Source organism: Zootoca vivipara, chromosome 4 (assembly GCF_963506605.1).
Source record: "Zootoca vivipara chromosome 4, rZooViv1.1, whole genome shotgun sequence".
NCBI lineage: Eukaryota > Metazoa > Chordata > Lepidosauria > Squamata > Lacertidae > Zootoca > Zootoca vivipara.
The window spans coordinates 10,343,142-10,487,320 of record NC_083279.1 but is presented as its reverse complement, the minus strand read 5'-3'; the positions used below and the strand labels follow the sequence as shown (position 1 = coordinate 10,487,320).

General features: G+C 42.6%; 2 protein-coding genes across 7 annotated transcripts; both read right to left on the bottom strand.

Annotated features, from left to right (window-relative positions):
• Positions 1 to 26,794: 26,794 nt before the first annotated feature.
• SLAIN1 (SLAIN motif family member 1) lies at positions 26,795 to 61,695 on the bottom strand. 2 transcript variants are annotated; one of them, XM_035115664.2, is made up of 8 exons: positions 61,223 to 61,695; positions 52,801 to 52,940; positions 42,648 to 42,797; positions 41,121 to 41,276; positions 39,020 to 39,367; positions 34,100 to 34,255; positions 32,194 to 32,506; positions 26,795 to 28,142 (listed from the first exon to the last, which is right to left on the bottom strand). In XM_035115664.2, exons 1-8 carry the CDS (start codon positions 61,693 to 61,695, stop codon positions 28,067 to 28,069), a joined length of 1,812 nt encoding a protein of 603 aa, XP_034971555.1. In that variant the 3' UTR covers positions 26,795 to 28,066. The 2 variants fall into 2 exon arrangements, with proteins under 2 accessions (XP_034971555.1, XP_034971556.1); XM_035115665.2 differs by lacking the exon at positions 42,648 to 42,797.
• A 6,282-nt stretch (positions 61,696 to 67,977) lies between these two features.
• On the bottom strand, positions 67,978 to 119,374 carry SCEL (sciellin). Of its 5 annotated transcripts, none has more exons than XM_035115241.2 (23): positions 119,050 to 119,374; positions 109,106 to 109,178; positions 106,978 to 107,095; positions 103,599 to 103,661; positions 102,666 to 102,734; positions 100,998 to 101,066; positions 100,208 to 100,267; positions 98,842 to 98,907; positions 96,624 to 96,677; positions 94,897 to 94,935; positions 94,297 to 94,368; positions 84,955 to 85,023; positions 84,163 to 84,222; positions 82,909 to 82,968; positions 82,101 to 82,160; positions 78,387 to 78,443; positions 77,366 to 77,428; positions 76,535 to 76,621; positions 75,379 to 75,447; positions 74,197 to 74,268; positions 72,568 to 72,676; positions 71,464 to 71,566; positions 67,978 to 70,666 (listed from the first exon to the last, which is right to left on the bottom strand). In XM_035115241.2, the coding sequence occupies exons 2-23, from the start codon at positions 109,146 to 109,148 to the stop codon at positions 70,650 to 70,652; spliced, it is 1,479 nt and encodes a 492-aa protein (XP_034971132.2). In that variant the 5' UTR covers positions 109,149 to 109,178; positions 119,050 to 119,374; the 3' UTR covers positions 67,978 to 70,649. The 5 variants fall into 5 exon arrangements, with proteins under 5 accessions (XP_034971132.2, XP_034971131.2, XP_034971130.2 ...); XM_035115240.2 differs by having other exon boundaries at positions 74,197 to 74,271; positions 82,909 to 82,965; XM_035115239.2 differs by having other exon boundaries at positions 74,197 to 74,271; positions 119,050 to 119,114.
• Positions 119,375 to 144,179: the final 24,805 nt, after the last annotated feature.

Here is a 144,179-nt window from a genome sequence, read left to right as displayed (position 1 = left end):
AGAGATGCCAGGGATCAAACTTGGGACCTTCTGCATGCAAAGCAGATACTCTACCACTGAGCTACGACCACTCCCCAAACAATGGTTCCCACCCAGGGCCAGTAGCCCTGACCCACGTTCAGGCAACAGGTAAGAACCAAGGAAGTTGCCTTTATACCAAGTCACTCCCATTGGTTCATCTGACTCAGTTCTGTCCATACTGATGGGGCTTCAAGCAGGTCTCGCTCCCAGATTTAAAGGCTGAGTTCAGGTTCAGAGGTGGCAACTCTCCACCCACTGATAGGTGTTAATAACTTAAGGCTCCATCTGCGTTGCAGAACATCTCCAGACTCCTTTATACTATCAAGGTGTTTTTCTTTTATTATCTCATCATGAAGCACTAAAGCTATAATTTGCATTAAAAAAAACCTTGGGGGAAAACCAACAGCCCACAGATACATGGCAGCGTGAGCGATATTCATATTTCTAGGCTGATGAAAGTTCTTTGCACATTTGAGTCTTTTCTTCACCTTGGCTGTGTCAATTGGGATCAGGCGATTGTCTGAAGCAGGAAATTTTGCCATTACAAGAAAATGCAGATCCTATTATTATTGTCATCGTCATCATCATCATCATCATCACTACAGTTCGGAAACTCTGTCCAGCATTTCATATTGCTAAAAGCAGGATGCATTCTTTTGGCTATCTTAAATTTCAGCAGCTTTACATTTAACTGCTATTTAACAGAACACATTCTGAAAAAGGATGTTCTCCTACCAACACACAGTTGACCTGCTGAGCTGCATGCCCTGCTCAGGTGTCCTTATTCTAATCAAGGGATCTAAGCAGACAAACGTATATCTGAAAAATGTAATGTGCTTCCTAAGACACAACCACAAATCAAGAGAAGCTAAAAATATTTTTTTAATGTCTTCAAGAGCAATTTTGCTTGATGTCAGATTCTGCCATTTATTTTAGTGAAATGAAACCCTTTTAAAAGCATAAATTCATCTAGAAATTATAGGCATGAGGAGGCAATGCAATTATTTCTACTTGGATTTCACAGTTCTGTGCCGGGGGCAAAAGAACTCCCACAGCGTTCCAGACGATTTGGAGGGTGGCGGCACAGTAGATTGCATGCACCCATTATGAAAATCAGCCTGACATTATTCTGTGGGACACACTGGTGTGAATAATGTCTCCCGGACATGAGTTTGCGGTACTTTATGAAAACCCTGAAAGGGGGGGGGATGTGCATGTGTGACAGGGAATGGTTGATGTTTCTTACATATTCTAGCAGTTCAACAGAACTAGCTGTTTCTAGCATAAAATATTGGCATTCATGCAAAGACCACAGATGATAATAATCAGACATTGCCTTGGATCTAAGATAAGTTAACTGAAGGAAATTCATGGAAGGAAGGGCCTCTCCAGAACAGTGTGAGATGGGGCATGGGTGGCTGCAAGGGAAACAGAGACTCACCCCAAATTGGGCTGCGGTCTGTTCACTTTTGAATAATTCTCCCCTCTCCCAAAAAGCTTCCTGTGCCATCCTACACTGCCCAGGAAGGGCTCCTTTAGAGAGAGAGGTTAGTTAGAAAATAGATCTCTTACTCTCTCGTAGCAGAGTTACCATGGTTGCATATTAATATTTGGTTAGATCTGAATCTGCCCTCATCCACTGTTAAACAAGTATTCCCTATGAAAATACTTAGGCTAGAGTAAATCACAGACACTTAGCTTTGCAAAAGTAATAAGTGAAGATTTTTACTTGCAGCGTTTCAGAAGTAAAAGCAAACATGCACACGAAAGCTCATACCAAAATAAAAACTTAGTTGGTTTTTAAGGTGCTACTGAAGGAATTTTTTTATTTTGCTTCGACTCAGACCAACACGGCTACCTACCTGTAACAATCTCCATTTGTTGGCAGTAAAATGAAGATGAAAAAAGTTCCAAATGGCTTTAAAAGGCAAATTACTTGGTTTCTCTACATAAGGATAATGCAACCTTTAGGCTTTAAAATCTCATTTTAGAAAGATCCAGTTCACTTGAAGGGAGCCATGGCAACATGGCTTCTTACTTGCTCCAGGCAGCAGGAAGGGAAAGCAGACTGAGAAGGGGAGGGGAGCAATGTCTGCTGAGAGCCTGCTAAGCCACACCCACTTGCAACCTGAGCTCTGGGATCAGGTTAACTGTTTCCTGCATGCAAGTGTAAGTCAGTAACAATGTATTACAACAGCCTCAACCCTCTAGAGATGCTTTTCTGGCTGGAGTGGCAGCTTATGTTTTCAAATTAGATGGAAAGCACATCAGTCAGCAGTATTTCCCAAGAAACTACAGGATTACACTGTAGCTGGAGTGATGTGTACACAGTTTAATGCACCAGGACAAGGAAGAAAAGTTGAAATTAAACAAAAATGCACTGTGACATGTATACATATCCTGGGATTCCCATCCTATACTCATTGCTTTGGAGCCAGTCCTGTTGAACTTAGCAGGCCTTCCTTCCCAATTAGGTGTGCCTAGAATTGGGTTGCAAATGTTTAAACTCTGAAAAAAGAAAATGAGAGTCTGAAAGTCTCCCAAAGCAGAATGCAAGGCTCATTTAGAAAATGTGATCATAAATGATATCGCTATTCTGAATAGCACATTAATGGCAATCCGATGAGCTCTGCTGAAGCAGCATTTACATTGTGGCGAATGGCAGATTTAATTTTCACTTAGGCGAAAGGAAGCTTTCCTACCATTCCGCATGATAAATGCTTCCAGCAAACCCAGAAAATGGTCATATTGCCAGGTTTTATCCATTGCTTTTGACTCACTATAATAGCTGCATTTCCCCTTATGATGCCCAATTTACATTACACCTTTCTCTATGTATCTGTAACTCACTCTTGCCAAAGAAGCCTTTATCCTCTCTATCTCTGTGGAATAAATCCTCAACATGTATTATGCGCTAAAATAACTGACCATTGTGATTTGTTTTTCTCTCTTTTCCACTCCCCATTAAGCACTCTCATAGAATTGACCAATAGCACTGCTTTCTATTTTTCATACCTTATGATGCCTACTGAAACCTACACCGAGTTATGATGCCTGATTTATCATTAGTTCTGTTCTCCTTTGAGGCCTTGTTTTGCTATGTGTAGGTTTAAAAAAGTAACCAAATTCATTTGCTAACCCAATCTAATCTTCCTATTTCACTGGATTATGCCCATTTCTTCCCACCTTTAGCTTTGGGGCATTAAAAGGGAGAGAAAATTAATTCCTTGTAGATGTTCTACATAACGTGTCCTCCATTTGTGGTGTAGTGTTTGGAGTCTGGGACCCTGGGGCAGACCCAGTTTCAAACCACCTTATCAGGTGGTCCTGGACCAATCACCATTTTCCAGCTTAATTTACCTTACCTTGTGAAGATAAAATGGGTGGATGGGTGATGCATCCATGAATCCCACCCTGAGGTTTCCGGAAATGAGGAAGGATAATAAATGGTTGGAATTGTTCTAGGAATTATACATTTTATGTTAAGACAAGGAAGAAAAATCTAGAGTTGCAACCTGTTCACCAACCTGGGAGTAACCTCTATTTAATACAGTGAGGCTTACTCCTGAGTAAACATTCATAGTAGTGCATTTTCAGTGCATTTTCATGGCTCTTTATCTGCTTTGTTGCTGTCATTCATCGGACAAAATGATTATTATTTGTTCACCAAGCCAAATGCAGTTACTGTGCCAGTTAACAAAGAGCCTGGCCGGTAAAAAAATTATCACATCATTCTTCAGGCTCTTTTTGCAGTTGATGTTCTGATTCTCTCTCGCTTTGCCAGACTCAGCGGTTGGCTTATCTGGCATTGCTGTTCCAACCTAGGGCTGTTGTTGTACAAGCAAAAAAATTTGATAGCTCTCATTGGGCAAAGGTGCTGAGGGTACTAAATGATGTCACCCCCTCCCCCTAGTAAAGGCCTTTTAAATCCATGAACCACACAGCCACTCGTTTCATTTTATAATGCAGATGCAAAACCAGCAATGACCGTAATACTTATTAGCATTACTAAATGCCTCTCCTCCACCTTAGTAATGAACATAAATGGAATGCAAGAGAAGCTTAAAGGGAATGCAAATACTGCTCAATGAGTGTTTTCACAAGGAACTTCACACAAATGTGTTTTCACAAGTAGTTCTGCTTTGCAGTGCAATTAGGTTACCTCACACTTGAATATGCCCACAGCCTTTTCAATTACCTGCATTGCAAACGGTATTAAAGGGGGTGGAAGAATCACATTGGGAATGCAAAATCTTGGGGGAGAAGGCAGAGTGACTCCACCTGCAGCTGATCAGCCTACAATTACACAGAGGAGAAGGCACTGATGAGAACCAGCTGGCTTCAGCCTTCCTAAGCAGAGCTTCCAGCAGCAGTCAGATGCTGGCAACAACACTTGTAGTTCCTGGCCCAACCTTCCTGCTTGTCTGTGCCCTTGACCCCAAGATGATTGGATTCCTGATCCCTGGACCATCTCGCCACACGGATTGCTGTTTGCCTGACGCTAGGACTGGACCTGACTTTGGATGCTGGCTCTGCCTCCTGGTAAGTACACCTCGGAATCCCTTGTGAGTTCTGCAATGAGACGACAACCACCCAAGACACAAGAATTCTAACATTTGCTGAATACACTATTTCATTTTTAATTTGTATTTATTTATTTATTTTGTATACATTCAATGACCATTTCTCATGGGGGTTCTGTTCCCAGGTCCTGTGTGTGTTGGAAGAGCATGTATAAGTGCACCCTGCTTTGTTTTGCCCCGCTCCCCATTTCCCCTCCCTCGTTCCACCCTTTTCGTGATGCATTTAGTGATGTTTTCGGGTCACTTCTGGGTTCAGTGTCACGCACCTGTGTGCAACTGCACTTCATTCGGACACACGCTAATCAGTTGTTGTCTGTACTGCCTGTCATACGATCTCAGAGCTGTTCATAACATTAAAATATATGATAAAAACAATACAATACAATACAATACAATACAATACAATACCATTGCCACTCTACACAAGCACATTTGCGTTTCTGGGATAAATCAGTTGGTAGAGCATGAGACCCTTAATCAGAGGGTTGTGGGTTCAATCAAGCTCCACCTAGGACAAAAAATTAAATTCCTGCATTGCATGGGGTTGGACTAGATGACCAATGGTACTCTTCCAACTTTACAATTATATATGAAAATCATATAGGACGTTAATCAGCCAAAGGCCTGGTTGAAGAGGAATGTTTTAAAGAATGTCTATAGGGAAGGTGCCAGGCGAACCACCCTGGGGACAGCATTCCCATTGCAGAAAAGGCCCATTCTCATGTTGGTGCCCTCTGGGACTCTCATGGAAAAGGGCCTCAGAGGATGATCTCAGGGTCTGGGTAGGTTCATATGAGGAGAGGCGGCCCTTGAGGGATTGCAGTCCTGAGCCATTTAAGGCTTCATAGGTCAAAACCAGCACTCTGAATTGGGTCCAGAAACTAATTTACATTTCCAAATAGTTCTGGGGAAGTTTGAGAGTTGGAAACCATAGTGAACATCGGCAGAGTGCCTACAGCAGTCGCCCTTGCTGAAAGGGAGAGTTGAAAAGCCACTGAGGACTTGCTGCGAAGTTGTCCCGCTGGTTTTCCATGAAGATTTCAGAAGAGAAAATCTCAGGCAAGTGTGAGGGGGGGGAAAGCAAAGCTTCCTCTGATCCTGACTATATGCTACATTGGCAGTTGTGTTCCCCATATATATGTAGTAGTTCTTACCTGCCCTTCAGCTAATAATAATAATAATAATAATTTTGCTGTGTAATACTTAGGGTGGCTCTGCCATTAGACAGAGTGAGGTGGCTGCCTCAGCTGGTGATGTGTTTGTGTAGAAGACAGCAGTTACATTCCCCTCAGATGCTCCTTCCCTGCTCTCCCCAATTTTCTCTGTTAGACAATGGAGATTTTGTGTGTGCCATGAAGTTTGATCTGCACCTCGTAAGCTGGTCTGATGCCCTCGGGGACAGTGGGGGATGGTGAAGTCCAGGTGATTTCTGTATGTAGAATTGGGGTGGGTGGCAAAATGTCTTGGGCTGACTCTCTCTCTCTCTCTCGTTCTCTCTCTCTCTCTCTCTCTCTCTCTCTCTCTCTCTCTCTCTCTCTCTCTCTCTCTCTGTCTCTCTGTCTCTCTCTCTCTGTGTGTGTGTGTGCATTTGGTTATATTTGGGTTTTACTTATATTACCATTCCATTGCTTTATTTGGTTTTATAAACCACTATAATGTATTTAGAACTGCAGGTTTTAAAATTATTATTAAATATATGAAATACAGAATTTGATCAGCGGCAAAGCCATAAGTTGCTGCTTCATCCATGAATGAGTGATGGGCAAGAAAGTGTTACGAGACTGCGTAGTCCCAGAAAGATTCCTTCCAAACCGAAAAGCAGAAGTAATATCTCCCTTGTAGCAAGAAGTCATTGATAATGTCATCCCAGTTTGTAACAATTCCCTAAAGCACTGCTTGAACACATAACCTTTTGCAAAGCGGTCAGGTAACTATTGACTTCCTGTCATGGAATTTCTCTTTGAGAATTACCTTGTGTATTCTAAACATCTGCAGGCTCTGAAATATGCATGACAACAATGGAAGTAAATCTCCTGTGTCAAGGTTTCTGTACACAAGCTGGAATTATAATATGAATGGAATGCATATTATTGATAAAGCTCCTGACTGGAGCATTTATACAACTTGACACAAGAGTATTGAACTGACTGAAGCATTTTTAAAACTTATTTTTAAGCCTTTGCTGAGGTGCTAAAAAACACATACCCCCAAAGTGCCCGGTTTTCCACGGACAGTCCCAGAATTAGAGTCCCTATGCTGGAACCCTGCAACGGTGCAAGGAACTAGTCGAACCAGAGCCTATGCAAGTACTCACTTGCTATAAGTGAGTTGTGGCCTAAATTCTGCCAAAAAACCAAACCAAAATTTGAGTCTTGTCTGAATTTATTTAAGGTCTTCACATGCAAAGGCCCTGCTGTTGTCAATAAGTCTACTAATGCTCAGTTGCAGAACATCTTGCCACTCAGTGTAGACAAAAGTGAGGTAAATAGACCAATGATCTGACTCTGTATAAGGCACCTGCATTCCTACGATACTACCTTATCAAACTTGAGCACAGGCTTTCGCTTGTGTCTGCTCTTTGCCATGTCACTTCATGTTTGCCCACGCAGATTGGAAATTGTGTTGTAAAACTTCAGCTTTGTGTATACATTACAACCCTAGTGGAGTTGGGGGACTGGAGTTGCACACATCTGTAACTAATTTCCAGAGTCCTGTGGATTAAATAACCATTGGGGCAAATCAATCAATTGAAAACGTCTTCAGCCCAACAAATTTCATACTATAGCTTCATCTCGAGGCAGGGAAGTATTTTGCTAAAATTCAAGACAGACTGTAAGATGTGTGAGGTCCATATTAATACAGCAAGTTCAGCTATTAATAAAAGCATCTGATACTTGTTAAACGGGGAGTGACTCATTACTAGTTTTTCACAAAGAACATTTATGTTCCCAGATGCACTATTTTTATGAACATATTTCATATCGTTTTGTTTCAATGGTAATTCACATTGTTCAAGTTTATTGCCCAGCCAATTGACCATTGTAATATTTGTGTAATTATATCCCCAATGATTAGACATGGCCAAGCTGTTAACTCCCAAATATAATGAAAATAAGATCTAAAAATCAAATTGCAATCACTGACATAAACAAAACCAACAATCACATATCTATCAAAACCTGTCACATAAAGTTGGGTGTTTTTTTTAAAAAAAGTATTTTATATTGATTTAAAGAAATCTGTAATGTCATAGTTCTGTATTAAACTTTTTTTTAACTAACTGCCTTCTATGGTACAATTATTTGGAATGTTTTTTTTGTTTTTGTTTTTTACTATCAGTAACATCAGCTAAGACAAATTGGCTATGGATCTTTCCCTGTCCACTGCAAATTTTGCCACTAATCTAGTTAGTAATCTAGTTAAGGGAGAAACCTGTCATTTATCAGGAAAAAGGCCAAAAGATAATCAATAGGTTTCCCCATGTCTAAAACCAAGGGGAGGGAAAAACCTCTCTCTCTCTCTCTCTCTCTCTCTCCACACACAAGACTACAAAATGTCAAATCATGTACGAAGCTTTTAATTTGGTTCATCCCACCAGGACACAACACAGTCAATCATTTTAAGTTATTGGGCAAATTGTTCTTCAGAATTCCATCTTCATGAGAATTGACTCAATGCCATTGTTTCCCTGCCCCAAACATTAAACCTTAAGTAAAGTTTAGACCTGGTCCATTCTTAGTCAAGCAATTTTAAGGTTAATTTATATAAATAAGAGTTAAATAGATGCTTAGCTCTTCTTTCCAACTAAGGGTTCTCTCTTCTCAAACTAGCCTGGTCATGCCTTTTGCCAAGTTCCATCCATAGTTGAGGCACTGCTGGGTGAAGTGAAGAATGGTCCTCTCTTCAACTCCACCCAGATTACGGAATACTTTACCTCAAAAGATTCATTTTGCCATCCCTCCTACTGTTTTTCACTGCATGGACAAATCTTTCTTTTTCTGGCAGGCACTTGTCCTGCTTTTACGGTGATCATTTTACAACTTTCCTGACTCATACCCTCCAACACTTCTTCGATGAAGATAGGGACGTGCCATTCCATAATGATGATTTTACTATTTATACCCCACACATCTTACTGGGTTGCCCCAGCCACTCTGGGAAGCTTCCGACATATATAAAAACATAATAAAACATTAAACATTTTTTTAATTTAAAAAAACCTTCCCTATACAGGATTGCCTTCAGACAGCTCAGGAGTTGGATAACTCCAAACCCTCCAACATTTCTCCAATGAAAATAGGGACATCCTAAGGAAAAGTGGGACATTCCGGGATCAAATCAGAAACCAGGACAGCTTCTCTAAATAGGGACATCCCTGGAAAACAGGGACACTTGGAGGGTTTCCTAACTTTGTTTTGTTGGTTTATGTTGCTCTTACTAGTGCTGTTTGATTGTATTGCTTTCAACTATTACAAGCCCCCCTGAGCACTACATTGGAAGGGTGGGGGGGGGGGTTTACACATTTTTCTAACCAAACAGGCACAAAGCTAATAAACTGTACAGTACCTTAAACATCCTACTTTTTGGAGTGATTAGTTGTAGGCAGTGTGCTGCCCTTCAGATTTTGTTGGACTTCAGTTCTCATCAACCCCAGGCAGCGTAGCCCTTGGATCAGGAATGATAGGAGTTGTAGTGCAACGAGAGCCCCAGAATGGCTACTCCCGGACCACAAATTACTAAGTCGCAGTATGCGACAGAACTTTCTGTCACTAGACAACACAGCTGCAGACAGTGTTGCTTGGGCTAGCCCTGTGTAACGAAATAACCCTAGGATGATATGTTTGGTCACAGCCTGGATGTATAAGGGTTAATGCATCTCCTACCCTGAGTTACATCACATGCTTGTGGGGGCGGGGTTACGAAGGCAGTTAGTGACAGTTGACAGTTGGGAGAGAGAGGGAGATGAAGCAGGGGAGGGTGAGCTTGGGTGATGGTAGAATAGGTTTATAGAGTAGTGTTAGGTGAGGAATTGGTGAGGTTTGAAGTTATATGTTTAACAAGAACAGTTCCATTGAAACCACAAGCTTGTACACATGAACCTTGAATACAACTGTTAAGATCTTAAGACATTAAATGTTAAATTAAAGTTCCATCTGTACTATCGTCTGTGTGATCTTTCCAGCAGAGGTATCTATTGCTCATCTGGTGGGGATACTCATTAAAAGGACAAAACCCCTTATCTAAGGCAGAAAGGATAGGTTGTTGTCCCTTGAGTGCACCGAGAGGAGGAGGAAGAGGGAGACTGGTTCAAGGGTGACACAGAGTTTCCTCGGGAGGGAGGAAAGCTTTACAGTGGGGAAAGCTCAAGAGAGGAGAACCCCTTACTGGTGTGTACACTAGGAATAGTCTCATATCCACCTCAGAGCTTAAAAAGATACCGGGCTACGTTTTGGGTTGGAAGAGTACTTTATCTTTAAACCCCAAGCGTTGCAAGGGGGTTTATAAGGAGAATAACTGGGATAGTGGGAGGTGAACTTTACCTCAGGACATCCCCATTAAATCCTTTCATAATCTGAGAAGTAGGTTGTACAATAAAGACGGAAAGTAGAGGACTTTCGTCACACCCTGTCATGCAAGGTAGGTGTGTGTGTGTGTGTGTGTGTGTGTGTGTGCATGAAACAATCTGCTTCAGTTTATTTTACTGTATTTTTTAAGTTCAGTTGTATTTTTAGGGTTGTTGCTAGCTGCTTTGCATGTTATATGCAAAAGGTGGGATAAATTTAATTAATTATATATGGACTGGAGAGCTAAATGGAGCCAGGAATTGATTCTGAATGGTGCAGCTGCCTTTTTAGTCTTGGCCCCAGGGTGGCCAGTTGAAAAAGAAGACAGGTTCATGCACCTGCTGAAATTCTATATTCTACACAACTATTAAAGAGGTTGGGCGATGCATAGATGTGCAATATCTGGATACAGATCCACAGCATGATGGCCTGAACCCTTTTTAATTGAACAGATGTGCCCGGTGTAGTAAATCAAGGAACACATTTGCATAGAAGCAGAGCCATATTTCCTATTGGGCTTGGTGCATTGTGCCAGGGCGCTGGCCTCTCAGGGGCGCCCCAGTAGTGGGGGAGCTGCACAGCTTTGCTGGTGGCCTCCCCTTTCCCTGCATGCCCGCCAGCTGTGCCCCATCAACCATATGGCTGGTGGGCATGCAGCTTCCTTCCCAAGCCTCCACGGGAGGAGAGCAACTCTGAGGGATCTTTGAACCACGGTGCCAGATATGTTTAAGACAGCCCTGCATAGAGGCCACTTGTCAAGGCTAAACAGATTTCCAGAGAGCATATTCTAAAGAAAGCTATGAAAGGCTCTGCCATCATAGAAATTCGTTCACCGGCATTATGAAACTAGCTTTACAAATTGCACATTCAGATAAGCAAGGGCCTTTTTCGTTCTGAGCGTCATACTAATCCACTATGTGATCTTTTGATGGCTGTTTCAATGATTCTTTCAAAACACACCCACCTACCAGACGCATTGTGGGGGAGGGAAAGCTTTGTGTCCAACCCAGGGCCGGATTGAGGTTTGATGAGGCCCTAAGCTGCTGAAGGTAATGGGACCCTTTATATGTCCAGCTGTCCTTTGTCAACAACAAATTGTCGCTGTTTTTTGTGTTGAATGTATGCTATATGGTAATTATGGACCTAATTGGTATCTAAAGCCATTTGCACATAACAAAATATGTATTTTATCAAAGTAATTGTTGAACTGAAATGCAATTAAGAAGTAGTATATTAATAGTGAAATACTTTTTTAAAAAATTGGGGGGCCCAAGAGAGTGGGGCCCTAAGCTTTAGCTTGTTCAGCTTATACATAAATCTGGCACTGGTCCAACCCAATAGATAGCAAACTCATTTTTGTCATTGTTGAAAATGCAATAGACAATATACTTTTAATGAGCAGTGATTTATTTTGCTGGTTCTGCAGTAGCAAATGGAATACCCCACCCTTTACTTTCTTCTGGTTAGTGCATATCAGACTGGAAGAGGTTTTTAGTGAAATAACTGCTATAAATGAGTTGCCAAACACACAGCAACACTTACTGGCTGAGAGATTCATTTGCACCATGATTTTGTCAAGGATAAACTTGGCTGGGTATGACCATGGTATTCTCTTGAATGGTCAGTTGTTGTTTTTGGCTTTTCTGGATAGAAATGGTTTGGCCCCAGTAATTTACACCCAACTCTGAAACCTCAGGTTATGCCCTCATTGCCTTTGAAACATCCTTGGAAACTAGAGTCAGTTCAGAGTGTTAACTGGGGCTGGCTGCATGGAACATACTGTTGGAAGTTTGGTGCAGGAAGTGGGCTCATTCTTCCAGAATTGTCATATGCTGGAACAGCTGTTTACCATGAGGTATAACAGCCTTCAATACTTTTTTATATATCTCAAGATGTGTTCCTTTTCAAGCATCTGTCCCCAAGGACGCTGCCACCATTAAAACATATATATTTTTAGCTGGTGATAAATGGTAGCAAGTAATGTCAATTTATATGTATCATCAAGTGATTAAATAGGATCCATTTAGCATAGGCAAGGCACTTCTGTCGAGACCGCTTCGATAGAGACATTTGTCACTGATGACAAATTACAACTTACAAAAAACAAACTAAGGAAGCTAAAGGTCTGGTCTACAGCATAGTGATTAACAGCATAGTCCTGTACATGTCTGTCTCCCATCCAATTCAATGGGCTTAATTCCAGGTTAAGTGGGTTGAGGATGGCAGCCTAAGAGAATGAATGGTGACATCCTTAGCTCAAACCAATCTGTAGGGGAGTCACCAACTGTAAACACTCCCTAAATGATGTGTAAGATGGAAATATGCATATTTGACCCAACTACATTGTAGCTGTACTGTACCTACTTTGATAAAGCAAAGTAAATTCTTAGAAAAAATTATGCCCGTGGGCACCATGGCAACCTCAGACACCCCTTTCCCAAACCATGTGTTGGAGCATGCTTCATTAGCACATTATTCTTGCAATCCTATGCATGCTTACACAAAAACAAATCTCAGTGTGTTCAGTAATGCCTACTCTCTGGGAACTTTGTGCAGGATTTCAGCCTTAGTTTAGGTTACAGGTAGGTAGCCGTGTTGGTCTGGGTCGAAGTAAAATAAAAAAATTCCTTCAGTAGCACCTTAAAGACCAACTAAGTTTTTATTTTGGTATGAGCTTTCGTGTGCATGCATCATCTGAAGAAGTGTGCATGCACACGAAAGCTCATACCAAAATAAAAACTTAGTTGGTCTTTAAAGCCTTAGTTTAGTTCACCCTCTGCCAATCTGGTGTCCTCTACTAGTTTTGGCCTTCAACTTCCACCATCCCTGACCGTTGGCCAGACTGGGGCTATCAGAGTTGTAGTCAGTAGTAAGTGATAAATTATTGTTACTATTATTCTGTTGCTGCTGTAGTTTATCCCTGTCGCCGCCTGTTCTTTCTGTCTTATTCAAAAAGGATGAGCAATTCAGTTAGAAGATGAAGCTGGTATCACACACTCACTCCCCTACCCTCTAGTTCTCTTCCTGTCAAGCAAAGGGGCAACATCGGTGAGAAGTGACCACAGTAGCTGGCAGAAATGGGTTTCAGGAAGTTGGCTCCACCCTGAGGGTGCCTTGCATGATGGTCCTCAAAATCCTGATGAAGGCATTTTGGAAGTGCATGCATGCACACCACAGGCTTCTCCAGTCTATTGCTTACTTGTGGAGTAGCCAGCAAGTTGCCCTCCAACTTTCATCAGCTCCAGCTAGCATTGCATGATGGGAGTTGCAGTCCAATAGCTTCTGGAAGCCATAACATTGGCTACCAATGGGATAGCTATTAATTTGATACTCTCCAGTTGTTGTGGACTACAACTTCCATCATCCCTCACATGTTGGCTAGGGTTGATTATATCAAAGGCAGCATATTGGCCACCCCTATTCTAGTTCTGTGCCTTCTGGCTAAAAATGGAAACAGAAGTTGACTTTTGCATGCAGTGCGGTGGGGTGGCGGGGTGGGGCTAAGTAGGACTCACTCAGTTTTCCATCCCACTGCTGATGCTTCTCTGGAATAGCGTCCATGGGGCTTAGAAAATAAATTTAAGAATGGAGATGAGAAAGAACTTGATATTTGAGATGAGAGTCTAGAATAGAGAGGTGAAGAAAACAAATTTTAGAAACAACCAAGTCAAAGCTATGGCATCTTCCCATTAATAAAACCAGTGACTAGAATTTCATGTGGGAGAGGAGACGATGTGGTTTCTGAATCTGCCTCCCACACCAAATAAAAACTTTAATATTAATACAATTGATTGACTAATCTCTCAGCTGCCAGCTAGGCTGTCAAACCTTTATGCAGAATTCTAATAAGGCAGCAACAAAAGTGAGAGCGCTCATCTCCACACATAAATATTCATGCACACCCATATGGCATGTTATGAGTTTGCTCAAATTTGTTTGCAAAGTGAAGCAACATTTTGCAGAAGAAATCAAGGTCTTGGTCAAAGAGGGTTTATGGAATAGCTTCTTTCCTGTTTCTAACAAGATTACTACAATAGGAAGCGCTTAGGATCTCACCATCATAGTATTGCCCTACCCTGAATGGTGGCGAGAGCTTCAGAGCAGTCTTTTGGGGGGCCATTTGCCTTATGACATCAGACAACCATTAAGTCATCAATCACATCCTAAAAGCTCCCATGGCATGTGGGCTTATTATCTAACAATATGTTGTAAGGGAAATTCAATTTGTTTTGTGCTGTTGTCTCACTCCATCAAAGAAGGGCTTTCTTTGTTTGCACAATTTGCTAATGGCCAAGTCAGAAACAGCCTGCTTGCCATACACTGGAGAAGGTTGCATGAGGACTATCAACCAGAGCCCTAATTTCCAAGCTGTGTTCTGGGGCACACTAACACGCTATGAGAAATATATTAAATAACTAGACTCCTGTAAACCCAAAGTACCCATGTGCAGAATATACTTGCTGTCATGCTCATTTGAGAAGCAAAGCCAGCAGCATCTCAGAAGACTGACAATATGATTCAGAATCAACTTCTGGCTTTTATACAATCATATTTTAAACCTATAAAGACCTCTTTCCCAGAGTTTCAAAAATTACATTGTTGTGTGAACTATGTGCACCAATCAAATTTGCCGCATATAAAGAGAACTGGACAATTATTTGAGAGACCTTTTTTGTCTTGGATATCAGTTTTAAAAATAGCTGTGCTTTAATTCTAAACATTGGTATGGTATGAACTGAATTCACAATACACATTAATGAAGAGGCCCTCACTAGGAGCCGTCTCAGTCTGCCCAAATGTTAAGTTTTCTCTCCCTTAGAAGTGACAGTTTTATCCCTGATGGATTAGTAACATTTGATTGTTTTCTTTTGCATTATCAACCAAACCCCAAGCCAAAAATGCCTATATCTGCAGATGAAGAACAGTGATTTCATCAAACAGATTTTTCCAGCATGGTTTTTCTTCATAGCTATACACAATCTCATTCTTTTCATCACTTTAGTGCATCTTGTCCCTCTTGGGACTGTATGTTGTTTAGAGCTCAGGTGAGGAATATAGTAGGCACATATATTAAACGTTTGTCATGGGAGACTTTTGGGTTGGAGAGAGGTTGCATCTCTCCATCTAGTACAGGGGTTGCCAATGTGGTGTCTGCCAGTATGGCACCTGCGAAAGGTCTTTGCAGATACTTTCTCAAATATCCACCATGAATGAGAAATTGTCTGCTCTTCCTGTTTCAACTGGCTCAGCCTCTTCTACATTGAACAATCATCCTTTTTTCACTGGATGCTGAGATTGGACACTGACGCAACCATTCTGAAAAGAGGAGAGGCATAAAAAGCTTCTCTTTCTGAGCAAGCATAGTGTGGTTAATTTAGAAGGGTTGCCATATGTCTGTTTCCCTCCCAAACATGTCCAGGATTCCAATAGTGAAATCAGCACCCGGCTGGGAACTTTGGATGTCTGGGATTTTGCAAACGGAACCAGGAAGTGTGTGTTTGAGTATCACTCTCTGCCAATTTTTGTCGATTTCGCAACCCTATATATGTATAGGCACATTTTCCCTGCTGGAGGAGGAGGAGGATGGGGGAACCATTTGACCCTGTTTCTTTTTTCTGCTCTTCTGGCAGCCATTTTGGGAATGGTGCCTGTGGCACTTTCTCAAAATACCAAACACGCCCATTGTCCCTAAAAAGTTGACAACTCCTGATGTGGTTCAATCTGTAAGTGTTAAGTCAGGCATCCCCAAACTGCGGCCCTCCAGATGTTTTGGCCTACAACTCCCATGATCCCTAGCTAACAGGACCAGTGGTTGGGGAAGATGTGAATTGTAGTTCAAAACATCTGGAGGGCCAAAGTTTGGGGATGCCCTGTGTTAAGTACTTTCTCTGCAAGGTTGGCCCGAGACTTACTGCTGCCTGAGGTGAAGCCTAAGATGGAGATATTCCTCCCCGCATCTCAAGCACGGAAGTTGACTACCAGTTCAGTCTTAACCACACATGGTGGCAGTAAGCTAATTTAGGGGGAGAAGAGGGATTTACAGTAAAGTCAGGTATTTCAGAGAAGGAGGCAGCCACAGATTGAATGATACGCATGGCTTCTTCCTCAGAGTACACAAGAAGCAACTTTATTATACTGAGTCAGACCATTAGTCCCATCTACCTCAGAATTGTCCATACGGACGGACAGCAGTATGCTGCAAGATTCCACACAGGGTTGCCTTTCAGCTGCACTTGGATATGCTGGGATATTTCTGCATGAGCAAGCAAGCTGATGCTCTTCCACTGAGCTGCATTCCTTTTGCCAGCGGATGCAACCATCTTGTAGGTCCCAGTGCTAATGTGTTTGGGGTTTTGTTGTGCTTCTGTTTCAAGGTGCAGTCATTTCTGGGAGTGAAGTGATTGTGATAGCTGGTTAACCACAGCAGTTTAATATATTGTCCGCTTCCTGCAACTTGAAAAGATGTAGCATAATTTTTGGCAACGTATTCAGGCTCGTGGCAGGTTAGAGAGGTTATGAAAATACTAATAATAATAAAAAAACATTTACTAAATAATTTATTCAGGTGACTCTGTCCATGCACTCATTTGTTTGATGAAGAGAGATTGCCTGTCAAAGTAGATATGAATGACTCCCATTGAAAATGCTATGTAAGGTAAATGTTCAGGTTGCATCTGCAGAGACAGCAGTTTGCATTATCTGAATGCTGGAGGAAAGAATTTTTAAAGAAGAAAAAAATCCTAAGTATTGAGAAAAAATAGAAAAATGATGGGTTTTGTTATGCTGTTCCTGGTTTTGTTTTGTTGTACATGGTTGGCAATGGAAGAGTGTGCCTTTGGATGGTTGTGGTGCCTGCTGCGGCTGTAGAAACTGATATGGGATAGGCTTGCTGTACGTCACAAAAATTCCTGACATGTCCTGGTTTTGGGGTGTAAGAATGGCGACGGGGTGGATTTTGGTGAATTGGCAAAATGTCAAGGAAAATCCAGATGTATGGCAATCCGATGGAAAAAGCTTAAAAGGTTCCCCCAAAAAGCTCAACAATTTTGGTGGTTTCCTAAGAGGTTCAACAATTCTGGGGTCTTCAAAAAAAATTGCTGAACAACTTTGTGGGTGTCAGGAATTTTACTTTTTGAAATTCTGGAGAGACATGTTTTGTTGTGGCTGGGGCAGATGATGGTGTTGGGTTGTGCTGCTGCAGATGCACCATGGCATTTTCTTTATCTGCACTCCTCCCAGGGGTCATTTCTCTTCTGGTCACTGCTATGGATGCACAACTTCACTGCCTGTCTTACAAGCACTACAGTCATCTGCAAGGGATTCCTACATGGCAGGGTTGATGTTGCCAGCCTTCATGTCACGTTTGCAGGCATCCTTGTAATGCAGAGTTGGTCTGCCAATTGGCTTAATGCTGGAAGCCAGATCCCTATAGAGCACTTCCATTCTGTGGAAGTGACAAAGCCAGCGTAGACGTCGCTGAGACAGGAGTGTGAACATGCTGGGAATGGACATTAGCATTGCATTCCCCTATGCCTTTTTGGCAAAGCATGTGCTGATGTATGGAGTGCTGGCGATGTCCTGACCTATTATGTTGGTCTTCATCAGGCTGAACTCCCTGCAGGCTTGGAAAGAATGGTTGATGAGTCTCTGGTTGATGAGTTTCCTTGGACTGTGCTGTCAAGGCTGAGTCATCTGCAAGGAACATCTCTTTGATAAGGATCTGCCACACTTTTTTCTTGACACAGAGACATGCCAGGTTGAACAGACACACACACAGACAGACAGACAGACACACACACACACACACACAGAGAGAGATACACAACCAGTCACTCCTTGTATAGATATTCACACTATCATCAGTCAAGCTGAAGGCATATGAGAGCAATAGAAGCAACCTACAACAATGGAACATACTGTTGGAGAAACCAAAAAAGCAATCTACAACAGTGTCCCTATTTTCTAGGGACAGTACCGGATTTACAGAAGCCATCACAGATTCTTATTTGATTCTGGAATGTTCCGCCTTTCCTTAGGATGTCCCTATTTTCACTGGAGAAATGTTGGAGGGTACAGAGTTATGCAACCCCTGAGCCAAGGAGATAAGTAACTATACAACCTTTAGAAGCCAGCTGAAAGTCTTCCCTGTATAGGGAAGATTTTTGAAAAAAAAAGTTTAATGTTTATTAGGTTTTTTATATGTTGGAAGTTAGCTGTCAAACATTACATGAAAACTTTAAGGGCGAAAATTGATAACTTTTCTTGGTGCTTCTTGCATTATCAAATTGCTCTTGAGGAAAGCAATCCAACAGTGTTCAGATCAATGGGAATGTAGCTATTGAAGCCAGTAGGTTTCCATTTCACCCAAACAAAGCCATTGGTCATCATATGTCAATGCATCTAAGGCAGAAATGTGCTTCCTCCCAACATTTTCTAATTGTTTGGCCTTTGTGGTTAGTCTTCATTTCCCAGCTAAGCGTAGTCACGTCTTTCCATCTATGAATTCTCTTTGAGATTCTTTATTACCCTTTCTAAATCCACACCAGCCAACCTATCAGCATCCATATTTGGGGGCTTCCCAAAACTGCTTGAGGTGGAAGACAACATGGTGAGCCCTCCATAGTCCACTTCCAGAAGCCAGCTGCATGGGCAGTTGAATCTTACTACAACATTGGTGATGTGATAGCATCCTCCGCCACACCTGCAACTGTGTGCAGATTAAAGGGCTCAGGAGAGGCCATGTGACAGCAGAAAAGAGTGGCCGGGGGCTTTGGAGGAGCATCAAGAAGAGGTGGTTGCCTGAGGTGGTTGCCTCACTCTGCCTAATGGTAGGGTGGTCCTGGCCATACTCCAAGCCTGAGATTACCAGTTGTGTATGCAGTGATGCTATAGCTTCTCAGAGCTTATAAATAATGGCTTGGATCCAGAAAAAACATGGGTGGAACTCTGTTTGTGCAAGGCTAGGCAGAGTCCAACCTCCTCCTTTCCTTGAACACCATAAAAAGCTGCATCAGAGAGTTGGGGAACCTCTGAAATGGCATGCGATCTGGTGGTGGAAACTGAAGGTACCCCTATAGCACAAGCTGAAGCACACTCATACAAGGGAGCTTTCTGCATCCAAGATAATGTTCCTGTTCAAATATCCAAAAGCAGCACCCACATTTTGTGCCGTTTCATCACGGATAGTGTCATATGATGTCACAATCAGCTTATTGTCCTAAATCTCTTTCAGTCATGCTTCTGGTACTGAAATATTCCCACGTCTTCAGTAAAATTCGTATCGTTGCCATTTGCCATTTTAATTTGTTAAGTTGGTTTTGAGTTTTCAGGCCTGTCCTCTAAAGCCTCTTTATATCAATTAAACAATTCCTGGCTGCAAATCAGAACTTGATGAGTTCCCTTGCTAAACAGCTGTTTGCAGAAAACGTTGGTAGCAAGATAAAGGAATCTTCTTTATTACAATTCTTCCATCTCTCCCACAGGTCCCTTTTCTAGTTGTTTTATAAAAATCAAAGGCCAGTATAATATCTGCTATTTAAAAAAACCACCCAGATGCTTCTGTTATCAAAAGTTTTATGTGGGGTTTGTTCAGGTTGTTGGGAATTGCAGTTCTGTGAGGCTCTCCTAAGAACTTTCAGCACCCTTAACAAACTACAGTTCCCAGGATTCTTTGGGGGAAACCATCACTGGTTGAGAGCCAGTGTGGTGTAGTGGTTAAGAGCGGTAGACTCGTAATCTGGGGAACCAGGTTCACGTCTCCGCTCCGCCACATACATCACACTTCTTTGAAGTCTCTTAGCCCCACTCACCTCAGAGTGTTTGTTGTGGGAGAGGAAGGAAAAGGAGAATGTTAGCCGCTCTGAGACTCCTTAGGGATAAAGCGGGATATCAAATCCAAACTCCTCCTCCTCCTCTGTTCAAGTGGTGTAAGAGTTCTATAAGCTGTGGAGGAATTGGTCAAAGCCTGGCACAATTTCCCCCATACCGGTTAGGTTAAGTGGTGAGAGATAAGGCCCAGGCTTGGGCATAGATGTGATGAACCGGGGATCTGACCTTTGTAAGGCAAGCATCCTGTTTTTCAGTTCTCATTGTGTACGTGGCTCAACTTCTACGCATGCGTCAAACTAAGGCGAGGAAATGCCTCTGTATAACCCTGTGTAATCTATGCACTGTTGAAATGCACCTTGGTGGCTTCCTCAACAGCTGTTGCCCTTTGCCAAATAACTCTCCTACTGTGTTTCTCATGGGAAGTGGAAGTTTTCTCCCATGACACAATGTATGGTGTGCATGTGGCCTTGAACGAAAATGTCCTCTTTATTTTCTTGATGACGGACAAGTAAACTGGATGCGCTCTCTGCTTCCTCTCATAGGTCCTTGCCCAAAGCTCCCAGGTTTCACTTTTGCTCAGGGTTTGCGGGAATATAAGACAAGTGTGGTGACAGTGCACCCGAGAGCACAACTGTCCTATCCAGACCAGCAGTCATGGCAGGGAATGAAGTAGCAGAAATGATTAATGGGTTTTGTGACCAAAAGATTCTTTGCTTTTGGAAGGTGACAATGAGAAATTCCAGCCTTATTACAGCTTTGAAAGTGACTTGCTGTTGTTAGTTTTGTTGTTGCTACTATGCCTATTATACACTGTGTGTTCCTATTATACACAGAAACAAACACACACACACACACACATTAAATGGGCTCAATTCAATCCCTTTGACCTTAGTGAACTGTACATATGCTTAACTCTATTTAATTTTGACTGGATTGTGCCCTATATACATGGCAATAATAAGCAGCTAAGGTTGTAGTCCTAAGTCTACATTAAGTAGGCTTAATGTAAGTCCTAATAAATATGCATATGTTTGCTAAGGTTGCAAATATATGCATATTTGCCTGAACACAAGTACCATTGAGCATATTGGGAGAAATGTGTGCAGGAGAAATATGCAAAAGATTGCACTGTAAATTTCATAGAAGTACGGTGGGCATTGCATCCGGTTAGTTACTGCACACTAATCCTGTGTCTCTAGAACAGGGGTTCCCAAACTAAGGCCCAGGGGCCGGATGCGGCCCAATCGCCTTCTAAATCCGGCCCGCGGACAGTCCAGGAATCAACATGTTTTTACATGAATAGAATGTGTCCTTTTATTTAAAATGCATCTCTGGGTTATTTGTGGGGCATAGGAATTTGTTCATATTTTCCCCCCAAAATATAGTCCGCCCCCCCACAAGGTCTGAGGGACAGTAGACCAGCCCCCTGCTGAAAAAGTTTGCTGACCCCTGCTCTAGAATAATAGTTCAAGTGGCAAATGTTGCTTTATTTTCTTTCAGAAATTCATTTCTCTGTTAGATTTTCTTGAGAGCTTGTGATAACACGTAATTTCAGCAAAAAATAGGAATGGAACGAAATTGCTTTGCTCTGGATATGTTAGATTTTGGTACTGGTGGTGTGATATTTTTGTCTGCTTTTTCAACACATGTACAGATGGATATTTTGGTTGCTTGCAAAATCATTGCACTCTCCCCACTAGAAACTGGAAGGAGCTGTATGTGAAAATGTCCAAAGGGAGCCATCTAGTGTCTTAAAAAGCATTCTACTCAGCAGCAGAAAAAAGGAGTGCTTTTTCTCCTCTGAGTTATTTTATTGTGCTGAATCTTACTGGAATCTTGTATCTCTGGCAAACGTTTGATATTTGTTTTTGTTTTTCTCACCACCACCCCTTTTATCCCCACAACCACCCTGGGAGGTGATTGGCTCAAGATCAGCCAGTGAGCTTTATGGTCTGTGTAGGGATTTGAACCCAAGTCTCTCCACTCCTAGAGATCAACACTCTGCTGCATTATATTGGCATACACTGCAGTTATCACATTATTATATTATTATTTATGAACCAGACCCCCACACACACAACACACTCTCATGCTAAACAGCCTCAAACAATATTTTAAAACTAGGATGTTTTACTTCAAGTGATTTTTTTTTTTACTTCAAGCCAAACATGAATACTTTCTAATGAATACCTGAAACTTCATATTACTGATGCCACCACTTCTGATAGAAGCCAATAACTAGGAAATAGGAAGCATTACTCATCGTAGCTATCAACTCCCCGCAAGTTGGAATTGTGAATCTCTGCATCTGAACACAAGGCAGGAAACGACCTGTTGTGTCAGCAGATGATATTGGCAAGATTACGAAAAGAGCCCAGAGGATGACCAAGGAAAATTCAGAGTGCATAGTGCCCTCATGTGGACAGCAAAATAATTACCATTCACAGTGACTTCATAAGACAGGAACAAGCCTAAATTCAGTTTCAGATTCTGTTACTAGTTTTAATTCGATAAGAATCACAAAATGATGTTGACTTAAGAATGGGGAAAAGAAATAGAAAGAAACCAGAATTAGGAGATTCATGCACCCCTCGATTCCACTGAACTCAAACCGAAAGCTAAGCTTACACTTTTTGTACTTCCCATCAGCTAGTTCTGCGCTGTGGGCTTAGCTAATGTGGAACTACCGTGTTTCTCCAAAAAAAAGACACCGTCTTATATTTATTTTTCCTTAAAAAAAGCACAGTGGCTTATTTTCAGGGGATGTCTTATTTTTTATTACGCGTCCAGCCTTGCCTCTTCCTCTTATTTTCGGGGTATGGCTTATATTGCGCAAATGCTTAGAAATCCTGCTATGGCTTATTTTATGGGTATGTCTTATTTTAGGAGAAACAGGGTATATACTTATTTGCCTCCCCTTTCCAAAGTTAGGTTTAGTTTAGGTCGGTGGCTGAAGTTTACTGCAGCCACTCAGGGCTTCTCTACTAGAGGAGAGCTGCAAGTTTTTACAGGATCTTCTCATGAAATCAAGGCACTGCAGATTTCTAAAGGATTACCCTTCTAAGACTTAGCTCCTGCAGATCCACAGTTGCTATACCCTTGTTCACCTCCAGCTGATGATGAATAACTCAAATGATTAACTATCATTCATCTTCTACTCACACTGACATTTAGCTCCCCTGTCTGCTTAACTTCCTTTTACCTTCATACTTAGTCACTTGGGTGGAGATGCTACACAAGCGGGATCTTCTCCCTTGCACTAATCCTTTGCTGATGGGTCATAAATGGAGTGTTTTCAACAACAAAAATCCCTTCTCTTATTACAAACTGTGCCTTGCAACGAGTAGCTTTGGGAGAAGGCTGGACATGTTCGGGAATGTTTATGGCAGATGCTTCTGTACCTGCAGTCGGAACTGGACATGTAGATTATGCGTCATTATGAAGGTAGTTTTGGTGAGGCTCGCAGAGCTCCTAGGCTTAATCAGCTGAGAACTTTAGATTTTTTCAAGGACCCTCATTCCCTGAACTGAGGTAACTTTGGTGCTGAGGGATGTAGGGAATCCCTTCTGTAGCAGCTTCTTTTGTGTGCAATGGGGCAGGGTGGGGAAGCCATCCTTAAAAAAAACCTCAGGCCCCACTTATATCATATATGCTTGCTTTTACTCTATGTGTTTGACCTAGTCCACTTCTGAGTACATGGCCCAGGGGAGAGATCCTGTCTCCCCTGCCCTGCCCCCTTTGGTGTACAGGGTTGCAATCTAACTGGGATGGAATCTCAGCTGTGCCGAGGCACAAGCCTGCTGAAATAGCATGCCATCGGCTCTGGCATTCCACCCTTTTAATCGATGTGCACGGACTTGAACTACTGTAACGAGGAAAAGGCACACTGCACATGCTCAAAGGCACTTTTCTTCGCCATCCCATGGTCTGGCATGTGAAACGGATTCCGGGGCTAAGCCCTGGTATAATTTAAAAGCCACAGGTGTCGTGAATTTGTAACGCAATGTACAGGAAATAAAATGCAGCAATTGAGATTTGCACAAATACATGCTTTACTCCTATGGATTTTAAATTAATATCCTCTTAATGTCTTCTTGCATCTGTGGCAGAAATAGCTGCTTGAGGGAGGTGTAGATTTGACTGAAGTGCATTTCTTATTCAATTTGCATGTGAATGCTCCGATTCAGAGATCCATATTGCTCCTGAACTGAAGGAGGAGGGTTGAATGGGTTGAACAGCGGGGCTCCTTACTGTTAAGAGATTTATTAGACAATTCCCACCACCTTAGAATTATACTTCTGTAGTTGAGAATGAGGCACATGATATGCCAAGTACACACTCTTCACACTTTTGCCAGAGTGTCTTTGTTATGCATAGTTACAGGTAGGTAGCAGTGTTGGTCTGAGTCGAAGCAAAATAAAAAAATTCCTTCAGTAGCACCTTAAAGACCAACTAAGTTTATATTTTGGTATGAGCTTTCGTGTGCATGCACACTTCTTCAGATACATTATGCATAGAAGCAGATGCCCCCCCTTTCCAGCCAGCCACTGTGGTCCTCTGATGAGGCACTGTTGCATACCCCTGAGGTGTGCGTAGCATGCAGCAGAAACTGGGCTTTTAGTGTTGCAACTCCAGCCTTTTGGAGTTAGCACCTGAAATCAGGCAAGCAGCTATTGAAGACAATTTTTGTGTGACCCAGCCATTCCATGGAATAACAGCATAATTATAAAAACCAAACAATTTAATCTTTCATTGTACGGTGCTCCTATAACTTTTAGTTGTGAACCAATTTATAATTCTGCAAAATAAATGTGAAATGGTCAGGACCCTGCTCAGTTTGAAGTGGAACGTGACCAAAACCATACTAATATGACTTTCATATCTGATGTATTGCCTTGGGGTGGATGGAAAGGGAAGATAAGTTTCTGTAAAGTGACCCTCACCAGTGTGCGTGGTTACTGTAAAGGGGAGTTTCTACAGGACCCAAAAAGAACATGGACATTTAATTACAGTTACTGTTTTACGCCCTGGTTTTAACAGGGCCAATTGAACTGTGGAAGGCACAAAGTGCGAGCAAATTTCTCCACCTCATTGATTTGCCCTTAGGGGAGCCCAGACCAGGTTAGAGCTCTGTAACCCACAATCTCCCACTATGAACAGAAACGGGAAACTGTGGCAATCTCCTTTTTAAAATGTTCCTTTCCAACCACAGAGACACACACAAATTGAACTAAACAACTCGAGGCTGATAATTAGGCAGGGATGATAAACTGAGGAATGTTGTGCTCCATGTCTTTTCCCTTTTGCTTATTTACGTATTTGTATGCTGCAAGGGGTCACGAAGAGTCGGACACGACTAAACGACGACGACGATGCTGCAAGGCAAAAAGCCAGAACACCTTATAGTGCAACATGCTGAGTGTCATACCAGCAACCTGTGGCATCGATACATGGTGCGCTAATGGAGGCTCCGGTGACAGGGCTTAACAAATGACCCTTTTCAGTCCCTGGAGGACAGCCCTGCAAGGTAAAGTTTCCCACCCACCCTTTTCCAAATATACCTGGCCTCAGAACGCCACCTGCTTTTCAGGCAGAGCTGTGAGGGGGGAGCAAAGGGTGTGTGACGCAGGATAATATGTCTGAGGTACATAATAAAGGAGCTAGGAGGGGGACCCATAACGCCACGTTTCAATGTTCCAGCTAGCCATGTTGGCTGTTAAAATACTCCATTTCTTGTTTTCTTCTCCACCCACAATGTATGTTCCTAATTCAACCGAGAATGCTTAAAGCTCAGTAATTTTGGCCATCCTTCTCTGTTGGTTTTTCTTTATCTTAAATTGATCAATGATGCTATGCAGGAACGGGATTGGTGAATTGAAGCTCACAGATGTATGTTTGCAGTTTGACCTACTTACCTGCACACCTGTGGTCTCTTGACTATTTGACTAATTAAAAGGGGAGTTTACTTTCTGCACCGGATGCAGGAAGGGATGTGAAAGGATTATTTGAAAACTGTATTTAAGTTGATTAAATGTTTTGTTTGCTGCTGGTGAGGAGTGATTGCATTTGACTGGTATGTTTTTGAAATAAATCTAAGAAAATATATTGTGGACAGCCTTTTATCACTGTGTTGGCACAAAAGTCCAACACTCTCCACTTAGGTTTTAGTCTACCCCCTAAAGATTTTGTGTAGATCTGCAAATTGTGGGGCTCCTTGTATGGATGAGGCTATTTTGGCTATACCAAGACTAGCACCTGGGGACTGAGTTTGCTCTGGGTATATAGTCCGGAATCCTGCCCCTGGCCATCCCTGGGTGGGATCGAACCACCAACCTACTGGTTAACAGCCAGATGCATGGATCAGTTGTGCCACCTGAGGGATATATGTGGTTCTGGAGGCCAAATGGAACACCTAAAAGGCTGCATTGAGCAGTCAAAATTTGCTCACTCTACCACAAGAACTCTCCATTCTGAGGTCCAGTGCTGAGGGCCTTCTGGCGGTTCCCTCACTGCGAGAAGCCAAGTTACAGGGAACCAGGCAGAGGGCCTTCTCAGTAGTGGCACCCGCCCATCAGATGTCAAGGAAATAAACAACTACCTGTACCAGACTTTTAGAGGACATTTGAAGGCACCCCTGTTTAGGGAAGCTTTTAATGTTTAATTGATTAATGTATTTTAATACTTCTGTTGGAAGCTGCCCAGAGTGGCTGTGGAAACCCAGCCAGATGGGTGGGGTATAAAAATAATTTTTATTATTCTACTACTAAGGAAATAAGAGACAGACACACTATTTCTATTGCACATCCAAGAATGGCATGAGATTGCTGAAATAGATTTCTTTATTTCTGAAACATTCCAGATCAGCAGAATACAAGTTGTAATCAAGTATTAAAATCATATCACCATAGTAAGAAAGCATTGATTAGTGCAATTTTTTTCTTGCAAAAGGTCTATCAAAAAAGTTTTACTTCCATGAAAACTTGTTTGTTTTCACCATACACAAGTGTTAATAAAACATTGCAATTTTATTTTATTACAAAGTATCGAAACCCAACCGTTTAAGAGACCATCGCATCTTTCAAGTGCAATGCAATTTATGCCCTCTTTATAAATACGACACCCCCATGATAATAAATTAACATTGGAACAAGGAAATGAGAGAACAGGTTCGTGTTGACCAGGAAGTCATGGCAGTTTCGAGCGAATATTCTCACAACATAAACATACAATACAGCTGTCATCTTGTCCGTCATGGCCCCAATCCAACAATATATGTACTCAAGAGTAGACCTGGCATGTGATGCTAAGGAGGAAAAAATACTCTTTTTCATCTCCGCCCATCTCTTTAACATACACACACAGGCCCAAGAACAGGTGAACTGAGAATCACCAGGAATTTGACTGGCAATTCTTAAGCACCTGAAAACCACCCATATTTCCCCATGCAGTTAGAAATATGTGTATGGATGTCTGCATCTATACATGGATAACTCTAGCTGGATTTGGGGAGATCGGCATGGTTAGAAATACATCTTGAACATGATAGTACCTTACTATTAAAAAGTGTGTGTGTGGGGGGGGGAGATTTATGGCACACACAAAATGCTTTGATACCTTATGGTTCAAGCAAAATGTGGGTGTGGGTGTGCAAAAACACACTCCCTTGGAAAGGCTACCAAAAAAAAAAATTGAAGCAGGTAAGGATATGGATCTATTCTGCCAATTTGCAAGGGAACTCGTTAAAGCAACAAAAAGTAGTACACAAATCAAAGAGATCTGAACACTGTGTTATGGCAAAGCATCTAGAAGTCACATTTTGGCTCCCCTCAGTGGGATACTTTGTGCATGTGTTTTTAAAAACCTAAACCATAATGCTGCAACGTTAACATTAATTTGACAACACTGCTGTTTGTTTGTTTTTCTGAGCAAACAACTAAGTGTAATATGTTTAGTGACCAACGGCAATGACAGAAGAGTAAGAAACAGCCCTGTGTTATTCATCCAACCTCTCACAGTTATATTTACCCAGCCAGCTGGGTAGGAGAATCTGTATTTTGGGTCGACCCATTGTCAATAGCAGCCATCCCTCCAGTTGCCGTCCCGTAGAGTACTAAGCGAAGAAAGAGGTTTTGGCGGCTGGAGAAAACTGTTTCAAGAAACAAACCATAGTTCAGGGTAAGCATTGGAGAAAAGAGTGACAACACACATTACAGAGAAGAAACTACTTTGTTGATGCATCTGTTGCCTTTCGCAATGCAAAGGAAGGGGTCAAGAGAGCCTTTTGACGGTGTGACTGTTTCCGTGAGGAAAGCAGCTGAGGCTATAGCTTCAAAGCACATTTCCACCACTCAAAGAAGATTGGACACTGTAGGGTTGCTGACAGCTGTAACTCTGAAAGCAGTAAACTATGGTGCCCAGACTTCTTCGAGGGAAAGGATGTACTTCAAAGGTGCAGTGTGTAGGCAGCCCCAGTTATCTACGTTGTGTAGGGAAGGATATGAAGAATCAAGATAGGAAACCCCCGGGAGATGCTACGATTCCTAATATCTAAAATGACAGATTCAAGAAACACTAATGCACAAAGAACAGAGTTCAGAATTTATCTTCTAATTCCCCATGGACTAAACTGTCAACTGCAAATTGAGGAAGGACTGCTAGTCTACACCTTTTTGAAACTCATTTCTCCTCAGTGCTCCCCCACCCCCAATGAAAAATGCCTATGCTGCTATTGATAGATTTCAGGGGCCACTTCAGAGGAATGGAGGTATTAAATTGGCGCTGTGGTCTAAACCACAGAGCCTAGGGCTTGCTGATCAGGCGGCCAGTGGTTCGAATCCCCGTGATGGGGTGAGCTCCGGTTGCTGGGTCCCTGCTCCTGCCAACCTAGCAGTTCAAAAGCACGTCAAAGTGCAAGTAGATAAATAAGGTGCCGCCCCGGCGGGAAGGTAAACGGTGTTTCCGCACACTGCTCTGGTTTGCCAGAGGCGGCTTTGTCATGCTGGCCACATGACCCAGAAGCTGTATGCCGGCTCCCTCGGTCAATAACGCGAGATGAGCGCCGCAACCCCAGAGTTGTCCGCAACTGGACCTAATGGTCAGGGGTACCTTTACCTTTACCTTTAAGAGAAGGCAACACGCAGTATCTGTCTGTCATCCCTACAGAGTTCTGAAAGAGGCTCTAGCCTTTTCATTTTTAAAAATGAACCATCATACTCAGATATGATGCTTCTGATAGTCCCTCAAAGATGGGACAGGTAGGTTTCTCAGATACAGCAAAACATGTATAAATTTTAGGCAAAGCTGCGTCGGTGGGCTTCATCCACATACAGTGTAGTGGGCCCAGAAAATCCTGACCACACATGTCAACCGTGCATCAGAAGTCATGAAATATGCAGTACAAAATAAGCGATTCAAAAAGTTAACAAATGGGAGTGTGGAGGCACTAAAAACACCCAGTTTGGTCTACAGTTCAATATTTTTTTTTGATAGTATGAACATAGCTGGGAGGTTGGCTGACTCACAAGCTCCATGATGAAGGTACACGTCTTTCAGATTATGTATTAAGTCTTCCTCACGTACCCATTTTACCATGTGGTACATGTAGTACATGCTAAAAACATGTTCTATTTACATACCATGCATTTGAAGCACACGGCTTCTTTCAAAGAATCCTGGGAAGTGTAGTTTCCCAGCACCCTTAAACTATAGCGCCTACAATTCTTTAGGGGAAGGCATGTGCTTTAAATATATGGCATGTGCGCAGCCATAATTTGTAAGGTACTGCTAAGAGAGAGACCATTTTCTCAACAGCTGTAAACATGTTCCTTCCAAAATATGAGTGAGCTTTGAATCCACCTTTTCCCCCTCCCCCTTTTCAGTAATTTTGGGAGAAATGGTAGCTCTGTGGTAGAGCCCATGCTCAATCCCTGGCACATCTAGTTAAAGAGATTCAGCAACTGTGTGCCAACGATTTTGCAGATTTCCAGACAGTATTTTTGGATGGACTGTCCAAGGTAAGAGGTACAGGTTAATATACTTTACTGCCAATTATAGAAGACTTCCCTGCATCTCCCACGTGCTACTATTTCAAGAACGATGCAGGTAAGTTCTCCCTGATCCAGTGCTAAACCACCTTAGCGGCAATCCATTGCACACAGTTAAGTTGCTCATATCCTACTGAAGCCAAAGGTATTTTTAAGCTGCCCAGCGGTGCGCCAGAACGTAGCCCTTGGGTTGCTACCTTTAATTACAGGTATCTAACATTTAGTAACACTTCATTATCAAACTATCAACACAATTAAAGTGGGTGTCGAATTGTTAAATGGCTCTTGGCTTAACGAAACGGGATAACTTAATCAGGGTTCTCCCCTAGGAAATATCGCACTGCAGTAGCTGACAGTGTTCCAGCTGCTCCATTAGATAAAAAACAAAACATAGCTGGTCTGCACAACTTGTGACCTACAAAACCAGGCACAGCTCATCAGCCACAGGAACACAGGGTGATGCCCCCTTCTACCGAGTCGGACCATTAGTCTACCTACCCAAGCACCGTCTGTCTCATCAGGGTCTATCCCATCACATGCTACTTTCAGTTGGAGATGTCCGAAATTGGACTTGGGGCCTTCTGCATGCTAAGCACTTGTCCTACCACTAAACTATGCCTCCTCTTCAATGCTATGGGCTCTGCTAGGGGTGGAGTGATCTCCTCTATTTGCTGCTGGCTAGCACACAGCATTCTGTTTAGTGGGTTGCAGACTAAGTTTATATTATTGCTGGCTTCCTTTTGCTTTAAAATATTCTTAAAAGAAGGGAGTGGGAAAGCACTTTTCTTATTCTTGCCCAGCCCTGCATGAGAGCAGAACAAGAGTAGGCCTAGTACAACACGCGACTCTCCAAGTAGGGTTGCCAGACTCAATAGAGGACAGGACTTCTGTGCCTTGAATTGCCCTGCTCTCATTTGAGTCTGGAAACCTTAAAGAGAAACCAGCAGACCCTTTGTTTAATTTCCAAGAGTCTGGCAACCCTACCTCCAAGCCAACTGCAGCCCACCAGCTTGGTTTGGGCAACTCTCTGCAGTCAGGCAGCAAAAAAGGAGAAAAAGTCTATTTCCCTCATAAATTACACATGGCAAAACGTAATTTATTTCTGAAGGATATAGAAAGTGTTACATGAAAGGGACTTCTTGCCTATTATTAAAGGCAGTTTCTCACTCCTTTTTTGCCTGTGGTAGGTGCTTATTTAAAGACTAGAAGAACCACCTGCTGGATCAGGCCAATGGCTCATCTCATCCAGCATCCTGTTCTCACATGGGCCAACCAAATACCTGTGGGGAAACACATATGTGGGACCTGAACACAAGAACATTCTCCTTTGCTGAGGTTTCCAGCCACAGCTAAATTTGTGGGGAGTGAATCCTCTAAAGTCTATACTTAGCCCTAGAAAAAGTGGTCATGTGAGGCTTGAACTATGGGTTCAGGTGGTGGCCAAGTGCATCCTTTTCAGGTACTCCATAAAGGCAGCCCTATGCATGTTTACTCAGAAGTAAGTTGCAACTTCTGAGTGAGGCACCCAGGTGGCGCTGTGGGTTAAACCACTGAGCCTAGGGCTTGCTGAACAGAAGGTCAGCGGTTCGAATCCCTGTGACGGGGTGAGCTCAGCGTTACTCGGCCCCAGCTCCTGCCAACCTAGCAGTTCGAAAGCACGTCAAAATGCAAGTAGATAAATAGGAACCGCTACAGCGGGAAGGTAAACGGCGTTTCCGTGTGCTGCTCTGGTTCACCAGAAGTGGCTTTGTCATGCTGGCCACATGACCTGGAAGCTATACGCCGGCTCCCTCGGCCAATAATGCGAGATGAGCGCGCAACCCCAGAGTCGGTCACGACTGGACCTAATGGTCAGGGGTCCCATTAGATCAATACAAGGAAAAGTATTGATCTACAACAGACTTGTTAAGTCACCAGCACTCTGAAAAAATAAGCTAAGGCTTATATTGGCCTATATCCATTTGATACCAGTTTAGCTCTCATGACTCTTCCAGAGAATCCTAGCTATTCCAGGGCCGAAAGTTCTCACTCAGGAGACATCCAGCCCCCTCCTGATAGCCTTACAGCTCTCCGGAGAGGGCCGATCGCTCAACTAGCTCTCCAGTTGCTGCATACATACACTCCAGTTTTTCCCTTTAGCAAGTCAACTCCTACCTTCGGATTGGCTGTGCAATTTTGCTTCTGGGTATGCTGCTCCCCCCTATAGCCAGGGAAGGCCTTGGGAGGCCACTGCGAGCTGCAATGCTGGCATTTGCAGTCTTGTTTGGCATCGGGATGCCTGTGTTGGAGTGTAGCTGTAAGTTGCCGGACAATGGTACACCACCACCACCAACACCGCTGCTGCTGCTGCTGCTGCTCCCTTGAACGGTTGGGCTGACATAGGCTGTGGCTTTGAGAGGCTGCCGAACCGATATTGGAAAGTGTCCCACACTGTGAACTCTGTGTTGAAGTTGCCCTGGAGAAGGAACTAGAGAAAGGGTGTGCAAAAAAAACAACAACACAAAAAACCCAAGGGGTTACAGGTCTGTGTGCCACAGATATCCACACACTCCTGAAGGCAACCCTAGACTTGTCAAAGTCCAAAAGATGGCTTCAGGCTGCAGTAGGCTAGAAAGAGACAAGGCTTTGTTCCACGTATATTGTTAATACTTCCTTGCTGTGTTTTGCTCAGAGCAGCATTTTGCCCTTACAAACCTCCAGTGGAGCAGGATAGGCTGAGAGATTGCAGATAGCCAATTACTAGGTTATATTGTTATATGACAAGTTTTATCTGTCATTTCGTTTTCTTTTATATACTGCCTTATGTCACGCAGGCTTCAACGTGCACCAATAAAAGTATTGTACTACAGTACATGAATTGAGAACCATTTATTTCCACTTCAGTAGAAGCCATGGGTGACTATCCCCCAGAAAACCCTGGGAACTGTAGCTTAGCAAAAGTGTGTGCCTTGCAGAACTGCAAGTCACTTCATGCATCTTGCAAAGTGAACTGAAGTCCATGAAAAATTATGCCGCAAAATATCATGTTAGACTTTTAAGGTACCGCAAGGCGCTGCACTGCCTTTGCTACAATTCCCAGTGGAAGCAACTGTTGAAAACCTGTCCACTTCAGTTCTGTGCATCAATCTTAATCCTAACACTGGTTCCTTAAAGAATTCTGAATTCCTTCTGGCCAGTTCCAGCAAGTCAAATTCTTATTTAGCTAGAATTTTAAGCCAAACTGATGTAAATATCTGACACCCTTCAAAAATATTGTGAAGGTAGAACACTGCTACTCAATATCTTGCAACTTCAAAAAAACACATCCCCTCAGCTTCATGTTTCACAGCTAAAAAGTGACAGTACAGATTTAGCAGCACAATCTAAATTTGGCTTGGTACGAATTGTCACTAGGAATCAACGCTAACGCACCCAAGATTATTATGCAATTCTGCTCTCTGGTGGCATCAGCTGCTGTTTTGTTGCACCAAGTTGATGGATAAATCATACGGCAGCCTCAATACCCTTGAACTACCTTGTTTGGTTCTTTGGCTGAGGGGAAAGCTGTTTGAAAGTCACCTTCCAAAAGGCAGAGGAAGAGTGACAAAAAAGTGAAACCCCAAACAACACAGCATTGTTACCTTTAAAAAAAAAAGCGAGGGGCAAAATGGCACCAAACCACATTTACCTTCTCTCTATATTGTTTTTTTCTCTCTCTCAGAGAAGAATTTTGTGCCAGAACATTTTAACAGACTAATCAGTTTGGACTAATGTACCGTATACATTCCTTGTACGTTAAACAGAACCACGCCTGAACCTTGCCACCCCCAATCCTTTATAAAACTTAGTAACTTGTTCCTGACAAATGTGTAAAATGTTTTTTTTTAAGCCCGTGAACAATTTGGACCCTTTAGGAAGGAAAAAAAAAACAATTAAAATGGCTACAGCTTTTCTAAGCTATACACAAACGCAAGCTGAATGACCACTGCCCATGATTCATCCCAGAATACTGATTTAAAATAAAGCGCTGTACCCTGACAGCTTCCCATCCCACAATGAAATATAAAGATTTCACACTCACTGCAGGACTGTATTCTTGATATCCCGTTACCAGCTCCATGCAGATTAGAATCAAAGCTTAGGCTGTTCCTCACAGTGATGGGAGGGGCAGCACTGGTACTGAGGGTTGGGGTGCTGGGCATCCGAGCCAGGTTCGGCATGCTCCTTCGGAGCTTGTCTGTAACAAAGGCAAATCATTGTCACCATTGGGAACCGCCTGTGGTCAAGTCGCCTCTCACCAATGTCTCATAACATAAAAAAGAAACTCTCCTTGACTGGGCCCAAGGAGCGCTTAACGTGACATTCTGTCCTCAGCAATGGCAACTTCCCATTAGTTAACTTGCTGGCTAAGTAAGGTACTAAAGGCAACAGCCGCTCCGACTCTGTTTCCAGTATCTGATATCTGCAGATCCGCCGTCTTAAGAGCTGCAAGAAATTAAGTTAGGGCAAAATTATTTGAACATTGAAAAGTCGAAGGTACCTAGTTATATGTTGTTTTTGTATTTACATGAAAAACCATAAAAGTTATTGGGCAAAGTTCAAAGTACTGTCAACAGTGGAAGTGCTAGGCAAGAAACCTCCCCGGATGAAGGGTAGCTTCTCCTTTAGAATATGCTCATGCTACTTCAGACTCTTGATTATACTCCCAATAGAGCCATTGCCTGTATTGCTACAGCCACATATAAGCCTCTTTCCCAGGGATAGGGAATGTGTGGCCATCAAGACCCATTCTTGAAACATCTTAACTTTGGAAACTAAAGACTATAAACCTGCCTAGCACAACATAGGACCTCACCAAGTCAGATGCAGCCCACCAGGCCATGGACACGGGCTACACAACCATTCTGTTGTTCCAGCACCAGCCAGCCAACAGAACATGAGGTTTGTTGAGCCATCACACCGGGTAGGTCACCAAATTTGGCTTGGCGGGCCTTTTTCAGTTTTGCAAGTCAAAGGCAACATAGTATGTACATGACCAGCTGTACTGGGAGTGGGGGGAAGGGGGCTTCTCCTTCTCCTGCCTTTGTGATTCTGGCATTTCAGGGGGGTGGACTAGAAGACCCTTGAGGTCCCGTCAAACTCTCTGATTCTATGAAATGCCCACCTCCTGCCCAATCCTTCTCTTACCTCCATTTGTCATACTGCAGCTAGATTTAACCGCGTGCCAGAAGCTATTTGCCAAGAATGCAAAACTGCACACTGAGAACAATAGTATCTAGTTTACGCATGATTGCTTGAACCCAATATGCTGCTTTGTGACAAGACTTCCACTTACATAATGGAACTTCCTCCTCCTCTCCTCCCTCATGCAGCCTCTTGCACACATCAGGATCTTTTCCCGGGGGTTTGGGGGAACCTCAGGAGTAAATTTGGAGGGTGCCCAGTGAGAGGGAGTGAGGAGCCTCACTGCATGCGGAGAACACTGCTTGTGCAGCACTGGAAGCAACCCAATGTTAACTTTCCATAGAGATATTTGCTACAGTTGACCCCAATCGTAGTGACAATTAGCAGAGTGCAAAGGCATTAGCATGTGTTATTCAAGACCACCAATGGGGTGAGAAGGAAGATGATGAAGGAAAGGGAAGCCATGATAAGCTAAGTAAAGCCTCCATGTTCAGAGGCATTATACCACAGAGTAGTCGATGCTGGAGGGGAACAAAAAACTGCCTCCATGTCTTGTTCGTCCATTTCTAGAAGGACCTGCCTGGCCACTGATGGCAGGGATGGTCCTGTGGTGAATCCAGGTGAAGCCATCTGCTTCAAGCAGCACCATGAACATTGTGGGAGGAAATCCAGACTGGTATCTGAATGATGCTGCATGTGCCTGGTGATGCACAGGGAGGGGGCCAATTCAGGCAGCGAAATGCTTTGGCCTGACACCAACCACTGAGAGCAGAATGCTGGACCAAATGAACATACAGTCCAATTTAACAGATGTCTTCATAAGTTCTTATGGAAGGAAACAGGTGGGATAAGGAGAGAGAGAGAGAAGCAGGGTAAGGGGACAGGAAAAAACTGCTTCCAGAATGATGCCACTACGCTAGATTAATGTGGGATATAATGACAAAAAGAACAGCAATACTCCATGACAGACGATCAGATAGAAAAGGGAGATAAACCTATTTTCTTAGGACTACATTTGCAACATATTTAAACAGCTTCTGGGCGCTGATCACCGTGATCACTTACGGTGTATTTATTATTCATGCTTATTTTACATAGCTATTAACTTCTAATTAATAATATAGGTTCAGGGAACTGTTTCTACAGCAAGATATTCAGCATGTATAATGAATGTAAAACGATTGAGAAATAAGAAGAATGTTTAACGTTTACTTAGCGCTTTAGGGTGTTCAAAAAAACCGCCTTGCATCCATAATCACAGGAAATCTTTACAAAGCTTATATTATTATTATTCTCTGATTGCAGAGGGGTGCTATAGCAGCTGGCTTAAGCCTGCCTGATCCATTAACGGCAGAGGTAAAACTGAATTGGGGGGGGGGGAGGTGCTGGTTCAATGCTCAGCATCCAGGCTGTCTAAGTGTTGATGAAGCAGATGAAAGTCTGATGTGTGTTCACAGGCAGAAAGTGTACATCAGCACTTCCTCTAAAAACTCACTCAAATGTTCATCCTGTCCAGCCTACTGTATTCATTAAGATTCAATATAACAGAATTCTGGCATCCACCACCTTTGGGCGCATCCACAAATGAAATGCAGGTCCATAAGATACTGATCCTTCCCTTCTCAGGAATCATACCCAAAATCTTCCAACAGGTTCTTGATTACGACTAGATGAGTGTTACACTACTGCAAGCTTCCTCAACCTCGGCCTTCCAGATGTTTTGAGACAATTCCCATAATCCCTGACCACTGGTCCTGCTGGCTAGGGATCATGGGAGTTGTAGGCCAAAAACATCTGGAGGGCCGAGGTTGAGGAAGCCTGCACTACAGCATCCATATGTAATCAGGGCTCTACACTGTTCCCATTTTCACTAGCTGTTAAAAAAAAACCTGTTGAATTAAGAAGGGGGGAAATTAAATATGAATGAAAAAATGCTAAAATATTTAAAGTACTGAAATTGAATTGGGAAAAGTATGTTACATTGAGCAGCAAGTAAAGGAGGGAAGAGAAACATGGAAGCAAGATGGGAAGTCAACTTTTAAATTTGTATTAAAATTTGAATTAATTTGATGTTAATTTGTTAATTTTTTTGAAAAGCAACACAACATAATTGGCTATCAAAAAGCCTATTTTACTTCAGAAAGCATTCTCTTCTGTTTGGCAACCAGTATTAAGGAAGGCCAATTGCGTTGTGGCAGTTTCCAATGTGCACTGCTTAATGGGTGACATACAGTTAAGTCCTACTCTTTTAATGCTAAGCTTTTAATGTTTGATGGATTTCTGTATTTTAGAATTTCTGTTTTGTTGGAAGCCGCCCAGAGTGGCTGGGGGAACCCGGCCAGATGGGCGGGCTATAAATAATAAATTATTTATTATTATTATTATTATTATTATTATTATTATTATTATTATTATTATTATAAACTGATTGAAAGCAATGGATACTGGAGACCACACACTGACTCTGCCATTATATTTGAAAGGGGATTCATAAACTAAACCAAAGATGGCCAACTGGCAGACTTAATCTTGACTCTACAGCCTCCTGTCTTCTAATAATGGTATTGTAAAAGTTTAGATGACATAACCTTGATGGCAGAAAGTGAGGAGGAATTAAAGAACCTTTTAATGAGGGTGAAAGAGGAGAGTGCAAAATATGGTCTGAAGCTCAACATAAAAAACAACAACACTAAAATCATGGCCACTGGTCCCATCACCTCCTGGCAAATAGAAGGGGAAGAAATGGAGGCAGTGAGAGATTTTACTTTCTTGGGCTCCATGATCACTGCAGATGGTGACAGCAGTCACGAAATAAAAAGGCACCTGCTTCTTGGGAGAAAAGCAATGACAAACCTAGACAGCACCTTAAAAATCAGAGACATCACCTTGCCGACAAAGGTCCGTATAGTTAAAGCTATGGTTTTCCCAGTAGCAATGTATGGAGGTGAGAGCTGGACCATAAAGAAGGCTGATCGCCGAAGAATTGATGCTTTTGAATTATGGTGCTGGAGGAGACTCTTGAGAGTCCCATGGACTGCAAGAAGATCAAACCTATCCATTCTTAAGGAAATCAGCCCTGAGTGCTCACTGGAAGGACGGATCCTGAAGCTGAGGCTCCAATACTTTGGCCACCTCATGAGAAGAGAAGACTCCCTGGAAAAGACCCTGATGTTGGGAAAGATTGAGGGCACAAGGAGAAGGGGATGACAGAGGACGAGATGGTTGGATAGTGTTCTCGAAGCTACTAACATGAGTTTGACCAAGCCGCGGGAGGCAATGAAAGACAGGAGTGCCTGGTGTGCTCTGGTTCATGGGGTCACGAAGAGTTGGACACGACTAAATGACTAAACAACAACAAAAGTTTAGCTGACTATTTCCCTAGTAGGAAAAATGAAAGTGATTTATGATACAGGGATGGGAAAGCTCTGGCCTTTCAGGTGCTGACAAAATCCAACTCCCCTTAGCCCCAGGAAGCAACTGGGATGATAAGAGCTGTAGTATCACAACAACTGAAAGATCACAGGTTTTCCATCCCTGTTTAAAACAGTGAGTGATGTGACCAGCAAGAGAGGCAGAGACAGGGACAGACAGACACAGAGAATCTACACTTTAACATTTCACCTCTAAGTTATGACGACCAATTGGAGACCAATTTGTGGTCTCCATATTTCCAGCCTCCAGCCGCTGCCAAGAGAAGTGAATGCCGGCCAGGAATACAGAATTTGGCCAAAAGGAATCTGCCTCAAACTTAAAGATTCGGCGCCAGAAGGGAAAAATAAACCCATACGTCAGAAAATAGACAGCCAGCCAACCTTACCTCCATTAATCCTGTTTGGTTGTGGCTCAAGAGGATTTTGGGCTTGAGGAGAGTAACACTGTTGCTGCGGATAATTGTTTGAGGGGAAATATGGGGAAGTTGGGCTTCTTCTGCAGTCCCGTATACTGGAAAAAGTCTGTGAATGGGGAATTCCTCTTTGGAAAGGAGAGCAGCGGGTCAACCGAGGCTGTGGAGGGGGCAGGTGGTCGAATTCTTCCTCTTCGTCCTCAAGGCTGTAGCGATCAAATTCCTGGTCGCTGCTTGTCCCTTTCTTGCTCGAATGGAGAGAGACGCTGGAGCTGTTTCTCGATACAGATGCTGAAGTAGATGCATAATCTTGTCTCAGACCTGTTAAGTGTAAGGAAAAGGGCGAGGTGAGAGCCCCAAACGGTCAACATTTGTAATGACGTCACCCCTTCTGCAAGCGTCCACTTTCATATGGAAGGCATGGGTTCTGCAACTTATTCCCATGTCTACAAGATGCATGAAAACATAAGGCAAAATGTAGGTGCAGGCAAGTGGAAAGGGAAACTATGGAACACCAACTAGACACACACTGATTTTCACATCATATTCTGAAAGAGGGGAATGAATATGAAGTTCTTATTGAAGGCAGAGCACTATATGTGAACTGCATTATGAAGAGAGGCAGTCCTCAGGTAGGTTGATTAAGCAAATAACTAGCTCTGTGTGAACATACAACGTAATTCAACATAGTCCTGTGAAATGCATTAATATGAGGGATAAACCAAAAACATTCTTAGGCTCCCCTGCTGTGACACCCGATTATGGAACTCCCTGCACTGAAAATCCTGTACTCCAGAAGCAGGGAATCTCTAGACATCAAAGTGTTGGACTATAGCTTCTATCTTCCCTACCCATTAGCCATGCCGCCTGGTGCAGATGGCAGCTGGAGTCCAACAGACTCACCACAACCGCCTTAAATTCTATGTAATACTAGGGTGTTTTTTTTGTTTTTTGTTTACAAACCACTGGTTGCAAAGAGAATACATATCTATTCTGTGCAAACAGCTCCCTCAAAGCCATGTGGAGACTATGTCATAGTGACAAAACTGCAGAAAATAAATCTAAAGAGCATCATTTGAAATTCTCCAGATGATCTGGTCTTCTCCTTGTATCTTCTATCTTAAGCCTGCAGGATACCTTAGTTAGTCAATAGAGCTTGAGACTCTTAATCTCAAGGTTGTGAGTTTGAGCCCCAAGTTGGGCAAAAAGATTCCTGCATTGCAGGGGATTGAACTAAAAGACCCTTGTGGTCCCCTCTCTACAATTCTATTATTCCAACCTCCTTGAAATCTCCCCCCCCTTACTGTTCTGCTGCCACCTCCTTAATGCAATTGGCTGATCTGCTGTGATGTCACAGCAAGCCTTTACAGATACGGGTATAGGTGTGGTTCCTGCATTGCAAGGGGTTGGGCTAGAAGACCCCTGAGGTCTCTTCCAACTCTACAGATATAGGATTGTATGAAGGATCCCTCTGTAACCATCACCCATCATCACATACCCTAATGTCACAGAAGTCCTAGACAGCCCTGAGCAAAGTTGGTGAATTCTGAGGGGGAAACAGGAAAGCTTTGAATTCTAAGATCTTTAACAGCTTGTGCCAAATTAACCCCCTTTGTGTCTCTCCTTATGGCATGGGATTCTGAATGACAACTCCTTGACGCAGATCAGATGAGCACTTTCAGAGCCTTTCAAAGAAAATAAGATGGCATTTTCTCTTTGTGAACACAATTACCCGATAGCCCAGTTAGCTCCCCCTCCAAAAAAAAAATAAAAGGCTCCTTTTCTTCACAGTACTAAACATGATATATTACTCAACTACATTTAAGACTCATTCATACTAGGATTTTTTTTGGAGGGGGAACAGTCAAGTATAATAACTTGAAATCCAAACCAAAGCACCAACATGGTGGTGGTGGGGGGTTGTTTTTTAAAATACCATCCCATACAATGGCTTAGACATGCCTACAATCAAGTATTTTCCCTGAGGCATTCACATGCAGCTTTTAAAAGAAGTGGTGGCGGTGTGTGTGTGGGGCGCAGAGCAAAGGGAGAGGAAGGGCAGTTAATGACCTACTCTCTTCTTGCAGTCGAGCCATGATCTGGACGTCTGTGAGGTCTTGCAGTTTATATCCCATGGAGATGGAATCGTCTTCTAGTTCTGAGGTGCTCAGTTCACTGTCTATGGATGACGATGACTGGGGGCTGAGAGGGGAACTTCTAGAAACACAACCTGTAAAACAACAACACAGCAAACCCCTTAACTTTAAGCGACGTGCAAAAGCATCTACTTTTCAAGCAACGTTTCAAGTTTATATATCCAGCACTGCACTGGGAACAGGCTTCATCAACCGGCATGATGCTACATTCCATTATTTACTTTTACATTGTGAAGTGTCTCTCCTTCTGGTGGCCCCAAACATACACAGGGCAGACCCACATTATTGCCATTGCTTAGTAGTGTAGGTACTCCCTACTGTCACAGCCTGATGTTTCCACAGGCCATGGGCTAGAGCAGATCACGATAACTCTAAATAACAGCAGAGTGGGGGGACCCCATTGTTCAATGTAACATGGAAGCAGAAGCTGCCCTTGTTCCCCAGGGTGCATTCTGTGTGGATGGGTGGGAGAAAGGAATAATAAGAATTTTCCTATTCCTTGGGAAACAACATGAAGACAAAAGCAAGAGAACGAAAGGAAATGTATCCACGAAGCAGAATTTTTAATCTAGGTCATGGCATTGGCCCCAGTCCTGTGGGAGCAAACTAAGATGCAATGGGGACAGCCATATGAGTTTATACCCATGTTTCCCTCATTCACATACACCGTGAAGGAATGGGTAATTTTTTTCTGAATGTGAAAAGCAGTGCATGCACGAAGGCAGCTAAATCCTTTCGCTCTCCTTCAATATTCTTCCCCCCCCCCATATTTCCACCCATCCTCCAATGTCTGCATTCAGAGCTGGGGTGGGCAAAAAGCTGCTTTGAATCAAGGCAGGCTGTAGGTGGAGAGGTCCCAGAGTGCTATCCGGTGCCCCAACCCATCAGTGGCATAGGCTAGCCGAGGTATTTGCAAGCCACCTGCCATTTTGTTTCCCTCAACAAAGAGGCACCGTGGAGCAGTGCAGGGAAGTCAAAATAGTGACTTCATCCCCACCTACCGCTGTTGTTCCATAAATCTGAGTCAAGATCATGGATAAGTAGGGAGGACCAACTCAAGTACTCGGAGGCCTTTCCCAGAGGCTCTTGACCAGTGTTTCCCAAACTTGGGTCTCCAGCTGTTGTGGGACTACAATTCCATCATTCCTGACCACTTGTACTGCTGGGGATGATGGGAGTTGTAGTCCCACAACAGCTGGAGACCCAAGTTTGGGAAAACCTGCTCTTGACCTTCAGCAACCGCCTCTCCATTCTTAGTATTGCCAGCAGCCCTGTTTCAAGCAGAAGAGTACAGAGAAGAAAGGCAGCAAGAGTATATTCCACAGCTCCCCCCTGTCATGCTTAGTTTGGCCTCTCAAAGCTACATATCTCAACACTGAACCAAAGTCAGCAGGAACTAGATAGGCCTTATTACAGTGCTATGTTAGTAAGAAAGAAAGCATTACCTGTTCTTTCAGGTGTTAATATTGCTTTATTGAAGGTTTTAGAGAAGGCAGGAGTGTTAAAGCCATTGCTATATGGAGTGAGCCTTGCAACAGGGCTATAGGGGAAAGCCAAGGAGACAGATGTAGAGAAGAGACTCCGCCATCGACTAGCTGTTAACAGACATGGTAAAGGAAGAGATGAGGTTATATTTGGAGCAGACTCTTGTCCATTAGGAAGTTAGGCATAAAAGGCTTAACAGCACAAATCTACACACATCTGCTCAGAAGTTAAGTCCTATTAAACACAACTTAGCCCCAGGTAAGGGTATAAATGATTACAGTTTCAGCTGCAGTAGACAAGAGAGAGAAAACAGCAGGTGTTCAAAGACAAAATAAATAAAGGTTATTAAAGACAGGATGTGACTCTCCAGAAACAGATTTAGAGTGCAATGTTTTTAATTTTTTGTCTTTCCCAGTACACAGCACTATTGATCATGTCAGCTATCTCAAGGCTTAAATGAAATGAACAAAATTGGCCCGCAATTAATTAAGTTTATTATGAATTGGAACTGCTCTTTTCCTTACTGAAATAGTAAATGCTACAGAACAGATGCTGAGCTTACTGCATTTGTTTCTAGTATTTTGACAAGGTATTGTTGTAGAACAGATTTTAACTCAATATCTTATACAATAATAAATTGCTTTAATTTTGCATTTTTAATTGTTGTTGCCCACCTTGGTTGAAAGCAGAGTAATAAACTGAATTAATAAATCTGGATCATCACCTTGATTTTCTTTAAGTATATGGTGTAACAGATAATACATATGACATTTCTTTGTACAGAATATTACTGGGTGTGGTTAATTGGGACATAACTGAACTGAGAGTTAAGCTACAAGGCACACAGTAAAGTACAGGCTCCCTCATCAAGTGCTAAAAACAAACTTAATCCCCTTCATAAGCTTTTAAGCCATCAGACACAAATATTTTTTTTCCTTTTAACAACATGAAATTCCAAGTTACATAAGCATGAATATATTTAATGCATATCTGCATACTGTGAAGTAGACATATCTCCCATATCTATCAAATATGCAACATCAGAAAGCCTCAGAAATCTCACAGTCACATCCAGGGCAAGGCTTAAGGAATTTTTACATATACAGAAAATGATATTCAGAATAGGTTTCTTAAAAGTAGAATAAATTTCTCTATCTAAGAAAGCTAGTTGGTGTAATGGTTACAGCGTCAGGCTAGGACCAGGGAGACAAGGGTTCAAATGCTCATTTTGTCATGAAGCCCACCTTGGGCCAATCACCACCTGATAGAATTATCAAAGGAGGAAGGAGGAAGAACCAGGTACTGTATACCAATCTGGGAGGAACAGCAAGATAAACATGTAACAAAATATAGGAAAGAAAAACAGGGCAACATCCGTATTCACTACTCCTCCAGACACTGTTCTAGAAGTTCAAAATGTCATACAAATCACACACACCCCTTCACATGCTATCATGCTCTGTGAAGCATTAGCAAAACCTGCCATTAAGTTCATGACAGCTGTTGTTGGGCAACAAAATATTAATATGAAATCCAAAGAGAGATGTAACATTCCAGGTGTGAGAATCCGAGTCTTACAACTCTTTTTTAAAAAATGTATCTTCCATATTAGTGAACCTGATAGCAAGTCTTCAAGCAAAATTTGGCAGGGCTACAGGGTTCAGATTTAAAAGTAGTTGAACGTACTATTAATACCATCTATTATTAAAACAATAGGGTCAACCCCATGCATCAAACGTTAACATCCTATAGAAGACTCCTAGGACTTGCCACTGAAAGTTAAGTGATGTCCAAGAGTGTCAATCTCATATCATTTGGGTACCAACATTTTAAATGGGCATGCTTTCCTTGAAGTCCCACCTCATTCCAGGGCAGCAGACATCCCAGAATACACTGGGCATTCCCACTGTCAATACATTGCATTCAATGAGCCACAGACAACACAGATCTATGGAGTTCCTTGTTTTCTAAGCTTTGGTGCGGCAATCCCATAATGAGGCACATGATCACTGTAGTATTGGGCGCCACTTGTGTCTACAATCTACGCATGTCGAGACTCATCATGCTGAGCAAAGCACACTAGCAAAGCACAGCATCCCAGCCAGGTCTCCTGTTTTTAGAACTTGATCACAAGTCATAGAGGCCTCCTTTGACAAAATCAAGCTATTAAATCATGAGCTTTAATGACTAAATGAATTTTCCATAAATGCAAAATATATTTTAGGAACAAGCAGGCAGCTGCCACCTTAGAAGAAAACTCGAAGGAAGCAAAAGCTACAGTATACCTGTGATTTTAAAACCACTGGCAACATTTTGTACTTCTCATTATAAACCAGCAAAAGGAGGCAGACTTTAAAAGGCCTTTGTGATTCTCCTTTTAAACACAAGGCAGTTTTGTAACAGTGTGGTCATTTGCCAAGGCCAATTAATGGCCTGCATGCTCTCACCCACAGATGCAGTCAACAACGCAAGTGTAAGCCACATTCATTATTTTGCACAATAACTCCTGTGACAAGACTTGTCCTGAACAAATCTACTGTTATTGCAGCTGTGACTCTTAAGAGCCACACTAAGAACACCACGTTTGTCACTAAGGAAATGGATGAGAGGGGTGAAAATGTATTCTAGAGCCATCAGCTGTTCTTCAGAGAGCGGCAAGACCCATCCTTCCTTGGCACAGAAAGTGGGGAAAGAGTGCTCATCTATTCTCATCCTTATAAATGCAACTGGAATAATTTGGAGGACTGTCAGCTCAGAAACACACAGACACACACATGCCAGATCGCTGGTTTTACATGATAAGGAGTTTGCAGTCCCAAACAATTAGATTGGCCCATGTACTAGATATCCATCCCGAAAGGTGCCAACCTCTCTGCTTTGATAACAAGGACCCCTCTGTTCACCAATGCTGCTCAAGTTCTTAGAAACGTTCTTGGGGATTGTTATATGGTGCAGTTAATTACAGCCAGATCCTGCACGTTTTGCAGCCCCTCAAGACATGCCCACTGCCCCACATGTCCACACGTCAGTGAAGGCACCTATCTCAGACTCAGTTCAGAACTTAACCCCAACTTTAACCACCTAAGAATCCTGGGCACTGGAGTTTGCTCCCAGCACCCTTATGAGACCCCTCACAGAACTACAATTCCCAGAGTACCCTGGGGAAGAGGGATTAACTGTGAAACCACTCTGCAAATTGTAGCTCTGAGAGTGGAATAGTGGGCCACCTAGCGATTCTCAGCACCCTTATAGTTATAACTACAGTTCCCAAAATTCTTTGGGGGAAGACACGATTGTTTAAAGGCATAGTGCAAATGGAGCCTGAAAAGGAAGTGGCCTGAAATGCTACACAAGGACAGGCTTTCCCCCCCTCCAAGTACCTGAAGACAGGCAGAAGTTCCAACAGTTGCCCACATCATATGAAGTCATGGAGTGTGGACCTCCCAGAAATCCCAAGATCTCCAGGTACTTGTGATAGAATGGTTCTTTGCTCACTTCACACTTTTGGGGGCAGGGCTTGATTGTCTAAAGAGGTGGCAGACAGGGTGAACAAGCTATGTGCTTTATACCTGATTGACCAATGGGTTGCCCAGAACAGCTATTAGCGAAATGATGGACATTCCCAAGTGTTTTTCCCCCCCATGGTAGAGAGAACACTGGGTTGCTGAGATGCAGATGACCCATTTGTGGGGTGCAGAGTAAATAAAAAGGTGTGAAACTGCAAGCATTGTGAGTGATAAAGGTTGTGCTCTGGACTGTGTTTCACCATTACCTTTGTTCCAGGTAAAGATAGTAAAACAGTCACTTCAGTTCCTCTGCATCCCTTCCTTTTTGCAAGCCAGCCTAGGAGCAAGGCAGGCTGCCCATGGATTTCACAACAAGGAAATGGGCAGGGAAATGAGGTTGTGTCCAGGAAGACTTAAGGCAGGAGGGACAGGCACACAGACAATGGAAAGAGTTCATTGTGCAGCTGCTCCATCCTCTCATTATTGCAGCCATGCACAATAATGATCCTGCCTGGTCACATCATGATTTCTGAGTTTGGAAGCATACACAGGCCTCACTATGTGTTTCCAGTCAAAATAAATAAATAAATAATTGTCCAGTAGCACTTTATAGACCAACTAAGTTTGTTCTGGTATAAGCTTTCGTGTGATGCACACTTCTTCAGATATGTATTTCCAGGAAAACTTTCGTACGGTGAGCATTCGCACAACGGGGTGATGATTGCCATGATTTCCTATGGGAACATATTTAATCCATGCTTTCTGGCTCAAACAGCTGAAGCCAATCACCAAACAAAGGGAAAACGGATTTGTCCAATCTCCCTCCCTCCCTCCCTCCATGGTTTCTGCCCGAAATAAATAGCCAGAGCTTGCCTATTTGAATCATCCATTTGTGTAGCAAGGTTTGGGCAACCCAGCCAGATGGGTATAAATAATAAATTATTATCATTTGTGCTTTGATAACTGAGTTTCCACAATGTGCCCCAACCCAACCCCATATAAAGGAAAAGGGCAAATGCAAAAACAACCATTCCCCTCAAAGAGTTCCCTCACTTTCAAGATGCACAGAAAACCTTGCTGCACTGACTTCTACTAAGTCAACATTTGATGTGAAGTGATAGTGCAGCTCAAGCGTGGAGGCTTAAAAAATGAAAATATAACTTACAGAGGCACTTGGGCCAGACAGAAACAAGAGAAAACAGATCAAGAGCCTTTCCTTCTGTGTCTGATATGATCTAGCTCCTATAGAAGAGTCATTTCTCAGAGGAAGCACAAGTCACATAATTCCCTAAAGCAAGTATGCATGTCACATAAGAACGTAAGGAAAGTCTACCGTATCAGGTCAATGGCCCATCTAGTCCAACATCCTGTTTTCATGGTGGCCAAACAGATGCCTATGGGAAGCCCGCAAGCAGGGCCCAAGCACAAGAGCATCCAACAACTGTGTGCTCTTTTTGTATGTGCTATATTTTCCTTTTTTCAAAAAAAAAGGGGGGGGACAAATTATGGGTTCTTGTTTGAAAATTGAAACCTATATAAGGATAATTTATTTTCTTTCCGTTTGTCCTAGAATTCCAAATCCCCCTAAGTTGCTCAAATTGTTAGGCAACTGGGCAAATTTTATTTTTATACCCCTTCATTGATCAACTAATTTTTTTTTCTTGTGAACTGCCCTGAGATCTTTTGATGAAGGGTGGTATATAAATCTTATCATCATCATCACCGTCATCACCACCACAAGCATTACTGCCTCCGACTGTGGAGGAAGAGCATAGCCTTCATGGCAAATCTTGACCAACAGCCTCATCCTCCATGACCAAATCCTCTTTTAAAGTCATCCAAGTTGGTGGCCGTTGCTGCTTCCTGCAGGAGTGAGTTCCATAGTTAAACTAGGTGCGACATAGTAATTTCTTTTACCTGTTCTGAATCTTCTAACATTCAGCTTCACTGCATGTTCATAAGCTCTAGTGTTCTGAGAGAGATAAATCAATCCACTGCAGATGGTGACAGCAGTCACGAAATTAAAAGATGCCTGCTTCTTGGGAGAAAAGCAATGACAAACCTAGACAGCATCTTAAAAAGCACAGACGTCACCTTGCCCACAAAGGTCCGTATAGTTAAAGCTATGGTTTTCCCAGTAGTGATGTATGGAAGTGAGAGCTGGAGCATAAAGAAGGCTGATCGCCGAAGAATTGATGCTTTTGAATTATGGTGCTGGAGGAGACTCTTGAGAGTCCCATGGACTGCAAGAAGATCAAATCTATCCATTCTGAAGGAAATCAGCCCTGAGCGCTCACTGGAAGGACAGATCCTGAAGCTGAGGCTCCAATACTTTGGCCACCTCATGAGAAGAGAAGACTCCCTGGAAAAGACCCTGATGTTGGGAAAGATTGAGGGCACTAGGAGAAGGGGATGACAGAGGACGAGGTGGTTGGACAGTGTTCTCGAAGCTATGAACATGAGTTTGACCAAACTGTGGGAGGCAGTGCAAGACAGGAGTGCCTGGCGTGCTATGGTCCATGGGGTCACGAAGAGTCGGACACGACTAAACAACAAATCAATCCACTTTCTCCATGCAGTCAATCATGATATTTGGATGAACTGTGTCTGGACCACCTCTGAACAAGAGTCCAGAGGGTGGGTGGCATCACAAAGGACAGGGCAACAACTTCACACAAATAAGCAACCTCACAACAGCTGGAATTTACCATATGGCAGACCCAACGTTCTACTATGATTAGGGGCCAGCAATCCGGCCTCCCGAGAAGGACTGCTCTTTTCTTCTGTTGCCAGTCCAGCAGATGGAAAAGGTGTGCAGAAAGCACAATCTGGGGAACATAACTTGCAGAATTTATTCCCCCTCCCCCTCCTGATAAAATTAGCACTGACTTGTCAAGGGCAAGTTAGTCCCTAGGGCTGTTTCTCACTGGCACTTTCCTGGGTGCATCTTTTGAATGAGGAAGCAGAAGAAGAGAAACAACAAGCCATACCCAAGAGCAATTAAAGTCAGTGATATATAGAAAGAGACTGTAAATGCGTGTGAAGCCGCTGAAATATGGATTTGTGCTGATGGCTTGTTGTTGCTAGCAAGACAGCTGATGAAACCATTGCCATCGTTATGAAACCTCTGCACAAAAACTCAGTGAAACACAGTAAGAATGTCACCCAGTCCAACCCCTGTTATGCGGGAATAATATGAAATAAACTTTCGATCAGTAAAAAATAAGTCACAGAATAGGAATGGAAACATGTCCTTATAATCCTAAGAACATTAGACTACTGACTCACACCAGGTCCACCTATTTGTCTTTCTTGACCCACTACTGTCCACTCAGCTAGGAAATAATAATAATAATAATAATAATAATAATAATAATAATAATAATAATAATAATAATAATAATTTATTATTTATACCCCGCCCATCTGGCCAGGTTCCCCCAGCCACTCTGGGCGGCTTCCAACAAAACATTAATATACAGAAACAAACATTAAAAGTTCCCTAAACAGGGCTGCCTTAAGATGCCTTCTAAAGGTCTGGTGATTGTCGTTCTCTTTGACCTCTGGTGGGAGGGCATTCCACAGGGCGGGTGCCACTACCGAGAAGGCCCTCTGCCTGGTTCCCTGTAACTTGGCTTCTCGTAGCGAGGGAACCGCCAGAAGACCCGCGGCGCTGGACCTCAGTGTCCGAGCTGAATGATGGGGGTGGAGACGCTCCTTCAGGTATACTGGACCGAGGCCGTTTAGGGCTTTAAAGGTCAGCACCAACACTGAATTGTGCTGGGAAACGTACCGAGTCCTCCAGGCTGTCCAGAAGACTCTTCCATCATCTACAACCTGCTCTTTACGTGGAGACACCAGAGATTGAACTTGGGACCTTGCATATGTTCTACCACTGAGCTACAGCACCTCCATTTATTTCTGCATTGCATTTGGTTCTCCAAGAACTGCAGTTTCAGACAGAAGGTGCAGAAAGAAGAGTCTAGGGAGGCTGATGTAAACCATCAACTAATGACGACTGAGAGGACTTCCAAATATGCCCTGCAAGTTCCTTCATGATACTCTCCTCCACCAACTTTTGCCATTTGCTTAGTGTGGCCGAAAATGCCCACGTTATGTAACCTCACAGCTGCCTTTTCCAAAGAACATTTTTGACAGAGGAACCAAACGCAGTTGAGACCTGCAGCCAAATGTCTTGGTGATTACTTCAAATCAATATGTTGAAATTCAGTACCTCCAGAGCTTGCATGACTCTTCCATCTTCCCCCCGCCCTCAGACAGTACATAGAGTTTCTTCTCGCTAGCTTGCCATTCTGCTTCCCAATTATCTACTTCCTACGGGCCCTTATTTCTCAGTACTGCTCAATCTGTTGTTCTGCAGCTGCCCTGGAGGTCCTTATTCCTGAAACCTCCAACTCTGGGACCCTCTCCCCACTTAAACCCTCCTGCACATAGCATTCAACCTTTCCCAGGGCTAGACCCCCATGTGAGGTTTTAAACCTACCAACTATAGCTTCCCTTACAGCAGACACATACTGTCAGCTCAGTCACTGCTTAGAAAGAAAGGGTGGGTGGCAGGTACCAGGCAAGATATTGTCTTGCTATGGATAGATACACAAAGGACAGGTTGCGCTTTCAAAGGACATGGAGCTGCCACACAAGAATTCCTGAAGTGGCTCAACAATTGCCGCGTGCGACAGATATCACAGGAAAAATGACCCTCTCACAACAAACACTGTAGTGGTACATGCTTGTTGCTTATAGCCACCTCCTGACTGTCAGTATTTTTGCAAGAGGGATTCAATCACATAACATAAATTTAGGTTTGTGCAATGAAAGCACCAGATGTTCCTTTTTATTCATTATCGTTTGTGCTCATGGTGGTGTTGGAGCTGTTTTGTGCAATCCTGCTTTCAATTCTGTTCCATGCCTGCTGATGGTTTGGGGCAGACGTACTGCTTTGTTTCCAAATTGGGGCACATCCTGTCAATTCCTGCTAAAATTCTGTACTGTTTCAGACCATAAATGTCCAGGGTTGGGCCGGGGTGTGTGCGTTGTTCTCCTTTTGTTGCACATTATAGCAGAAGAGTGCCCCGCCAGAGGCAGTAACATTAGGGAAGCATTGTAGAACAGCTAAGAGAATCCACTACAAATGCACTATTATTTTATGAACGACACACTGCAGAATACACTTGCCAAAAAAAAGAACAGCCACCAGTCTGAAGGGGCCCAGACTCCTTCATGTGCTCAGTTCATTGGGCCATTGCAGAATAAAATTAAGATACTATCATGCTCTCACACACACAAAGCCAAGTATTTGGCAAGTTTCATGCCAGAATATACTTTCAGTAACGAAAGCAAGACCATTTCCCCCTTTCTTAAAAACAAGTTCTCAAGAGATTAACATGTGTTCATCCCTCATTTGGTTCCGAAACCGCAGCATCCTGAGGCAAAAGTAAAACACAGACTGTTGAAATAAACATGACATGGGGAAACAAACTCCTGAGTGTTATTAAAGCATATGATAGGTTTGGAACAACTCTCTCAGGTGCTGCAGAAAAACAAAGGAAATGATAAACGAGAAGTCAACTGACAAGTTTCACAGGGAATTTTGAAAGTGAACTGATCTTCAATTCATTAGAAAAATTATTTCTGTTGGGAAATCTGGCCGGTTTTACTTAATGAACTCTTGTTTTATGAAGAGTTATGGCTATAAATGTGTTTAGCTCTTTTAGTGTTGTACGCGACTACAGTTGCAATCCTGTATACACTTACCTGCGAATAAGTCTTACTTAACTCAGTGAGGCCTACTTCTGAGCAGATATGTATAGGCTGTAAAGAATAGGGTTTAGCAGTTTTCATTTTTAAAACCACCACCACCACCACCACAAAACTATTAATGAACCCACTGACATTTTCGGCATCAGCATTTGCTCAACATACACACACACACACACACACACGGGATATTCTGGTAGTCCAGCATGTGTGTTTATTTCTATTAAAATTATCTATATTCTACTCTTTAGGGTAATTTGCCACCCCCACCAAAGAAACCCTGTCTTTAAAAAACAGATACCAATTGAACAAGGAATCAGATTAAAACATATACAAAGTCAGCAGTAAAAAAATCAATACAATGTTGTAGCTTTGTCAGTGCAGATATGATAAACCTACCTTCTTCCCAATATACTTTCAGTGAGGTGGGGGTATCTGGATGGTAGGCAGCTGGTGTCTGGATGCAGACACTCATGTACAAGCTAATTGAGGGTATATAAGAACAAGAGGTGTACATGCAAATGTACATCACATTGAAAGCAAAGAAGCACATCCTTATTTAGATGTGCATCTGATTTTAGGACATAAATCCCCAAACAAGGAAATCTGGGACACTGCAGAGTTCCCATAAATATTTGAGACTGTGGGGCAGAAAGCCCTGAATAAATCCCTACTTTGGCGGTTTTCAATGTGTAGGCCTCAGAAATATAGAACACCTTGCACACAGACAATCTTTTATGCTGCTACTCAACTGGACCAGCCTAAAACCAGTAGGAACAGATTCTCTGAGAAAGCAATGGAAACACAATGATTTAAAAACCAAAGCTACCTTGTTCCAACCTGAAGCACAGAGAGCGTTTTGCAGCTTCCATCTCAGGGCTTGGATTATCTAGAACATGGCGACACCACTGCAAAGGGGTCAGTGATTTTTCTTGGGGTACGATGCTCTTTGTTGGTGCAACATACAACCTAAATAGAATCAAAGAGAAGCTTTAGCACAACACATAAATTTGATGCTTCTAATGGAAGATGTACAGCACTACAAAAGCAGAGACGGTGGCGTATCTCAAATTGAGATTAAATAATAATTAATAATAATAATAATAAAATGTATTCTCATTCTAACTGGTTTATAATTACTATGTTTGGAGTGTGCAGCCTTAAAAGCAAGCCTCAAATAGGTCCAGAACTGTATCTAAAGAACAAACTACAGTCCTATTTAGTGGTCACGTACATCGAGTTAAACATCCCTGCCCCAACCTGGTACCTTCCAGATGATGTTAGAACGCCCATCATCTCCAAACATTGGCCATGCTGTCTGAGGCTGTCTGGGAGTGGAGTACAATGTCATCTACAGGGCGCTAGGGTTAGGAAGGATGGTTGAGCCACAGTGAAATCCAGTTTTCAGCTAAGCACATAAAACATGTTGGTATAATCTGAGAGTTCAGAAAGTTCTAGAATACTGAAGTCCATTCTAGATGTTAATTTCCTATTTGTGCAATTTACTGGAAACACAATTCTGTTCTTACCTTTTAGTCCCCCATCTGAGACTGCTACCCTTTTCAGAGTGCATATCGCGAGTCCCTCTAACTGAAGAACAGTAAGCCTGCGATGTGCCTCTGGAGTGTGAAGGAGCATATTCAACATCTAATAATAGCTCCTCTCGCCATATTCTTCCGAGTGAAGAGTTGCTTGTTATGGATTTCAACATAGGTAAGCAGACAGAAGCTTTTCAATACCTTGGGTGCCATCCAGAGAAAGTTAAGCACTCTTAACTTGGACAAAAACAAGTTAAGCATTCCTCATGAGTTTTTGTACAGATCACATGGCCATAACCCCGGGTTCATGTCCAAGTATATACTAGACAGGGAACTGCAGCCAATCTTAACTCAGGAGAGGTTAAAGAATCACATGGCTAGAAGGGAAAGGTCATCTAATTTAACCCCCATGCAGGGAATTCCACTTCTACAGCATCCGTGTCAGAGGCAAAGGCCTCTATTTCAAAAACCTCTAATGCGTAAGAGTCTACCATCTTCTGAAGACAGTCTGTTCCATGGTTGAACTTGTACCCCAGGAAGTTCCTCCTAACATTTTGTGGAAATCCTCTTTCCTTGTAAATTGGACCTGTTGGTTTGGGTCCTATTTTTCTGAAGCAACACACACACACACACACACACACACACACACAACTTGCTCCATCCATGTGAAAGCCCATCAAATATCACATCGCTTCTCAATTGACTTGTGATTTTACTACCCTAGATTAAAGTCAACTCCATCTTGCCATCTTGTTGTGGAGTGGTTTTGGGGTAGGTGGGTGGGTTCAGAGGAAGATTCCCCTTTTCCACGAACCCCCTTTCCATGAACCATACAACTGGGTGTTGCAAACAATGAAGGAAACGCTGAACTCTGTCAACACTAACACTTTAAGAACGAAGGTCAAATGTGGCCCTCCAGAAATCTCGGTCCTAACTCCTCCCTGGCGCTGTTTTGCACACTCCTTGAGCATGCTTGCCACACTAAAATGCATGTTAGAACTCTCCTGGCAGCTGTCATAAGGATATTTGGAATGAGGCATCAGTAATACGTGGATGACACCCAGCTGTCTCTCCAATCCATTGGAATAAGGAGAGGAGGTTGAAGTGCTAGACTGCTCCTTGGAGGCAGTAATGGGCTGGGTACAGGCCAATGAACTGAAGTGGAAGCTTGAAGAGGCAGAGGGGTTATGCATTCCAGGTTCTTAAGTCCAGGAGGGAGATGGCTTCTCCTGGGCAGGTTATACTCCCCTGGATGGAGCAGGTTCATAGCTTGGGGTGCTCCTGGATCCAACAGTGTTACTGGACTGGGCAGGCTCAGTGGCTAAGCACACCTGTTTCCATCTCCAGCTGGTTTGCCAGCTACAGAGATTGCCACTGTTCTCCATGCTCTGATAATTTACAGACTGCACTATTGCAATGCAATTGGACCCCCAAGGATGTACTCTACAGGGAGCTGACTTCAGGAACCAGGTTCATTGGCAGACCAACTCTGAACTCTGTGTTGCAGAGTCGACTGCAAACACAACATGAAGGCTGGCAACATTAATATTGCAATGTGGGAATCCTTTGCAGATGACTGTAGTGCTTGGAGACAATCAGTTAGGTTGTGTATCAGTGACCAGAGAAGGAATGACTGTTGGGAGGAGCACAGCAAGAATAAATGTCATGGTACACCTGTAGTAGCAAAACTAGACATCTTCATCTGCCCCAGATGCAACAAAACATGTCTCTCCCGTATCAGTCTCTACAGCCACAGCTGGTGCTGAAACTCAACAATGGTTTGACTTCACCCCTGAAGCCACACTCTTCCACTGTCTCCCAAGACAAATGGATGTCAACCATTAACCCCAAGGTTCATTCCCCCATGGCTCTCCCTCCACTCCATACAGACACTGCCCACCCCCCACAGCAATTTGAAAGGCCAAATGTTAAAGAGAAGACGTGATGCAAAACTAACCATATTATCTATTTTACATAAATCATTTTTAAGAAATCAACCACATACACAGCTTGGCTTTTCTTTTTTAAGATGAATGCACAAAGACCAAAGAAATCAGAAATTACTCCAGACCTCAATACAAATGCCCCACATTGAGAAAGTCATTATGTGGGAGGGAAAGGAAGGGGCAGGCTACCTCTGGAGATTAATAGCAACCTCCAGCTGAAGCCACAGAATGGAAGTCCATATGTTTTGAATGTCTGACGTTCTATTGTGCTTCTATATTTTGCTGGAAGTTGCCCTGAGTGTCTAGGGCAACCCAGTCAGATGGGTGGCTAATAATAATAATAATGGCTTGCACCAACTTAACATTCACCAGGCTCAGATCAGGAGGTGGATCCTGGGCTGACGCAGAATGGGGGAGATACAGCAGCATATCTCCAGCTAAGCCAAGGATGTGGGAGTTAAGCTGGCCTGGCTGTCCCAGGAACCTCCTGGCTTAGCTGGAGATCCACTGGATCCTAATCCACTCACCCCAGTGGAGCTTGCTGCAGGATTGCTCTCTAAACAATGCAGCCTTCGATTTATCTCAGAAAAAAAAACCTGATCTATTCTACTGCAAGCCTCACTGAAATCTACAGGCCAGTTGCCAGTACAGTCTAGAGCAGGCATCCCCAAACTGCGGCCCTCCAGATGTTTTGGCCTACAACTCCCATGATCCCTAGCTAACAGGACCAGTGGTCAGGGATGATGGGAATTGTAGTCCAAAACATCTGGAGGGCCGAAGTTTGGGGATGCCTGGTCTAGAGTCCTCCTGGTAGACATCTCCGTGCTACAGTCTTCAAAGAAAGAAATAAAGATATGATTTCTGGACAGTTAGCGATATGCAACTGCCAACATGTCTTCAAGATCAAAGTTTTAATGCCAAGAGCTAAATGCAGAACCAGACCAGAATTCAGGAATAGCAGCCCTTGAAGACTATTTTAATGCAAAACAGTAGTTTCACAGTGTGAGCCTATGCATGACTACTGAGAAGCAAGTCTCATTTAGTTCAATGGGACTTTTTACCTAGCCAAGGTCTAGCCTAGCAATATAGCAAAGACAGCTCTGCAGTGGCAGAGAATAATCCTCCTTATTCAACACTTTCCTGAGTCTAGAACAATTTGCAATTGCTGTAACACCTGTTCATGCTCCAGCTCCATGAGAGGGAACGGGTGGTGGTTACAAGTTATTATTTATAATAATGCATCACCTTGAAATATGCCTACTATTAAGTATGAGCTGGTGTTTGCACAGTTATTTCCAGAATCTCATAGAAGTCAACAGACTTCACTGCTGATTAAGCTAGAAATAAAGGACATCTATATACAGCGTTTCCGTGTGCTGCTCTAGTTCACCAGTAGCAGCTTAGTCATACTGGCCCCATGACCTGGAAGCTATACGCCGGCTCCCTCGGCCAATAATGCAAGATGAGCGCCGCAACCCCAGAGTCGGTCACGACTGGACCTAATGGTCAGGGGTCCCTTTACCTTTTTATACCAACACTGATTTGAGTCTTTCTGTGCACTTACCACTTTATGGATGTATTAGAGATACAGGCAGGCTTTAGGATTAAAAATACCCCTTAAGAACACGTTCCACCAATACTCAATGGCATGGAGCCATCAAGGGACTGAGGAACAGGAGGTCAGAGAAAAATAGATACGAAAGTTTAGAAGAAAACAGTTCGCGATCTGGATAGATCACATCCTTGTGCACACTTAGGAGCTGTTTTTTTCAATGTTCCCAGTGGTTGAGAGGAACAACTGCAGCACCCGACTGCTCTGCCATCCATGAACCAGAGTGGAGAGTTGTGAATCTACAAATAGCCCACCTGAGGACTGAGCCAGGTGCTGGTGTTAATATTAGGCAGAATATCTCAATCAGCTGGCTTTGACTGCCACAAAAGGGAAGCAAACTGTTAATTGTTTAAGTAAGTAAATAACTATTATTCCAACTTTACCCTTGGGAACTGGTACCTGCAGGATTTTTCTGCCTTCGGTGCTAAAACAACTTGTCTGGCCTCTGACACAATGCACTTTGTCTGGTGGAGGTGGGTGAGAGATGACAGGAAGCAAAAGGTCCCAGGCCAGTTCTGGTCTGAGCAGAACAGGGGGAAGAGAGAAAGATGAATGCCTGTTAAGGTGGGGTGTGGAGGAGAGTGAAAGATGGAAGAGAAACCAGGAGAGGGAGTGGAAACCGAGAGAAGTTCCCAAACTGAAGCACTCCACAAGGCAACGTTTTGTTGCAGGACCCCAGCGGCTGACCTTTAATTGTCACTGTACTCGTTTTCCTCCGTAAAGTAAAAGTAAAAACTGGCTATGTAACCACAGTTGCAGCCCAATCCAGGGTATGTGTATTAATAAGGATTTCCCTTTGACTTCAGCTGCTACAACCATCACTCATCCTGGCTAGGACAAAAGGTGGAGAGGCAGTAGAAAAGGTTACATTTAGCAAACTTTGAGCTGGCATAACAATCAGACTGGAATTGAGCCCAATGTCATCAACTGATGGCAGAGGGGGCAGTTCAGGATCCAGCAGATCACCAGGGAAGCCCACCAGCAAGCAGAATGGTTTTGCTCTGTGGGAGGAGGCTGGGTTGGGCAGGTGGAGGAAGAACTCCACCCCAATCCACACAAACACACACCCTAGCAGGGAAAAATAAAAGGTTTATGAACATGCCTCTCATCTTTTCTTTTGGTTCAATCTTTGTTCTTTCTTCTCTGGAACTTGGATCATTGCTCCATTTAATTCCTGACTGGTAGCAGCTCTGCGGGGTCTTTGTCAGTTCTGTTATCTGAAATTTGTTAACTGGAATGATTGATCCGCATGCAATGTGTCAGCCACCTGAAAGTCATCTCTGGAAACACACCAGTGGGTGAGGAAGAACCACCAATTACCTTCAAATTTCAAAATATTTGCTGCCTGCTCGCCAGGGGTGATTATTACTTACTTCAGGCAACCAGGGACACAGCTCCACATGCCTATTTACAAAGAGTAAACTATGATTACTTGGTGGTGAGAAAAATACACTCTGTATATGTTCAGATGTGCTTCACATTTTCCATGACCGAGCCTTGATTTTTATTTTTATGTGCATCTGAGCTCTCCCTAGTTACCAATAACTCAAGTCCATTTGCATGTCAGTTACCTTAGAAATGCAGGCTTAAATCAAGGCATTTTACAGCACCGAAAAAACACACCCATTTAAATTTTGGGAAATGCTCCTTTCTGTCTTCATATTTAACTGCACCTAGTTGATTCCCACCAGTCCTACTGCCAGTTGCAGTGATACATACTCTACAAAATTATATGTAGCCCCCTGGAATTAAAAATTATGAATGCATCTATTAGCCACACTGGATGTGAGCCATACATGTGAATGCCACTGATTATAATGGGACAGAGAGAATGAGGATTTAAATGTGTTCAGCTTCACATGGATTGACATCCATTCATTAGAGCAGATGTGTGTTTTGTGCGTGTGCAAACAGAAATCATTTGCATTGACATATATTCTATACTTTGAAAAAATGAGGCACATCAAGCTTGGGACAATTATGAAGTATTATTCTCCGTACTTTGAAAAAGTGGTATAGAATTTAAATTTTTAAAAAAGAAAACGTAACATTAACAATTCCCTCCTACAACGCATCAGTCTTCGACTGGTGGGCTGAACTGTGACGTACAACTATGTCACAACTAGAGCCAAGGTGTGTTGCACCGAAGTGACTAACATATTTTATTTTGGTGTTTTTTTAAAAAAAAATGATTTTTAAGAAAAGGAGCAGGAAACAGATAGGGAGAAGGGAAAGACAGATGACCAGAAATGACTATATTATACATGAATGTATTTAAACCCTAACAGCTGCTTCTTCTAAGAGAAAAGAGGATTTGGAAGGAGGCAGTTTTGAGTGAATAAGCTGTTTTGCGTCTGTGACTGAGCATGCATGTTCACACTTAGCCCTTCTTCCACCTGACACTTTTTGTTTGCAGCTCTCCTCACCCCACTCCTGCCAGGGTTCCAGGTGCATTTTTCAGATGCAAGCATGCATTGCAAAACCCACTGGGGAGGCTGCATTTTGGGGTGAGGGGAAATTGTGGTGGTAGGAAACTGGCGAAGGAAGGAATACTTAAGCATTCCTCTCCCCCCCCACCCCCACTCTTCCCTGGAAGAAGCAGCCATCAAGATTTGAATATGCAAACATTTTTGTTTAACATATAGCTTGCCCCAGAGAAAAATGAGAAACACAGGTAAAGAAGAATCCACAACAAGAAATAAAATGAGAGTGGATTTCTGTTGCAGACAGGAATTAAAACAGGGGTCTGAAAAGACAGAAGGTTGCCGCTACAATCTCTGCAGTATTTTTTTAACAATGGGAGGGGGCGGTTTGCCGGCTACTTCGACTGTCACACTTTACACAGTTTGCTGCAGCTGTATAAATCACTGGTGCTACCTCCATTTTCATTCTGCTTCCAGAGCTACTCGCAGCTTCGCTTCACAAAGCATCCATTCAGGAGGAAGCAGCAGGCCTTGCAGATGAGGGTTGCTGACCACAGTCCTGAAATCCCTTGTGATCTTTTCAAAGCAATGGGATCACAAGCTTCCACAGAGGCATCCGTACTAACGAAGCGTCATTTTCAAGGCATTTCCCATTATCTTCATTGCCATTTATGACATGCATAAAATGCTAATTCATAAGATGCATCAAATAAGCCCCACTGATTGCCTTTGGGGGTTGACCAATTGGATGCAAGCTTTGAACAAAACCACATTTTTTGCACGTCAGGTTTCCCTCCTCCTCCTCCTCCAAACTGGCAGAGCGGCATTTAAATGTACTCTCTCAGCAGCACTGCTCAACAAACGTTAGGGTGCTCAACCAAGAAAAAAAGGAGCAAAGAATGAAAAACATGTTCAGTTCAAGCCATTAACTCCATTGTGACTTCCTTTTCAGAATATAAACTATTACTTGGCTGCTGTTCCCCCCCCCCCACACATTTTCAGTTATAATCCTGGAATTCTCTATTTAATGAACATCAAAAAGGCTTGTGGTGGCAAAGAATTTTCCGTGGGTGCAATGAAAGCTTATAACCATTCAAAAATTTGCTCAGGTGTCGGAAGATCTCTGTTTGGTTTTGCTGCAACCGACTGCTTACCCCTCTGGAAATCACAGTAAATGAGAACACGACATTGCTTTTGAGCCCGATCTACTTGAGCCCAATGCAAGAAGACAACAACTCCATTCTTAACACCCTAGTCATTAGGCCAAGGCGTTTCTGAAGGATTCGGGGTGGGGTGAGCAAGGGCAGGATATTTCTAAACCAGCAGGATCAAGGAGACAAATCCTGGGCTTGTGGGAAGCAGAGAAGTGGCAATAAGAGTCCCCTAAGCGGGTCCCCCTTGGCGTGGGGGGTGGGGGGGAGAGTAGTTAATAACTATGACCGAGGAGACGTTAAGGGGGTGAAAAAGGCTGATTTAAATCGCTGCGAAACAGGATCAAGGGGGATTGCGGAGTTAATGCTAATAAGGCAGCCTTGAAAAGCGCCAGCTGGGGAGAGGAGAGAGAGGAGGGGGCTTTCCTTGGAAGGGCCCCAGGCGATGAGCAGGGGAGGGGGAATCCTTTCCTTCGATGAGGATGGAAGTATTAATATTTTATTATTATTTATATGCCGCTCTGGCGGGGGGGGGCTGGACCTGGCGCCTGTCTAGAAATGCACCCAAGTGGGGTACCCACCACGTCTCGTCGTCGTCGCCGCCCTCCGGATCGCAGCACTCGACCCCCTGCAGATCCAGCACCTCCACTTCATCCAGGACGGTGTCCGTAGGGGGGGCCACCCCAGGGGCTTCCTGGCCTCCGGAGCGGCAGCTTCCTCCTTCTCCTCCTCCGGGGGGCGACGGCTTGAAGTAGACGAAGGGCTCGGCTTGGCACAGGAGAGTGGGCACCGGGCTGGGCATGCAGGCCGTCGGGGAGGTGCTGGGGGTCGAGGCGGGCGCCTGGACGGCGGCGGAGGCGGCGGGGAGCAGCAGGAGCGCGCTGGCGGCGCTTCCCGGCGAGGCGGGCGAGGCGACGGCCGCCCGGTTGCGCAGCTGCTCGTTCTGCTTCTCCAGCTTGCGCACCAGCTCCTGCAGCTTCTTCACCTCCAGCTCGGCGCTCACGGCGCCCGGCTTCACCTCGGCCACGAGGGGCTTCAGCACAGCAGCCTCCATCCCTCCCCGAAGGAGGCGAGGCGGGCGAAGAAGGCAGGTCCCCCTCCGCCTCCGCCGGGCTGTAGCCGGAGCAGACGCGGCGCCTTCGTTCCACCTCCTCGACGCGCCTCGCCGGAGACGCGCCTGGCGCGCAGCGGCGGCGGACCCGCGGCGCTCGCCTCCCCACCCTCCGCCGGGCTGAGCGAGGCGCACAATGGGAACAAAGCAGGGCGGGGAGAGGCTAATGAGCGGCGCGCGGGGCTCTGGGCCTGCGCGGAGGGAAGGGAAGCGAGAGAGAGAGAAGGGCGCTGGGAAGGAGGGCGGGGGGACGGTGAGACGCCGCCCCCATGGAGGGAAATGGATTTCCCCACGTCTACATTCGTTCCATGAGAAAGGGGTCGTGAAAGTCCGGTTGAGAGGGGTGGGTGCCTAAGTGGGTTCAGACATCCAGTTCTTGCATGGCCGAGAAGAGAATGGGCGGGAAGGGGCACGTGCTGAGGGCGAGTTAGTGCTGATGGCGACATTTCCTAGCAGGGGTGACTGGGGGAGGAGGCAAAGTTTGAGGGAAGAAATGCCGTTATTTATTTTGAGGTATTTTTTAAAGTGCCCCCTTGTTGGGGAAATATGATAGCGGTTACTTTAAAATTACATTTATATCCCACCCAAGACCCAAAGCTGTGCGGGTGGTTCCCTCACAGAGGGTTCGGTGCATAATAATAATAATAATAGTAGTAATAATAATAAACAAACCTATATTTATCTGTATGAATACTGAGAAGTTCCATTTAAAAAAGCAATGCCAAAAGGAATCATTATGAAACCAAGGGTATAGGGTGGTATATAAATTCAATTAATAATAATGAGGGGGGAGGAGAAATGTTGTCCTCGCTCAAGGTGCCAAGTTACCAAAGTTGGCCCCTGCCCCAAAGGAGCCCAGGGTGGCAAACACATTAAACGATAAAATAATCAAAACATCTAAGATCTTTAATACACTAATAAAATATGAGGTAGCTGACCAACACTGAATCAGACTGGATTATCTGAAAACACTTGGTTATTATTAGTGATTGTTTGACCCACGCTGTACAGGAGGGTAATGGGCTGTGGTTACAACCCACAGTAAAATGAGAGTTCAGAAATTATCCCATTCACAAGTGTTTCTAACTATCATTTGTTTGCAAGGTAAACTTGCATAAAACTATGGAAAGCTGGGATGTTGAGTTTTCTTTGCTTAGTCTCTGGGACAAGACTTACTCAGCCATATGGAAGCTTTGGCCCTCAATATGCTGCTAAACCCAGGTGGCGCTGTGGTTAAACCACTGAGCCTAGGGCTTGCTGATCAGAAGGTCGGCGGTTCGAATCCCTGTGACGGGACCCCGTTGCTTGGTCCCAGCTCCTGCCAACCTAGCAGTTCGAAAGCACGTCAAAAATGCAAGTAGATAAATAGGAACCGCTACAGCGGGAACATAGACGGTGTTTCCATGTGCTGCTCTGGTTTGCCAGAAGCGGCTTTGTCATGCTGGCCACATGACCTGGAAGCTATACGCCGGCTCCCTCGGCCAATAATGCGAGATGAGCGCGCAACCCCAGAGTCAGTCACGACTGGACCTAATGGTCAGGGGTCCCTTTACCTTTACCTTTATGCTGCTAAACTACAATACCCATCACCCCTGGCAATGCTTGGTGGGGCTGAAGGGAGTTGTTGTTCAGCAACATCATGAAGGCCTAAGGTGCCCCATACCTGGACTGGATGGCCTTCAGAAACATCCCAATACTGAAAACTATTGATCCAAATGCACCACAAAAATGTAGGCTTATATCCATTGCTGAATTAGGAAGCTCCCAGAATTATGTTCCTTCGAAAAGGGGGAGAAAAGATAACGAACCATATAATTAGAAGCTGAAACTGCTAATATAAGGGTTGTAATTATGCAAATGTAACATTGCTGAAACACAAATCACCAATGTAGGTTGATTGTTTTAAACGACTGATAACCTAAATGGAAGCTGCACGTGTGCTTTCTATACCCAATCATTTGGAGGGAAGAGGCCCTCTTAATTCATATGTATTAACATGCAATGATTCAATTGTAAATGCACTGTAGACAAAGAAACACTGGAAAGATAACAGAGTTTCACATTCTAACACTGCGTTTTCATGAGCAAAATGCTAACATTAGGAATAGAATGGTTAGGATGGTAATTAAATTGCATTTACAAAATGCTTTTTTGTTTAAAAATACACAAAACGTACAATAAATCAAATAATGTATTTGATTTCTATAGAGCTAACTCAACAGAATGTATCTTTCTTATAAATTAATAGTTTTGCACCGCGATTGCAATTTACTCAGAACTGTTCATTGGAGTCGTCCTGAGGATTATGAAGTCCGGGTCAGCCAGACTCAGTGGTAGCATGCTGTAATTTATTTTCATAGTGCAGTACTTTGCAGATAAAATTGCATGCCTCCACCTCAGTCTGAAAGTCAGTTTTGTTGCAACTAAGTTGCTGACTGCTACTCAGAAGGTATCTTGTTTGTGTTCAGCAGATCAAGATATTGTTTTTAATCCCGTAACAGACCCTGGGACCTTACGGTGAAGGGTGGAAAATCAATCAATCAATAAAATCATGTGCATAAAGTGCATGTTTAATCATTCTTTGCTGGGGGAAGATGTCCATATGGGTCCAGGAAGTTACTAATGCCTCTTTAAAATATAAGATGGTCCCAACTGCTTGGACCACTCCATAAGAAATTATCTGAAAACCCGAAAATTGTTCTAATTGCTGGCTAGTCTAAACTCTCCACATTTTGGTTAAAAGTTCCCAGACACTCTTGAGGGACACATTATGTGGATCCATTTCAGGCTGGCATCTGGCCCGGGTTTAGTTCTGAAACTACATTGAGTGTCCTGCACTGGGAGAAAGAGGAGAACCATGGTGACCTTTCTAATTCCCCTGGGCATCTCAGGGGTTTTTGATATTGTGGGCCAAGGTATCTTTCTGGACTGTCTAGGTTAGTGATTGGGAGTATAGAAAGCACCCGTGCAGTTAGGGTTGCCAGACTTAATAGAGGACAGGACTTCTGTGCCTTTAATTGTCCTGCTCTCTTTTGAGCCTGGAAACCTTAAAGAGAAACCATTTCCAAGCAAAGGGTCTGCTGTTTCCTCTTTAAGGTTTCCAGACTCAAAAGAGAGCAGGGCAATTAAAGGCACAGAAGTCCTGTCCTCTATTGAGTCTGGCAACCCTACGTGTAGCATACAAGTGCGAAGCTATGGGCAATCTGAACCATAGCTGCCAAGTTTTCCCTTTTCTCACGAGGAAGCCTATTCAGCATAATGGAAAATCCCTTTAAAAAAGGGATAACTTGGCAGCTATGATCTGAACTCGTTGGATAACTTTGGCTCAACCCAGAAGGAAAATACCCACACAACTTCTGTGGTAGCAAATGCCAGAATACATGCAAGAGCTGTGCACCATGGCATTTATGCTATGCAATACAAAAGGGCCAAATATTGTCTTTTGTGCTATTTCACATCTACCTCACGGTTGGGGAATCTTCAATCCATGAGCCAAAGTTATCCAGCGAGTTCAGATTGCCCATAGCTGGACCTTTGTATACATTCACCGTCTAGTCTTTTCCTTTTCTATCCTATCTGGGATCAGTTCTCAAAGGGCAGAAGAATCTATTCAGCGTATCCTGAGAAGTGTGGGTGGCAGTGGAGGGACTCAAATGTGCTCATTGTTTCAATATTTATTATTACCATGTCCATAATAAAACCAACCCATATGTTACACCATATTTAAATAATGCACAATCTTGCATTCTTGCTATTCGATTATTGCGAATGCATCTATCATTATGGACACTGATGTGTCGCTTAATGGGTAGTTTGGGATTTGACCATATAACTCCATAATGTCCCTTTAATGACTGTTTGTTTCCTCAGTGAGTTGGTTTGCTTTATTGTCTTGATTGGCTGTTTGTGCTTCAGGAATAAGTGCTGGCAGAATGTGGGCTGAAGGCTGATATGCCTGCCAGAAGTAGCACAGCTGCAGAATTTATTAACCATGCTGACCCGTCTATTAGCCTATTACACCTGGCAGGTGATGTAACATCCTTCACACCCTCCCAATAACTTATGGAACAGGTGTGAGGCATTTGGTCTAAGGCAGTGGTCCTCAACCTTGGGCCTCCAGATGTTTTTGGCCTACAACTCCCATGATCCCTAGCTAGTAGGACCAGTGGTCGGGGATGATGGGAATTGTAGTCTCAAAACATCTGGAGGCCCAAGGTTGAGGACCACTGGTCTAAGGTATACAGAGTTCCCTGATGGGGCCTGACCTTTGACATAACAGGAGGGGGAAGTAATTTATCTTGCTTGTGCTATATTATTCTGCTTAACGACTGCTCCACTGCTTTTTATTATGTATTCAAGCCTGCTACTTAATAAAAGCACTGAACATCTTTCCACTAGAGGCATTATTTCCCCAAATCCCAAAGAACTATTGCATTTGGCAAAACAACATCTTGTTCTGCCTCAGGTCTCTTGGCCTCGGTCAGGTCGTGAAGTTCACTGGGTGACCTTAACTAGTCACTGTTTCTCAGCATCTACTACCTCGCTGGATTTGTGAGAGGACAGAATTTGGTTTAGTCTGACATATACCAGCCTGAGCTCTTCCAAAGCAAATGGAATAAAGGCAGACACACCCGTCCCAACGTATGAAGCACAAAATGCCACAATGGGCCAAACATGCAACACATAAAACCTAGCATATATAATAACTTCATCACCAATACCAGCTTCAGAAAGGAATGCTTTAGTAGTGTAGAACCATGCTCTGCTTTTTTAAAGTTAGGACCATCCTCTCTCCACACGAAAAACCCAGGCAGGGGGAGAGTGGCAAAATGAATGGCCTTTTTTCTGTTCTGATTGATTCCTTGCCTTTAAGTATTGTGCCCTGATTAGTAAAATAAAGAAGTAGTTTCATTATGTGAATGGGAAAATGGACTTGATGAGTCACAGATATACCTATAATTTATGAGAGCATTCTTCAATGTGGCTAATTTAATCTGTTATTGAAAAAAAAAACCATTCATTAAAACAGCTGCCAGCAAACCATTCCTTTGAGGACTCCATCATAAAAGCATCCAAAGAAAAATGAAAGGCTCAAGGCAAGTGATATGTAAAACAGATGTAAAAAGAACTCCTGGGTTGTGGGTGTTTTTTTTTACATCAGCATTGAAATGATAACCCCCCCCCCCATTTTTTTGTTTTAAGTAAGAGATAGTGTATCACTATCCCATCCTATAATGTTATACAGTCCAGAATCCATTAAAGCATCTTTTATTTCATGGCTCGGTTATTAGATAACCTATAATAAGAGCAATAAAATACACATGGTGTAGTTACCACAGCTGTTTAGCAAGGATGCGTAAGTGTGAACCAGCCCTTATTGTTCATGCCTTGCTGTGTTCTTGGGAAAACAGCCATATCTGGCTTATGGTGTCAATGGTCATTGATCAAAACCTTGCAGAACAGATACTTCCAAATATCTTTAATTTTTGAATGACTCGAAGGGCAAAAGAGCTCACGTTCTTTCTCAGTGGCCTAGTGAAAACACTGTATGCAGCTCTCCTCCAAAGCCTACATTCACCAAGGATGCCGAAATAACATGTCATCCAGTTGAGATCAGGCTTTAGAGAGAGATTTTTATTGCTAGGGGAGAAAGGCTTACAATGTGTTAGGGCCTACATAGTATGTGATGTTGATGTAACCAATTAGCCATGCTTAGAAGCCGTGCAACATCGAGTCAGAACGGGTGCTTGTGTTAATTGCGTGTAAGGGGCTACACACACTGAAGAAGCTGCTCTCCCTGACATCCACACACCGGGCACGGAGCATGTATAGTCTTCCACAATAACTAGAACTCCAGTGGCAGAGATTTCCAGCTTGCATGAAAAGTCTACAGGCATCGAGATTTGAATGTATGGGGTTTCCATACATTGTCTGTGGACACATCAGTGTTGGAGTTCGGTGAAGTGCTGGAACAGCCCAGCAATGCAGCCCTGCTGTGGCCTAAGTTGTCCAGAAATGGCTGTGGTCCTGAGGAATGACAACACTTCTTAAATACAGAGGCAGGGAAATCTCTGAAAAGGTATCTCTGCCTGACAGAATGTGTGCAGCAAAGTACATATAATAAAATATCACCTTCTGGTGTGGTTTTCGGTATTCTGACTATTTTTACCCATCCTTGTAGAATTATATTTCACTTTGAAAAGAGCTTCTTCTAATTGGCTTTCTTCCCTCCCACTGCTGAGAAATCTCCCCAGAGCAGTCTGTTATGTACATACTTTGAAATTCGGTGCTTCCTTTGAAAAATATATTATTCCCTAGTCACACTTGATCTTTAGTAATCTTTATTGGAAAGATTCGGGGGGGGGGGGGGAGAAATCAATTTCAAACAACATTGGTATGAGAGACAAGCAACAAATAAAATAACTGTACAACCACTTCTTTTTCCAATGTCACTGAAACACTATTCTATGTGGATTATTGTTAGGATTGTATGTGAACTAACAGGCTTTACTATGCACTAAATTGTAATTTTAATGGCTGCATCGCAATAAACCTCAAGCTCACACACTTCCACAATCATGGAGAAACTGGATAACTTTACTTCCATTTTTGGAACCACCACAGTTTAGCGTTCTGTGTCCAAACCCTAAACTTTGGTTAATTTTAACTATGGCCTGTGAAGGAAAGCCAGTTCCATAGCCCATGCTATTTATTTGGCTTGTTTCAAACAAACAATAGTTAGGGTCCATGGCAATCTGTCTGGTTCACATGAAACAAGCCGCACGTAATAAAAAATGGAAGCAAGAGCATACAGTCACCTTCGTTCTAATCACAACCATGGTTTATCTCAGAATGTCTGGATTCAACCAGGATCTTATTTTTTTAAATCTTTTATATCTTTAATTTTAATAATTTCTACATAACAGTGAACTTTCTCTACTGTTATCACTAGTGAAGCTGCTTGCATGCACTAAGATTAAAGAAAGCGAGGTAGAGAGAGAAAAGAATTCATGTTTATAATTCTATACAATTGTAAATCCATGAGTTTTAAAACACAGTGCAAGTTGAGTCCCAATCCTTAGAATATTTCTCTCTCATATGCTGGAGGATGAGTGTTTGCAGGATCATTGTATCCACAGTAGATTTTAATGGAGATAGGCTGAAACTTTCCAAGCCAAATATATGTATGTATCCATCAGGGTGTCCAGTCCCTGCTGCTGCTTAGCTCACGTTAGCATTTATTTCACCTGCCATATCACTCCATGCAGAGGTCCTGCCTAAAGCACAACTCATTCATTGCCTACTCAGCCCAGTGATTACTGGAAGACCTCTATCCCACAGTGAACAACCTACAACCCCCAACCTCATTTTGTGCACTCCATCACTTCCTGAAATCGACCCCTTCTGCCATCCCATTAGACTTCCTTCCTGTTTGTTTGTTTCCTTCTTACTTTCCCTGATTTTTTTTTAAAAAAACGTTTCCTCCTGATTCCTTTCATTGCAGGTTCAGTACAATTGGAAGGGGGAAATCATTTGATAGGAATAAATTGATGCCTTAAAAAAAGGTTTGTCCTGGTTGTATGGCTTAAGGAAAAGACCTCCCCTCCCCTACTGCCATGGGTTTGTTCATAGTGCACTCATGTCAAAAAGGAATTACTTTCACTTGCTTTCCAGAATAGAAGCTGTATCAATTACTGTGTTGAATAATAATAATAATAATAAAATAATTCTGTACTCATTTGAAAGTAACCCCATCAAACTCAGTGGAGCTTACTTCTGAGTAGAGCGGAATAGGATTGGGAATTCTGAGACAGCCACAGAAGCAGAGCAGTCTTTATTCTTGATTAGTTAACCCAGGGCATTTTTGTCTCTCTCTGCCCATCATTGGTTCTGTCCATGCTCACTGCAGGAATGTGACCTCCCCCCACAGATTACCTCTGAGTGACTGTGCCCCTGGACAGAAAATAGCTTGCTAACCCCTGCTCTAGCTTGTGATGCTGCAGACTGTGTTGACATGACCACTGTCTCCTCCTCTGTGTGTCTGGGGAGAGGATGTGGTTGCATGGTAGAATTCTGTGGATGTCCCCAATCTGTCCCATGATCAATCCATCATTGCTTTATTTACATTTCTTTTAATTGCCTGGGAACTGCAGGAGGACAACATGCAGACCTGTCCAAGTTGCCTTTAGGCCGAATAAGATGGTTGGCTTTGGCAGCAGGGTTTGGACATAATTGAAAGAGTGCCACTCACACACAGATAACCAAACAATATTATACCTTCTGCCTCACCTAGTGCTGCTGCTATTACTTCCAGTGTAGCAGTAAAATAATGAAAGGGAGTAGAGGAAGCCTTTATGTGGTAACTCTCATGATTTTGGTTCTGACCCATTGATTCCCATGGGACTTAAAAAACACAACTCACGTTATCTGGACTGGAACCACTAAGCTGAGATGTCTTAGATCTATGACAACTCATTCACAGACACAAGTATTTGGCTTATAAGCACGGGTGTGTGAATTGTTTCAGAATGAGCAGGAACCAGTGGAACCTCAGTCAAGAATAGCCAAGATATGCTTTCACTACAATCCTATGCTTGTTTACTCAGAAAAATAAGTTGTACTATTCTCAGTGAGACTCGCTCCTAAGTAAGCAGACACACGACTGCAATCTTAGATGTTGTTTTCTTACTGATAATGCACACACACAAATTCTAGGCAGAAGCCATCATGCGCTTCCTTCTTTCTAGAAGCAGTGTTATAGTTTCATTTTTCACATCTTCAAATGTCTACCATTTTTTATTATTCTTGGAGTTCTTTACTTATCCTAAAAAAGCATATGATTTTCAAAGATAAACGCATGCTGCTGATCCATCGACCTGAACTGTCTTCAGTCAAAATTAGTAGGCCCATGATGCTGTAAGGGAAAGAAAATGCCCATTAGAAACTGAAAACGTGCACAGCCTTATCAAGTCTACCATTTCAGACCAATGTGTTAAGTTTCTCTAAACACAGAGCTATTTCAGTTCCATATTATTTGAGGTATTCCAGATACTGATTGTCTTTTAAATGTGATTCTTAACATTCACTGGTCTTCAGAGATGGAAGGACCTGTCACTTTCAGATTTCTCAGTTTATCATTTTTCCAATCTTAAATTCAGATCAGCAGTTTGCACCTTAAAATTATCATGACAATTTGCCAGCATTTTACTGGGAATTTCTCCTAATCCACACAGTTTTGCATAGTTGTGACTAACATACCCAAATTTTGCAAGCTATTCACCCTAATATAATGCATGTTAATATGTTATCTTAACTAATGCATTCATTTTAATGTGCATTTTTACCTAACATATGCATTTTGCAAACACTGTTTGGTTAGAGAATGGTATCACAAAATTTGGATAAGTGTGAATTTAGAAGGATAACTGCATGTTGTTTCAGAAAGCAAGAGTTTGATATATTTCTCTTTACACGCAAACTGAACTGAATTTTCTCCCTGTCCCTACTGGTGTTGTGACTATCAAGCAGGGAAACATATATTTGGACATTCAAGAAATGCATTTTGGACTTCTGCATTCACCAAATCCTGCAATCTACAGCACCATAAACAAGAACTGAACTGAAGTGTTTCAGAGGTACTTTGAACTCCGTGCCTCCCTGGTGGTTGTTAACAACTGAACCTTCAAGCAGGTGCCCTCCAGTACAACTTACATTTAACTGTGGAATAGCATGGTTCACAATGCACCGTGTTCTTGTAAATCCAAATGCTATCTCCCGCCTTCACGTTTTCCAAAGGTGCTTTGCAGATTTCGCACTGGGAGCACAAAGAGTTAAACAAAAACCTTTAGTTGTTATTATCTATTTCATCAATTCTGAGTCAGATACCAACCAGGATAAACGTTTTAGAAAGCTTGTTGAGAAAGTGTGAACACCTTTAGCTAGTGCCAAAAAGACAACAGAGAAGGTGCCTGCCTGATATGAAGTGGGAGGGAGTTCCAAAGGGCAGGTGCTGCCCAGCTTCAGCATCGTGCAGGACACACCTCCTGACAAGGTGGCATCTGCAGGATGTTTTTCCCTGCGGAGCACAGTGATCAGCTGGGCATGCAGAAAATGATGCAGTCTCTTAGGCATCTTGTTCCCAAAGCTGTGCAAGGCTTTGTACACCAAGACCATCACCTTGAATCCAGTCCAGTAGCTAATCAGCAGGCGTCTTATGAAAATGCCTGATAGCGAGTCATCTTTAATATACGTTACGGTGTGCAAAGCATGGAAGACTCACTAACATTTCAGTACAACTGAACTTAAGATCTCAGAGAAATTCAGCCTCAGGGTTGTTTCCCCACTGCACAAATACAGTTTTCTTTATTCTTTGGCTGTCATATGCAGAATGCAGAATCTGTTTAAATGCCACATTCCCATGTTTTTTCCCCATCCTCACTGCTCAATGCTACATTCTCTTATAACTTGGTTCTACAGAAGGAAAATCAGTGTAGCAGCTTCAGGGCTAGTATACTCCCTCCCCTGTTCTGGGTGCTTCCTCCCATCATCTGTCCCACGATGACTCTATTGTTATCTCCATAAGAGTACCAACAGCAGAGCAGCAAGAGCAGTGAAGATTTCGACGTATGGACCTCCCTTTCCATGGGACAAAGAGGGAGATCTGCCCTATCCTATCACCCTTGGGATACCCTTCCAGGGACCATAGGGTTGCTCTCTAATTTCATTAAAAACCCGGCGCCTTGGTCAAAATTCACAATCGTCATACTACAAATCCATGCATATTTAATGACAGTTGGGTGAAAGACATGTTTCTACCTTGAAGCAAGTTGCATGACAGCAAATCTGCAAGGCATCAAGAATCATCTTTGTGTCTGTGCCCAAGGGCTTCCGGCAGTAAGTGCACATTTCTTTTTCAATAACGGCCCTGTGTAAGAACAGGATTCATTGAGTGCATACTACAGTACTGGAAGATTTCATTGTGCAAATATTCTCACTTTTCCATGCCTGCATGAAGCTGTGACCTTCTCACCATGGCTCGATGTGCAAAGAGTGGCCTAGAACCAGTTTCAAGATTGGGTTGTCTGAAGGCATAAAGCACTAGTCACCAGGGCAAGCCCCCATTTACATGAAGGGGAGCTGCATAACTGCACTGCTAAGCTCTTGCACAGCTCCCATTCATTTAGCAAGGTAGCCAAAGCATGGATAAACAGTTTCAGGCAGGACAGATCACTTGGAAGAGCTGTTGCTAAACAGTGAATCTGTGGGCCTCCACATATTGATGGAATCTGACTCCCATCAGCCCCAGCTAACATGGTCCACGGTTAAGGATAATGGCAGCTGCGGTACAGTAACATCAAGTGACAACTTAAATGTATGAATGGACCGACACAAATCTAACACTACAGACAAATTTTCATATTCACTGATGTCATCTTAGTAGTGATACCTTTTCAATGAAATCAATTCACCCACTCTACAGCTAGCAATCTAGCATACGGTGTAAGCGTAGAGAAATCAAGTGAAGAATGTGGACATGTGAACTGGAAAAGCTTTCAGGTAATAAGTGTAAACACTTTGGTATTGGGGCAAGGGGCAAAACGGACAAGATGTTTTTCACTTTGATGTAAAGAGACAGTAGGAACATTCTACCATATGTGGTGGTCTTGTATGGTTATTAAAAACTGCTGGGAATTAATCCATAACAAATTGGGGGGGGGGGGAATGTTTAAAAGATCCTTTACTAAAAACCCAGAAACTTATCTTCTGGGTATAATAATGACAGAAGTCTAAAAAAAAACAATAAAAAAAACAAGTGAGTCTATTTAGACAATGGCCACATGGATTTTACTTGTACAAAAGTGGAGAACAGACACAGTTCTAACAAAAGAGGGGTGGCATCATAAACTGCTGGAATATGCCGAACTAGCGGAGATTTATCCATCATGAACTGCTGGAATATGCGGAACAGAATAAGAAACAGAGATGGAAAAGAACTTAAAGAGGGTTGGATTTTTCTATAGAATACAGTACTGTATATGAAAAAGTATTATAGTAAGACAATGAACCTAGCGGGATGAGTATAATTCAGCAGCATAAGTTATAACATGAGATAAAGAGAAGGAGAGAGAAAAATTTAGAACAAGACAATGCGGATAGGTTGGGAACAGAGAGGAAACTCGGGAAGGAGTGGAAATATATGAAAAGAAGTTTTCTTATCATTCTTTTCTGAATGCAACAGTTGTACTAATGTGAATCTACTAATGAAGAACTGCAGCAGAAAAGGAAATGATAGATAGATGATAGATAGATAGATGATAGATAGATAGATAGATAGATTAGATAGATAGATAGATAGATAGATAGATGATAGATAGATAGATGTTTCTCTCTTTGCTTTCTTCCTCTCTGTTTCTTCATTCTACAGTGTTCAGTATATATACCCACCTATCAGAAGTAGAGTAAACAGTTTTGATAGATTTTCCAGGGATGTTGTCTTCATAAGCATCATGGGGAAATCTGCTGCGATACAAGGAACATGTGCCAAGTGATGAACAATAGGGTTGTTGTTTTTTTTATAAAAAAAATACTTTTCAAGTTTGCACTCCGACAAAGAGAGTGTATCATCAATCAACATCAAAGCCATCCACAGAGACTTGAGGGCAGACTTCAAAAAATACAGATATACAAGAAAGAGTTTTAAAAGAACAATTGGGGGAGGAGGGCAAGATGACACTTGTCTTGCATTATACGAAAAGGGCACAAAACTTGCTTTTGCATGGCTCCCATTATTCAGTAAGGCTCATGCAGAATGAGGATTTTGCCCCCAAGGGGCTTATATCTTAAGAGCAGGCTTAAGCACTTGATATTTTAGAAGTAATGGATTTCTAAAATAACAGAAAAGCACACAATAGTGTCAGATAGAGATGATATAAGTGAAACCATTCAGCAGAATGAAGACAGATAAGGCACAAGGTGAAATAAGAAAACATAAAAATGTGCTATTTTATGTTTTGCAACACTGTTCATTTATGACTCTCAGAAATTTATTGCAGGGCCAGAAAAGAGTCAATAGAAATGCAGCAATAATTGTTTACATGTTTACAGTCCCAGCCAGGCCAGCAAAACCAGGAGATTTATGATACCCCTGATGGGTTCAACAAACATGACTGCATTCATCTTTGTAGGTCACTGCATGTCTCCCTCCATAAATCCTAACCATTATCGTGTGTTTACATGCATGTATACATTCTCTCTTTCTCTCCACATAGATCCCAGCATTAGGCATACTAAACCTCTATTGGAATCAATGAGCTGAGCTGAGCTGTGTACTGTACTGTGGCTGTGGCTGTGGTCTGGTAATATCAATAGCCTTTTCCAGCCGTTTTGTTTCAATCCCTTATCACTTGCATTTAATTTCACATTTTATTCTGGGATGCCATAAATTGTATTAGAATATCATTCATTCTATGCGTTCAAGAAACCAGAAAGTTAGCCATGCCATAGCTGGGGGTGGGGGTGGGGAATAACATTGTTTGCGTTTAAACAAATCACGTTTAAACTGTTATTTTTGGAATTAGTACACGAGGAAATATTTGTGGAAAAATACGACGTGTATTTTTCAGGTACCTATTCTCATATGTCCTTGTGTACACAATTGTGTCCTTTGGACTTGAGTAACTGCTCGAGGCAATACAGCTGAAACACATACAAAAAACGAGGAGAATTTCATTCTCTAAAAATAAACGTACAAAAGCGGTAAGAAAAAGCAATGTCATAAGAACAGAACAAGAGATCCCTGATGCATCAAGCCAGAGGCCTGTCTTGTTCCAGCACCCTGGTTCACAATGCCCAGCCTGATTTAGTTGGGCCTGGACACAATAGCCCTCCTCTCCCGGCATTATTTTCAGCAACTGGGGTTTGGAGGCAGGCTGCCCCTGATGCTGGGGGCTAGCTTATAACCACTGTAACTAGTTGCCACTGCCTTAGCCTTTAAACTTGCTGGACATCACCATATCTTGGCTAGCAAATTCCATAATTAACGCTGCATGGTGTGAAGAACTGCAATTCCATTTGTCTGGCCCAAATCTCCTGCTATTCCTTTTCAGTGGGTGGCCCCAGGTTTATTAGGAGAAAGGGAGGAAAGCTTCTCTCCAGCCACCTTCATGACGCCACCTGCAAAATACTAGAGGTTCCATTGCTCACTGTTTTGGCCCTGTTCTTGACCACATTTTTGAAACACTGGATTGATACAGACAGATGTTTAACAAATGGTAACTTAACACAGGGCACACATATTTGTTTCGAAAGCTGTTCCTTTTTCAGGTTTTACCTGATGGAGAGAAGTTGTCCCCCCCCCATCACAATTCTGTGTAGGATCACAGGCGAATATAATCCTAAACTCATTGGAACAAAGCAAGAATACAGAGTTCCAAAGTGGTAGAATAGATGGTAACACTTCATACTGTGGCCAGAAAGAACTATGGAAAGGGAGCTTCTGAGAGAAGCAGTTTGTTCTCTGATGCCTGCCCAAGCTGTTCTTTTAAATACAGAGGGTGGTTTGTGCATGCAGAACGCTTCTCTTCCCTGAGATTTACAGACAGGCAAAGCTATGTGTGTGTGTTACCCACATTGAACTTCCCCACCTGTACTCAGAAAAAGTTGCTGGACTGGGAAAGCTGAATTTCTTCTAACACATTTTCCTTGGTAGGGTATAGGAGAGATAGCCTTTTGCAGCTGGGGAAAAAGGAAAAACACTCAATGTATTGGCTTAAGAATACTGTACCTGGATCCTCTTGTGTCCTGGTATAAATGGTTCATTTCTGACGGATCACCTGGAATACTGGCAGATTCGTGGTCTTGCTCTGGTGCCCTGTGGAGGAGAAAGCTGGAGTAAGAAAAAGAAGTCTAGCCATGATTTATCTTCACCACCATTTCTCTATTCTTCTACTATGCATGTAGTGAAGGAGGGGGATTTAAAATATTAAAAGGGAAAAGAGGAGGGTGGGAACTTAAGAGGGAAAACTCTCAAAGGGAATGCATTTATCAAACACTGGCTACTCTGCCTTTATTTTGAATGCCTGTTGTTTTTGTGCCAGAGCCTTAAGCTCTGCTAAATGAATAGCCATCAGTGCCAAGCACTATTTTATATGCAGAACATGTAGCCTGAGAGAGGGCCTCTTCACTGTTCTTCCAATCTAAGGCAATGAGGCTGATCTGAGAGCAGAGAACGGAGCTCATTCTTCACATACAATCTTTGGCTGCAGTCCTACTCTTGCTGGAGCTGACTCTGAAGTTAGAGAGGTTTCACCCCTGCCACCATTCCACCAAAGGCTTCATTTTTTTATTAAATAAAACAGCCAGCAGCCTAAGGGGTTTACTAGACCCCAGAGAAGCATCTGCAGTGGTGAATGAAGAAGGGGAAAAGGCAACACTGTATACTCATACAAGGAAATTGAAAGTGTGGGATGACATTGGCTTGACGCTTCATCTGACCTCCCCACAAACAAATCAGAACAAATGCTCAATAAACAAGTCCTCTGAATTAATAAACAAGTGACCTGAATTAACCTCTACAGGACTACCATGGTTATAAGAACTAAGATTTAAGACTCACCACTTTTTGTTTTGATCCACAGGATATGATTTTACTACAATGAGATCATCTAGTTCTTGGCTTCTGTCAAAGATAAAGAGAAGAGCCTGATGACCACAAAATACATTTTACTGGACATTTTAAAAAATGCAAACACAAATGTTACTTAAGTCATCAATGATTTCTGTGAGGCAGCATCTATTTTAATTTTTAGATCAGATTCAAGCACTAGACCAAAAGTATGAAGCATTATCTGCTGTGAAGAAATACGGCCCCTTCATTACATATCAAGACCTTTAAGTTCATGTCCCATAGCCTGATCCTATGATTATTTATCAAGACATAAACCCTACTATATCTAATAGGACTTATAAGGAGTGCTCCATTCCAGAGCTTCATGTTCACCGTGATGCACACACAACTCTTTTCTGACCTGCAGGACCCCACATGCTTCTATCCTCCTGGTCACCAATCACTGCCATCTTCTAGGCCCCATTTCCTGCCCCTCCCAGGCTATCCTTTTCCAGGTTCCCTCCCAGGGAGGGAGGGGAAATTCTGGACATGCATTTGATAGAGAGGTAGTGCTGCATGGGCAAGGGAACCATGTACTCACAGCTACACATATGTGGGATGTAGCTCAAGAGTAGACCCACTGAAATTGGACCCACTGAAATGGCCATGACTAACATAGGTCTAGTCACAGGTAGGTAGCCGTGTTGGTCTGCCGTAGTCGAAACAAAATTTAAAAATTCCTTCCAGTAGCACCTTAGAGACCAACTAAGTTTGTCATTGGTATGAGCTTTCATGTGCATGCACACTTCTTCAGATACATGAACATGAAAGCTCATACCAATAACAAACTTAGTTGGTCTCTAAGGTGCTACTGGAAAAAATTTTTTAATTTTGTTTTAACTTAGGTCTATTCATTCCACTCATAGTCTGAGGAGAACTTAGTTGGCTACAGCCCTCCCTGCATTTTTAACTCAAGCCACAGGTAACAGATTTTCTAAAGTGCAGGAGAGATAGAATTTAAAAGAATTGCCTTTTGTTTTTCTGTGCAGTGTTATTTACAGTGATGAGGTCATCGAGGTCTCTTTCTCTGTGAGAAAAGTAAAGAAACAAAAAATTTGGACTAGTTACTTTTGCAAGAAAGGAACCGCTGATCACAAATACTCTCAGGGAAGAGCAGGGGGGGGGGACTTAACACATTAGCTAATTGTCAACTCATAAGGATGTTCATTACAGCTAATAATTTCACCAAAATGTTTTGCTTCCAAGATTTAAATATACTAAAATTATCTTGAGATTTGTTTCTCTTTTCCTGATTAAGCGACATGATCAAAACTAAGCTTCCTGGAGAACTCGTAATGCCAGCACTGATATAATGCATCACACCCCATTTATGTCAATGTAAAGGAAATGCAGTGTGAATTTGGAGGGAGGGAAACATCACTAATTTCAGGTCATTTGTGGATTGAAAGCGGCAACAGTGAATATTGATCATATTCACCGAATTGATTATGGTTCCAGACCTAGGACAAATAAGCCATTTCTACTCCTGTTCCCGTTTTCATTGGAATTCTCTGACATTCCTGCCTCAGGATTGCACAAACTGGCCTTGTTCACATGTCATGATAAGCCAAACCATGGCTTAGCACAAACACACAAGCACGCAAACTCCCAGAAAGAGATTGCAACCACCCTGGTCGTTTTGCTGCTGCAGCACACTTAGCTAAGCCTTGGTTTGGGTTTAGCCTGCCATCTGAACCCAGGCTCATTGTTTAGCTCTCATCCAGGCTAACCACATGCTGTAACACAGGTTGGACCTTCCCTGTCCAGTACTGTATTTATCTCCCCTCAGCTACTCTCCCACAGGTGCTTTTATCCCGGTCAGGCTCACTGTTGGAATTGGGAGCTCAGCTGAGGGACAAATGATGTCGGCAGGCAAATTGAAGGGAAGGAAGTAGCGGGCAATTGCTGGCGAGATCCTGTGCTCACCCACATATCCCTTTTGCTCTTAAAAATCTGACTCCTTATCCACACCAGACCCACTTTCTTCTACCTGACTGCAGCCAATTCAGGTTTGACCATTGGAGCCTGCTACCATCAAATCTACCTTCAGCAGCTCTTGCTGTTTCCTCAAGTAACTGACACTTTGGTGCTAAGTATTTTGAATCTCTATGCAGCCGCCGGAACATTGACTTGAGGGTAAACGTAGATATTTCCGATGCTAAGTAGCTTGCATTAGTGCACCATGTCTCAAGACATAAAAATGCAATGCGCTGTCTTCTTAATACAGCTATTAATCTAAGCATTTCATAACGTTCCTGTTGTTCAAGAATTATGCTTATAGCCAAACCATAAACAAACTGCAGTGCAATAAATATAACAATAGTTCAGGAATTCTGTTGGAGCAGAGGATTTTTCCCCCTCCTATAACTTCAGACCATACCCTGGGACATTATAGGGAGATGAACATCTCTAAAGACTTGCTCATTAATAAAAACAGACCAAACTAGACTTCTAATGTCAATGGAATCAATGTTGCCTAGTGGTTAGGACACTGGACTCTGAACTCAGCTCTCTGTCTGGCTACAAAGCTTACTGAATGGCCTGGGTTCCGTTAGTTGTAAGTTGCCTTGAGCTGCCTTTGGCAAGAAAAAGCAACCAATACATTTAGTAATAATAATGTACCCCATTTGAGCAGCCTTTAACTTTCAAGGGGTTGCTGTGAGGGCAAAAGCTCTACTGTAATTTATTTATTTTATACATCCATACATATACATAAAAGACAATAGCATGAAAACAGAAACAGAAAATTTGCAAACATTCTAAACAAATTCAGGAAACATCCTAAAATGAGGGTCAGACGCATAACCTGCCTGCCATCAGTAAGACAAATGACTGACAGAACAGGAACATTTTAATCAGTTGGTGGGAAACAGTAAGAGAGGGGTCCAAATGGATCTCCCAGGAGATCCCCCACCCCAGAAACTGCTTATTAGATAAATAATATCTCCATGCTCTCAAAACGTAACAATAAATGAATACATACAGTACATCTAAAATAGTGCAAATAGTCCCAAACTGATAGCTAACAAAATGAGGAAAGGGATGGAAATCTCACCGGTCTTTGGGGATTTCTGAAGCAAGTGCCAAGCCCATCACGCCCACCAACCGCTCTGCGTAGCCCAAGCACAACAGTCGGCTCTGATGCTACAGGTAAGAGCCCAGCCCTTTTGTACCAAACATGTTTACAACCTTTCAGAACACGTGTAGATAAAGTCTTACAACCGGAAAATCCTGTTAAGTCCTCGCCTGTACAGTATATTGTTTTGACCATTCCTTGGCAATGTGTGTTATTTTCCTGCTTCTAATACCTCCAAAAGTTTTCCATTAAATGTCACCTTCTCTGGTCCAGTCTTTTAAGAGTGCAATTCTAACTTTCCCCCAGCCCAGCAGGGCAGGGTCATTGCCGCCTCTGCAACCATGCCAGAAGGTGGAGACAGAGGCAGTTTTAAGGTAGCGCAACCAGTTTGGTTATGTTTATTCAGGAAGCGCTGCAGCAATGTTGCAGAATGGAGCATGAGAGGTGGAGGGCACAAAATTTTACTGGTGCACAGGGCGCCGCTGAAATTTGAGAGCCCGAAGTCTACCATTGGTGGGGGTAAGGGGATAGCTGAGACAGCCTGGCGTTGACTCAGGCCTGATGTGCCCATTTCTGCCCATCCATCTCATAAAGAACTGGTTCACACAGTAGGTTGGTTCCATACTTAAGGTTGCAACCCTAACCATGCTTATTCAGTAAGCTCTGCTGAATTCAGTGGGGGTTACTCCCACTTGGAGACCATCAGTCAGGTTGTGTATCGACAGCAGTGACCAGAGGAGGAATGACCTCTGGGAACAGTGCAGACAGAGGAAACACCATGGTATACATTTTAAGTTAATCATGACTACAAGTCCTATTGATTTCAATCTACTCTGTGCATGACTGAGACTGGATTAAATGATGCACAATGATGCATCTGTGTGGGAAATGTCTAGCATAAACAGGGATTTCCATGAATACAACTACCATTCTTGTTTCAGTTTCTTTAATTCTCTGGGTCGTGAGAATTGTCCCTGAGAAACAATGGTGGTATCTGTGGTTCATATGAGACATTCTCTATCTACAGGGACAAAACTGGCAACATAGACCAGCCCAAATAGTTTTGTGGTAAGATACCACCCACGTTTTTGATAAGGAGTTAGATTCACTGGCTTTTTATGTTTTCCTACTATTCTGTGGTTTTATGACCATACAGGCTATTTTCACATGTGGATTTTTTTTAAAGAGGCATTCCATCTAATCCTATCTTGGAAAACTAATCTTTGGATGCCTTTTCTCTTTTATTGTCAACTCCTTACATCTGCGAAAAGGAGATCTTGCCGATATAAGGTGAAAACCCTGTTTAAATTCTGTTGCCTTCCTTTGAATTTGTGCAGTTACACAGCACTTGAGCTGGGAGGTGGGGGAGTAACTACAGACATGTCTATCTGACAAATTTAAACAAGCACTTAACTGTTTCAGTTCCCAACTAAGAAATCATGGAAATTCTAGTTCAATTAAGGAGCTATCAATTGCCTTAAATCTCTTACAAAACCAACATTTGCAAATTTTGGTGGGGGTAAGGAAACATTAGAAGTTACTCTTTAAAACCAAAACCAGGTTAAGCCTTCAATGCATGTAGATGTGCAGCTTGAGGACAAGACTCACCCCTTGGTATGTCCATTAGATGTACGGTTCACTTTGATGAAATCATCAAGATCTTGGTGTCTTAATGAGGAAAGAAACACAAAGGAAGGTCATGGTCAATGTACCGGACCTTTTAGGTAGCGTAGGGACCAAGGAGGAAGGGGAGGAACCACCACAGGTCCCTTGCGCCACATCCAAAACTTTAGGACCTAAATGCCATGGATTCAATCACAGCCACCTGACACACCGTCCAGCGCAACTTTGCATGAGTAAGAAAGCGCAACAGAATGGGACGGATAGTGATTTCTCAAAAAATGCTCTGTCCCACTTGGCCTTGCATAATCTTCAACTTTGCTTAGCCTCCCTTAGAATTAAACTGCCCCACAAACCATGGACTTGCTTTGAACCACAGACTTGAAACAAGAGTTGGTATGACAGGGGCAGGGAGATTTATATGAATGTAGTATTTCTCAGTCTGGATCCAATGGCTCTCCAGGGTCACTGACAGTCTGGATATATGCCAGAGGGTCCTGCTTCTCTTAGACCTCCTCTGAGGAGACTTCAGGTTCAAGGTCTGGATGGGGCTGGGCAGTTACTAACCTCACCATGTTACAGATTCTGGGAGCATATTGGCTGAGTAGAGGGAGTATTGTTGGAAGAATGTTGGAAGAATGATCATAGCATTGGATCATTCCTCCTTTGCTTGGAATTCAGTGTTTTCCTTCTAATTGATTAAACTGTTTTATGAAATCGTTCTTGGCATCTATCCCTTGCCCTCTCCACAGCTTCAACTTCTGAATTAAGTGGTAAAGAAACTTCCGAGACTTACCCTTTATCACCTTTATCACTTTTAGTTTTGACTTGGATGAGATTGTCCAGCTCTTGACTTCTTTAAACAAAATCAGTGGGAACAAGTACAGAGATATTTCAGTTGTTAACTATGAATTTGATATTGAAACTAAATAAACCACACAAAATATCTCATAGCTGGAGTATATTCATGGCAATTTATAATTAAGATAGATTTAATTTTAGGCAACAACAACAAAGAAGTCTCTCAGCTAGAAACCTTTGCTTCATACTGTCCTGCATAAATAAATACTATGTCTTGTTCCTTAATAAGACTATTTATCACATTTGTATCTTGCCCTTCCTCCACAGAATTTGAGACAAGTATTTCCAACAAGGTCCTCAACTTCTACAGGTCTGATGACATCCAACTTTAAGACTAGGGCAATGACATCTGACTAAGGGAGATCCAAGGTGGAGTGATGGATCTACTGTGTAGTGGGCAGAGATCTTAGATCAAGGGATGGCTGGAGTCCAATTCTCACATGCCACCTATGGGTCCTTTGAGTGTTGAAGATTGCATGTCAACTCATTCCCAGCAGCTAGCTTAACAACTATACCACACTCCCAGGTGAGCATTGTAGGTGCTCACAGATGGTCAAGGTAATTAGCTCTCTTGGACATCCTTTCCACTCAGGTACCCCAGGAGGTAGCTCTTCTGTCAGCAGATAGGCTTCCAGGTCCTCCCTGACCATGTCTACCAAAATTCATGTAGCCTGATTAAACCGATTTTTATCAGGTTTGCATGAAAGAGATGACTTCTGCCATTCCAAACCCTGACCTTCAGCTTTGCCTCAGTCAGCACCCCAGGTATTTACATGGTGACCCTAGTGACACATCAGTACCTACAGGGTTTTTCATGTTTGCGCTTAGATGGCCAGCTGATTGAGTCTTCCTCTTTGTCCTAAGCCCACAAGTCTTGGAGGATTCACACTGCCTTGCCTAGAGTCTCGTGGTTTGCTAATAAACTACCAGAGGAGCCATCTGGAAGCCTTTATGGACACACTGCAGGACCAGGTCTTATTGCTGGAGAGAACTTAGAAGCTGTACTGGAAAACAAGCAAACTTAGTGTCCTTCATTGTTTTGGTGTCATGGACTAAGCCCATGAGCTGGGCCTTATGATTCCATGTATTATTATCTTTCTTGCTCTCATTCCCATGCCTTCCCTGCTATGGTCACAATCCACGCCCTCTCCATTGCTTTATTGAAGCCATAGAGGCTTTCAAGACTTACCCCTGGTTACTCTTATTGCCTTTGGTTTTGACATCAATGAGATCATCCAGTTCTTGGCCTCTTCAGAGATTAAGCAAAATCAGTGAAAGAAAGTACAGAGATATTTCAACAGTCAGCTAGAATTTGACATTCAAAGCAAATAAACCACATGAAATGAGGCTAAGCCTTCTGCTTCATGCTGTCCTATATAAATAAGCACTGTGTATCATGTCATGCTAGCATATTTACTACATCTGTAGCCTAGCTTCCCTCCACAGAGCTCAGGGAAGCATATAAAGGCTCCTTTCTTGACAATAGCCCTGTAAGGTTAGTTATGGTGAGATATTCACCGTCCAATCAATGAGCTGCCTAGCCAACTGGGAATTTGAACCCTGGTTCCTTGAACTCACGTCTCCCTACTTCATGTTCATGTTCCATAGTCTGCACAACTAGGCTGAACACAACTTCAAACATCACTCTTTAACATCACACGTCCTCCTTGCTGGCTTTTGAAGTCACAGACTGTCAAGCAAATAAACAAAGACTTATCTGGTAGTCCCTAGAGAGCTGTTATACATGGCCAGTGAGCTGCATTTAGCTTGACGGGTCATAAGTTGTACAGGCCTGTTCTGACCCAGTTGCCACTGACAGTTGTAAATAAAATGCACCCTATCCTCCTTCAAAGAACCTCAGAACAGCAAACAAGGTTATCCCACTTTATCCTCAGAACAAGACTACATGAGGTGCTTAGTACTTAGTTCACAAAGTTAGCTCTCATTCTGAAAATGACACAGCAAACACAGTAGGGCCTACCTCCCAGCTCTCTCTTTTGTCATGGTTTTGTTAGCATCTGGTTCACTGGGTTTTGCTGGGCATATCTGCCTAAAAAACAGAGAAAATAGGTTCGCCTAAATAAATTTGAAAGTTGTGTTGTGCATGTTTAATTATTCAGCTTGCCCAGATTAAGGAGAGAAACCAAAATGATATTCCAGAGAAGTTAGAAAGATTCATCTTGACACAGTTCATACTCTGACAATACAAAGTCTAGCAACTGCTTGGATATGTGCAGCACAAATATCTTGCTCTGAGAGTTGCTAGTTGTCTAGTGGTTCTCGCAAGCAGTAAGTTTGGACTGTGCAGACTTCCGGTCTGCCGCCATTGTCGATCGGCGGGGGATTTTTCGGTCTCTGAAGTCCCCAGCGCCTGAGGGGGGGAGGCTGTTGGAGCGCCGCAACCACCCAGAGAACCCCCGGATTGTGCTTTCCGGGGACGTGGGGTACCCAGCAGAGCTCCCCAAAGGCCCGCTCGCGGCCCGGCAGCTCTTTTTGTGGAGCGCCGTGAGCGCGAAGAGCGGGACGGAGCCGTGGGTCTATTCGCTACCTCTGAGGCGTAAAGCTCCGTGCCGGCAACTAATGAGCGGTGGATACCTCCAATACATACAAAATGGACATGTGAGTAATTATATCTCTGGATTTGGACCCTAAAAAGATTTGGCCTTGGGAGGGGAATTTAGAGAGGTAACGGAGGTCGTTCCCCCCCACACCGAGGAAATTATAAAGCAGCTACCGAGCCTGCAGCCATAGAGCTGGAACAGGACTCTGTTCTTCTTTAAAAATTAAGTTGAAGCCCTTCCCTGCGGCAGCGGAGCCAAGGGAAGGTGAATTTATATTTTATTGAAATCCGCAAAAGTGTACAAGTTCTATTAATGAGCCCTCTGGTACCCTGGGGGCAGGAAATTGGAAACTTATTATTTGCTATTGTGACGTCACCAGCTGAGGAAGCTTCTCATTAAATGAACTATTGAACTTGGGGGGAAAAACTTAATTAAATAAAGATTGGTTCTTTAAGATTGTGAAATTGGAAAGAAAGATCGGACTTTAAAATCGGGACTCTTATAATTGGGATAAAGGAATCACATTATATTACAGACTGAAAGAATCCTGGTGGATAAAAGGGATAAAACACTGTCTCTGGCACAGCAGCCCAAGCTTCATACTGAAATATGAGAAGATAAAGGAAGTGGCCAGTCAAAACATTAAGTCACAAGATGGAAAAGAACTGGCTACAATGCATTTGGGAACAAACCCAAGAAGTACTGAAAAAAACTGCAGATATACAGAAGAAATACACAGATTCTTACTGGAAAATTACAACAACTTACTCCTAAGGACAATCAGGAGCCACATGCAAAGGCTTTGGAATTTAAAAACATTAAAGATTTAATAGAGGATGGACAAGAAGAGCAACAACACGTGAAAACAGTGCAACTTGTGAGAGAAGTTGCACAATGTTTTGACTACAACCAGGATGCTACAAAAGAAGAAAAAATCCAGGATGCTGATCTCTCAGTGAGAGAGAGGGATCAGGCTCCTGGTAAAATCAACCATGCAGTGGTAAAGGACCAGGACATGCCCTGGCACCGAGCCTCCCTAGTGACAGGAGGGAGGCGAATACCAGGCAAAAGCCAAGATTTATGGGAGGATAAGAAAGGGAAAAGATGGAGGAGGGAGGGGGCTAAGAAATTGGAACAACAGAAGAAGGGGTGGAGAGAGGAGGGTGGGTTGAAGTGGACCAGGGATGGTGTGGGTTGAAAGTGAAGAGGCATTTTGAATGGGATGGATTATATGGTTTGAAATTGGACTGTATGAGGGATTGTTAATTAGGGAATTGCTAACCAGTGAATAGAGGGGGGTAGTGGGAATTGTAATGGGTTAGAAATAAGTTTTAGATGAATAGGATAGAATATTTTTAAAGAAAAATTATAGGCCAAAGGGAGTTAATAGAGAGTTGGTAAATTATGAAAGATGGAATAATGAAATATTAGAATATGGTTTTAAATAGAAAGAGATGTATATTGGAAGTGAGATTTGATCAAATAATAATAATAATAATAAGTGAATAATACAAATGAATTGTAATGAAATGCAAATGTATAATGAATATGTGTAATATGATTACAATTTGAAAGCTGTATAAATTGGGATACCATAAAGGCCCGGGATGGGAGGGACGGGGAAGTCGAAATTGTGTTATGAAATGAGTTTATATAATGATTGTCTATTTTTTCTTGTTATTGTACTGTTTTTTTGTAAAAAAAAATTCTTTTTTGCTATTTTGGTGTGTTAGTTTTGTTCTTGTTTGAAAAAATCCAATAAATATTTTTTTAAAAAAAAGAAAAAAAGTTTGGACTGTGCAATGAAGGTTGGATATCAAGGGAACAGCTAAAAAAATTATTGTAGTGACTTAACCAGGTCAAAACGAAGTGATTATGAGAGAGAACTGAACAGCATCTTCTCCTGCAGGTACCTATTATAATAATCCACCATAGCTTCTATGGAAATGCTAATAAGCATATATCACAAGTTAAACACACACACATGCACACATTATTATTTATTATTATTAAATTTGTACACCACCCTTCAGGTCTCAGAGTGGTTCACAAGATAAAATCAGAATATAAAATAACAAAATACACAATCAAAATAAAAACAATAACAACCCAATAACCCCTAATAGGAACCAGAAAGGAATGCAAAAACTACAAGTGATCCCTGCCATTCTCATATGCCTGTCTTGCATTTTTATTTATATAACTGCTTATAAGAGTTAACCCAAAAGCTAATACTGTGAAAGAGGAGGTTACATCATTGGATGTTGTGTCTCAAGAGCATATTTTTAGAAAAGGCATTGTAAGGGGCAGATCAGGCTGCTCTCTCCGAGATAAGGCTATACTGAGTTCTGATCGCATCAGGTCAGTAGCAAACATCTAAATGAGATATTGCCAGGTTTGTTTGGTGGGTTCAAGGAGATGTTAGATATAAAAGGAAACGTTTTCCCCAAACCCTTTTGACAAAGACCGCATAAGCAATGCAAATTGCACTCTCAAGCTACTTCATGAAAAAGCACTTTGAGACATTTAATATAATGAGATGCATTCAACTAAGTACCGTAGTCCCATGCCTGACAGAAGAAACCTACACAAGCACAATAAAGCTTCCCTCCCTCCTCCATGAAACTGGCTCTGGGGGTGTCAGAAGACCTCCGCCGCGCGCAGAGGCATCGCAACAGAGGGCGGGCAGCGCCCCCTGGCCTGGAGCCGCCCCTACGGCAGGCTGGGTGGCGCACTGCAGGGCAGAGGGATCCGTTGCACCATGGCGCCAGGGCGCTGGGCATGCTTAAGACGGCCCTGCCCAGAACAGCACACAGGGGGAGAAGAGAGCAGATCATTCCATCAAGCAAGAAGAATCTGCTTAGCGCTACACTGAACCCTACCCATTAGGAACAGACAGAAGCAGGGGAGACAAAAATGTAGAGATGTTCAGTGTTTAGTTTCATACAGTGAGGAAATAACACACAAAAAACCTCCAGGCTTCTATAGAACCCTAAATGTAAACAAGGGCCTGTGTACATAAATTTATGCAATATGTGTTGTGATCTGCCCGCCATCAAAAAGTCTAGGGTGGGTTGTATGAACAGGGTTTGTGTAGACTCTACACCAGGGTCCCCAAACTACGGCCCCCGGGCCGGATGCGGCCCAATCGACCTCCCAATCCGGCCCGCGACGACCCCCGCCGCCCGCTGCCGCCGCCCACTCTTACGGCGCGCAGCGCGGCAACGATCTTAAAAATCGGCAAAAAATCGCCGAAAATCCTTTGTGCGCATGCGTATGGGCCTCTCCCGACCCAGAAGAGGTCATTTCCGATGCACTTCCGGGTCGGGGGAAGCCCATACGCATGCGCACAAAGGATTTTCGGCGATTTTTCCCCGACCGTGTGCGTGTGCGCATGCGCACGGGCGTGCACTCCCCCGCCCTCCGGCCTGCTGCGGGCGCACTCCCCTGCCCTCCGGCCCGCCGCGCGGTCGTTGCGGTGGGCACCGGCCCGTCGCGCGGTAAGTCTGGGGACCCCTGCTCTACACTGTGAATAGTATTTGCACAGAAAGGCTGAGTTCCCATAAAAGTTTACAAGGGTGAGAGGCAGTATATGAGCTCAAGACTTGCTTTCTCACCTTGCAACATGTATGGCCCCTATGCACTAGAACTATGTCAATCAGCTCAGTGACTGAAATATCTATTGATGATCTCAAACTGCAAGCAAGATCAAGCAAAATCGGATTTTCCATGGAAGCAGTTTACCTTTTCTGCAAGATGAATCACCAAGTGATATATGTGAATGTGCACTCCAGCCATCTCAACATCTAACCCAGCCAACTCAAGATGAAACACTACCACTTTCCAGGCTTCTCTTATTTGTCTAATAAATCAATGCCCCTCTTTTCCTCGTGGATAAAACTTAATGCTGATTGAGTTGGCTACAAGTCATATCCCCATCCAGAAAGTGCAAAGCAAGATGCCAAGAATATTTAAATTGGATTTCAGACACAGGAACATCTCACAGGAGTCCAATGGCTAAGAGAACAAACAATAAGTGCTTAGGATATGAACAGTTGCAGCTGCATGTCAAAATTATGATATTACAATGGAATTTCCATCATCTACAGATACGATAGATGAACATTTGAGACTTTCACACCAGTATCATAAGAGCAGGAAGTACATGAACCATGGTTACAAAATGTGGTTTAGGGAAGAGGCATGTTTACTTTTAAAACCACCAGTGTACAGTGGTACCTCTGGTTAAGAACTTAATTTGTTCCGGAGGTCCATTCTTAACCTGAAACTGTTCTTAACCTGAGGTACCACTTTAGCTAATGGGGCCTCCTGCTGCTGCCACACCGCCGGAGCACGATTTCTGTTCTCATCCTGAAGCAAAGTTCTTAACCTGAGGTACTACTTCTGGGTTAACGGAGTCTGTAACCTGAAGCGTTTGTAACCTGAAGCGTTTGTAACCTGAAGCGTTTGTAACCTGAAGTGTTTATAACCTGAAGTGTTTGTAACCTGAGGTACCATTGTACTCAGGGATGTAGGAAGAGGGGGGCGATGGGAACACGTCGCCCCCGGCAGCGCGATCCCGGTAGGGTGCATTCGCGGCTGACCATGCCCCTGCGGTGGCGCGCCACACCCCTAGAATGCACACCACGCCCATGCAGGTGGCGCGCTCCGCCCCCGGGATGCGCGCCAGCCCCCCCCGCCTGCTCTCCGCCCCTGGTGCTAGAGCATGAAGCTCCGCCACTGACTGTACTCAGATACTGCTTTGATAGCAGCCCATAAATTTAGCGGACCTAGTGCAGCATCCTATACATACCTCCTCAGAAGGAATTCTCATTAAGTTCAATTGGATTTAATCCCAGCAGGTAAGTATAAAACATATTTACCATGGAGCAAGCACCAATGGGGACAGGATGATAACCTGCAGCACATTTGCCTCCCAATGCTACTTTCAGGACTTTGAAAAAATGAAGAACCTGAAATGAAGAACTTGGGCAGATTCTTTCCTCTTCCTGCATGCTCCTTTTTCTAGATATCAACAACCCAATTCAGCCTGACCCTTATGTGCAAGGCCATGCACCTTTGCACCCGCTGAGCTTATGTCTGCACACACAAGGCTCTCCAACTTACTCCAACATGCCCACGCATCGTCCCTGATGCTGCAGTTAGCCCATACATACTAAATGCCAGTCAATTTGTATGGAGGAATTAGCTTAAGCTATAAAAGAACCAGCAATAACTATCTATTCCTGTGCGGGAGTTGGCAGTGAAAAGGGTAATCTGTCATAATAGAGATCTGTGGCCTCAGCAAAAGAGGATTGCCTTCTAACACGGTGTCAACAGTGCATCGGTAATGTCTGGATTTGATAGGCCAGGGCTATTTGTGTCCAGGACGGCCCTCACTCACAGGGCTGTTTGTAAGCTAGCCAGCAAATGAGGCTGATACAGAAATAGCATTTGTTCCGATTCAGGACGCCGTTTTCATCTCTGCCAAGACATTGACCAGACAGTGCCAGGCTTATTTAAATTCACCTCACTGAAGAAGGCTGGACCACAAACAGTTGCCAAGAATTAAGAAACTAAAGAGCACTGTAGCAAACCATGAGAGCACATTTACAGCCTGCCAAAAATACCCTGAGCTGCTGAGTACAGTAATTTTCAGAATTAAACGGATGGGAAGAAGCTGTCTTTCAGGATGTTTTGAGAAGTAGCATGAGCAAACAATTACCGGGAAAGTAATGCCAACTTGCTCAGTTATACTTTCAGAATAAACATAGCTTCCCAAGCTCTCTATTGACTTCACAACTATAAAAAGCACACATCTGAGTACTCCACAGCAATTCCATAAAACGTAAAACAATTAGATTATTCATACAGAGAAGTCCTTAAAGATGGAACATTCGGTTGCAAAGGTGAACCAGGTGGCCTGCTGGTTTCAAGTTAATTCAAAGAACTATTTCCCCTTGCATTAGAATGCAACCCACAGGCCAAGAACCATTTATTTGCACGATCAAAAGGCAGGGAGGGAGTCATAGGAACAAAGGAAGCTGCCATATACCGAGTCAGAACATTTGCCCATCTTGCTCGGTGCTGAATACACTACGGTAACTGGCTTGAAAATAGCACTGCATGTTTCCCTCCACTGCTCCAAATTATACACAGCACCATTTCCCTAAGAGCTTGCATCATTGGATCCTACTTCGCTCTGCCCACCCCGATACAGTAATTTTTCCTAGCGTTCATCTTGTCGGATGAATAGGATAGGTAGGCTGGGATGGAATCTCTCTTTGATAGCAGGTTCAGATCGATAAGTGTTTCCATAAATACTGGAGGTTATCAGAGGGACAACTGACCTATTTAACAATCAGGTTGTGCAAATCATTCACTGGTGCTGGTGTGAGCGGAAGGAAGGTAGAGTTAACATTAATTTCACAGCAAGGACAAAACTTTGGGTTTTGCATCCCCCCCCCCCCCCCCCCGTGCAAATGGATAATACATTTTCCACATCTCCTTCCCATCTCTTATAACATCACTACGCTAAGTTGGGTTTTAATAAAAACCCTTCAAAATAAGTAAATGAACATAGGTGGATTTAAAGCAAAACAAAAAGAAGTTTCCCTTAACAACATTTAATATGGATGCATCTTTCTGGTGTCATCAATTGGATTTTTGAGCCCCACCTTCCTTGCCAGGTGTCAGATTTGCTCCCCTCCCCCGCTGCCTGGGGGCCAAATTCAAGGATGTCGCACCAGAATCATGTCTCCCAATTAAGCTTCTCAAGCTGCTTATAGTTTAGATACTGACACAAAATAGCCATATAGCACGGTTACTATAGCAACTTGTGGCTCAGTCAAATACTGTTACCGCAGCTCTCTACCAATGGTGAAACCGCAGCAGAACGCTTGATATGCTAATAAAAACCACGGAGGAGAGTGAAAATGAAATGAGTGAGGAAGGGGATTAGGAAAAGGCTGGAACGAGCCTTTGTAAGTGGGTAGTGACAGCAGCTTTTCCTTGTTAATTTTCCGGTGTTTTATTCCCTAAGATCTCCAGATCTGACAGCAGAAATCTTTAATCAACATATTGTTTCCTTCCTGGAGATATTTCATGACTCAAACTCTTTCAAGAGGGGAGATCCTACTGTATTCCAGCATGTGCCGTGGGATTTATTAAAGACGCCTAGCTATGCACTCCAGACTAGGAATGTACACAACAATGCCAGAAATAATCTCTAAGTAATTACTGGACACCTGTGACCCAAGTAAATTAAGACTAGAGTTGCTAGGTTGGAACCCAGAGATTACCACTTTAAACAGACTTTAAGTCTGATGCTGGGATAAGCTGTCAGTTGAATGTTTTCCTCAGACACAGTTGTTTCGGGTCAGACGCTTTCGCAGTATAAATCAGCCTTTGCCAACGTGGTATCTTGTAGAATGTTACAGGTAGGTAGCCGTGTTGGTCTGCCGTAGTCGAAACAAAATAAAAAAATCCTTCCAGTAGCACCTTAGAGACCAACTAAGTTTGTCATTGGTATGAGCTTTCGTGTGCATGCATCTGAAGAAGTGTGCATGCACACGAAAGCTCATACCAATGGCAAACTTAGTTGGTCTCTAAGGTGCTACTGGAAGGATTTTTTTTTATTTTGTAGAATGTTGTTGGACTACAACTCCCATCATCCTCAATCATTGGCCATGCTGGCTGGGCGCATGGGAGTTGGAGTCCAACAACATCTGGAGAGCAGTAGATTGTGGAACGACGGTATAAGTAAACTAAGTTGCATTGTGATGATATATTGGATCTCTATTTGCCTCATATGTTTGTATGGTATTCTTTTTCTAAACATCGCCTCTCTCAACTTTGGCTTTTTCTCTTTCAGAATGTCAATCTTAATTCTTCATACGTATCTACAGTTCTCTCTCTTGGCATCCCTCACCTTCCCCCAACTTCCTTACATTTCATGGCTAATTTCTAAAAAGAAGCCAGAGCTCAGATCTGCTGGGAATCAGTTCTTGTCCATCTGGGCTGGGCTGTAGCTACTCTGGTCTGTTTTGTAAGAAAACACATGAATGTATATTGCAGCAAAACTGTGTATCAGTACATATGTCTAATGAAGTGGATGGCTTTTCTACTGTGATGAACGAGCACTTGTGTGGATTGTCTTTGCAGGACCAGGACCAAAGTGAATAATTTAACTTTACCATCAAAGCCGAATGCTGAACTACAAATTACACCGAAAGGGGCATAATCAAATCCCAAAGGTTCCTTCCAAGGAAAGCACATTCAGAAGCAAACCACCTTCATGGGTGAAGTACTGGAGAAAGGGAAACTTCACCCTTTTTTCCACCGCCACTTTCACACTGGAAATGTCCCCAGTCGACTCCTTCCCACATGGTGTTCCAGTGACATGTTTGCAAGGTATCCCCAGGATATGAGTTATAACGATAGGGTAAGGGTTATGCACTTTCTCCCTCCCACTGTTTTTCTTTTGCCAACCCCCCCCCCCAGCAGCTACTTTGCCTAGAAGAAGCAGAAGAAGCTTTTGCTGCAATTTTTTTACATGAAGTTTGCCCTGGATTTTGGGGGCACAGGTCACAGGGGATGTATAAAACATTTCACTGTTGTTGCTGCTACTTTCCTGGCTTACATCTCTGCCACTGAAATCAGCGGGGCTTATAAGTGTTTCGCTTTGCACCCAGTAGCAACCATCATTGGTTATCGTGTCATCACATAAAACACCAATCATTAATCACATCAGTTTATGTTACCTAGTTCTGGCTGGATCACTCACAGCAGCATTTGACCTCGGAGATGTAATTGGTTCCGATGAATAGATAGTCCTGCAGAATGAAAAGGAAAATTATTTTTTTTGCAGAACCTCACACCCTTCAGTGTGCTCCTCCAGATATTGTTGGGCTATAATTCCCACCAACCTATGCTGGTTGGGGCTGATAGGAGTTAGAATCCAAGAACATCTGGAAGGCCAAAGCTTTGAGAGGAACACACACAAAAATGTCAGCATGGCAATGGCAGTAAATGCTGTCTCAATCTCAAACATTGCTGCTACTTTTGCTGTGATTCGCAATTTGATCAGTGAAGCCAAAAGATGACAAACAGAATCATTCAGCAACCACATGCCCCCACAAAGTAGGCCAGTCTTCTCAATACCCTTGCAAAGAAACGGTTGTCTTTCTTTCTTTCTTTCTTTCTTTCTTTCTTTCTTTCTTTCTTTCTTTCTTTCTTTCTTTCTTTCTTTCTTTCTTTCTTTCTTTCTTTGTATAACTATGAAATAAACTATAAATAGCAGGTGCAGGTCTGTACACTATTTCCAAGTTTAAAGTCTAAATACTAGGAACTAAAATACATACATCTTTGGTCCTCCTCCTTTGTTTGAAGTAGTTGAAACTCTGAAGCAAGAAAGAAAGAAAGAAAGAAAGAAAGAAAGAAAGAAAGAAAGAAAGAAAGAAAGAAAGAAAGAAAGAAAGAAACCTATGGTTAGAAATCGTGTATAGTTTATGATTTCTATGATTACATAACGGATACTTTCCAAATTCCCTTTTCAGGCAGGGATCATCACAACATGGAGTGATTCCAGGACTGAACTGAACAGCAATGGGAATCTTGATTTCTTCTTGTGGTGCAGTCAGTCAATAGATGCAACCCAGAAACTGATACAGAGGAAGCCCTGCATTTTCTACTACGGGGTAATTACGGGGCACAGAAATTATGAGTCATATCCCTGACATCCCTCAGAAAATAAGTGTTTTTTTAATTGCATCCTTGCAGGCTGCCCTGCTGATTGTATGTGGAAGAATGTAAGCAAATTTAACACAGAATGAAAATCTCAGGAATAAAACCCAAGCTTTCAGCACTTTTAACACTCCTATGGGGAGGAAAAGGCATGCCTGTAACATGGCCCCCTTGGTAGTTTCCACTGCCCTCAGAAATTTGGGTGGGGGAGCCTGGAAAAGGGCATTCTCTGGGTCAGCCCCCTAAATTGTGGGATTTCCTCCCCACAGAGAACACACCTATTTACACTGGCCGTTGACACCTGAGTAGAGATTTTTAGGATCCACTACATTCTCTTCACTGTAGTTTGTTTTTAAATGATTTTAATTTTTTTTTTAATGTGCTGGAATCTTATGGTGAAAGCCAGGAAAGAAAGGAAGATAATGGAAGTAGCAGTAAAAGAAATTATATTTGAGGGTATCAGAAAGTAGATGCTACTGTTTTCCATTTTGCCGGGTGGAGAATAAGTTCAGAGAAATCTTTTTCAGAGTTAGGGATGGCTGGAGTCTTATGGGCTATTTATAACATCTATTTACAAAACATCAAGGGGAGATGGGGTAGTATGAAAACAGGAGTCAGTTTATTAAGAAGAAGAAGATTTCTATACCACCGTTCACCCAAGGATCACGGGGGAATTTACAATATAAAAGCACAAAAAACATATAACATAATAACAAACAAAAACAATGCACCCTAGTTTAAAAGGCAATAGATTTTATTATTACGGTATATTGTGTAGACAGTGTTAGGCTCAAAGAGCCTCAGTATCCACCTAGCTTACAGGTAAGGAGGATCTGTGCATCTCTCCTTTAAATGACCTTACGTGATGAGCTTTCTCTTGTCTTGACTCACTCTCATTCAAGCCTTCTTTATTTGCACATATCATTAATGCTCAAAGTCATTCAAAGTCCATCTATTTCATAGATGACATGGAAGCAAAGCCAGGTTTGCCACCAAGTGTGCACTCAATGAGGGAATGAAAACCACTCAGTCTCCCTAAATATGCTTGAATGATCTACATGTTTGCAAACGAACATATCATGGAATTTTAGAATTGAAGAGTTGGAAGGGACCCACAAGTGTCATCTAGTCCAACCCCCTGCAGGGCAGGAATCTTTTGCCCTACATGGGGCTCAAACCCACATCTCTGAGATTAAGAGTCTCATGCTCTGACTGAGACTCATTCATACCTTACATTATTAGATGCACACACTTAAAAAACGAGACACATGAAAACGTAACATATGAAGAAGTCCCACATTGTGTTCTTTAAAAAAGAATAACCTAATAAGCACTGTATACTTACGGTTTGTTATTGGTGGCTACAGCTGTAGTTGTATTTTGTGAGGCCCAGGAATGCCTGTGTGATGGAAAATGCTGAATTATTTTCTGTGTTGAACATGTATATTTAAAAATATGTACCCCCAGAAAAAAGCACTGCTGCTTGTGTAGCTTTTTGAAGCACATGAATCTTATTTTGAGGCAGTTTGTAAGAAAACCATGTTTAACTTACCAAAAGTGTAGTCTTTTTTATATATTATGGGAAGAGAGAAACTCACTTTAAAGGGCCTGTTTTAAAGGTCCAGCAACCTATATTTCCACACTTTACCTTGCTGCATTTTTTTTAAAAAAAATATCTGCTGGGGTTCTCTCACTAAAGGGTACTTGCCCCAAACTTGGATCTTGGCATCCAGGAATATTCTCTCCCTCCCCTCCCCTCCCCCCATATATCCCTGAACCAACAGAAAATGGGAGCATAGGTACATGTGAGCACATTCAGACATTATTGCAACATTTCTCCTTATTATAATGCTAGTGTTGTGACCCCAGGCCTAATGTTCCTTTTACACTGCATTACCTATTGAATTGTGGAACAGCAACTTTTGGATCAATGTACCGCCGTGTCATACTACATTTTAAATTTCAGTAGATCTGTATGCCCCAATGAAATTAAAATGCAAAACTCCCATGATTTTTGCAAATCATACAAACAGGTTTGTTTTTCTGGAAGCAAAAAAACATGTAAATGAGCACTAAACTTCCATGAGAAAGAGGACTAAAGCAATGGTTGAGTGAATGCGGTCTGTCCCTGGGCAGATGGTGAAGAGCTCCGGTTTTTTCAATAGAGGGAGATATTTTACCATGCACTGCCAAGGTTTACAAGAATTATACTGCTGATGTGCAGGGAAATGTTTACCCACGCTGAAAAACCATTACATGGCTATGTGGTGAAGAAACCACAACACCTCAAGTCCCACACACCAACAATTCACATTGAAGATCACTTTCCTTTCAAGGCTGTGTGATTCAGTTTATCTGTGTGCATTCTTGCAAGCTAAAATATTCTTTTCAGGTAGTGCGGATGCCATACATTGTGGCAGACCACTTCCTTTTTGTGCATACAGTGAATCTCAGGTCCAGGCATTTGCATCTGCAGCTAAAAGGTCTTCAGTAGCAGGACTAGGAAGACCCCAGTATCCTGCAGAGCAACTTACAGTCAAAGGAGAAAGTGCTTGCCTAGATGAGCCATTGGACTGACTCTATGTAAGGCAGCTCCTTATATCTGTTCATAAGGGCGTATTACACATGAGTCAACGTCATGATAGCATTCAAAACCAGCCAAACCAAAGCCCAAACCACTTTACACCAGTCATAAACATTTCTACTCAAATTTTCAATAAGGTTACTCCCAAGTAAATGTACAGAGGTTTAAAATTCCAAAGTCTAATTGATTTCAGTGGGAAAGTAAAACATGAACTCTCTTGAAATCACTCATAATCGTCAGTCAAAACATGGCTTAGCAAATGTGTGGGTTCCCACAGCAAAGAAAATAGCTTTTGCTGCCAATATGCTACCTGTGGCCAAACCATTACATATAAACCCAGGCTTGTGGTTTAGAATCTCCAAATAAACCATGAGTAGTAAAAACAAACCTTGGTTACAGCTCGTGGTTTGTTTACAGTGAGATAAACCATGAGCCCAGGTTTGGACATAATGCTAAGACAAACCATAGTTTAACTCCAGGCAGCATAACCAGGGGAGGAGCATAGCAGCCATTGTCTTCATTCCAGGACTCTGCAAGCTGACTGTTTGCACCCAGCTATGGTTTGGCTTAGCTGCACATGCAGTCTGGGTTACTACCGGTAGGGCTTAACTTTGCCTGGATCTTATGCAATATATGTTTTTTATTTAATTTGACATTTTTATCCCACAGTGTTTAGCTACCCAGAGGCTCTCACCATGGCAGACAAGCTTAGAATATTTCAGGATGCAATTCTGAACAGAATTAATAGGAAGTAAGTCTCCATGAATATAATGGGACTTTCTTTTGAGCAAAAATGTATAGGATTACACTGTCACAGATTTTTTCAAGTTTGTATCTAAAATTAGAACAATGATGTGGGCTAGATATTCCTCAAAAACTCAACCAAAGCTGTCAACATAATGACCAAAGAGAAATTCTTTTGAAGCATTTCCTAACATTTGAGAGCTGAACATAACTTGGATAAAATTTGATTTCTTACCTTTTGTGTTGTTCATTATCTATGGTGACCTTCTGACTGGAAACTGGGGGAGGCATCCATGACTGCCTAATAATGTACAACCATATGGTTCATTTTACAGGCCTTTTGTATTTGGACCCAAAGTCAAAGAAGTTTATGCTGCCTGTTATCAACTTAAATCCCATTGTTTAAATCCTAATTAAAAGCACTCAACTGTGGCTTGATCTTACTTACAGTGATGTTCATTAATACGAACTGCAAAGCTGTCACCGTATAATTCCACATTTTTGTCTCCCCACTGAGAATTGCTGGGAATAAATTTGTTTTTTGATGTGTCTAATGTTTCCTATCCCAGGAATAAGACTGCCACTTCTCTTAGGAACAGAGGAAACCCCATAGCTATTGCTTGTTTGTGTATGCAGAGATTCCTAGAATGTCTTTCCCATCCTTTGCTTGCAGAAGATTTTTGGTTCAATCCCAGATAACTTCAGATGGCAAGAGTGGGAAAGAACATACTTATCATTTTCCCACAAATGGAAGCAGCTACTAATCACATTTTCACCTCCGGAAAAAAAACCAAAACATTTCAAACTATTAAATACATAAAAGGCTATCTACCCTATGCCTGTCATATGAAAACAAATTTGTGTTACTAACTCAAATCAGCCTAGAACTATCCTCGGCAGTAACAGGGTCCCGTTCTCTCCCATCCCCCATGTTTTTCAAGATCCATAAAAACATTTGCCAAGTATATAGTAGCATAGGGAGCAAAACTCATGAGTCACTTCTGCTTAGTCTCACTGAGGTTTCCTCAGTGTAAGTGCTCTTCAAATCCATCTTTTACTTGTATGTTCCACTTAAATTTCTCTTTTAAAGGATGAGCAGAGCAGTCCTAATGAGGGGTTGGAGAGGCACAGATTTGCCACAGCACCCAAAGTCTCGCCAGTTCCTGCTGAAAGGTGCTTGGGGAACCCATTTCCTTCCCCATTACTTTAGCTCCAGATTGGTGCAGCTGAAAGGCCTGAGGACTAGACCCTTCATGGGATATGTGGGTCTTCAAATCCGGCTGATCCAAAGCTTCTGGAGCCCCTCTGCTGCCCCCAATATCCTTTCTGCTGGTTATCCTCAATGGGAGAACCACTGGCGGAAGCTTGGAACTTCTGCCATAACACAGGTCTCCTGCAGCAATTTTCTACTGTGTTGGTGGAGGTTGGCAAACCGGCAACAGTACACCATCCTAACCCCTTCCCCAAGACATCAACATCAGGGGATTATGAGGGCTCCACTCTCAGCTGGAGTAATTATTAGAATCAATTTCTATATTAGATAGATAGCTTTTGCAAAAAACGTTGATATCTACAGTAAAAATTAAGAAGCTCTTGAATACCTTTTCTTCTTCACAGGTGATGTGGCGTTGCCAGTGTTGATAGTTGCATCAAGCTCCTTCCTGGAAAAATCATAAACCAAAGTTTAAAGTTTGGTCGTTCCACTTAACCATACTTAAGGATAACTACTTTTTCCATGGTTAGGGACGACAAACTGTGTTTAATCAAAAACAGAAGTAAAGTTGTTGTTGTTTTTTTACTTTTTGCTCCTCACATCTGCACTAAAAGAGGAGAGGGGGGTGGACTGCTTGCTTGGGCTTCTAACAATAAACCATTCGATCTGAATGAGGCCACTGTGGTTTGTGTACAAAGCACTGACAAGTGATGCTTAGAATCGAGAGTTATTGCTTTTACACAAGGTGTGATTCACCCTTGAGGCTTCCTCCATGACCAGCTCCAATGGTATATCAATACAGTGGTACCTCAGGTTAAGAACTTAATTTGTTCTGGAGGTCCGTTCTTAACCTGAAACTGTTCTTAACCTGAGGTACCACTTTAGCTAATGGGGCCTCCCGCTGCTGCCGCGCCACCGCCATGCGATTTCTGTTCTCATCCTGAAGCAAAGTTCTTAACCCAAGGTACTATTTCTGGGTTAGCGGAGTCTGTAACCGGAAGCGTCTGTAACCTGAAGCGTCTGTAACCCGAGGTACCACTGTAACTTCTGAAGATCTGTATCCTAGATCTACAGTAAAGTACATAGGAAGGAGTCCTATAAAGATCCACCAACTTGATTTGTACTAAACCTGATGTGCACCCTAAATAGATGACTATGAAGCATGGCTTACACATTACCTGCTACTTGGCTTGCCATCCAAGGTGGGAAGCTTATTTGCTTTGTCAGCATCACTGTTGCCAGGAATCCTAAATAAATAGCAAAATGAGCTTTCACCAACAGTAGAAATTAGCTTTTCTTAAAAAGAAAAAGAAAAAGATTGCCTGAATTAAAATGTCAACATCTCATATTTCCTAGCAAGGCGGAAAAAGCTTCCCGTAGCTTCTGCACACACTTCTACAGTGATAATGAGACCAGCATACTAGCTGACTCAATATAATGTTAGTGCTTATTAGTTTTAAAAAGTTTTTGGGCTTGCTGAAAGAAAGAGTATTTTAATTAAGTCTTAGAAAACCAATGAATTATTAAATGTCCAGAGACTATTACACGCTCTTTTTTAAACGAGTAGTGAAAAACAGCAAATCCTTTGAGGAGCCCCTTAATTAAGAACTAAAATGCATCTTCAGTCAAAACAGCCCATTGTCACTCCCTATATATTGTTGCTCACCCACCACCATCACCACCAAGTGTTTCTGGAGATCAATATGATTTGAAGTGTTGCCCATTGTGTATAATTCCTTGTGGAGCGTAGCCATTGCATCAAACCAAGGAGGCCAGGGTAGCTGTGCTTACCATTGATTTCATTAAGCCATTAGATTTACATTAAAGAAAAAGCACAAGCCCTTTCCTGGCCTTTATGGATTTCAAAGTCACTTCTGGAAAACCTTTTCCTGACTTCCACTTAAATGGAAGGCTCCTGCTGTTGGATCTGAATTAACAATCAAGGTAGCAATGCCATTTACTGTATATCTGCCACAAAGTGGTGCTTTCTGAAGGATCTCATGCTGCTGAAGATTGAGCAACGTAAGCAATGCAGCAGACCTGGGGTTATATCGGGGCTCACAAAACAATTGTTGTGCTACAAAAGCGTAAGCTGAGTGAGTACTTTGCATCCTATGACCAATAATAATAATAATAATAATAATTTATTATTTATACCCTGCCCATCTGGCTGGGTCTCCCCAGCCACTCTGGGCGGCTTCCGACAGAAAAATAGAACACAGTAATCTATTAAACATTAAAAGCCTCCCTGAACAGGGCTGCCTTCAGATGTCTTCTAAAAGTCTGGTAGTTGTTTTCCTTTTTGACATCTGTTGGGAGGGCGTTCCACAGGGCAGGCGCCACCACCGAGAAGGCCCTCTGCCTAGTTCCCTGCAACTTGGCTTCTCGCAACGAGGGAACCGCCAGAAGGCCCTCGGTGCTGGACCTCAGTGTCCGGGCAGAATGATGGAGGTGGAGACGCTCCTTCAGGTATAATGGACCGAGGCCATTGGACCTATGAAGCGGGATTTTACTCAAATAGGCCTTTTATTTGACTGTTATGCTCCCATATGAGTTTGAGGAATTTCAGAAACACAGCTCCAGGGAAAGGGAGGCATGCTCCTATAATAATGTGGTAGACTGGGGGAAGTTATGATTCCTTGTACGTAGGCAATATCCTGTGGTTTTCTCTATGTCACTTCTTCCTACAGTTTTGTAAGGTAGAGGAGGTTGCTGCACCTAGTTTTTGTTTTATTAAATATTTTCTTGATTTATAGAAATATGTGCAGTGTAGCTGTGTACAAAGGCCCGAGAGCATCCAAACTTTATAATACAAAACAATACAGCCATCTATATAAAACTCTTACCTGTCTAAAGCTGTATCAGATCTATATCGGCTAAGCAAAGCTTTTTGATCATCCTTTTCATCTGTGCTCCTGACATTAAGAAATATTAATTAATTATAGTAACTGAGGGATAGTACAGTAATCACTTTAAAGAAGATTTTCAGTCACCAAAGTGACTGTCAGATGATTCACCTTTGCAATTTAAAAACTGATCTTTTGAGATAAGAAATAAATTGAAATAGTCCAATATCACAGTTGAGGTGATTATTTCAAGATATTTAATAAATATTTTGATTCTCTTGACTAAATTGAACAAATAAAGAGTTGAGAAATTATCTTCACACTTCCAGAGAATCTAGTATCGTGTGAATACATGGCAATATCCTCAATAGTCAATATCATCTCACAGCTGTCTTTTCCAATTTAATGTGGGTCTAATTATGTTAGCTATCTCTTCAAAAATTTGTTGGAGTTATGACATATTACAAATCCATTTTCCATCTTGTGTCCTCCTTTTTAAAAGCAGTGGGTAGATCCAGCACATTTTTAACTTGAAATGTAGCATTCTGTCACTATTATATGTAATTTGCAAGGGGAATATTGCATTGCAATCAAAGAAATAGATTTTGCTTAACCAATAAAGTAAATTCTTCAGATGTTAGACTCCAACTCCTATCTGTCCCAACCAGCATTGCCAATGATCAGGACCATAGCTGTCAAGTTCTCCCTTTTTAAAAGAGAAATTCCCTTATGCTGAATAGGCTTCCTCGCGAGAAAAGGAAAAACTTGACAGCTATGATCAGGACTGATGTGAGTTACAACAACGTCTAGAAGATCTCAAGTTCCTCAGCTCTGCTATAGGTTATTAATGAGAACAAACAACCATAGCTTGCATAAATTTCCATAGTTGGGAAAAAATGGAAGAAACTTATAAAGATTAATATGCTACTGTACCTGTGTAAACCATCTTGTGATTTGTATTGATTAAGGACCACTCTGCCATAGTTTTCATCAGCGCTGCAATAAACCAAATATTTCATATTATTTTCATTTATATAGTGCCTATAAACTAATGATGCTGTCTGAAGGCCCCATTCAAGGAAGTGTGTCATTGTAGGAAGAGGCTGACAAAGGGAAAATACTCAAGGGGCCAACACTTTTCTACTGATTCTACTTCTAAATGTAGCATATATTGGTAATGTAATCAGATAAAAGCCCTGGGCAGCTGTTCAGATGCAGCTCCTCATTTTTACACAACGATTTATGAATGAGTGTGGATCCTTTCTGCTCCATAAATTGCTACAAACCTTTCACCAAGCGCACGCGCACACACACACACACACAACACACTCTGAAGCTACAGCATATGAACATACACTCAGATTTTATATAGCTATCCATATGACTTCTTGGAAGTTATAATTCTGCAGCTACAATGCACAAATCATGGAGCTATCAAGCTTTCTTGAGTTTCAAGTTATTAATGTAATACAAATAAATGAATTCTGTTGCCAGAGCACAAAAGATTTATTCTTATAATGGAGTTAAGGCCTTCATCTTGAGTCCAATACGGAAGGACCCAATACCAACATGTGTGGCAAAGTTCACATACTTTAATCATCAGGCTTTGTTTGCTAAACTTTTCCCTTGCTCTACAGATAACTCTTCTGCAAAATACTGTTTGATTCCTTTCAGCTCTTACCTTCTGACTATTATAAACTAGATGGCCATAAGCCCTATTCTTCCATTATGAAAGCAAAACCAGTAGTTTTTGAACTTTCAAAACTTGAAGGAAACCTTTCCAGTCAGATTTGTGGGTCAAAGGAGTTCTGCACATCTGCCCTGGAACTCCTGCATCTACAATGTCCAGATTTGGAGTACATGGGTCAGTCTGTTTCCAGTCTCTGTTGGTTTTGCATGTGACCATTTATAAATCCATTCCATCCCATTTTCACATTAATTTGCAAATTTGTGCTATCGCAAAATACTCATTTAAATATGTATTTCAACAAATGCATTACTAAACATATGCATGTGCAAACCCCCCCCCCCATTTTGGTAATTTTTTGAGCTAAGAAACTTTGGAAAAGTGCAAAACCTAAAGGATAATGAGCTTCTAATCCATGTATTTGCCTGGGAGGTGTGAATTAGGTCGGTTTACTTAAAAATGAGTATGGAACAAAATTCTGTTCCAGATTTGAGAGACAACAAACGTGATCATTTCAAGATATTTAATAAATATTTTGATTGTCTTGACTAAATTTAGCAGCTGCGTCAAAGGAGGAATTTCAGCAGTTGTTGATTGTAATATTGTAGCTGTAGTCTATATGTGCAGAGCAGAGGATTCTGGGAAGTGTACACTGTCCATAGTCAGTTCATGCAAGGTACTGACCAGGATAGTTGGACCTCACCATTACACTCTGTTAACAGAGAATGTGCTTTAGAATATGGGTAGTTGTGAGCTAGCCATCTTTCAGGTAAGCTTGTTTGTCTGTACTGATGTTATCATTGAGGAATGCCTGGAGAATTCATGAGGCACCCCATAAATGCACAGAGTTAAATTCACCATTGGATATGCAATAGATTGGATGTAACAGATGTTGTCTGGACAAGGGAAACTTTACAGATACATCCCAGACCTCTCCTACTTTTGCTGTTTTGTTTTAAGTATTAAGTGCCCTGCCATTTGGAGTGAAACTCTGACGTCTGCATGCTTTGGCAATATGCAACATACTACAAGCTTTCTCTGAAGCATTTTTAATCTTTCTATCTCTTGTGCTACCTGTGTTTAATTTAAACATCTCCTGCAGTACTTTGATCTTATCCTTTGATCTGCAGCGCCTAGCCCTGGGAGAAGTTTTATTGAGATTACACATAAAACCACAGAAACACAGACCCATACGCCTTCGTGGCCTGCCTTCCATCCCTCCTCTCTCTGAAGATGATGGCTGCATCAAGAGCTGCAAGCACAGGCAAGCATCTCAGAAGAAGCAAGCTGGCTACCCAGCTACTGTAGCAGCCAACTCCTTTCTGTGCCATTTAGCAAGAACTTGTGGGTTTGGGACAGGGATGGGCAACCAGTGACCAACATTCAGGAAAAGTGTGGACTGCAGTCCAACAACATCTGGCAGGCACAGGTTCCCCATTCTTGGTCTAGGGCCAAGATTCAAATCCCAAAGATCCCATACAACAGAGGAAAAGGTGGGCTGTGCCTCTGATAGACAAATTCATGGAGCATCAATCTATTAGTGGTTATTAAACATAACTGATCATTAGAACCTCCTGTTCAGAGGCGGGATGTCATGGAGTGGTTGGACGCAGAGGAATGGCGGGAGGCACTAGCTGGGGAACAACCAAGGGAAGACGGATTCAGGTCAGATTGGGAGTGGAACGATGGTGAATGATCAGAGGGAGAAGAGAGACTGGGAGGAGGAGATGTTGGAAGCTGAAGAGGTAATAGGTTTTAGTGAGCAGGGAGAATCTGTCCAGAAACAGAAGCAGAAACAGGAGAGGAGGGAGGCCAAGAGGCAGAGATGAATCAGGCTGGTGAAGAAGCCAGGGTGTCTCCCACTCCTGCTGCAACAAGCTCTCCTCCTCCCTGGTCTCCCAGGACCAGGAGAGGCATGAAGCAGGAGCAAAGGCAGGCATGCAGGTGCAGTCTCAAATTGCTTGGGAAAACCCTGGACAGGAGGAGACTTGGGCAGCTATGGGAAGGCGGAGACCTTCAGTTTCCACAACTGCCTCATAGTGGCAAGACCTACCGAGAAGAGTTGTTGTGCCTTGTGAGGAGTAACAAGTAACCAAGGGGTTAACTGTGTACTGTGTACCACCTGACCACTGAGGAAGATATCATGTTACAGAATATACTGGAAGCATTTCTTTGTGTAACAGTTGGTTTCGATTCTGCCTGGGAGACAGTCGCAAGATGTCTGCGATCTCGCCAGGACGTTTGTTGTTTTCTCTGTAAATAAACTTCAGTAGTTAGAAGAACTTGGACTTTGTGTGTTCTTAAAAGGCTTTTTATCCAAAGGCTATACAAGCTACCGCTGTGCGTGAAATAAGGAGAACGAACTCTGCATTCTCACTACCAAGCCCGGGTCCACGGAGCAGAAACCGCAGCGAGAGTGTGCCTGGCGACATAAGTGGCTCCTAATTGAGTCGTAAATCGCTCAATAGAGCCCTATACCTGTCACATGCCTTTCGAGGACTACAAAACATGAAGTTTGTCCACGGCAAGCCTCTTGGCAGGCCACAATACCAAGCTGCTGGGCAATGTTTGAATTAGTAGATCACAACAAGATAAAAGCCAAAATGTGTGGTCCCCCCCCCTTACTTTTCCTCCTCAGGTCTTTTCTTTATCCAGCTGTTATCTTGTAACAGGGTCCTCTTCTTGTTGACCTCATTAATAACTTGCTGTCTACTCTTCATTGCAATGGAAGCATTCTTCGTATCTATTAGTGCACAGGCAAGAAAATTAGAAATTACATAACAAATGTTATTTTTGATCAAATATATGGAGAGCTGCAGCATTGTTCACTTTGCAGATTTCATTGATGTGTGCTATAGTTTCTAATAAAATCTCTATCTTAAAATAGTAATTAAGAGGAGGAGTGTGGGACTGGGAAAGTTCCCAGATAAACCTCAAAGCTGAAATCAGGGTGGTAGACTATTGCCTACATGTCACACAACTATTAACTATTTTGTGAGAAATACCTACAGTGCAACCCTGAACATTTCTACTGAGACACAAGCTTCATTGAGTTCAGTGAGTTTTTCTACCAGGCTGGGTTGCACAGGATCAGAGCCCGCTGCATGTGAAATCTCTTGCGACACTATACCAGGGTTCGCCTTAAGGATGCAGTCCTATAGGCTTAGAATGTTGACCAACATCATGGTGTTATCTTTCCAATGCATAATTAAAAACATCAACCCAATTTTCAGTAAACTTGGTTTTTTTTCTCATTGTCTTCCTCCTAAATGCTTCCAAATGCTTCCCATAATTGCTTCAACGTCAAGCCATGACAAACATTATATCTGTGCAAGCATTTCAACTTGGCTAATGGGACTGTGCCCCTTTTCCTCCCCCATCCCATGCACTGTTCTGGGGACTCTGCCAGCCCTCCCTTGGGACCAACTGGGGGAGCATGGGGTGTGGGGAGAGGAAGGGGAAAGTTCCATGACACAAGTGGAAATATTTGCACATGGCTTCCACTTATGGGGCACGTTAGGTGAATCCCATCCAAAGTGCTATACAACATAATACAAAAATGAGAATCAATATAAAACTTTTAAAAACCTGAAAACACATCCCATCCAGTATAAGAAGCCACCATATCTAAAACTCTTCAAATTAATCTTATTATTTATTGCAGGTCTACTCAGCAGTAAATCTCACTGAGTACAATGGGGCTTAAAGGTAAAGGTAAAGGGACCCCTGACCATTAGGTCCAGTCATGACCGACTCTGGGGTTGCGCGCTCATCTCACATTATTGGCCAAGGGAGCCGGCGTATAGCTTCCAGGTCATGTGGCCAGCATGACAAAGCCACTTCTGGCAAACCAGAGCAACACACGGAAACACCGTTTACCTTCCTGCCTGAGCGGTACCTATTTATCTACTTGCACTGGTGTGCTTTCGAACTGCTAGGTTGGCAGGAGCTGGGACCGAGCAATGGGAGCTCACCCCATCACAGGGATTCGAACCGCCGACCTTCTGATCGGCAAGCCCTAGGCTCAGTGGTCTAACCCACAGCGCCACCTGGGTCCCTGGGGCTTACTTCCAGTTAACTGTGTACAGGATTGCACTCAAAGTCTGTTCACACATTTGCCATATTCCTTGAAACCTCTCTGAACTAGTTCCCCCACCACAAGATTTTATTAAAGCTTTAATGAAAGCTAAACCTCTCTGAGTGAGTTGAAACATTTGCTTTCTTCCAGTTTGCAGCTCTGCACAAATGTACTGTTGTCAGCAAAAGCTCGATATTCAGTACATTTTATTGTATTTTATTGCTATGGCTAGTGGCTGATGCAAAAAAAGATTCTTCTGCTTTTGCTTGATAAGGTTTTTTAAAAAAAAAAAATGATTATATTGCATTTGTGAGGTGCTTCTGGCTGAATGCAAGACATTGACAGCACACTCTTATGCGTTTTTGCTCAAAAGGAAGCCCAACTGTGTCCAATGGGGTTTCTAGATCCACTTGGACCAATGCAAGTAGAGGTGTAGCGGCAGCCATCTCAACTGATCTCAAGACCAGTTTGATAGCACAACCCAAAAAACAAAACAAAAAAGGGTTAATCAGCATGTAGTTAAATTTGAAGTACAGCTGACACAAAATGCAAAGGATTGGAAGACGTTTTGCCAATCTGTTGGTTTGACATTTTAAAAAGAGGGGGCTATGTTATTTTCCCCAACCCCTTGGCTAACTCAACAGAACCAGAACAGAAAGAATGACACCACGTTACCACTTTTGTTAGGGGACGGTTTTCCCACAGTGAAGGTTGTCATTTTGTTCAGAGGTGTTTTCTTTACGGTGCACTGAAAGAAAGTAAAAATACGAGAGATTAAGTATGGGGCGGTGGGTGGGTGGGTGGGAGGAGACCCAATCTGGCAAAAGACATAAATGGCAGGCTAAAATAATGAGACCGCAGCTCTTCCTCAGCCTCACTTTCCAGATGCCAGCTGCTTTCATATAACTGAACATAAGAAGAATCCTGATGGGTCAGGCTATTTAGCCAAGTATCCTGTTTCCCACAATGCCCAATCGGCCAATAGCCCTTTCCTGTTGTTGTTCCAAGCAGCTGGTATTCAGTGGGATATTGTCTCTGATTCAAACCTGGAGTTACACATGGACATTTTGACTAGCCACAACTCAATACATCTCAAGCAAGGACCCGAGTCCTCACTTAAGCTGTCAGTTCACACAGGTCTCAAATAATATGAATGGGCTATTTGCTTCACTGAGATGCGGAGGAATGGGAGCGACTCCTTTTCCCCAACACACAGAGCAGTCAGCTGCTGTAAGAGAGGTTTCAATACAGTGGAACCTCGGTTTATGAACACCTCGGTTTATGAATTTTCGGTTTATGAACGCCGCGGACCCATCTGGAACAGATTAATTCACTTTCCATTACTTTTAATGGGAAAGTTCGCTTCAGTTTATGAACGCTTCAGTTTATGAACAGACTTCCGGAACCAATTACACCCATGTTTCAGTTTATGAACGCTTCAGTTTAAGTACTTCGCGGACCCATCTGGAACGGATTAATCCACTTTCCATTACTTTCAATGGAAAAGTTCGCTTCAGTTTATGAACGGTTACTCCGCGGACCGTTTGGAACAGATTAATCCACTTTCCATTACTTTCAATGGGAAAGTTCGCTTCAGTTTATGAACGCTTCAGTTTATGAACAGACTTCTGGAACCAATTGTGTTCATAAACCGAGGTACCACTGTATTGGCTTGCTGACATTTCTTCTGCAGACAGGAGGCAGGAACAGCTGCCCACCCTCCTCAGCAGCTTTTGTTGTCTTTTAAAGCTGGCATTCCTTATTTGCTCTGCTTTAGACTATTCAGCAGAGACCCTCTGCTGTCTGATTCCTGACCACACAACTAAACAAGGACTCAGGAGCTTCTAGGTCTTATGCATGACCACCGCTAACTAAAAGTCTGGTGGCAATTTTTAGAAAGGGAAAGAAGGGAACGAGCTAAAGTATCCAATTTAATAAATAATGGTTGGCGTCAACTTCCCTCCAACTGGCTGTGTGTAAGTTTTGGTACAAATGACAAAACAAGACCAGTTTTTTAGATACGATAAATGACTGTGCCACAGAAAAAGCACAAAAACAGGAGAAGAGAGTATATATTCAACGTAATCGCTCACACACTGCTTGGATATAGTGACTGCAACATTATTAAATTTAAAATCAAGTACTACTTTCCACCTGGGCAGATGAGGCTCGTCAACCTGGGAAGGTAGCCGACCTAGGAGAAGGCAAACTCTGATCCTAAACCTCTACAGTGGTACCTTGGTTTACGAACTTAATCCGTTCTGGAAGTCCGTTCTTAAAGCAAAGCGTTCTTAAACCAAGGCATGCTTTCCCATAGCAGCGGGGGGACGGGACTCAATTTACAATTGGAACACACTCAACAGGAAGTGGAACACGGTCTGCTTCTAAGGCAAAGTTCACAAACCAAAACACCTACTTCCGGGTTTGCAGCGTTCTTAAACCAAGTTGTTCATAAACTAAGCTGTTCTTAAACCTAGGTACCACTGAACTGCCTTGCAGGAGATATTCGATAGAAGAAACAGCTAAGGGGTAAACCCTACAGAAGTCTGGAGTCGAGTCCCTAAGACAGTTGAATAGTGCCAAGTCCTCCACAGGAAACAAAGCAAATGTCAGTACATTGATCAGAAGGTGCCGCACAACACCATGTTTTACGTTCAGCTCCCAGGGTGTTCTGCAGCACGATAAAGGGGCAAGAGAGATAGACTCTTCCACCAGTCCCAGCCAAGTGATTCTAGTTGATTTTTTTTTCAAAAGAAAGGAGAAAGTTTAAATTGTTTGCTATCATGAGTATTGTAACAACCGGGGCATTGAACAACAGGCCTGAACAATTGTGACCCATCAAGCTGACTGCAGATCATCAACCTATGGGAGAACAATACATCTCCTGTTTTTAATGCTTGCTGGAGAAGGTGACACCAAGGCTATTTCTGAGCATCTAGCAGTACACTCAGGTCAGTACCGGTAGGTAGCAACTGGCTTGGTGGATCACAGATTGTTCAGGCCCTTTAAAACAAGTATTTCATAAATGACTCTGAAAACAGTATCAGACTGAGGCCAAAAACCTTGGTCCTGCCACACCTATTAATTTATACCTGTTTGCATAAGCTTCAGAATTCTACTTGTTGATCATGAAAATATTAGTAACACCCTTGCCCTTTCAATTTACATGTCATATTCATTGGCAATGTGTAATAGGCAGAACATATGACGGGAAGCTTTTCTTCTCACCCAACAACAACAAATATGTTCAAGCCTTCTGTAAGAAATTGTTTTGAAATGCTCACTGGGCATTACGCCAACATGGAGCATTTCCTAGTAGCCACTCTTTTTATACTATCAGATAAGCTTTGTTGGGGACGGGGTGGGGATAGTTGCTTTTTGGTTTCGGGGTTATGTTGTTTCGGTAGCTACTGCCATTCTAAAGAAAGGCTATCCCAAGGTGCTTGATCAATTTAAAAGCAACAAGAAAGGTGCTGGATGCTCATTGTGGCTGCTTTTTATTTTTTCCATGCTATCTGAATGAGAGGAATTTTGTTTTTATAAGCATTCGACCCTGGAAAAGCTTTCATTGCAAGACTCCACCTTCACAGACTGTTGACACTCTTTGGTATGCCAACATATAAATTAAAGGCTCCATGTTGCAAATTTGGATTTCATTTTGCATTTGCATTTTGCTTTTGAGGTTTAGGAGTCTCTTCCAGAATTGTTAATGCTGTCATGCCTGTGTTGTTGTTTCATTATGTACCGGTAAATACTTTTCTAAAGCAAGGAAGGAAGGAAGGATGCACATTCTTGTCAACTTTAAAAACCTCCCAAAACTATATCAAGTGTGTGAAGAGGCAAACAAACAGCTCCCACAACCCCAAATTCCCTCCCAAGTTATGGCTTTGCTTGCTCTGGGCCACAGTGCAAGCATTTTACCCACTTTTGCCCTGTTGACAAACCTTTCTAGTATACAGGACATCTTAATGATGCATGATACCAATTTCAGTTTTCAAGCCAGAGTATAAGACATTTGGTATATAATTCCTGTTGACTTATCTGGGTGTTTTAAAACAAATGGGGATGGGTGAGGGAAGCAAAAATAATGACACCCCCGCCCCCAACCGTTTTGATAATTTTAGTGACTGAAGTTGAAACAAACAAAAAACCCATTTCCTCCTCACTTGCTCTTATTTTAATTTTCCCAAAGGAGACCCAACTAATATTTTTTCAGCATGCAGCTTGAAAATGCTGTAATTACAGCCCCTCGGGCCAATATTCCTCTGAGCTCTAGCTCATGGTGGGATGATTTGAAATGAAACAATGCATATCTGCAAGATGTCTTGGGATGTTAAATTTGCATTGCAATTTAAAAAATATATAAAAAATGCTTCTGGGAAGGCTGGGGAACAGTACAAATTGTGACTGCAGCCTTGTGACCTGGCAACCCTAAGAGGGCAAGAAATTAAATGGATGGGAAGGTCTGGATTTCATATGCTGATTTTAATTTTTAGACCCTAGAAGCAACAACTGCTTCTTCAAACAATCAAAAAAGTAACTTGGAGCACATATTGGAGTGTAAAGAAGATGGCTGATATGGAAGGGGTTAAGCACCTCCCCTGCTCCACCTGCTTTCCCACCACTGGGGTCTCCTTTTTCACATGTACTATGTAATTTAAAACATTTGGCTACAAGAAGTCAGAAAAGAAATTAGATCTGGTGGCAAAATCCATCCGTTCTTTATCACAGGCCAAAAGAAACTGGCACAGATCTCTTTGATAATAATGCCAGTTGTCTGGCTAGCTAAAGATAGGCTTTGATTTCACTGCAATAGATCTTGATTTGTATTATCCACATTTGATAACTGTTATTTATGAGGCTATGGTCTCCTGCCTAGACATCTCATGGTTTAGCAGCTCATTGTTCTCTGTAAGATTAAGCTCCCAAGCTCATTTATCCCTTTCTCTTCATCCCAAGATGAGAGTTCTTCTGCGGTGTCTGATCGATCTACCGCATGTACACCAGTGACCACCGATTATTTGGCCACTACTTCGCTTGTTTGTCGTACGCTGGTGAGTCATAGTTTCAGCATATACCAGGGTACTCACAATATGACAGCTCCGCGACAGGCACCCTTGTATTCAGCTGACAAACAAACATGAACCCAAAATAGCAAACAATCTTGGGTGGACTCCCATCTCCAAGTCATCATGATGTGAAGAAGCTTACAATACCAGCCCTCAATGGCTGAAAAAATGATGAAGGGCAGGTGCATTTTTGTGTTGCTGTCATGGGGTGTGTGTGTGTTTTAATCCACGCATGCTTACTTTTAGTTTTGATAACTCCATCCTGTTTGGACAAGGGAGTGTGGTAATTGGGTGTGGTGATTACTAAAGGAATGATGGCTTGGGGGGGGGGGGAGAATGAGCTGGCGTCAAGGAGGGATGCAAAAGGTATTTCACATGTGAGGAGCGCAAGTCTGGCTCCAAAACTGGCACGGAATCACAAGGAAAAGGCACGCAGGTGAAATAAGGACCCTGGTGAAGCTATGTTTACCATGCAGATGCTGCTGGAAATGGCCTCCGTGTAATAACCAATCTATAGTATGGCAGGAAAATTTAATAGGGTGACCACTTAAGCATAATAATAAAAAGGGGAAGTGCGTCACCTAAAAAAGGAGGGCAAATGAGGATTTGCATAACATTGAGCATAAGAACTTAAGAAGAGCCTGCTGGATCAGGCCCATGGCCCATCTAGTCCAGCATCCAGATCTTAGTGACTGACCACATAAACATTAGGCATGCCAGCTTGTACGTATTAGCAAACTTAGATATAATTCCTGTAATTTTTAAAAGAAGTATAGTCTTGTCACATCCACAGCTCAGTGTTAGCTGCACCCACACTGTACATTTTAAGCAGTCTTATACCAGTTTGCTGGTTATATCTTTTCCCCAAAGAAACTGTAATCCTTTAAGGGCGCTGAGAGCTGCTAGGAGACCCCTTGCACAAAACCAGAAAACTTCAAAGGTGTGTGCTGAGAATTCACAATTGCCTGAGACAATAATAAATAAATAAATAAATAAATAAATAATAATACTATATTATTATTATTATTATTATTATTATTATTATTATTATTATTATTTATACCCCGCCCATCTGGCTGGGTTTCCCCAGCCACTCTGGGCGGCTTACAACAGAAAAATGAAATAAAACAAATAAACATTAAAAGCCTCCCTAAACAGGGCTGCCTTCAGATGTCTTCTAAAAATCTGGTAGCTATTTTTCTCTTTGACATCTGATGGGAGGGCGTTCCACAGGACAGGCGCCACCACCGAGAAGGCCCTCGGTGCTGGACCTCAGTGTCCGGGCAGAATGATGGGGGTGGAGACGCTCCTTCAGGTATACTGGACCGAGGCCATTTAGGGCTTTAAATAAGACTGTGTATTATTTAGTTTCACACTTCCCGGGTGGAGCATTTTTGGTTATTTATCTGAATGCATGCTCTGTTGGTCTTAATCAGCATAATATAATCAACAAATTAGAAGGTGGGAACAAACAGAATAGGGAATTCCTATGCGTATTAATGGACAACATGAAAGTTGCTCTTCATATACAAATTCAAATGCATTCAGGGGTGGAGTACTCCAGTCTAATTTGAATGGGGGGGGGATGGATGGATCAACAGCTAAATAATGCTCAAATGTGGAAAAGGTATTTATACTGTATAAGTACTGTAGTTCCTAGGTAAGCTCCTAAGTGTGCCTCAGATCGCTTTTGCTGCTCCTACAACACACCCCTGTCCTTACGCCCTTGTTCCTGTGTGTGGCCCTTCACAGCTCCGGACAGGACTTTCCCTTTTAGCCAACAAGGCTTTCACTATCCTCAAGTTCCAGCTGTTGTCCAGCTACCGTACATGATGGACCATATTGTACCAAGTTGATTTCCCAAATTGTACCTCAGCTGTCTATGTGAACTAAATAACCAGGCTCCTGGGGAAGGAGAGGCAGGTGTGTGAACACTTGCTAATGTTGGGTTGTAAACTTCATGCTCCTTGTTCTTTATCTCACCCTGGCCTAATTCTCCCATCTCTATTTTACCTATTATCCTGTGTCTCCACAAGATTTAATTTCTCGCTGTGCCCCAGGCTCCAGAATCCACACCTTAACAAATTAAGGACAGTTTCCTGTAGCACTGAGAAAAGGGGTTAATTGCAGGGGGCAACATTAAGAAACAAACACAAAATAGGTTTACTGTATATTATAGACAATTAGCAGCATTACAGCTGCCTTTATTTTATCCCTCCTGAAACTTGTGGAGATTCTAAGTTCTCACTATTCAAATAAATCACTGCTACTATCTCACTTGATGCTTTTGAATTATGGTGCTGGAGGAGACTCTTGAGAGTCCCATGGACTGCAAGAAGATCAAACCTATCCATTAAGGAAATCAGCCCTCAGTCTTCGGAGCCCTCCCTGGGTGTTGCTCTTGGGAGGTAGGCTCCCATCACTCTTCTTCATCAAGCCAGTCCCTGACATGCTTCATATGTGCCAGGAGAAAGAGAAGAGCTCAGTTACGGACCACCAGAGCTAGAACAACCTTCTCAGTGATGCTCTAAGGTGCTGCCCTATGTGAGAAAGAGAATGAATGGCTTGTGGGTGAATGGTGTGCGTGCTTGGCTGCATGCCTGCGTGTGTGTGGCATTTGTGTAAATGGATGAGAGAGGACAAGAGAATGGGTGGGTGCATGGGAATAATGCTGGTGTTGAGTGTATGTGGATGGGTGGATGGATGGATGGATGGGAGATGTTTGTGTGGGAGAAAGAGAATGAATGTATGAAGAAGAAGAAGAAGAAGGAGGAGGAGGAGGAGGAGGAGGAGGAGGAGGAGGAGGAGGAGGAGGAGGAGGAGGAGGAGGAGGAGAGAAAGAAAGAGGTTGCGCCCTCAAGGAAATGCATCCATAGAATCATAGAGTTGGAAGAGACCACAAGGGCCATCCAGTCCAACCCCCTGCCAAGCAGGAAACACCATCAAAGCATTCTTGACATATGCCTGTCAAGCCTCTGCTTAAAGACCTCCAAAGAAGGAGACTCCACCACATTCCTTGGTAGCAAATTCCACTGCCGAACAGCTCTTACTGTCAGGAAGGTCTTCCTAATGTTTAGGTGGAATCTTCTTTCTTGTAGTTTGAATCCATTACTCCGTGTCCGCTTCTCTGGAGCAGCAGAAAACAACCTTTCTCCCTCCTCTATACGACATCCTTTTATATATTTGAACATGGCTATCATATCACCCCTTAACCTTCTCTTCTTCAGGCTAAACATACCCAGCTCCCTAAGCTGTTCCTCATAAGGCATCCATTAACTTCAAAAAGATTACTCACCCCTGCTCTATTGCATACCCTCCAACATTTCTCCAATGAAAATAGGGACGTCCTATTCAATAATAATAATAATAATAATAATAATAATAATAATAATAATAATAATTTTATTATTTATACCCTACCCATCTGACTAGGTTGCCCCAGTCAATCTGGGCGGCTCCCAACATATTAAAAAAACATAAAAAATTAAACATTTTAAACTTCCTTATACAGGGCTGCCTTCAAATGGCTCAGGGGTCAGATAGCGTCATATCCCCCAACATTTCTCCAATGAAAATAGGGGTGTCCCATAGGAAAGCATGACATTCTGGGATCAAATCAGAAACTGGGACATTTTCTGTAAATTTGGGACTGTCCCTGGAAAGCAGGGATACTTGGAGGGTTGCTAATGCAGTTTTTATGATAGCACGCTGGAAGTAAAATTAAGTTTTGTAAAGTATATAGAATGTCAGAGCTTTTGTAAAACAGATTTAAAACAGGTGAAAGTCACTGGCAGCAGGATCTCCTAAGCAAGCATGATCTGATCCTTCTACACAGAGGAAATAATAATAATAATAATAGCCTATCTAACTACTGGTGTTTTAAGAAGGGCATCTTCACACTTTCAACTGCTGAGGTAATCATCTATGTAATACACAGATCTTTAGATAACCAGCAATAAAGGTCTGGTCAAAAACAACTAGGCAGTGGCACCCAAGTCTATGGGGAGCACTTAAATTGGGTTTATCCATTAAATGTGCACAGCTTGCAATGCAGCAGATAGAAGAATCAACCACAGAAAGGTTTACACCACTTCAGGAGCTCCAGTTTACCAGCAACCGTGTTCTGTAGTAGCTTAATGAGCATAGTAGTTAATACTATGGGAGCTGGAAGCACTGTTTATGCAGAACAGTTACAGTAAGTAGAGGAAACAGAAACAAAACCTTCTCAGCAAAAAGTTTCTCAGCGTAACCATAAATACAGTTAGGGTCTCCTTTGCATTGGTGTGTTAAAAACTGAATTCAGCTCATCATGGTGGCGGGCAAATAGTCATGAAACTAAGTAACCACCTGCTGTATCTCTGGACTTCATCAAGCAGACTGTTGTATAACTAGATGGACTCCAACTCTATGGTTAAATGAATCTGGGCCACCTTCAGTCATCAGAGGCAAGTGTAGTGACAGGTTGTAGTGACCCCGAGAATAGGTCTTCACAGCACATAGTTAATTAGATTAGGCCAAAATGGCAGTTAACTACATGCATGTCTTAGAAACCAAACTGATCACCAGGCTTCAATCTCATCTCACAACTTTCACACCCTAAATAGCATTTTTGCAGGCAGACATGTATTCTGCTTTGCACTTAAGGAATGACCTATTTAGTAAAATATGGTCATCATTATCTCAGTCATGGGAAATTACAAATACAAAAGAGAAGGTTTAACGACCCAGTACAAAAGTGTACTGCTGAAATTACTTGTCTATTCATAGCAAAGCAAGCTTCTGGAACTGGTTTTACAGGATTTGGGTGGAGAAGATTCTGCCTTGAAAGAAATTAATCTTTAAAATTGTACATAGCCTGAAATCAGCTACGGTAGTTAAAGATGACAAAATTTTGATTTGTGTGAATTTGTTTTCCTTCAAACACTCCTGTGCTTCAAATGTAAATTGTTTCATGGTGGAACATTTTGTACAACTTGAAACTTTTTTGTTATTTTGAAGAAAACAAAGCAAAACACCTTCCTTCAAAGATCTGCTACATTCTTGCAATAAAACAGAATTTCTAATCCCTGCCATCCACCCAATTTATTTCCTACTGTACTTTGTTTTTAAAGACATGTCTGATTTCTAATGCCCTTCCTATGAAAGGAACATACTGGTACATTTCACCACAATGCACTATAAGATTAACATGCATAAAATGTTACTCCTTCCACCATCTTCCATGTGTAAAAATAGATAAAAATATTAAGCCGTTTTCCTTCCAGAGTGAGTGCACACTAGAGTTATCATTTAAGCAAACAACTACAAATTAGAAAATCATTTTAACAAGCAAGTTTTCAAAACTCTAAAGTGATTTTGACAGCCCAGCTTTTGTGTAGCCTTTCAGAGGTTCCATCAGATTATACAGAGGTATATGAAGCAGGAATGTGGTAAAAGAATAATAATAAAAAACCAGTCCTCAAAACTGTGAAGTTGGCTGCTGTAGGTCCAAACTCACTGGAAGAGTTTGGCTTGTAACAATTCCGGGTATATATTAAACTCCATGCTTACCTCTTCAAACCATGAATGAAAAGGTCCAGAACCCGGCACCCAGTGGTCTCTGTTATGCAGTTCAGTTTACTGAAGAGCAGGATCGTCCTCCATCTGAGAGTCTTAACAGCTTGGAGGCTTCTCTACCAGAGGCTGACTCATTCAGGGAGGAGAAAGGAGGCGCAGAAGAGGGAGTTCACCTTGCACAAATACCAAATCAGTTAAAATCCACTGGCATATTTTTGTACTCTGCTCCATTCTCTCCTGTGATGCAGAGACAGATTGCAGCAGCAGACAGCAAAAAAACATACAGGTTGCTAATGATAACAATACATTTTTGTTACAGGTGCCTTAATCCCATAAAGAACAACAAGCCACATGTCACTGTGCAATAGACCTATCACTTTACAGTAGTTGGAAGTTGAATGTGTATATATTTTTTAAAAAAACAAAAAACCCTGCCAAGCATGTGAGGAATCTTCAGGGCTGTAACCTGAGAAATTTACACACTGCAGTCCCATGTCTATTGGCTAAAGAATTTCAGTCGTTTTGCTGAAGCCTTCCAAGAAGCTGACATTGTAGGAACTCCAGAAGAAAACCTGCTCTGCTCTGGAAAATCAGGTTTAGCTGTTAAGCAATCTGAAGTACAGTATAACTAAATAAAAGAGCTACAATTGCTGTTTGTATGGAAACGGGTACTTTTATTTATGCACTTCCTCTCCAAGGATGTAATTCTAATTCATGAAGAAGGTGGACATCCCGTAGATGTTGTGAGGCAACCAACATATGATGTCAGATTATGCACTATCATTCAGCATTAAGCACCCATGCCAAGAGGTGAGCCAAACAAATATATAGCAAAATAATAATTTGATTTTTTTAAAAAAATCCAAGGCAATCTGGAGCCTGCTGTGAGGTATTCAATGTAGCATATTTCTCTTTTGATTAATACAAATCCTCAAAGTTAATTCCTGATTTTTAAATTGTTTTCTGTTAACTTAACATAAGTAAGAGGTTAAATACCATGAACCCAAGACAATAATAACCAGGGACACCGTCGCCAATCTTTAACATAAATAGGTATGCTTGGCCCAGACAGAAATCCCCCCAATTCCACCTCTAGACCACCTCTTGAGCACATCTTGCCTTAATTTACTCTCTCCTTGGCACTTTCCCCTCAAGCTTTATTCTTCTTTCCACTCTTCTTTAGCCCTGTTCAGCTTGAACATAATGGGTCAAAAAGTGGCAAGGGGCAGTAGGAGCTCTGCCTCCAATATCACTGATAACTGGGAAACACTGGCCTGTGGACGCTTTAATTGGAGAATAGCTTTTACCAAAGGTGTTGTGGACTTTGAAGAAGCATGAACTCAGGACGAAAGGAGAAACGAGCTAAGAGGAAGGCATGCTTGGCAAACCCTCACTGTGATCAACTCCCACCTGGAAACCTATGTCCCCAATGTGGAAGGATGTGTGGATCCAGAATTGGCCTCCACTGTCACTGTTAAGACAGTGTTCATAGAAGACAATCTTACTCGGCTACAAGTGATCACCAAAGAATATGGTGAGATGTATTCCACTTTTGCTTAAAATATATTATTTCTACATGTGCTATTATAAATTAGCACATGCCAATTTTATGGAAGATGGTGGATTGTCCCCACTGCCAATCTCTTTGACTATTGCAAGTATCTCTCTGCATCTAACTCTTCTTCTACATTGGAGACCTGCTCTGGCATCTACAAATAATAGTGGCTATCTCTGTTTTGGTAGCCTAAGTATATGTTGTAGCTAAGTTGTGGCATGAGGTGCTGCATATAGCAAAATGAATCAGAAATTCTAGGCAATAATAATAATAATAATAATAATAATTTATTATTTATTCCCCGCCCATCTGGCCGGGTTCCCCCAGCCACTCTGGGCGGCTTCCAACAAAACAGAAATTCTAAAATACAGAAATCCATCAAACATTAAAATACAGAAATCCATTAAACATTAAAAGCTTCCCTAAACAGGGCTGCCTTGAGATGCCTTCTAAAGGTCTGGTAATTGTTGTTCTCTTTGACCTCTAGTGGGAGGGCATTCCACAGGGTGGGTGCCACTACCGAGAAGGCCCTCTGCCTGGTTCCCTGTAACTTGGCTTCTCGTAGTGAGGGAACCGCCAGAAGGCCCTCGGAGCTGGACCTCAGTGTCCGGGCAGAACGATGGAGGTGGAGACGCTCCTTCAGGTATAATCAGTCTGAGATCTACCAGTCAGCAGATCCAAATCAAAGTCCACCCAGAGGGCATTGGATAAAGTAGACTTCAATATGAGAAATATTTGTTTTTACCCATGAAACTCAAAGTGTGACCTTGGGCAAGCCACGTTGGCGGCATAACCTACTTCACAAGGTGGTTATATAGGTAAAGGGACCCCTGGCCATTAGGTCCAGTCGTGACCGACTCTGGGGTTGCGCGCTCATCTCGCATTATTGGCCAAGGGAGCCGGCGTATAGCTTCCAGGTCATGTGGCCAGCATGACAAAGCCGCTTCTGGCAAACCAGAGCAGCACATGGAAACGCCGTTTACCTTCCCGCTGTAGCGGTTCCTATTTATCTACTTGCATTTTGACGTGCTTTTGAACTGCTAGGTTGGCAGGAGCTGGGACCAAGCAACGGGAGCTCACCCCGTCACAGGGATTCGAACCACCGACCTTCTGATCAGCAAGCCCTAGGTTCAGTGGTTTAACCACAGCGCCACCTGGGTACCAGGTTTAATTGGGGATGGGGGATTACGCTATGCTGCCTTTTGGAGGAATGACAGGATACAAGAGTGATTGATACACACTCTCTGAGCCTATTCCTGGAATGGAGGCTGCAAGCTATTAATAGAACTGCAATTGCAAGAGTGAATTATATGAACCTAGAACATGTATATCTTGTTCCCAAGGCTTTGTGCTTATCTTGAGGAGAAATATGCTCATCTTTAAGTTTCAGGCCACACGGCAACAGCATGAACTGAGCCACACCTTAATCCATACAAGAGAGAACTCTGCAAGAGTAGTCACAGGTTGGCAAACACATACTTCAGATGCCAAGAGAGCCTTCAGTCACAGTGAAAAGGCTCTTGGCGATACATTTTATTCCCACAAGTCTCAGCAAAGTTCACATGCCGAAGGCAGAAGGAGATTTAATGAGATTGGCTGGAAATGCCATGAATACTCACGGCACCCTAAACACCAGCTTATTCCCTGCAATTTTTACAGTGGCTCTTGTTTCAAACACTGTTTGACTTAGTAGGTGCTGAGATCGTAGAAGTCTTTGGGTCCATACAGGAATTAGGGTCTCTCTTCATGGGTACATTAGCAAAGGTCGTTCCTAGGAACATTGACCTTACAGAATGCCACTCCCATTGCATTCCAAAGAGTAAAAGGGACAAACCAGCTAGACATTTATGCATTTGCTGACATTTGTGTCTTTACTCAGAGCACAAAGGTTAATTGAGTAAGCATGACTGTACTTCCCAAGCATATGTTTATGTATTTTATAGTGCACAGTATTGCCATGGACAATTAGTAATTGAGATTAATTAACTAGTACCACTGAACAATTTTTGCCAAAATGCATGTAATGACAACCACCGTGTCTTCTGAAAGGAGGAGTTTACTTCAGGAGCGAATCAGGATTCCTAAGCTAAGTTGGCCCATATCCTTAGTTTGCACTGATGCTTATCATCACACAGGCAAACACAAGCACATCCCAGTAGAAAAGCAGATATTACAAAACAAAACAAACAAAAATGTGCAGGCAAACAGTAGATCATGTGTTAAAACTGTTTCCGCTCTACACCAGTTTAGACTGCAGATGGGGTAAGCCACATGAATTAGTTGTTCACACCACACACAAAAATTCAGTTCCTTTTCACTGAAGACCAGCAGGATGGACTGGAAATAGCATGATGTCTAACTGTTTATGGTCATGCAGATTTTTACATGGGATAGCATTCTATAATGCAATTCCTTACCTAAAATTTTGAAGTGGAACAGTCCAGGAACCATTTTACCAAGTGAAATGATTGCTATATTGCAATCAGTCAAAATCCATATTGTGTATGTACTTCAAATTAGCACTTTATTTATTGTTTTTTTCTTCTGTTACAGGTAAATCAAAGTTCTATACATGTCTAATAGCACCACTGTAAGTGCTACCGAGATCAACAAAACTTACTTCCAGGCTGAAGTCCGCAGTATCTGAAGTATTTCATTTCTACTGAATCTTTTTTTATCATGGCTATAGCTCTCCCTGGGATGATACTGCAGATACTACAGAGACAGCTAATGATCTGCAACCTTCAACCAGCCTGTGTATTGGCTTAATTCCTTGAGAGAAGAGTCTTGAAAGACCACTGATAGATTATCCAGAGCAGGGATAAGGGAGAAATTTAATTCAGTTTGCATTTAAAGGTAAATCTTATCAAGTATATGTTTCCCCAAACAATATGAGAACCAAAAACAAAAAACCAAACCAAACCAAACCAACAACATCTATACTTTAAAATGTGGCACTTATCAGAATTTTGTGATGCAGTTCTCCAAAATACACATATTAGGAGAAAGTGTGCATAAAATTAATATGTTAGGTCTAATTGTTCCAGGTCAGTTAGCAACCTGGAAGTTTTCAGATGGGATCGGGAGATTGAAAGGAAGCCAGGAGAAGCTGCGCTGGCAAACAGACAGTTGGAAAAATATATATTTACAAATAAAGCTGTACTCGAGGGATGTAAGGATATATGATTTTGGACATGATTGAGAATCGCATAGCCAGGGACGGAGAACTTTAAAGTGATAAAATCGGAATGTGGAAAATAGGAGAACAACAGAAGAAAGCAGGAATGAGACTGTGGGAAGCTCAGAAAAGTAATAATTAATAATTTGGACTATAATTTGGTTCTTTTTTTAGTTTATTTTTTTATTTGAATATGATTAGATGTTAATTGGCAGTTTGTATTGGAAAATTAATAAAAATGTTTTGTTTTTGTTTGTTTGTTTTAAAAGAGAATACCACCTCATCTGCGCTGGCCTCTGCAGTGTGGTTGGCCTCTCTGTAGTTCTCTCTTTAGTCAAAGAAGCACCGGATTTAGGGTGGTGCAGGTGATTCCCCTGCTAGGGGCCTGGAGCCGAGGGGATGTAAAACTGAGAAGATCCAATGTTGAGAAGATCCATTTAAGGGCACCAAATCTTGGCCTTGCACAAGGTGCCATATTGCAGAAGATTACCAAAGTCTGTCCCTGGTCAAACCTACTTGGCGGCAGCACACAGACTGCATTCCTGCCTGACATTCTTCAGCTCACCAGTTCAAGGATGCTGGGCAAATGTCCTGGTATTGCCTTCAATGGAGCAGAACCACATATACGTCCCCAATGGGCTATACCCCGCCAACCTTCATAGAGCACATGGGGAGTGAAAAAGTCTGGGCAATCATCCCAGGTTGTTGTAGAGTTCTCCACACTCTGTAGGCATCTTTCCATATATACGTTCGTTTATACATAAGCTACAAATGGGTTTAGTTCAAAGCCCTTTTCACAGGTTAGCCTCGATATGGGGTGGGTGTCAGAGCATGACTGTGCCACATGGCCTAATGGTTCTGCCTATGCACCATTGTCCCTGCCAATTAAGCCCCACAGCCATAGCTACCAAGTTATCCCTTTTTTACAGGGATTTTCCCTTATGCTGAATAGGCTTCCTCGCGAGAAAAGCGAAAACTTGGCAGCTATGCCCACAGCTTGTCCCAAATGTCTGAAAAGACAGCTGAACACAAGAGGCTTCCATGCAAACAGGAGCATTGCACAATAAGGGTTCCAGCTCCGACACTGTGCATTCAGTCTCTCTGCAGAACCTCACTTGCAAAGAGAGCTCTTGTCTTGGTCCAGCCTGAAGGAGATTCTGGCCATGTGAAAAGATATTTAACCTTCATTTAAAAAAAAAGAAAGAAAACCCCAAAGTTCTTAATCATAACTGGAAAGTGCTTAGATTGGAAGATGAGAAAAATCTCAGCCAGTGAACTGTAATGAAACTTCAATAACATGACTGACTTGGGTGTGTATTTAAATTACTGACAACATGTTGCATGACAAATCACCAAGTTGGGTTTTACTTGATTTGCAACTTGCTTTCAGTGTGTGTGGTTCTCAGGGAGCGGCAAGTACAGGGCAGGGTAAAACAGGTTCAATAACATTTCATCGTCAAGCTTGAAGCACAGCATTTAATTTATTCTCTTCTACTCCCAGAATACAAAATAAATGATGGATCCCAATGAAATAGGCTGGGCCTTATCCACACTGGTATTTTGTCTTGGAGTGAGCCACCACTTTATACAGCACTACTAACAGCGAACAAGTGTTCAAAGCTACTGTCTTCATTTATCTCGCCCCTCTTGAAATGTTTCCTGTTCTGTGGAGGTTCGTGCACCACACTGCAATGTTTAAGAAATCAGCAGTGTTAGATTTTGCTTGGATTCTTCCCTGAAGAATGGACAGCTGGGGTGTACGTTTGTTGTTGTTGTTAAGATAAAAAAAGCAATCATCATAAATCTATATTCCCTTCAAGAAAACTAATCACCTGTTGCATAGGGAAAATCCACTTTATTCCATCTTTCTTCACTGGAGAAATAATGAGCACTTTTCAAATGCTTAAACTATGTAGGGTTTTTTTGGCCAGAATTAATTTTAACAAAGGCTGTTTACCAAAGCCAGAACTAGCAGCAGGGAAACGCTAATTATAATGTTCAGTAAGGTGTAGAGAAGAGGAACAATTCAGCCAAACATGAACTCGTGTAATTATGGGAGGACAACTCTGCTTGAAATATACATGCTCTCTTTGCAGTATGTGTACCTATTCTGTTCCCTGTACAAAACACTTGAAATTCCTCAAAGCTCAAGATGGAATTACCTTTCTGCAACTCATGTCTATAACACACTGAAGCAGACTCCTGTGTTTCTATCCCAAACCAGGTGTGCTGAAACTTTTCTTGTCGGGTCAGAGAACTTCCTTGGCAAGAACATAATTCCTAATGGATTGAGGAAATGGGCAAAATATCCTGGGCCTCACTGCTGGACAAATCATTGGAACTACGTACGGACTTGTTTTTGGACAAAGACCACACGCATAAATAAAAATGGTACGTAGGCTCAAATTGGTTTACATGGAGCCACAGGAGCAAAAGATGTACAAATACATGGCTGAGCACAAGCTAAGATGTTGTTCGAACAAATGGCATGCCCCTTTCACCTTCCTTTGGAAGGGCAGGGCAGGCACAGCATTCGTGTGGCAAGCAGCCAGAGTCCCAGAACAGGGCAAGCAATCGGGTTGAACCTTCAAGTTTTGTTTGTGCTGGCAGATGTTTCTATGTCACTGGAGTCGGAGTTCCTGAACCACTGCCCCCATCTCCAGACTCAGACTCTTCTCTGGGTCCCACACTCATCTCCCCCTGTTCCCACTGATACCTTCTCCTCAATCACCTAGCTCCAGTTCCAAACTCCTCCCTTTCCTTCTCCAGATCCAACCTCCTGTTCAATGGCCCTTTCACATGACTCATGACACAAAATGGACGGTGAGGGGAGAGTTCTGTTGTGCTCAGGTCCTGCTTCCTGGTTTCCCATATGCATCTGGTTGGCCACCATGAGAACAAAATGCTGGACTAGATGGACCGTTGGCCTGATCTTCTTAAGCTTCTCTTAGTTTTTTCTTGTTTTGTTTTTTAATTATCAGATTTCCCCCAGAAAGTGTAAACCTGGATTAAAATGCAGGTTGGCATTTTGATGGCAATGATATCGTGTGAGCACTGCAAAACTGGTAAGTAGGAGGAGCAACTGAACCCACAATAAGGACCCTTCTGGAAGTACAGTGGAACCTTAGTTCTCGAACGCCTTGGTACTCAAACATTTTGGCTCCCGAACGCTAAAAAGCTGGAAGTACCAGTAAGTGTTCTGGTTTTCAAAAATTTTTTGGAAGCTGAACGTCCAATGCAGCTGTGGGCTATTGTTCCTGGGGTGCCTGCACCAATTGGAAGCCACGCCTTGGTTTTCAAACATTTCGGAAGTCGAACGGACTTCCGGAATGGATTACGTTAGAGAACCAAGGTTCCATTGTACTCTTGGTTTTCCCTTATTCTGCTGTCCTATCAAAAAGCTGATCAGTGGGACTCCAGCTGCATAGTTTTACAGGTCGGAGCCCAAACATATAGAAAGAAAGCCCACTAGCTGACGGATGCACATCACAAACTACGTGCATCAGAAGCCTGAGAGCTAGCTGCGTCCTTGCCCTGACAACTTCCTATAAATTCAGTTAGACAAGTGTATGTAGACACTGTATCAGTGTTGCAAGGTACTGTGGTTATATCTTGAGAGGTTCATTCAAAAGGACCATTTGCACATTGACATATATGTTGATAGGGGGACTAATAAATAGATGTTTAATTATTTGATTACTATGTTTAGCTCATCTAACCTCTCTCACCATCACCTATCCCCCGGCCTCTTCTCCCACTTAAAACAACAACCTTTGTCCCAAATCCAGTCAGAGACAAACATTTTAAATTTAAGTATGTTCCTGATACTTCAGTTGAAACCAGTGGACTGAGAAAATGGCAACTGCTTCATGTGGCTGGGATCTTATCCACCAATTTGGAGGTAAAATTATGTCTGTTATCTTCATAGAATCATAGAGTTGCAAGGGACTCAAGAGTCATCTAGTCCAACCCCCTGCAATTCAGGAATCTCAGCTAAAGTATCTGTTATGTACTGAGCTGAATCCTAGAACAATAGGATTCAGAATCAGCGGGAGCTACCCAATCCAACTCCAGGTGGAAGTGAATCCGCAACCTGATTGGCCTGCTGGAGCAGCCAATCAGGCGGCTGGCAGAAGTGAATCTGCTACCTGATTGGCCTGTAGGAGCAGCCAATCAGGCTGCAGGCAGAAGTCAATCCACAATATAATTGGCCCACAGGTGTAGCCCTGAAGTAGCCAATCACGCAAGGCCCATTGTGTAAATAATGTATATAAGCAGATGGTTTTGGGAAAAGAGCGATTCTTCTTCGCCTCTTCTCCTTGATGACTATGAGCTGAATAAAGAGCATGAAATTCACTCTCGACTCCGAGTACATTTCACTGGCGACGAGGATGGGATCCTGCTGAGCTGACCGCCACCACGCACTGCACCGCAGCACCGCCACCTGCTGCACCGCTGCATCGCACCGTGCATCCAGGCTTCAGCTCCAGGACCCAAGGAACCCAGAATGGCAACCGACAGCAGCTTCTCGCCATTCAAACCAGCATCAGGAGACTGGGAAGGGTACGCCGCCCGTTTCAACTTCCTCCTGCAAGCGAAAGAAGTCACCAACGATGCCATGAAGAGGGCGACATTCTTCAGCGTCTGTGGAGAGGAGACGTTTGAAATCGCCCGGGCTCTCCTTGCACCTAGAGATGTCGCTACCGTCTCTTACAAAACAATAATGGAACGGCTGAAGGAGCACTTCTCACCACAGCCCTCGGTGGTAGCTTGCCGAAATGCCTTCTACGCAAAGCGGCAAGCCCCGGGGGAAACCATAACTGGGTTTGATCTGTAATGGCTTAGTCAAAAAATCACCACCCATGAAGCAAGGTGAGGCGATTGCCTCAGATGATAGGATCCACAGGGGCAGCAGATTCCAGTGTAGATCTTTATCCCCCTGCCCCATACCCTGTTCCTGACGCAGGTCTTCACTTACCCCTTCCCTGGCAGGGAGGGGAGTGCCGCTTTGTGGTTTGTCTCAGGTGCCCAAAAGTATTGGTACCTGTAAATCACCATGATGCAGGAGTGGTAATCAAGTGTAGAGACTTACCACTCAGACATGAGAAATTTGAAGATATGGTATTTCAGCAATTGGGGAAAATGAGCATTGCTGAAAGTTTCGGGGGGGGGGCACACTTGCAACTTTGAGGGGAATTACTTTCTTTTACTTTTTGTTTTTTTAAAAAAAGACTGTCACCCATTGAAATTAATGAAGGTGACTAAGTTAGGTTCATTATTTTCAATACTCTGAGCAAAAGTTGAGTACCGCGCAATATCTTTTTAGCCCTACCAAAATATCACAAAATAGACTGTGTGTGTCCTCTAGTCTAAGCCTTCCATAGCAAATGAGTGGTTTGGCTTTCTTGCCATCATACATTAAACAAAATTACCCTGCTAGCACATTTCTTTCCCCATTTGGACAGTATGATCTGCTAATACTTCGATTTTAAATGGAATGTAATTTGTGAAGCCTGAACAGCAGCAGTCGGCCTTGAGAATTCGAATAACACAGCAGACCAGATTCATACAAAAAGCTATAAAAATCTACAGCTTAGTGTAATTTTCTGTTGGAACACTAGATGGAAGCAGAGAAGGGAAAATGAGATCCATTGTAAGCGCCACACTTAGAAATGGCCTTCAGCTGCTTCTGGAAACAAAACCCCAGATTTTCTCCCATCTTATATAGCAGGTGGGAAAGTATTAATTATAAAGTAGATCTTTAGAACGAGGGGTTTGTTTCCCCACACTCCCCAAGTCGCTTATATAAAATGCATGGTGTTAGAAGTATGTATATCAGCAAAAATAATCTCATTCTGTTAATGGTTACTATAAATTCAGCAAAATGAAAAATAGCTCTTAATCATCAGTCAAGACTGCACTCCTGTACCCAATCACTTGGGAGTAAATTCCACTGAATCCAATGGGACTTACTTCTGAGCAGACTTTAGATTGCTTTAGAAGCAATAAAATTGCTGGCACATTTGCAAAGCTTAGAAGAGTTTCAAATTGGATGGGGGACTACCTGTTGAGATTCCTGCATTGCAGGATGGACTAGATGACCCTCAGGGCACCTTCCAACTCCACAATTCTATAATTCAACTCTTAATGATTTCCTTGTATCTAGTGATCGTTGCCATCTTTTTAATTGGCTTTTAAACCATGCCTTTAATAGCCATGTGATCTACAACAAATAGCTTATCTCCATGCCAGCAAAAACTTCACTTGCTAATTCCTGCATCTCATGCCTGTTAAAGACACATGTTCAGTTACCACAGTTTGGGTTTTCCTTTGCTACAGGACTAGAAATTTAGACTAGGACCAGACAATATGTTTGCCATGCAATCATTTATCCAGGGTTTGTTTTTCACTTAGAAGCAGCAGCTGCAGGCAGTGATGGGTAATTTTAGATACTGGACTTAATGGTCTTATGGAGAGGCCATCCTCTTTACGTAGTAAACATAATAATAATAATAATAATAATAATAATAATAATAATAATTTATTATTTATACCCCCGCCCATCTGGCTGGGTTTCCCCAGCCACTCTGGGCGGCTTCCAACAGAAACATTAAAATACACTAATTTCTTAAACATTAAAAGCCTCCCTAAACAGGGCTGCCTTCAGATGTCTTCTAAAAATCTGGTAGCTGTTTTCCTTTTTGACATCTGATGGGAGGGCGTTCCACAGGGCAGGCGCCACCACCAAGAAGGCCCTCTGCCTGGTTCCCTGCAACTTGGCTTCTCACAATGAGGGAACCGCCAGAAGGCCCTCGGAGCTGGACCCCAGTGTCCGGGCAGAACCATGGGGGTGGAGACACGTGTTATTTCACTTTCTACGGAAGGTGGTTAGCCAGCCTTGCTGCATTTGGGGGCTTCCCTGGCAGCACTGCAGGGAAAGCTCTACGGGTGACCTGATGCAATGGCCTCTTCTACACAACTGTTCTACCAAGTCAGTAAATAAGTGGTCGAGAGAGCTACCCCATGCATTTAAAGCACATCCAATTCATGTTTCAAACACATTACTTTCCCCAAAGAATCCTGGAAACTGTCATTTCCCCCTCACACAGCTGCAGTCCAAAGTTTCCTGAACAAACTACAGTTCCCAAGGTTCTTGGGGGGGGGGGAGTCATGTCACGTGCTGAATGTATGGTGTGGGTTTGTATAGAATCTCTACTAGAGAGAAAGTGGGTTGTTATCTTACAATAGCTAATGCTGGGAGTTGGTAGCAGGATAACGCGTTCTCCTTTTCATTATGTAAGGAGTTCAATTATATATGCTACTTGTCCAGGAATCAGGTATTCTTTGTGCCCTGGATGAAAGCGCATCAGGTAGAACAGGAATGCGGCAATTCAATCTGCCAAGGTGAGTCATTATCATCACCATGAGAACCACACCTAACAATGCTCTTACACCAATGATGCAGAAGACAAACAGCAACTTTCTGCTTTCAAGTTGACCTTCAGCTGCATTAATTCATCATCTGCATGATACACACCAAACCTTGGAAGCACATATGAAGCAGATTTCGCCCTGCAAAGAATTCTGGGCACTGCAGTTTTGTTAAGGGATACTGGGAATTGTAACTCTGTGAGGGGTAAACTGCAGTGCCCAGAATTCTTTGAGGGAAAGAAGGTGCTTAAAATGTGCTTTAAAGGTACAGTGAATATGTAAACATCCACAAGATCAAGTTCTTTCTTTCTGCTGAAGTTTCAACGGGAGCCGCCTCAGATGGATAAGAGAGAGCCAGGCTTTTTCTCCTTTAAAAAAAGGTCAAGTTCCGGCACCTCTTTTTCTAGAAAAAAAGCGCTGGAGAGAGGCACACCTGCACTTTGGAAGAGATGCACAGAGGCAGACTAGCAACTCCACGGGGAGAAATTCAGTTCGTTTCCCATTAAAGGCGAATCTATCATATTTGCACTTTCTAAAACAATATGACAACCAAAACATAGCCGTTCTTCAAAATTCGCCCTTATCAAATTTTGCAGTACAGTTCCCCAACCGAACAACGTTTACAAAAGCACACATATTAGGTAAAAGTGTACATAAACCATGAATATATGAGTTTGAAGTAATGTAACAAATGCCTTGCATTCGGAGAAATTGCTTGCAAAAATGTGTACATGCATCAAAACGGCGTACAAAAATGTGTTTTATCAGGAGAACTTTCATGGGGGGTATGAAAAAGAAAATTTGCAAATTGCTGCAGAAATGTGAACACTGGGAATATGAGAAACTGAGAGAAGAACTGACAAATCCTTGCATCCATACCACTGACGCAGCTGAGAGCCTTTTGAACCCCATTGGATATACAGGCATAGACATAATTGTAAAGGGGTGAAATTTTAAAAATTGACCACCATTCAATATAGAAGCACAAAAACTGTACCATGGCAAACTCTTTAGCATTTAATGTTCCATTGTTAGGATATTTAGATTATAATAAGAGACCCAAGTAGGGAACTTTTTTTTTTTTAATGAGTAGCAACAACTTTGGAGAAAGGAACTCCTAGATTAGCAAATGTGATCCAAGGATAGGCTTGGAGTGTCATTTTAGAAAACACAGTTAATTCAATATTATACATTTATTATTTTCTGTGTGCACCCACATACCAATTTCCTCCACATTTCTGTTGAGCCCCCATACACTTCTTTTTTAAAAACGAAAGAAAAGAAAAAGCAAATGTTTTGGTAACTAGCATTTTAGGCTGATTCTCCAGCTGAATAAGGTTAAAGATTAAGACCTTAAAAAAAACCAAAAAACACCTCCCTCCCTCTTAAAATAGCAATAGCGCAACACCAGAGATTTTTAATAGCTGGTAGGAGTCAGCAGTCTGCATAACCTGGCTGACTGCTGCAGGCCCTTCCTCATTACCAGCTAATGAGACGCTTTCTCCACAGAGTGACCCTGTCTCTTGAGAGAGTGCAGCACTAACATAATGATTCAGAACACGCTATTTTGATGACATCACTCTCCCCCCCCTCCAGTAAATGCTTTAAATGCCTACTGCAAAATGGCAGCAGTTCAAGATCAAAAGCAAACGGCAGGCAGCAGAGAGGAGAGAAGACTATACCATTCATTGGCAAGTGCTATCATGCACTCAGACTAATTGACATTTGGGGCAGAGGGAAATCCAGCTTCGATCACGAAGCGGTGAATGGAAAAGCACCTAATCCAATCGCTGCCGTTGGATCTAAAATGCACGTTACTTTTTAAATAGGAAGGGAATAGAGATGGTCATTCACCAAACGGTAACTTGGTACATAAAAGCACTCAGTAAGGCCACCATCTTCTCTGTCCTGCCAAACAGCGAAGCAAATCTTCCCATCTGATCAGAGAGCCTGAGAAGAAAAAGGGTTGTTATGATTACTAGGTAAGGTAAAGGTAAGTCCAGTCAAAGGCGACTCTGGGGTTGCGGCGCTCATCTCGCTTTCAGGCTGAGGGAGCCGCCGTTTGTCCACAGACAGCTTTCCTGACTAAACTGCTTCAGGCACAATGGGAAACCAGAGCGCATGGAAAACCTTCCCACCACAGTGGTATCTATTTATCTACCTGCACTGGTGTGCTTTCGAACTGCTAGGTTGGCAGGAGCTGGGGCGGAGCAACAGAAGCTCACCCGGTTTTGGGGATTTGAACTGCCAAACTTCCGATTGGCAAGCCCAAGAGGCTCAGTGGTTTAGACCACAGTGCCACCTGCATATGATTACCACCATGTGGCAAGACAGACATTCAATTTACAAGCAGTTATGTGCACACAGTGGCAAATAATGCACATTAGTAAATTATGGATAGAAGGCTGACTCTGGGAGATTATCACAAGACATTATGCCCCTCAAGATGGTCACAACTGCCCACCACTCCACCTTGCTTATTCCTCTGCACTCTGCCCCCCCCATGACTTAGTTGGGTGGCCATTCCTTAGCCTCCGACTCCCTCTCTCCTCTGAGTTAGGCCCAGGTGTCCCTCAGAGAAAAGCACTGTGGGTACGAATGCTGCTTGTGCTGACAAGGCTTTGCCACCACAGCTAGAAATTCTTTTTTAAAAAAAGTAAAAAAAAGTTAGAACCTTAAAGTTCCTTTCATAAATTCAACACATTTTCAAAGATAATATCTACCTGCATCAGTGCAGGCAGTCTTTGCGCCAGCTTGCCCAGAATGCCTTGCTACAAAGAGCCCCTGGCCCTTCCTCAGAGCAAGATGGAGTTGCCGGTTGTAGGGGCAGAGGCCGAGGCCATGGTCAGCATTGCTGTCACATTAGCAGCAAGTGGGGGCCGCGATGGCTGCAAGCAAGGAAGAGGTGGCCAGGAGACGGCTCTGGAGAGCCATGCACGACCAGAGTGGCTGGGTCCGCCACCTGAGGCACTTTTGCCTCACGAAAGAACTGTCACTGCAGCCCATCTTGGGTTTCATAAAAGATCAACAAATCATGCACTATTTAGTTTATCACTGTTATATGTTGACTGCCAGGGAGGGTGAGAGGAGCTTGTGAGAGTTTATGCCTCAGGTGCCAACTAATTTGGCTGCCTTGAGGTCTATGAACCTTGACCTGGAGGAGCACATGGGACAGAAAAATGCCTTGGTCTGTTCCTGCCTGCATCTGAAAATGCACCTAAGTATTAATGCCCTTATTGTTCAAAAAAGAAGAATATAATATGTATGCCTCTGACTTCTGACCAAAAATGCATTGGAGAGAATCCCCCCCCTCAGAAGAAGAAAAGTATACCTATGTAATTTTTTTAATTACAGTATTATAAATAACGTCAAACTTCAGTTAATCAATCAATAGATTGATTCTGGCTGAATAAAAGCCAAGTTTATCAAGACTAAAAGCCCTGGAGCCTAGAAAGGAAAGAGATTGCTTTGCATTCAGACTAGCTTGCTGTCATGAGGGGAGAGGAGCTCGCCCTGAGAAATTTCACTGGCAGGTGCTGATTAATTATGACTCATCCTTCACAGCTGGATTGAAAGGCACTTAATATTACACCAGCCGTACTGACTGACACCTTGCAAAAATGCAGAACAGATTGAAAAAGATTGAAAGAGATACCTCTTGTGCACAGTACCTCTTGTGCACAGGTTGCACCATTTTGGCTATGTAAGCATTGGTGCCTAGCTACCAAAAATAGAGGGAATAAAAGGCAGCTGGTGGCCTGCAGGCTGTGTTCAGCCTGAAGTAGTTTTAATCTTACCTGCATCCCCATTACCCTACTAATCTATATTTAAAAACAGCACTTTCACATTTCTTCTTCTTCTTTTTCTTCTAATTCTTCTTCAAAAAAGAGATATATAAATATTCTAGTCACACTTAAATGTTTTCTCTTTCTTTCTTTCTTTCTTTCTTTCTTTCTTTCTTTCTTTCTTTCTTTCTTTCTTTCTTTCTTTCTTTCTTTCTCTTTGGTTCTTGTATGCCATCTCTTAGTCATCCCTGGGCTCCTGTATTCCATAACTGTGAAGCCCTTACTACTAAATGGCAAAAACTTTGTTACAGAGAATGAAAAAGTCATTTTTATAGCAAAATACACTTTGAGGCCTAGATGATGAACTGGCCCGCAATCCTGTGTAGCTTCCCTGTTTCCTAGCAATCTTCCTATTGCCTTTCAAGCACCCTCCATGCAGACGGCTGAAGGCTGTGTCCACACTAGAAGTCTTTAGCATTGCTGAGGCATCATTCTTCTGCTTTTCAGCAACAGCCTGCTATATCCATCCTTGCGCTAAAGGGAAAAAATGGTGGAGGACCACACTGTGTCTAAGTGACTTGATGGGACATCTGAGAAGGGGGTTCAGGAAAGATGAATCCTCCCTCTTCAATTTCTTTGCTGTGCTGAAATTTTTACAAACCACTGGAAGGTGAAACATGTCATTGCTGTGCAAAGACTGTCAGAGCAAATGAGAGGGAATTTTGGACACCCCTTCTTCGTCTTACTGAAACAAAGCTGCAGAGCTTTGAAAGTTGAGGTCCGATTGCTTTCCAAGCCAGAATGGCTGGCTCAAAACATTTTGCTTTTGAAATGTGTGAGGGGTGGAGAAGCTGATAGGAGCTAAGGACCATCTGGTTTGGGCCAAATCCTTTGGCTACGTGCTTTTGATAGCTCCTCGGTGATCTTTCTCCTGGGTTCCAGATTACGCCTCCATGTGAAAATGCTTTCACCAAGAGGTAAGTGGGCGGGAAGATGTGAATTAGCTCACTTGGGGAATGTGCAGAGAGCAAAACCAAAACAAGGGGAGGATTTTTCAAATGTGTATCAAGTAACTACACCCACAGCAGAATCTAGAATCAATCTAAATTGAAAGCAGCAGGTTGAGAATGAGTATAAACAACCCCAGATTGAGAAAAACTACTTTTTCTGTGCTGCAAACGGGTTTGTGTGTATGCAGCCATTATCATGCAGAAAGCCAAATGAGTAGTCAATGTGGAAATAATAAATCTAATATAATAATTCAATAGTTTGAGGCTTGACCCTATCACATTTGTTTCCGTTTAAGATCAAGCATCCCCAGAAAGCATATATTCAGCATTTTTTTCTCTGTCTGAACTGCTAGCAAAAAATACACACTCCAACTATAATGGAAGGTATTTCATCCTGTGTTTAATATATCACACTAAAAAGAGTGTCAGGGGGAACGGTTTGCAACTTCTCCTACGAAATAATCTGAATCAATGAAAGTAATTTATTTCAACCTTTCCAGCAAGTCCACAAAGGACTTATATATTTAACAGTATAAATTGTATGGAGGCCTAGGAGCATGTAAAGAAAAGGATTTAACTTTCAATGCTACCTTTTTTTAATATGCCCTTTAATGCATGCACACACATGCATTATACAGCATTATACAGTTACACTATATATTAGTATACAATTGTATACTCGCCAACTGGTTGTAAAGATAAAGGTTGGACAGCCCTTGACAGCATGTTACAGCCCCTGAATTCTTATTAGATCCCAGTTACCATTAAAACACATGCACACACATTTTGTGGTTCTGTGTGCTTGAAGAAGTTTGAACATGCAACGTTTTCATGGCTGAACACCGTTGTCCATGTTTATATTTCTCAGTAGGAAAGCACTGCTGGTAGGGTTGCCATACGTTGGCAGCAGTGTCCGGGCGGAAATCGGCAAAAATGTGCAGGAAAATCCAGACGTATGGTAGCCCATGTCAGCAGTGCCGTTTCCCCATAAAAATAGCTCTAAAACAGCAAAAAAGTATAATCAGATTTTGCCAAAAAAGCTGAACAACTTTGGGCAAAACTATATATATATATAGCCGAACAAGTTTGAAATATGGCCTAAGTGCTGGTAAAAGAACATCCCATTCTGGTCAAAATGTGTATGTGTTAGAATAAGAATATTTTGGTTGGCAGTCAACCACTTTCTCTGGAGGTTGAGCTGCTTCATATCATTGGGTTGGGTTGCCAGATTGCAACCTGCATATCTTCACAGTTTGACACAGCACGGAATCCTACTTTTTAGGGTGAAGGAGAGAGCCAGACATAAGAATAGGTTAGAACATAAAAGCCATTGCTATGCTGTCTACCGCGTCATTATGATGTTTAAGACCACAGTATACGTCAGATCAGCCTGTCAATTCTTAGACACTGTTGCACCAGAAACCACTATGTACCTAGAATTTAATTGTTAGAAGCTATTTAAACACAAACCTAAAGTTCTGACAATCCAGCCAAAAATAATAACTTTTCATTGCCTTTCATTTCTATGGGAGAGATGTAACATGGCACATATCTACTCTTCTAGTGAAATCGATGGGACTTAGAAGCACTTAACTCTGGCTGGATTGTCAGCAGGGTGTTTTCAGTGCGAATTCTGACAGTGACATTGGAATTGAGAGAGCATAAAAATCAAGCCAACCACAGGTTCAGTTTTCATTTAGGAAAGTCACATTGACATCATCTGGCCAAGTTCCTATTGGAGGACTGGCTGGAAAATGAGCCAAGTCTTCGCATTTGTCCCAATTCTTCCTAATGCAATGATAACTGGTTTTATGTTTCAAAGGTTATGCAAGATCTTTAACCTCTAAGTTACAGCTTATGCAAGCAGGACTCTGTTACTTAACACCATCCCTTCTCTGAAAAGATAACTTGACTCTTGCAAAGGAAGCCAGCCATAGGTACAACTCAAACAACAAATTAATCCCAGTCTGTCATTCTCAAAGGACATGGTAGGGACCAATGTTCTTGTGGAATTAGTGCAAAATATAATCGGTTAATGGGCTCAACAATGATAGATGATAGATAATTCTTGCAGCAAATCTCTTCAAATTTAAATTATGAGGATTAAGTCCAGTTTGAAAAGTGTGGATCTGAAAGTTTTAAAAACCATACAGTACATGTATGACATGAGCTCATGTCACTCCTTGCCACCCTCCCCATGCAAACAAGTTTCAGGTGAGAAGAGAAAGCAGTTCTACTAATAAAATATGAACAAGCATGAGAAGGTTGAATCCAACAAAGTCTTTATTAAGGAAGCAGAACACTTGGTGGCTGTTGGGAGGCATGTACTAGGAAAAAGGAGGCACTACAGAGAAGTGGTGGGCAGATTTCAGCCTTTTACAAGAACCCTGGTAGGACATCCACTTTGTATGCAGAAGGTCCCAGGTTCCATCATTGACATCTCCAGGTAGGACTGGGATAGTCTCCTGCCTGAAACCGTGGAGAGCCACTGGCAGTCAGTGTAGATAGACAATACTTAGCTAGGTTGGCCAATGGTTTGACTTTGTATAAGGCAGCTTCCTATGTTCCTATGATCTACCAGCTAGATCCAAATACAAAAGACATATTGGTTGGAATGAAATAACTGAGTGTCCCTGAGCACATTTGGAGCTTGGGAAATTGTTTTCAGCTCTAGAACTCAACTGGACCATTTCAGTCCTTTCACAAAGTTTACTCCTGGTTCCTCCAAGCTTTGTTTTAGCAGTCTAAGAGCTCATTCAGACTTCCCCTTTAGCTGACATCCTTAATAAAATTAACTAAACACTGCCCTGACGTGCAATATGATGGATTACGATATATAAATCTATAAATAAATAAAGAGGCCACCAAGTCCTTCCTCAGATTATCATCCTTCAGTCTGTCCACCCTGGGATCTGACATGTGATATTAAAATAAGTTCTTAGACAATTCTTTTAAATTTGGCATGTGTTTGGTTTTGCTGCTGTGGGCAACAATTCTCCAGTAACAGCTGGTTTAAAAAATCAGAGTTGTTATCAGGAAGATAATGAACATGGATCTAGAAAGGAGGCAGCTATTCTTTGGAGCTGCTCTTGACGGGTAAGGTTAACAACCTCAGCTCTTAGTGTCAGAAATATATCTGATCTGTTTGCAAGTGAAAGAGCTGCTATCAGATCCAATTCCACAGCACAAAATAAATCGTTTGAAGGATGACCCTGCCAGCGGTCTCCCAACTGAGGGGGAATTCAGAGCACCCTGTCTAGCCGAAAGCTCCCTCATGGCGGCTACACAGGAATAGACATCAATGTACTGTATTGGCTGCTTTAGCTGACATCCTATGGAGATGGTTTCTGTATGGGGAGCTTTTTATCTCTAGATCGCCCCCCCTTGTACTCTGCTGTTCTCAACTACTGTATTCTCTTTTCTTTCCAGATGAATGTAGCCAATGAAACTGATGAAAAATGTCGATAATAATGGCTTTGCAGATTTGTAAGGCTTAGTGGGCTCTAGCTTGCAAAAGCTTATGGCATAATAAATCTGTGGTATAAGGTACCACAAGACTGTTGATTTTGATGCAAAAGGCTAATAATGTTACATCTCCAGATGTTTGGCCAAATTATGTTGCAAAAATTAAAGGTGCACATTGCAAACACAACTTGAAACACCCAGAATGTATGACTGCACATTCCTTTAATGTGCAAATGTGCTTTGAAATGCTGTGAAAAAGAATGACCTCGTGTTTTAAACTGGTAAAATTAATCAACCTATATCATATTTTTAATCAATGCCTTAAAAATCCACAGCAGATCAGAGTCACAGTTGTCTTGCTGATCATGCAGAACCGGCTATATAAGTTGTCTGTTCTGCATCTGGACACCTCTCTAGCAATGCTAGGTATAAGGCTGCAAGTAAGAAATAAGAAAAAAATAAGCAAAATCTTTATTCAGAGAAACTAGTGTGCAAAAAGTTAAATATTCAGAAAACTTGCATCTGGCATTAAACTCTTGTTGATTGGGACAAAAGATAAGTGTGTGATGTGCTCTGTCTTTGAAAAACATTTTTTTTTAAAAAAATTGCCTAAAAACAGCAGCCACACCCATTGTCAGTGCTTCCAAAAAGTCAGCAACTGGTTCGTAGGTGCTGTTGGTTTCCTTTACTTTGATTTTACATGCAGCACATTCTTGCCTAGAGTTGCTGTCTGTTTCCTAGCAACTCCACCTGCTGTCTTGTCTAGTAGGTTAAACAAATATGTAAGATTTTTCATGGTAATAAACAGAAGCCAGCTATCACCCTTTCTTTGCCTCATTTAACCCAAAGAAGATTGAAATGCACATTTATTTATTCAGGGCAGTCTCGAGCAGGTTGGCTGCCCTGGCGCTGAGGGGCGGAGATTGCTCCGGCACCCCCGCAGGGGGCGGCATGGTTTCCGCGCCCTGCCTACCAGCCCGCCACCCTAGCACACCGTGCCACCGGGGGTCTACCTAGAGCCGGCCCTGTATTTATTTCCTGTGCAGAATCTTTTCTTCTCCTTTATGTATCATCGCACTGCCTGGAATGCACACAAAAACCACTCTCAATTACCTTGGAGGAGCCACTTGCCCAGGAGCAGGCCCCTCGTGACCACATGACCTGTAGAGCAAGGCTGTTGGCATTGGTCTTCAGTCATAGACTTGACACCCTCAGTGGGAAAGAAAGCATACTGCCCAACTGCCCCGGTTTAAGTGGGACATCCCAGATAGACAAAGTTGTCTTGGCTTCTGTTCCCAATCCTGGATGTCCCACACCAGAGCATGGGGCCCAGAGACAGGTGTTTTACCATCCTGCCCTGTGAAATGAGTCAGTTGGCTAACGCCAGAGCACAGGACTAAAAAATGGGCTGGCTGGCGCTGCTTCTCCCAAGGCTGCGCTGGCTGGTGCAGGCTTAGGCTATGGAGGAGGAGGAGGTAGAGGCAGCAGACGAAGGTAGGAGGGGGGAAGGAGGGAGGGGTGACGGCTGTGAGCAAGCAAGGGGGCGAGGGAAGGGGGAGGCGACAGGGCGAGCAACGGGGGCAGTGGGGTGGTGGTACCCTGATTTTTTTCTCCCAAAATGTTGGGCGGTATGGGAAAGTGCCCACACCACTAGGAAATTTCTGTGTTCCCCCAAGCTTGCAGAACCTGCTCGTTGATAATCTGTTCCCATATGGCTGGCTGCATGTCCCAAGGGCATCTGTTTCAAGACCCAAAACTGCATGTAATTATCCACCTTCAGTCCTGTGCACCATCAAGTTCTAGAGGACATGGACTAGGAAAACACTTAGTTATGCTCAGCCAAACTGTGGCAGAGAAGGGAATGGATCCATTCTACCCTGCCTAAGCCCATGGAAGAGATCTTACAGTTACTTTCTATGCATGTGAAAAAAGACCTTGCTGGATTGTTTGTGCATGCTTAACTAGGAATACGTGAATGGGGGACCCTTCAGGAAGCCGACTAGCCAACTCTGCTACACCAGAGAATAGGAGAACCCAAAGACGGAACAGGAAATTACCCTTTATTTCCTGAAACCCACAAAAAGAGCCAGGCTTTTAGAGGTAGCTTGAAGTATAAACATGGCAATCTAAATTCTCTTCTGTTGAGGTTGCCTGGGCAACAAGAAAATTAAAATGAAGGCGGTACAGTATATATGTATTGATTTTACTGCGTCCCAACTGAAATGTCATTTTACTTTGAGCAACTGCACAAGTATATTGGAACTAAAATACTTTGGCCAAAAATAAGAACTTAAAACAGCACCCCTCACTCTTTTGACCTTGATCATAGCAGCCTTCAATAACAAAGATAAGATTATAGCAACAATAAATAATAACTGGCTGTCACTCCACTCATTTTGTACCATACACCTTTTTGAGATACCATCAGATGGATGATTTTGATTACAGTGTTTAGGATGACAGCCAAGATAGGGGAAAACTGTATTTTAAAATTAATATGTGTACTGTATGAGGATTTCTCTTTGTTACCGGTATCACCTTTACGCAGTGGAGATGCATTGTATAACTCTTAACATTTAATATTATTGTTATTGGGGACATTTATACTGTAGATCAATAACTATTCCCTGGATTACTTACAAACAGAACAATCTTTAATTATGACTAACAAACAACAGAAGACAGCAAAAACAAAATAAAATCCTTACATCAAAACCAGCATAAACAGTTCAGAGCTTGGATTAACCTGTACCAGGCCACAACAGCTGACCATTACTTTAATTTTAATATTTAATATTAGCAAACATATCATCCTTGCTAAATAAATGCATATCTACCATATCTGTTTTGCAGTTATACCAGGATGGTTTACCTTATCTATTCTTGTTCTATGCTTATGGGCTGGCACAGTGAGTCAGGCTCCATCCATACCCTCCAAAATTTATCCGATGAAGGGTGGTACAGAAATTAATCACCATCATCAACATAATCATCTCAGGATCTCCCTAAACTGAAGCCCTAAACTCTCTCAATAATCAATTCTTTATCCGGAGCACCAAAGAGGAGGAATAAGCTGGAGATAATTGTTTAATTTGACCTGGTCATCATGAAATAACAAGCTACTCCCAAATAAAAAAAGAAACAAGAGTTTTAGTTTACTGCTATGCTACAGCATTAGTCGCAAGTGTCTTGGAAACCGTCACAAAACACATTGCATCATTTTGTCTTTGGGATCGTGTACCCTTTTTGAGATAAAAATGTTGCATGAGGAAATGTTCTTTGGCACCTAGTCTATATTGCAGCAATACAGTGCATTAAAATCTCAAGCAATTGCTGTGGTGCTTATTCGGCTCGAATATTTCCAGGAAAGTAGGCATGTTGTAAAGAGAATTCACAGAACAGTTATTAATGCAATTAAAAGCCTGGAGCTGAATGTCAAAATTATTGTCATTATTACAGCATGGATAATTTGGAGGTCACAAATATCAAGAAGAAACAGAAGTAACTTAGCACAGTCCGAGTAAGATGGAATGCTGTAATTATAAAGATGGCTGTCAGGAAAACCTTGATGAATCCTTCTGTAGTACACAGCTGTAAAAACCAACTTGTCATGTGTGTAGAGGGAGGAAAGCTAGGGCATAATATTTATCCTCTTTTCTCATTCCAGACTAACCAGCATTACAGAGGCGTCTTTGCCATAGGGCCTAGTGACGCGTTGTGCCAGGGCGCCAGCCTCTGAGGGGCACTGGCGGGGCGCAACCAGCCACTAAGCCCTATGCTGGTCCCGCCACCGCGCTGCGCCTCCTTATCCTTTTCCCTGCACTGTGTGCACGCTGGTAGCGAAACCTCTCCCCTTCCCGGCCCTGCAGCCCTCCACGCGACGATGGCTCAGCTGAGGTGGAGCACTGAGGCCTCCTGGCGAGGGGGAGGTGGCGAGCACGACGGCCCTGCTGTGGGACATGGCAGTGGCAGAGGATGAGGCACCATGGTCGGGGCCTGGCGGGAAGGCGCACCATGCTCCCCAGGAGGCTTCGGTGCAGCTCTTCCCCGGCCAAGGCAGCCGCTGAGGAAAGTGCAGGCGAGGCGGCAGGCATGTGTGTGGGAGGGTGGGGGGACCCCCGGGGTGAGGGTGCCCTAGGGATCCCTGCACCAGGGCGTGAGACAAGCTTAAGACGCTACTGCAGCATTAAGTGAATAAGACTTGAGTAGGCAACTTCAAATTTATAACTGCTGATCCACCAAACACCCAGCCATCAAGAGCAATCTCACTGATCTGAATGAAGCATGTTTCCTAGAATGTATGCTTAGGAATTGAATTAAAAATTAAAACAGGAGTTTTAAGTTCATTTTCCTGGCTGCCCCCCCCCCCCCGGCTACATATTGCACTCATCATACAAAACTAACCATGTGCAAACCAAGTAGGATTTGCCAACCAGGTGTTTGGGACTACACAGGGGCAAAAAATTTCCCCACGATTTTTATTTTTTACCATTCTCCAACTGATGTGAAAATTATCCAAGGGCAACAGAAAATTTAGATGGAATTATTATGGGTAGGGAACAGGGTTTTTGTCACTCTTAGCTTACTTTTGAGGTAGCTGTGGGGTGATAATGAGTGCCCTTTCCCTCATTCTTTAAACTATGTAAACTATGACACCAGTGGTTTGCACATTGCAGCCTTCCTGGGTTCCCACATTTTAG

Bases quoted from the DNA above. Each gene is read 5' to 3' on its own strand.
- SLAIN1 (XM_035115664.2), bottom strand. From the start codon at position 61,695: ATGGAGGCTGCTGTGCTGAAGCCCCTCGTGGCCGAGGTGAAGCCGGGC. The intron at 41,277-42,647 runs GTAATGCTTTCT...GTTGTTTTACAG, and splicing joins ATTAACACCTGAAAGAACAG to GTTGTGTTTCTAGAAGTTCC. The intron at 32,507-34,099 runs GTGAGTGTGAAA...CCCTTTCTCTAG, and splicing joins ATCAAGAATACAGTCCTGCA to TTCCTTCTCCAGGGCAACTT.
- SCEL (XM_035115239.2), bottom strand. From the start codon at position 109,148: ATGACAACCTTCACTGTGGGAAAACCGTCCCCTAACAAAAGTG. The intron at 85,024-94,296 runs GTAACATAAACT...TCTGTTTTTTAG, and splicing joins AGTGATCCAGCCAGAACTAG to GCAGATATGCCCAGCAAAAC. The intron at 74,272-75,378 runs GTACCTGAAAAA...CTTGTATCGCAG, and splicing joins ACAAGGACATATGAGAATAG to CAGATTTCCCCATGATGCTT.